This window comes from Drosophila ficusphila, unplaced genomic scaffold (assembly GCF_018152265.1).
Source record: "Drosophila ficusphila isolate 14025-0441.05 unplaced genomic scaffold, ASM1815226v1 contig_436, whole genome shotgun sequence".
Lineage (NCBI taxonomy): Eukaryota > Metazoa > Arthropoda > Insecta > Diptera > Drosophilidae > Drosophila > Drosophila ficusphila.
This window is the reverse complement of record NW_025064352.1, coordinates 1797201-1941379: the sequence shown is the minus strand read 5'-3', so window position 1 is coordinate 1941379 and position 144179 is coordinate 1797201. Positions and strand designations below refer to the sequence as shown.

The 144179-nt window shown below is 39.5% G+C and overlaps 6 protein-coding genes and 1 long non-coding RNA gene across 13 annotated transcripts; 1 reads left to right on the top strand and 6 right to left on the bottom strand.

Moving 5' to 3' along the window:
- Positions 1-8067: 8067 nt before the first annotated feature.
- LOC108100948 (protein rolling stone) lies at positions 8068-9285 on the bottom strand. Its single transcript, XM_017205097.2, has 4 exons — positions 9087-9285; positions 8819-9032; positions 8462-8765; positions 8068-8400 (listed from the first exon to the last, which is right to left on the bottom strand). The coding sequence occupies exons 1-4, from the start codon at positions 9222-9224 to the stop codon at positions 8235-8237; spliced, it is 822 nt and encodes a 273-aa protein (XP_017060586.1). The 5' UTR covers positions 9225-9285; the 3' UTR covers positions 8068-8234.
- On the bottom strand, positions 8293-14304 carry LOC108100957. 3 transcript variants are annotated; one of them, XM_017205116.1, is made up of 5 exons: positions 14166-14304; positions 14007-14103; positions 13762-13952; positions 13515-13706; positions 8293-8400 (listed from the first exon to the last, which is right to left on the bottom strand). In XM_017205116.1, the coding sequence occupies exons 1-5, from the start codon at positions 14232-14234 to the stop codon at positions 8362-8364; spliced, it is 588 nt and encodes a 195-aa protein (XP_017060605.1). In that variant the 5' UTR covers positions 14235-14304; the 3' UTR covers positions 8293-8361. The 3 variants fall into 3 exon arrangements, with proteins under 3 accessions (XP_017060605.1, XP_017060598.1, XP_017060613.1); XM_017205109.1 differs by lacking the exon at positions 8293-8400 and adding an exon at positions 12041-12137; XM_017205124.2 differs by lacking the exon at positions 8293-8400 and adding an exon at positions 13298-13442.
- Positions 14305-17228: 2924 nt separating this feature from the next.
- LOC108100938 (protamine-like protein 99C) lies at positions 17229-20615 on the bottom strand. The gene is made up of 3 exons (XM_017205087.2): positions 20489-20615; positions 17531-18290; positions 17229-17466 (listed from the first exon to the last, which is right to left on the bottom strand). The coding sequence occupies exons 2-3, from the start codon at positions 18230-18232 to the stop codon at positions 17407-17409; spliced, it is 762 nt and encodes a 253-aa protein (XP_017060576.1). The 5' UTR covers positions 18233-18290; positions 20489-20615; the 3' UTR covers positions 17229-17406.
- Positions 20616-26490: 5875 nt separating this feature from the next.
- On the bottom strand, positions 26491-26932 carry LOC122320268. The gene is made up of 2 exons (XR_006245611.1): positions 26820-26932; positions 26491-26641 (listed from the first exon to the last, which is right to left on the bottom strand). It is a non-coding gene; the product is annotated as an uncharacterized LOC122320268 (long non-coding RNA).
- Positions 26933-45887: 18955 nt separating this feature from the next.
- LOC108100907 (neural cell adhesion molecule 1) lies at positions 45888-113659 on the bottom strand. 3 transcript variants are annotated; one of them, XM_043208393.1, is made up of 21 exons: positions 112970-113659; positions 104792-104984; positions 104480-104731; positions 81520-81646; positions 78773-78890; positions 76673-76766; positions 76439-76552; positions 75832-76035; positions 74686-74831; positions 72291-72435; positions 62317-62447; positions 61132-61291; positions 58353-58455; positions 56457-56568; positions 56242-56323; positions 55142-55283; positions 53430-53611; positions 52004-52191; positions 51764-51872; positions 50753-51009; positions 45888-47690 (listed from the first exon to the last, which is right to left on the bottom strand). In XM_043208393.1, the coding sequence occupies exons 3-21, from the start codon at positions 104721-104723 to the stop codon at positions 47010-47012; spliced, it is 3339 nt and encodes a 1112-aa protein (XP_043064328.1). In that variant the 5' UTR covers positions 104724-104731; positions 104792-104984; positions 112970-113659; the 3' UTR covers positions 45888-47009. The 3 variants fall into 3 exon arrangements, with proteins under 3 accessions (XP_043064328.1, XP_043064329.1, XP_043064330.1); XM_043208394.1 differs by having other exon boundaries at positions 50753-51006; positions 104480-104984; XM_043208395.1 differs by lacking the exons at positions 72291-72435; positions 74686-74831; positions 75832-76035; ... (5 more) ...; positions 104792-104984; positions 112970-113659 and adding an exon at positions 62541-62627.
- On the top strand, positions 65535-70126 carry LOC108100989 (protein strawberry notch). Of its 2 annotated transcripts, none has more exons than XM_017205164.2 (3): positions 65535-67965; positions 68034-69213; positions 69272-70126. In XM_017205164.2, the coding sequence occupies exons 1-3, from the start codon at positions 65535-65537 to the stop codon at positions 69810-69812; spliced, it is 4152 nt and encodes a 1383-aa protein (XP_017060653.2). In that variant the 3' UTR covers positions 69813-70126. The 2 variants fall into 2 exon arrangements, with proteins under 2 accessions (XP_017060653.2, XP_017060645.2); XM_017205156.2 differs by having other exon boundaries at positions 68031-69213.
- A 15344-nt stretch (positions 113660-129003) lies between the features above and the next one.
- Positions 129004-143410, bottom strand: LOC108101750 (dual oxidase maturation factor 1). Of its 2 annotated transcripts, none has more exons than XM_017206213.2 (8): positions 143347-143410; positions 140064-140197; positions 138579-138777; positions 137835-137892; positions 137603-137737; positions 130653-131084; positions 129864-130449; positions 129004-129630 (listed from the first exon to the last, which is right to left on the bottom strand). In XM_017206213.2, exons 3-8 carry the CDS (start codon positions 138741-138743, stop codon positions 129588-129590), a joined length of 1419 nt encoding a protein of 472 aa, XP_017061702.1. In that variant the 5' UTR covers positions 138744-138777; positions 140064-140197; positions 143347-143410; the 3' UTR covers positions 129004-129587. The 2 variants fall into 2 exon arrangements, with proteins under 2 accessions (XP_017061702.1, XP_017061701.1); XM_017206212.2 differs by lacking the exon at positions 143347-143410 and adding an exon at positions 142958-143076.
- Between the last annotated feature and the right edge of the window lie 769 nt (positions 143411-144179).

Here is a 144179-nt window from a genome sequence, read left to right as displayed (position 1 = left end):
TTTTTTACAAATCGAATAACCTCAATCAAAACCTTAACATAAAACGGCAAAGGACGCTGTATATCTAAAGGCTTAAATTTATAACATAAATAATTTTTTGGGGGTATTTGATATTTGCAATGTTATTTTCCTTTCAGTGGGAAAAACCAACAATGGTCTGATTGTATTCTTTGTCATTGAGAGTTTGACTTTTTTATTTTAATGTCGGCAACGAAACCAAAATCAACTTGTTATCGATGTCTGCCATTGTGACATATTTCTTGGGGGGAAGGTCTTGATTGCAAAGAATTGGGAGGATGAGGACGTCATTGTTGGGGCTTTTGGAAGTTCTCGTCCTTGCCGCTTCTGCTGTCATTGACATTCGTCAACGTTTCGCGTGGTTGACTTTTCGGGTTAAATTAATTAGGCGTGTGCGTTTTTATTGTTGATTGAACCACCCAACGGGGGCGTGGCTAACCATCCCGCCTTACGCAATAAATTGTTTTGTTGCTTTATCAACGAAAATACGTAAGTTGTCAGCGATTAGATGAGACTCGAATAAACAATAAAGCCCGAAATCTAGTTTGGTTTGCTAAAAAACATTTTAAGCTACTTCAATGAATGCAGGCTCAATATTTTCATTTTTAAGATGCCATGCCAGTATTTCGCGTTCGAAACCAGATAGGTTTTAGCCAAAAAAGGCGAGCATAACAAAACCACTCCGAACTGAAAATTGGGAAATTAAAACTACCGCATCGCAGGCAGAAAGGACAGACAGAACTGAACTGCGTTGGCGTTTGTTTTTTCAGTACGTATATTTTGAATGCAGCAGAAGTTTTGCATGAAATTTACTAATTTTATAATGTGGCAGGCAGACATTTATTTCGACGCTAATTACAAACATTTAAACTTTTAATTAGTTTTCAAACAAGCAGCGGCAAAAATGCAAAACGAACGCAACGAAGCCATGGCTAAAGAAAATTCCCCATCACAACGGAAAGCGGTATGATACATATATGCAAGCGAAGTTCTGCGGATCTCTGAACTTATTATTGTTGTTTCTGATTGGCGAATGTAAGGGATGAGAGGGGGTATGCAAATTTCAATGTATTTCTATTCCAAATGGAGAGTAAGTTCACTGCTCATTTATAGTTGCAAGAGCAAAATAAACAAATAAAAGGGGAGATAATGGAAATAAAAATAAGCATGAAAATACCATAAACAAATCCAAGCTTTGATTGCCACTCAAACTAAAATGGAAATTGGCTACAAGCAAATGGATATAAGCAGCTACCAAAATTCTGAAGAGCTTGCAAGTGAATGGCGCAATGAAATATAGAGGGGGAGTGAATCAACTGAAATTTTTTGAAAATTTCAACGTCGAAGCGCAGATAAACATGTTTCCTATTTGCCAGCGGCTCGGCTCCCCCATTTTTCACTGCCCATAAAGCTAATTGAACATGTAAATAAATGAGGGTGCCAAATTAGCTTTGAAAGTTGGGGCTTTTTGGGGACTACACAAATTTACTACGAAAACAATGTCATTTTAAGAAACATTTTTATAAATAAGTAAAATAAATTGAGAAAAATGTCAAAACGACATCTATTTGTTTGCCCGACTCCAATAGTTTTGATTGTATTCTAAATTCAAATAATAAGGCTGGGTTTTACTTTCCCCACAAACTCATGTGCCTGTGTGTTCTATTGAAGAATAATTACATCCCTCAAACTGATTTAACCTCCGCAATTTTCTAATTTAATATACCATTAGTTCATTACATATGCTTGCCAATTACACGAATAAATTCAAGTGAACCTGCGCAAAATTCGAATGGAATGGATATGAATATTTAATGGGGATATTTGGTGGCACCACCTGACCGCAGATTCCCTCGGCCACAAGTCATAAAAGTATTAATGCCGTTTTAAGTACTTCCGCAACGAAAACTAAGCTCGCACACACATTCCGAATGTACATACATATGCATATGCATATGGATGTGAACAAGCAAGCGAGATAGCGAAAAATGCAAAGCACACTAATTCTAACTGCAGCATAAATTAAAGCTCTCATGAATAATAATTCAAGGCAGTCGGGCAAGGGAAATAACCTACAACAACAGCCCCCGCAAGCAACAAAAACAACTGGGAAAGCAGGAAAAGCAGACGCACTGTATCAAAGAGCCACTTGAGTAAATGCGTTTGTCGTGTGTTCTCGAAATTAGATTTCGCCACTAAATCTCGTAATAAAGTAAATATAATTATTTGATGATTAATTGTTCCATATTTATGAATTATTCTGAAAACCCTAATCTACTTTTATAACATAACATGCATTTTATATTTAGTACATTTATCATCGTTCCAATCCGCCAATTAAAAATGCAGTTGCATATTGTTATTAAAAATGAGAAAAACAAAATGTAGCTCTAGTTTATTATAAAAGTCTTAAAGGTTATTTTTCCTTGAAAATTATGTAGCTATATAAATAATGCCCATCGAACTTCAGTTGGCTTTAATATTACTGTTACAAATAAACTAAATATTTCATGTGCAATTTCAATTTTGCAGCTGACAGCGATTCCAGGAACATTGCTCACTTTTGCGTCTCTGCTTGTGTCGCAAAAAGCCAACAAAATTTTATAGCTGTTGTCATTATTTCATGTGCAGTGCCACATAGTCACGCCCCCGCCACACCCCTGACCACCCACCCGGTGCCCCGGTTCAGACACCCCTCCCCCTGCCACCTCACCCTCCCCAAACACGTTGATCATACGCAGTGTTGTGCTTAAAAATTTCAAATGCATGGCACTTTGGTTCAGAGACAGCCGCATCTCGTGCTCCCTCAGACAGCAAGTGGAAAAGCATTAACAACACCAACAAGGACAATTTTTCGTGTCTGCCGCTATTGTTGTTGGTGTTTGTGTTTCTGCTGCTGCTGCTGCTGCTGCTTCTGCTGGATGTTGTCTGCTGTTGGTTTTTCTATGCGATTTTCATTTTCATATTTATTTATATGTTTTTACGCTGGCTAAACTGTGAGTACAAGTGCACACTTGTCTGGCACCAAAAACGGGTGCCACCAACCCGGGACTTTGAGTGGGTTGAGCTCGGATTGGGCTTAACGCTCGGCTTGCAATTGCCCCAAGGCAGTGGGGCCATTACCCCCTTCACCCCACTCGAGGACCCTGACCCCCTTCCCGATTGTGTGTGCATTAATTTAAATGCAATGTTTGGCTAGCCAATTTAATGGCAAGTCATTAGTTCTCGCCTGATGCCAGTGGTGCCTTGGCAAACTTATTTATTTTAAAGTCTGCCGAACTTTTTTAAGAACTTAAGCTTTGGAACGGATTTAAAGCAAAAAAGATTTATTTGTTTTAAAACTAAAATAAAAAATTGTAATTTAAGTATCGTAAAATAAGACCTGCATCTTTGAGCTCAGCTCACTTTATCTCTTTTTCTATATCTGACTAAGTATGCCAGCTAATTTGCACAATTTTATGTTGTTAAGTCTCAAGTGGCCAGAACTTATACTGATTTGAAGACAAAAGGTTTAAGTCTTTTCGCTTCTATAGGTATCCATCTCAGCCATAAAGTTAATCATACGCCGCTTAAAATTACAAATCACCGCCATCAGTGGGACACCAAGGACGTTGTGGAGCTGCACGGCTGCAAGGATAATAACAGACAACCTGCTGCACGGGATTGAAATTTCCCCGCTGCCTTCGTAAGTGTTCTTAACTGTGACCATTTAACGGTAATTATTGCAACACTGTGGCACATTTTAAGTGCTCTCGCGGCGAACTTTTCATTCGGCTTGGCCAACTTGATGGTCAACACCTGGCCAACAGCCAATGCCCCATCTGGGCTGCATAAATTTCCTGCTCAGCATTTTACTTAATCCCGTCTATTTTGCAAAAGGATTATCAAGGCAACTTTTTAATTCGCCGCCCAAGTGGCCGGGCAACATCGGCGCCGTCAGTCGTGATGTCAGCAGTTTTGTGCGGTGGCCTTTTAATGGGCCTTTCAGTCCGCTCCACTCCCCGTTTTGTACTCCATCAGCAGCCCGATGTTTCAGGTAACATCGCCTCCTTTGGGCTCCTTTTAATGCCCATTGAGGGCCCATTTGATGCGTGGCCAACTGAGCGTGCACGGGAACTTGCCAACTTTGCCACCAGGCGAGAAGATAATAATTTGAAATGATGGATTAAAGTAGCCGTTAAATTGAAGGAGGTAAGCCGAACAGAGGGGGCTTTTCTTGATTCCAAGGGATTGGAGAAAAGTGTGAAAAGAAGTGAATTAGGCTTATCAAATAAACGAACTGTGGCAATATATATTTGTATATTAATTCAAAGTAAATACATATTTAGTTAATTACATTTCATAAATATGCAAGCTATTTTTTATGTATATGTATATTTCAGTTAACATAAAATACAATAATTGAACAATATATCAAACGTATCTCACATTCCCTTAAACCTGTTATGTGAAGAAATAAAAATATATCAAATATTTGCACACATTTTCGAAATCCTGCAGCACAATTGACTTTAGCTGGAATTCCATTCTGTATACAGCATTATTCAAAATGATGGACTTAAGTAGCCGTTAAATTGAAGTGGGTAAAGGAAAATAACAGAGCCAAAAGGGGAGAAGATAAATGTTTGCTTATGCCAGCGCGTGTGTTTGTGTGGCTTAAGTTTAATACGCCATTCAATCAATTTCTGCACCGCAACCCCGAACCACTGAGGTCTGTGTGCCGGGCAGCCTTATCCTGTCGATGTCCTTCTTTTTCAATATTGTCGTTTGCATTTGCAAGTGAAGAGAATCCAGCGGGAAACGAACGCGTCATTATCCTTTCACGCAAACAAAACGTTCCTGCGAGCGAGGACCTCGTTCTCGCCTTTCAGTTGCCATCGTGCTTCAGGTCCTGGATCTTGGCCTCCACATCCTGGCCAGTGACTCCTCATTTTAAGTCTTTTGTCTGGGCATTTATTTATTTATTTATTTATTGTCATGCTTGTTTATTGTTTCTCCTTTGATTGGCTTTCTTGTCCCATGCTATTTTCCTCTCCATGTTTCACAGGATATATGCATATGCTTTAACAGAATTAAGTTTATTAGCTTGATGCCAAAATGAGTGCGACTGCGAGATAAGTACGAAGTCGTTTCGGAGAATATCCCTTTGGCAGAACAAAAAATTTCGAAATTACGGAAATAATAACAGATAATTCCCAATGATTTCTGTTTGCGTGTCTCAATTTACTTCATGCAAATTTCCAGTTAAATGGAGTACCCTCTTATTTTTTGGAATTTGCAGATTGTTGTTTTCGGTCTTTTCTCAGAAATGTTTTTTTCTTCTGCTCTTTTTACGGAGGATTATTGGCTTTCTAAGATTTATGATCTTATGCTCAAATGATTGTTTATTGTTATCCCATACCCTAATGGCACTTACAAAGGACAATAACCCTCCCCAAAAAGCGAATACCAAAATGATAATCAGTAATAAATTTAAATTCAATCAAATAAATTCTTTAGGAGGAAAGCTCAAAATGTGTTTTTTCACGATCCTGCATGCTTTTTACTTTAGGTAATTATTTGTGGACTTCTCAGTCTGCTCAAATTACTCTTGAATGCGAAACAAATATTTATTTATTTCCGGAAATCACACATTTCCGGCGAGCTCTCGGCCATTGGGCGTGCTATTAATGAGCAGCACAATTAAATTTCACTCCAAAAATTACTCGAAAGGTTAAACAAGAATTTAGTAAACGCAAAGTAACCCTTTTGTTGCTCTTTATAACTGTTAAAGCTTTTGGGAATATCGAATAAATATTTGTTTTAAATTGAAACAATTTTAAGTAGTCAAAATCAAGATTCCGTGATTTATTTTCGAAGGTTATAATATTTTTATATAAATACTTTTCGAAGTTCAAAATATTTTCTCTTCAAGTTTCAGTTGCCCACTTATACCCTTCATACTCTATATATTAAATGGAATTTATGCAAAATTGGGATTGTACCTACGTGAGCGGATGTGTGTGTGTTGTCCTTTATTTTGCCATGGAATAATATAAAACATCCTGTTGTTGCCTCTCACATGCCTATTGTCATAAATAACCCGTCCTGAAGGTATGTTTGTGTTTGAGTTTGTCAGTGCGTTTGTGTGTGTGTGAGCTCGTCTGAGTGGGTTTTGTAAATTTTTGTGACTGGCTTAAATTTGTTGCGTTATTTGCGTCATTTCCGAAGCAAATCAAAAAGGGCAAAATACGAAGGCCAGACAATGTACAGAAAAAAATGAAATAAATAATAGGCTGGGGAAAAAGAGCGACTATTTGTGTGAGTGGGTGGGTTGGGCAAAGTGTGCGCTTAATCAGCCAATCAATTTCATATACATATTTTAACACTTGAATGCGTTGGTAAAGAATGAAATTCCAATGCCGCTTGAGTTGAGCCCTGGGGCCACAACAAAATGCCTATCGAAACATTCCACAAAACACAATGAGCATTGAACTCACAATGCGAAATAGTTGCGCATTATATGGTTATTTGGCAAGGAATTCAAATGAATATTTTAATATTTAATTTTAAATTATCAGCAAATAACCTTTAGCTAGCGTAGCTAGCATAACTTTAAGGATCTAGAAAAATATCAAATAATATAAATGCCTTAACAGCTTTATGTTTCATGCCAGCGACTAAACACTTAAGTGATTTCAATTGTGTAAATGTTGTGCTGCTCCTCAGCAAGCCAACATACCTATATAGATATTGGCCACACACATGTTAGGACTAAAAAAATTCAAACCCATAAAGTCGCCTTGCCTAGTGGCATGTCAGAGGGACCCTGTGGGTACTGTTAAAGTGCAGCCACTTAGCAGGGCTCCATAGTTGCAGCTGGCATCGCCTAAAACATCGAACGTTAACGTATTTATGGCTGCACTCAGCCTGACAGCCGCCAAACTGCATTGGCATACAAAGTGGGTGGCAAATGGCAGTTTAAGCCAAACATAACTTAAAAGGGCCGTCTTAAATTTCTGTCGCCATCGCAGGCGACGCAGGGAGGTAATTACACCATTTCCTGAATTTGCAGCCAACAAGGCGAAAATGCATTTGTATCCCCAGTGTTTTTCCTTCGTTTTTATTTTTAAAATTTTTCGTAACATTTCCGCCTTTTTGCATTCAATTTAATTTAACATAAACATTTATATGCTTATATTATTATCCAACGCACACGCAGGCAGCGCAGCTGCTGTTGTGCACTGTGCAGAAGAGTTTCATGCTTCAAGTGAGCATACGTAGCGTATACGTAATGTGCAATTTTGTAACGGACTGAAGGGGTTAATGCAGTTAAGGGGTGGCCACGGGCGGTCGCAACTGGGGGGAATGGAAAGGAGCAGGGTTACCCCGGTTTATGAGGGGAAAAGTATTCACTATAAATTTTGTGTGCGCCCCACTTGCAACAACAAGGGACGAACGAGGACGGGAACAACTGCAACAACAACTTAAATCTTAAGTAGCTCAACTTGTTTATTTATCGAAGCAGAAGTTAATGCCGTGGTGGTGCGAGCGGGTGTTCGGTTGGTTGGATGGAAAAATGCAGCAATGAGTCAACTTATTGTTGCTGTCGTGCCAACATTATTTACAACTGTAATTGCAGGTGCAGTTTCTGCTGGGCTTAAAACTGAACTGAAAATGTGTTTAAGCCACGCCAAAGGCTAATTAAAATATTTAAGTAACATTGGCCTGCCATTAGGCATATTAATACAAGTTTAAGGATGGACAAAACTTTATCAAAACAAAATATGACGGTCTGACGAATAAAACCCAATGAGATACAAAACAGATATAGATACACAGGACATGATGTGGCCAACCCATGGGAAACAAGGATGGGGCATCAGAACAAAACAAAAGCTGCAGACGCAAAGGCAACGCTTTTAATTTTCAAAACACGTGCGAGCTGCGTAAACAGCAAAACAAGTCCGACATATCAGAGGACAAATAAGCAGAATTTGTTTTCATATCTCTCCTTTTTCTGTGGTTTTTATTATACCCAGTGCTGCCCAGAATCTAGGGTTTATAGTCTTTAGACAAAATACATTTTTAATAGAAAAATTAGCCTCGCAGGACTTTAAACATTTAGTCATTTTAAAAAAAGGGTGCTTTTAGGTCGTTCCATTCTCTTTGAGCTTATCCTTTTAGTTAAAGTTTTGGCACGCATCATTTTAATGTTGTTAGAAGAACAGCAGCCATCATTGTAGTTCTCCCAGCTTGCGAGCTATGAATGTCCTTAGTCGGTAGACTCCATATTGCACGATTGAAAAAAACACTACGGCTACACTCACTCCAGCCACGGTACACACAGCTTCTTTTTGTTTTTTAAAGTCCAGGAAATGATATATGTAGTGCTTGCCATTTCTGAAAGATACAATTACACCAAAATTATTTAAAGTGGGATTACTAAAAATTCAGTTCCTACAAGTTGCGGCCGCCCAGCTTATAGAATATGAAGGTGAACAATCCGTAAATATTGGCGAAAATCAAAGGGTAGATAAAGTGCAACAGGCGGGTTGGTTGTGCCACGACTAATTGATCCCCAGTGAAGAAGATTACGGGCAGCAGATGTGTCCAGATATTGTAAAGATCGGAGACCCGAGTTGGGTTGTCTAGCCTCCGATCGGATGGATAAATTGCCATCCAATAAATAGTGGCGATCACATAGGCCACTGCAAAATTGATGGAGTATAAGGCCCAATAAATCTTGATCAAACAGCTGGGAGGAACTTTGGGGGAAGTTAGGTTTAAGTTCAAATCTTCCCAAATAAAAACAACCTACCCCACGATTCCGGTTTGATGTGGTAAACTGTTACAAGTATGGCACCACTAATGCTGACTATGCCGCACAAAAAAAAACCCCAGTTGGTTAGGAAAATGAAAACGTTGCCTCGACGGTAGTACAATATCGTGTAGCTGACCACGCCGACACCAAAAAAGGTGCCAAGTATCCAGCGGTAGCCAAGAAAAACAATAGATTTTGCCTTTGATTGCCACTAAAAATTAACTGGAATTAAAAGAGTGTGTTACAAAAGTTGACAAAAACAAACTTGCGATCGCAAAAAATCCTCAGGAGAATCATGATCTAGACCAAATCTGCTGTAGCGTAATTCTTCTCTTAAGCTTAATGGTTCCTGCCGATAATCTTTCGATGCCTCTTTCTCGACCCCGGCCAAAAAGCGGATCATTTTATTTGATTACAATAAATTTATTAGTTATACTTTATATCGCCTGAAACAGAGAAGTGACTTTAAGCTCAAGGCGGCAATTATTCCATGGCAAACTCCCCTGGACTTCTTATCTCGCCAAGCACGCGGCTTGCCCAGCATAATTAACAGATATATGCGATGTATATATTCAGCTGGGGATCCGGGTGCGTGCGATGGTCTGCGGGTCGGGGGTGTTTCCTCACCTCTTGTTTCACGCAAATTACGACATGTGGCTGACATCATTTTCCTTCCTCAGCCATTCAAAGATAACGCTGGCTGAAGGAACGGGGCAGGATGTCGTTTTGAGCCAAGCAGACACTTTTAATTGAGAGACACTTGGCTGAGCTGTAGCGTGCAATTAAAATGCCATTACATGTGAAAATAAAGCAGCAGCTGCACAGTGGGCTGAAACGCCTTGTTCTCTGTTATTTAAGTCATTCATTACGCATTTTTCTTTAAACATATTTATTTAATGTTTTTGAATATTTCTATACGAAACAACAACTTTATAGTATTTACAGAATATGAATATCAAATGAAAACAAAGCTCTTAACCAGAAAAAATTGTTTCAAATCCTTGGCGACTTTTAACGGATGCATGGAAACCTGAAGGATTATTCTGCAAGGGGAATGATAAGTACGTCTGTGGATCTAAGTAGTGTGCAACTCAAGGACTCTGGGGAGCAACCATTTTTTTGCACCTTTTACCAATTGTCTGTTTCCTGAACACTAGTCTGCATATCACAAACAAATCACTTCAAAAGAATCTTGAATCTATATTGAAATAAACATCTAGGGGCTTTGTCTACCTTGCGGCCATTTCATATGCAAATTTTGTTTCCAACGTTCACTCGGACGATTTTCCAAGAAAATTCACATCCGGCCGCTTAAGTTTTCGGTCATGATTTTATTGTGTCCTAGTGTTCTTTTTTTCCAATTGATTAGCTGATTGTAACATTGATAAAGGAAATCCCTTACGACATGCATGCAGGAAATTGTTTTGAAAGGGATGTGAAGTCAATACAAATCATTCTCAATAACCTCCTGTTGTTTTACTATAGATAGATCAATTTGTCTACTTTCTGGTTTTTAGGTTATAAGCAATGTATTATTTGTTCAATTACTTCGAAAACTATTATGTTGGCTTAAACTTTAAAAACACTTAAGAAGGTATTTTTTGTTAACAGAAATACTTTGATAAATTCCTTTAAAAATGTTTTCTTTGCTGTGGCTATTTTAACGACTCAATTAATAATTTAAGTAACTGTCATCGAACCTGAAACTTTTACAGGACATGAATAAGTAAAATACAATCAAAGTTTGTTTGTTTCAAGCACCAAGACTTTGATAAAAGCCATGAGTTATTTAAGTAGACAAGAGCCTTGGGTAAGAAAAAAAACCAAAGGGGCATGTGTGCGGTTTTCAATTGAGCTGTATGGGCTCGGATGTAAATTAAATTTCCTAGCGGCATGCCCTACTTTCTTCCGCCCAAGGAAGTCAACTCTTTGGCAGTTTGCCACCGGGTTGCGCTTTAAAAGTGCGTGCCACCGCGGGGGCGGTGCGAAATTATAGAGTGGGCAGGGTGTCTGTGTCAAGGGTTAAGTGTTTTAAAGTGAGCCGCCATTGAGGCCATTTCTATGTTATCGCAATTTACCAACCACTCCTGCCGCCCCAGGAGGCGATACCTCACGTGTCATTATCTTAATTTAAGGCAGTCCTTGCACCGAACTACCACCCACCCATCCATTCCACTCTCCACCACCCACTTTCCATTTGGCGCTCGTTGATGGAGCTTCTTTCAGCTCCCATATCTCTTACTTGAATACACAATTATGTGGCAGGGCGTGTGGCAGAGCTAGTGTGAGTGTGGGGGTGGCTGTAAGGGGGAAGGGGTGGTGGCCCATGGTGGCTTAAAATTAAATTTCTCATGCTCAGAGACGAAGGACCTGTGCCGTTGCTCATTATTATATAGTCACGTGGCAGGGGCTCGAAGGAAAAGGAAAAGGCGAATAGGGACACGGTCTGTGTGGCTCGTTACTGCGCGGCTATATCACGACTTGAGATTCGTCGAGAGCTCTCGCAGTTCTAGTACATCACTCAAGCAGGGTAAACCAACTATGTGATAAAAAGCACAGAAGTGCAAGGGGTGCAAACAAATCGGAAGGAATTGGAATTATAGCGATTCGGGAGGTGCCGACGGAATACAATATTTTTTGTAGATTTAATAAATTCTACAACAAATTTCTTGCAATTAAAAGAACTTTAATTTTACTAATAGGTTTGTGAAATACCTAGTTAATGGTGTATTTTTTCGAATCCAGAACAGTTCAATGTTAAAGAGTATCTCCACTTCTTTATATCTGTATACCTGAACACCTTTAGCTTTGTTTTGATGTTATTAGACTCTTGGGAATCCCACATGCAATTTGCAATCTTTACGTCTTGGCACCACAGCTCGCATATATTTAGTGTGTAAATCAAATAAGCATATAAGCACATTTATATATACTTGGCAGGGTATATAGATAACACGTTTATGTTGGTGTCATAATGAGGACGGTGGCTGAGGACGGCTGCTGGTCCATAAAATAATATCAACATGTTATTGCATTTGAATTTAAAATGTTGTGAGTCCTGCACGAGAAATCAACAAAAGTGTCACAACCTATATGTCACGTTCGTGTTAACCTAAATACGAATGCAGACAAAAAAAAGATATGCAATTTTGTATTGATAATCTGCGTGCCTTTGATGTGACCGTTTTATAATTTATAATTAAGCATTTTAAATTTTCACTTTATTTTTAATAGCTCAATTAAATTATACTTCACAGCTTTTTTCCTAGCCGTCAAATGGTGAAAAGTCACAACTACATTGCAGCAAAAAGTCCACCTAAAAGTAGAGTAAAAACAGCTATTTTTTTTGTATTTAAAGTAAGTGCAAATTTAATCAACTATAACCAATTTCAACAGCTTAAAAAATAGATAAACAAATTTTTATTTAAATTTAAAGGACTGCTCCTTAAATTAACTACTTAAAATTTAAGCTCAAAAGAGACTGGCCACGAAGAGAACTTGTTGATTTTCGGAGAAATTCATTTTAAAAGTTTCCCAATTTAATTATTGGCAAAGAAAGCGTGAACACAACAAGCCAACTTGGCAATGCTCTTTTCGGGCCCTCTGCGGAAATCAATGCATGCCCAATGCATCTGGATCTGAATGCATATTGAAAATGTGCATAAATGCCGCCCTGTCGATCCGAAGGGGGTGGTGACAATGCCGTCTGCTCTGTATTTATGCAACTCACACACACACACACTCACACCCGACCGCCCGCACACCCACAATCAATTATGCAATATGAAAAGCCAAGGCTTGTCCGACGAAAACGAAAAATCGAAAAGCATTTGCGGCAATTTCTCAATTCCAAGTGAAGGCAGAAGGCACGTGGAAGGGGGTTCGGTGGCCCAGAGGCGTCGATTGGGGAGGGGGTCGGGGAACTTTTCGCAGGGCGAGAAAGGAACGGTGGGCTGTCAGGGCAGACGGCATCGTAACCGGACCCCCGGGCAACGTCGACGTCTGCATTGCGCCATGCAAACTCGAGCTGCGGCAGCAACAACTCATTTTTTCCCATTTTGTATTATTGACAAAGAGGGGACTGTCGACTGTCGACTGCCGATTTTCATTGAATATTTTTCGGCCAGAATCGAGGGCCGGTCGAGGCCTCCATCGAACGAGAGGTCCTGAGCCAGAGCGTCATGGCTTCCAGACTGTTTCGGGTAGTTTGTGCCAAAGGCTAGCAAACAGTTTGCACCACTACCACCACTACTACCACTATTACCAACACAATGCCCAGAATCGACTCGACTCGACTCGGCTCGAGACTCTCTACTCGACATTCTGCTGACCTCAATATTTGTTCAACTTTTCAGCAACAATTTTGTTATGCGATTTTAGCCCTCTCCGTCGCCACCACCACCGCCATTGCCTGGCTGTCATAAATGCCTGCAGTTTGGCAGTTTTTGTGCAGTGAAAGTGATTTTCGGATGGGTTCAGTTGGTTTATTGCTTTGATACGCTGCTCCTAACTTCTGTGGTGCTGATTACGTTGAGGGCGGGGGGTGTGTGTGTGGCTTTTGGCCAGCAATCAGTGCCGGCAAATCAAATTTCATGCCTCAAACAACAATCCACTAGCTGAGCTATAGGAACATGGCCAAATTAAAGAAGGGGCCCCTCCATCTCCTCCATCTTTATTAGGGGGGGATACTTACCCACATTCGGGTTAAGAGACGGCACACCAGGAGGCCTTGGCACACGGGTCCCAAACACAGGATCGTCAGGAGGCGCACAAAGTGGGCGTGTCCGTTAGCCACTACCAACTGACAAATGGCCGAGGCGAAACAGACGAACATCACGAAGTTCGACACCAGGACCAAAGTGCTAATGAAGGCCAACTTGCAGCGCTGCAGCGAAATCGAAGGAGCGTTGGCACAAAGGCAAAGAATAATCACTTCTTACGGGCACAATGAGGGTCAAATTAAACGGCAACAGCAGGGCCAAATGATGTCTGAAAAGGACCTCAAAGAACTTCCAACTGGATGTCCTAAGGACCCCGTGCCAACTCTGATGGGATCTTAAGGCAGCGCTTTCCTCATAAACCAATGGCACATAATAGAAGGTGTTCACGGGTCCATCTGAGTCTATCGAATCTGTGGATACAAAGTATTAGAAGGTTATAAAGCTCGGTAATAATTTGATTCCACCCTGAGCCAAGTGCTTGAACTGATTAATCACGTGGTACAGCAGGATGTTGTGCATTATAAGCAGTAGTGCGTCCTTTTTAAAGGGATGAATAGATCGCTATACGATTGTAAAAACAATTTCACATTAATTTTTTAAACACTTAACATCTTATAGCTTACAAAAACCAAGAACATCCGGTAAAAAAATATTATGCACGTCACTATAAGCTCATGAATATCAGGCATCATATCTAAATCGCGAAAAAAATTAGTAAATTTTGAACAAGTTTTTCGAAACAAAATTTGGATTGATAGACAAGTAAATCGTTGAGTTGACTGAAATACTTTGAACGCCAAAAATGCATTTTATAACCAGCAAATATATATAAAACCAACTAAAAATATATGCTCTAAGTTACTTTCAGACCTTATCCCAATCTTAACATTTAAACAATTATTCCTTAAAACAATGCAATAACGAACCTTGAGTTATTTCTTCGCTCAACTGTATCCATTTACTTACATCAACTCTGGCAATCATATTCATTAGAAAGCAACAACATTTTATCCTAGAGGTTCCCTCAATTATTATGCTTACAATCAAGAGTATCAGGCCGCAGGTATTCTCAGGAAAACTCATTGCTTAATGGTTAACAATTACCAATTAACAGATTATTGCATTGACCGAGTGCTTGATGAAGATGCACGTCGGAGAGCAGAGACTGTGCAATAGTAGAAGCAAAACAAAATAATTTAATTTAAATTTTCAGCATGTGCAAATAATGTAAAACATTTCTGCACATTTTAAGTGCTGCTGCAAATTGACTGTCAGTCAGGCAAAGCGGCCACAAACATCAGAAACTGCAGCGACAACGGCAACAACTTCAGAGTAACTACAACTACAACAACAGCAATTGCAACAGCAATAGCAACAGCAATAAGAGTTACGAAAACAACGACCGCACATTGGCAACTGCAAGGAAATATTCGCATATTATACAAACAATAAACATTGTTAATTAATTTACTTCAACTCGAACGGAAACTGCACTTTGGGTCACTCCACCGTTAAGGGCGACTTTAAGCTTCTCTGAATACACGAGTTGCGTAATGAACTATTCCGGGCTAAATCAATTTCGGCATGGCAATGAAATATTTTAAAGAAATTTAACCAAAAATATTTGATAAATATTTTGATAAATATTTTTTGATACCAAAACATTAGAATATATAAATAAAAAATAAAAGATGATTACTTGCATGCCTTTCTTTTTACAACTTAAAAATTTACATTGCAATGTTCGCGAAAATATTTTACGGAACAACTAGCGAAACTCCCATGAAATTCACTTATTAACGCTTATATAAAATGGCGCTTACCTCGAGCTTTTGATAACTTGTGGCATATTTCAGAAGCACTGACTATAATGCCTCATGCTAGCGGTATCATTATAAATAATGACTCTGATTAAATATGATGTAATCCCTTGCAAGGGCTGCCGATTCGGCAGGCATTTTTTAAATGCAGCAAACTTAATTAAACATTAATCATAGCAGCAAAAGGGGAAAGGGAGAAGTACAGGAGGAGATAAGGCGATTGGAGGATGGAACGAACAGACAAGTGCATTAATTAACGGGCCGATGTCCCTGGTAACTGACCATAAAGGATTTGCGTTATTAATTGAACGATTTTCGGATCAATATTCTACAATTCGCGCTGGAAGCAGCGCACACCTTAAACATTTCAGGGGATTTTTGTTTTTTTGGTCGATTTAAGAATAACTGTCACGTACTCTGGTCATGGCCCGAACACATGCACACACTTACCATTTCATCAAAGGAAATCGAGCTTGAATTGATTTCGCACACATAAGCCGACTCAGCCTCCTTTCGAATATACCTTGGCCCTAATGTGTGTCATTTGGCCGGCAGTTATCTTAGGGCCAAATGCACAAAGGGGCGGTAATTTTCCGTACATATCGTTTCTACCTCACAAGAAAAAAAACAAAAAAACCATCTTGGGGCTGGCAATCTTTTTATGATTTTCCTTTCTTGTTAGCTAAGTGAATTTTTATTTGCCGTAGCTTTTAGTAAATGTCCATTAAATTTATTCAATTTGGAACTATATTTGGTGGCGTGTATTTAATTTTATTTGGTACTTCTTGCAATTTGTTTTTTTTTTAAGAAAATAATATGTAAGTGTATTTAGTCTACGTCAACAAAATGAACCTTAAAAAAACATCAAATGTTTTTGGTAATATATAGCAACATGTAATCATTTTTTTTTTTTCAAACATACAATTTCCGTTTTGGCCCTGTGATGAAAATCATATATCAGCCCCATCTTTAATCAGCGAGAGCAACAAGTTACAACCGAAAAACCAAAGATTCCAACTCGAACCCCGCATTCATTTCAATTTCGCTCGCAACAGAACTGAAAAAACTGCGAAAACTGAGACTCATTTACACATTTATGTGGGAAAATGTCAACTCCTGAGTAATTTATGCACACAACGGCATTTAAATGCCTTTTATTTCCATTTTTTCGAAACAAGGCCGCCACAGTTCGTCACTGTTTCGGGTTCACTTTCATTTTTCACTGCGCAATGTCCCTCTGAGTAAGAGAAATGAGCTGTAATGGGTGCCAAAAGCCAGCGACAGGGAAAAGGAAAACAGAAATGAGACAGGAGACAGGAGGCCACCAGACAATTTATGGGTGCTTGAGGAATTGTTTCGAAAATTGACAAATTATGGTCGTAAGTGCTGCGATTAGTTCGTTTCTTCTGCCCTTTCATTGTTATTTTTGCCAACTGTCCCAAGGTTGTCTACTCGCAACCACATTGTGCATTACAGAAACAGGGTTACGGTTATAGCATCCGTTACATTGCGAGCACTGCGTGTTATTAATAATTCAATTTGGCTGTCTTACAACAGGCGCCGGGTCAGAGAACTCCAGGAAAGCTCCAAACACGCAACCATCCGCTCCAATCATCCACGGTCGAAAACCCCATTTTGGTTCACATTCAGCGCTTACCTGCTCCATTTCCATGGCGGATGCCTCATTATCTATTCATGCAAGTTAAGTGCGAAAGCTCATATCGGGGAATATTAAATTGAACTTCGTCCACGAGCTGATACAACTGCATAAACAGTCACACGTGCTATACCAGCCAAGTCAAGAAGATAGAAATGTATCTTTGTATGTGGCTCCTATGTTATTTAAGAAATAAAACAAACGATAACTTTTTTTTTTTAATTTTGTAATTTTTAAACATTGTAATTTTCTATACTCCTAAAAAAAACCGTAGCCTTAGCCAACTTAGCTATAACATTTTTAAAGTGACCCACAATTGACAGACGTTAAAATCGCATGAAATCGAAAAGGATGCCGGAATTATGATGGATGATCACCAATAGCGAACTATGTGCCTTGACAGATACGACGACGCTTGTGGCGGTCGCTTTGTGTGACCTTGCAGGCCTGGAAAATATTTGAAAGTTTATTACAAAATTATTTCTTTAAAAAAAAAAAAAACACATATTACCATGCGGCGGTAGCGATCCTTTTTCTCCTCGGACATAGCACACCAGGCTTTGGCGGCCGCTTTGAAAATCTCCTGAGGCTTGAGACCGCAATTCTTTTTGCGGAATGAACGCAAGAAGTTAAGGTAGCCATTGTTGGTGACCGGACCCGGCTTGCTGCACTTGGGTTGCTCACACTCGTCTTCTTCAGATTTTTTTGGCCTGGCACAAGCCGATTTCATTGGCTTAGCACATGCCATTTTCTTTGGCTTAGCACATGCCGGTTTTCTTTTTGGTTTCCCACAAGCCGACTTTCTTCGCGGCTTGGCGCAGGACTTCTTCGGCTTGGCACACGATTTCATTGGCTTGGCACACGATTTCATTGGCTTGGCACACGATTTCATTGGCTTGGAAGCAGATTTCCTTGGCTTCATGTCACATTCCTTAGCCATTGGATGACCACGCATCTGACTGATTAGTTGATGAGCGTCATCCATTCCAATGCTCGCCTGGCTTGCATCAGATAAGTTTTCTTTAGAACTTTGGTTTTCCTCGCTCGTATTTAGGGATCCTGCAGCCTCTCTAGCAAAATGCATCAGGCACATATCGCCATATAATTGTCGAATATTTTCGGTATTCGGCATAAATGATTCACCAAGAAACGATCCATCACCCATCGGCGATCTACCACTCATGCTTTTAATTTCCTCTATTTTGTCGCCCATTTCATGTATCAAAAGTCAGTCGTATAAATCCTATAAAATTATCTAAATTTAAGGGAACCTGGAAGGACCATTTGTTTTAATTATTAAGTTGCTTAAAATGAAATAAAAAGTGCATTTCATCAGATACAACTACAGGTACAATGTTCATAATAAAGGTACTAAAAGGTGGACTCTTATTCTTCACTATGATCTACCCTATCAATTGTGCTGAAATTAGTTTGTCCTACATGAAAGGAAACTGATGCAGTGGATGCTGGCCCCAGAAGCCGCAGAATTGTGTCCTGTCGAAAAGTCACTTAATCAGTGAGGAGCCCGAAGCCGGAAGAGGAAGTGGAACCTCATCTCCACCCCAGAAGCCGGTAGGCCAGGAGAAGGGTTTGAACTGCATGCGACAGGCGGTTGCAACTGCAACAAAGCCCATAATTAATATCACTTTACAGTTGCAAACTGCCACACGACAGCCAACAGTTTAGTCACCATGTGTGTGGGCCAGAAGTGACGGTTGTTAGCCAAGACCAGGGGGTATTACGAACTGTTTATTTAATTGTCGGGGAAATTTCCATGTCACTTATGGTTTTGTAGTGCAAATTAGTCAGTGTCCCTAAAGTGCATCACTTAAATGTTAAAAAATTTTGCTTTGGTTGTACTTTTACTTAAAATTCGAATGCAAATTTAATATTTGTTGACCCATTTTTGAAGCTGATAAATAGGAGGTAGGATAGAATTTATCTACAGATTACCGGACTGTAGGAACTAATTTTTTATAATCAGTTGTTCTCGGCTTACCGAATAATAGTAGATTCGGTTATTCAAAAATATTAATGTGAAGCTGTTATGGTTATACATAAATTCAGATTAATAGCCAGCTGTGCTATCGGACCACATTTCCACTTAAAACACACTCCAAAGAGCCCCACTTGGACCCCAAAGTCCTTTAAAATTATAGAGCTCTATATAATGCCTCATTTGTGTCGAATTATGCTGCAGACTTCTAAATCATATTGTGGATAACATAAGAGGAAATGCCAATAATGAAGAATTTTAAGTAGCATAATACTCCGAAATTCTAACTTGAATTTAAGCCAATACAGATTCTTAAATTTCCTTTGCTAAAATCGCTGCGTTTAGCAACCTGCAACCCTTAATGATGAAGCCATTGACAAAAAGATAAAATGGCCATAAAAGCCGAAGCGAAGCAGGTTAAACTAAGTAAGAATCGACAGGAGCTGACGTCGTCGAGTGATTATCATTAGCCGCCAGAGTAGTTGCCATTTAGCACGCACAACGAGATGCAGCAGTTGCAACAATGTTTGAGTAATTGTTTGCCGTTGCTGCAGCGTCAACAGCAACAGCAGCAGCAGCAGTAGCAGCAACTGCAGATGCAACAAAATTTGCATGCAAACACAGAACCCTCCCCTCTACCTCCTCCACCTCCTCTACACCCTTAACCCCAACCCCACATATTGCCCCATTTTGGCTGCTGGCTGCTGACTGCACACGTAACTGAACGGTGGCAACAACTGCAGCAGTAATTGCAACAAACAATTAGCGTCACTTGGATTTATGTTTACGAGCGGCTGCCTCGACATTTTCGGCCGCAATGACAGTGCCCCTTTGCCCCATTGCCCCTTTATGGTTGTCATCGGGCAAAAAGTTGATCAATCAGAGCGTGTAATTTATTTACGTTTTCACTTGGCGAAAGAAAGAAAGTACCTAAAGTACCTCTCTCTGGATTAACTCGAATCTTTCGTCTAGCCGAAACCGCGTGCCGTATGATTTATGTAATTGCCCTGGCTGGTTGCAAGTGTTGTTGCAGCATGTAAATGACGTCATTACAAGGCGCGGGGGCGTGGCAAGGTGGTCCGTGGTCGGCTGTCGACGGGCTGCCCCCGGCATTAGTTTAAAGCCAGATAGGAGGGCCACATCCATCCGACATCAAGACAAACACGCCGACCGGCACGAGAGGCGTGACCGGCGAGTTTCCGTTCCGACTTGCAACACTTTTGTGCAACACGCCCCGCAACCTCGTATTCGACATTGACTTACTGCATTTGTTCGTTCTTTTCTTGTTAACTTACAACTACAAAAATTTAAATTCAAGCAATCCGAAAAATAAAGCAACAAAAAAGAACGAGAAATGCTTCTACATTTAAACGGAATGTTTTAATAGAACGTATCCACAATTACTCAAAATTCTCTAATTGAAGTGTTCATGTTTTGAGATGTAAGACTTCGTTGTATTTCGTATTCACTTACCTTCTTCGATTTACTATTTTTATAAACACACTTTTTTCACCAAAAAATTTTGAAATAAAACGGAGAAATATTTGAGCTCCTAATACGGAGAATTCTGAATGTAAACTGATTGTGTGATACACCTAGTTCTAACTGAAGCTTCAGCAAACTGACTGCCAAGTCGAGGCATGCTACCACAAAAACCCACACACAAACTGGACGGAGTTAAGTTAGATTTGATCGAAAAGACGCCGGCGGATACGCATCCTGGGAAACATCCTTCTGTTCCTCCTGTTCCGCCCCCGTGTTTTTCCTTTTTGTTGGTGGCGGTGTGTTAAGTTTTCCTCTTAGGCAGCATAAATTATGTGAAACAATTTTTATTCCCACTACTGCTCGTGCCAAACTCTTTGCGGTTTATTAAAATTTCTAGCCGGCGGGCTAACAAAAGTCGGTGTGGCGAAGAAATTTTGGGGTGGAACGACTTGGGGATTCCGATTGTTTGGACATGTGTGAGGTTTTCTATTATCTGTAAAATGTTATGATTTATTATGTGCGGGCTCAAGTTGATGGTGCGGCCATAAATTGGGACCCTTTTCGAGTCTCTGCCTTTGCCGTTGGCTTTGCACTTGCCTCATCTTTGGTCTCTGCCATTGCCAGCAGCAGTTAAGTCAATTAATTGGCCTTAGATTTATTAGTTTTTACCCCACCGACCCCTTGTGAGGCCCTCAGTTTAGGTGCCGTGATTTATTGTTCCAGGAATGCCAAAACAACAAAGGAAAATTCCTCGACTTTGACTTTAGCACGCACGCAGGCAGTTTGAGTTTTCCAGGTGACAGAGGGGTCTTCGCGTTTTCCGGGAGGTGTGGCATTTGCATATAAATAGATATGTCAGCTAAAATATGAACCACATGAGTCGGGTTCTATATTCCTCACTTATATATTTTGTTGGTGTCGGCTCGCAGCGAAAACGCGTCCGTTGCGTGACGCGATAAACACAATTTTCAAGTTCTTCGGACATTTTCCATTAAATTAGCCTTAGTGTCAAATAGTGACACCCTAAATGATGTGCCATGGGATGGGTGGAGCACTCATTGTCGACTAATGTATCGTACTGAATTATTAACTAGGTCAAAAAGAGGACGCACACATAGAAAGTATCAGTTTCCCAATCTTGTAAAATAAACTACCAAAAGATTGGCAGTTGTCTAGCAAGTTCAGCCAAATGGATGGAAGCAATTGAAGAGCTGACTAAATTCTCTAGAGAAAACATTCAATAAATTTAAAGTGTGTTTTGAGCTTTTTAAGAAATGAAAAGCTAAAACCATACAAGAACGTAATAAAATGATGCAAAAAAATGTTCGAGATAAATTTATGATTTCTTTTAGATATTACTATCTACATTTATAAGTTTATCTCACGAATGTTACTTTATACCACATCCTAAAGTATGAGGACCGACCCACATAGCAATGCAAATACTCCCGATTAAACGAAATGGAAGCCGCAAAAGGGAATGAAAGGAAGACGAATTGAATTTCTTAGAAATCATGTTGACAAATTCGGCTGTAGGCCAAGAGGCAGCCCGTCATCACGTCGACTAAGACCGGCATTCAAGTGCAAGGAGTCGCATATGTGAGTGCTCGCAATGGCACCCCGATTATCATCGCTGCCAGATCCTTCGGCATACTGCATCCTGCACCTCGAACTCTCCTCTTTTTGCCATCGGGGCGCCGGTGTAATAACTTAAAATCCCATAATAAAGCTACTTACTGCCTTCGTCGTTGGCGATGTCCTCGTTCGCCCTAACAATAACTATTTTTCTTCGGATTTGGCTCGGGCTGTGGCTCGAATTGAGTTCCAGAGGCTTTCTGCCACCGCAAATGTGCAAGTCAAGTGCATACGTCACTGGTTCCATTCAACAAAGGTCTAAGTGCACGGCATCCATTTTGGTTTTTCACTTTTTTTTCGTTGCTTTCCTCTTGTTAGTTACTTTTCTGTCTATAAAAAATATCCTGCCGAGCGACTGGATTAAGATTGAATTTTTCTTGGTTTTCGACGTTTTTTTCTCTATCTGTTTTTCAACTGAAGCAGAAATTTTTATCAGGTCTTCGTCAGGTGAAGAGTCGTTTAGATATCCCACACAAAAGGCTGCTAAAAATATTTTCATGTTGAAATAGAAATATTTCCCCATTGAAAATGGAAACGTTTTTGCCATTGTGTTTGGAGCATTGTATATGTGTGTGTGTATGTGTATATGCAACCGGATGTTGTACAGTTATTGGAATGTCTCTTCATTTCCACTACCCACTCTCAAGTATCCCTAGAAACGACATCGACAATGGACTATTAGTTGGCATTTTTCTAGTATTTTTGTCGTCGTCGTATACGTCCTCTTCGTCGTCGTCGTCGTCGTCGACAGGAAATGGTAAACTGATTTCTCTTATTAATTTCAGTTGGCAATTTGTGCAGATAAATCAGCGCAGTTGTTAGTGCTACGTTGCCATTTCCCCCTCTGCATCGCAGTTTCCTTTGTACCCTAAGCCAATTCAATTCTCCTGAAAAGTAAGCTAAGCAATTGCTCGCATATTTGTTAAGAATAAGCATTCCGGAATTTTTCAAGTAAATTAACCTTTGCCTGGCACTCGTCCAACTGCATGAATGGGGATTTGAGGGTTGAATGCAGCAGAAGGCCGCATATTTTTTCGATTGGAATTCAAGTTTAAAATGGAATTTTCAGGGAATTGCAGTAGTTTAGTAATCAACAAGAAAACGTATGCAAGTTAACATAGAATGTATGTAATAAGCAGATTTTTTTTAAACCAACTGCCGAAGAAGCTTAATACAGGGCACATATAAAACCTGAATGCATTTTTCTTAATGAGATTCGATTTTAATCACGTGGCGCGTCCAGAAGTATGCAACGTTCAGCCGATTGCAACGATATTTTTAATGGTTTCAATTAAGCTGAATGGTCGATTCGAGGCATTATAACAACATTAACAATAATAACACCAACGACGTGACTTTTGTGCAAATTGTTAACGTCGGCGCTTCTCGCGACAATGTTGTTGCTGTTGCACCCGCTGTTGCGCTAAATATTTTAATTAAAGAAATAATTACATTAAATGCATTTTCTACATAACACGTGGATCGCCCTGACCACGCCCACAAGCAGTTGGTATTTTTTAAAACTTCATTAAGCGAATTTATTGCAAGCAGGCATCGGCCATCCGACAGTTTCGAACAGAATGCAATTTAAATCCAACGCACACACCCACAAAAAAGAGAGAAATCGAATAAAAATGCAACAAATGAATGTGCAAGTGTCACTTTTGGGCCATCAATGAATTGCGCACCTTCGGTATTTTCCGCGTTTAATTATTTCAATAAAATCAGCATACGAAAATAATCATTGCTGAATTCGTCTACGAACAAATTATAAGATAGGTCTTGCAATGTGGTTAACACAATTATAATTTCAATTAACTGTGAAACTGGAAACTAAAACTGAAGACCAAAGCCATTATTTAAGCCAGTTTGAACTAAACTTAATTAAATTGTCATAACAATACCGCCTACTACACAGGAAAAATCATTTAATTAGAAGGCAAAAAAACTCTGATTATTAATGCTTTTTCCAAAGTGAAATGTATACCATGCTTCCAATCACACTTCCCAAGCTATCCTTAAAATCCTAAAATGAAAAGGATCGTAGATACTCGCTTTGATTCAAAATTGTACAAATTTTCCTACGCTTCCTTGTTGGTAACGTTGTGCTTTAGTCCTGTTTCCATTTGCTGTGGCATATTTAATAACAGCGCATTAAGATGCGACACATTTGCAGTCAAGTCAACAAATTGCCGGCAGCAATGCCAACCCAACCCCCACCACCCGCACCACTCATACCCACTTAACCACCGCCCGCGTTTTTCGCAACACCCATTTGACTCACACTCTAAAATCTTGACGACGTGCGCGCTTTAATCTTGTTTAAAAATGCGCAGCTGTAACAACAACGACAGCAACAGGAAATGCGTGCTTGTGTGCCAAGGTGGGGAAATCTTTCAAAAGTCGAAAATGTTGATACTCTTATTTTAAATATTTTAAACTCGTAGGCAAAGAAGAATATTATTAATACTCCTTCAAAATTTGTCTCAGTATTCATTACAAATTAATAACAAAACATTTTTTGCTAATTAACATACATTAATTACCATAAATGCGTGGTAAATACTTACTTTTCTTAAATATGCTAAATTTGAAAGAGCATGTTACACAGAGAAGTGGAAAGATGCGGTGTGGTTTTTCGGAAAGGAAAACGCTGGCTGTATTTAGGCGGACGTCTTGTCAAATCTGCGCCGTGAAGCATTCTAATGAGAAGTGCTCTGCTCCAAGTTTACCTGGCTCGCCTTCGTTACAAGGCCAAAAACGAAAAAACAAAATAAAGAAAACATGAAAACTGGGCTATCACAGGCACATAATCAAAGGGCGTTGGGCATGGCAGCCACTTTGGCTGCCTTTTTATGCTCACCTTGGAATTTCATGTTTTCTTTTCTTTTTTGCGAAACCGGTTTTCTTTCAGTCTTTTTACGTGCGATATATAATTTCATATTTTTTAAGATAATTACGTCGATAAGTTGGAAAAAGGTAATGCATGCCGGTAAATAAACCAAAATGGGGATGCCTGGCCCAAGGGGGAAAGTTAAAGCATAAAGAAAATGTAAGGAGAGTCGGCACAAGAGAAGCAAAAACGTAAGAAAAAAATATTGATAACCACAAGATTGAGGTTTTCAAAGGAAAGTGAGGAAAAGCATTGATCTAAAAATGACAAGCTGGGGAAAATATTAAATTACCTTTAATTAAATTAATAGTGGACTTTGTTTATTATACTACACTTTAAATTATAAGAACATAGTATTGATTATCATCACAACAAAACTACATTAATTTGTTGTAAACGATAGTGTAAATTCAGTGGAGAATGAATGAAAGGAAAGTGATATCTATTCAAGAAACTCGGCCACCACCATCTCTTAAAAAAGCTAAGCAATTTTACATCTTTGCCAGGTTTTTTTGGCTTAAAATATGAATTTATTTTCCTTGCCTAATTTAAAGATGATTTTGGATGTTAAACTTTATGCAAAAATGCTTATGCTTGTGATTTAATTTAATGTTGAACATTAAGATATTGACAAGTATAATTTCTTGAAAGTAGTGTAGATACCATTAAAAAGCAAAACAAACAACATAAAACAAATTATAATCACAAACTTCAAAAGACCTGGATATTTGAGAGTGGTAACTGACCTATCTATCATTTATGTCAGAATTTTGGTTGTGATTTTTATAACCACGATAACTTTCGGAAAAATCCTGTCACCATCCATCCAACTTAATTAGTCTGTTCCATGTCAATGGTGGCACGCACACCCTCTGGTCGATTTAATCAATAGCTCCAATTAAGCGTGCATCGAATATTGCAATTTAGAATGCGAAATAGTTGCCACTGGTCGCATGGTCACCGAGCAATGGGCCAGGATGAGCGGGGGAAACCTCAGCAGCATTTAGCAGCGATGCATAAATCATAGCATACTTAACAGCGCAAACACGCATGCACACACACACACACGGAGATACGCACAAACACATAGGTGAATATGGAGGCTGCCCCAGCGGGAAATAACCTGTGGAAAATATGCTATTTTCCAGTGGTTTCTTCATACAAGCGGAATGTGGAAAATCCCCTTTACCCCTTACAAATCTGCCGTCTCTCCTTTCAAAATACACGGGGGTGACACACAAAAGTAAGGGGTAAAGGGAAAAATCCAGTGGACCTAAAGCTGCTGAATGCAGGGCAAAATCCACTGGACCTACAGCTGCTGAATGCAGGGCAAAATCCACTGGACCTACAGCTGCTAAATGCAGGACAAAATCCAGTGGATCTGTAACTGCTGAATGCAGGGCAAAATCCACTGGTTTTTGGCCTTCCCGCTTTACAGAATTTCCACAATAAAAAATAATACTTTTTAATTTGGTATATGCATTTATTAATCTATTTACAGTCCAAGGGCCTTTATCATAAGTATTGTTGTATGTTATTATTTGCCTTAGTGAACGGTGAACGCAGATCATCTTGATATTGGGTAAGACTGTAATTGTCGTTTCTGAGTGACTCTGAAAATAAAAACCATAATACATTAATATATTACATATTAACACAAATAATAAATATATAAAAAGTAATGGGAAAATTAGAGAAATTTAGAAAAGTCAGTAATAAACATACTGTGTTAGTAAAAAGCATGGGAACACAGGGCTGTTGAAACTTATTAAAAATTTAGCGAGTACTTACAAATGCTTCTGGATTGGCTTCGGCATCGGAGTCCAAATGGCCGAGTTCTTCAAATGACGAAATCGGAATGTCCGCTTGCGCACGTTCAGTTTTGCCGTTAATATTAACACAAGGGACAGAATCTTTGAAGTCGAATCTATTACAAATTCTAGAAAAAACATTGTTTGTTCTTGAAAAACTGAAAAATAAATTTAAATAAAAAACTTACCTACTTGACAACCGCCTCTGGCGGCTTATATTTAGTTTTAGTAAAAATGCCTATGCTCACCATATCCGTAACGCTGAAATAAGGAAATACAAACAAAAATATTTATGTTATAACTTACCTTTATCTTGTTTTTTAAGATTAACACAACTTTTTTTCACTTTTTACACTTTTTGCACGAAATTTTATGCTGATGTGACCGTGCATCACAAAGACAAAGACAATAATTAGTCACAACTTCGTTGTAACTTATGGTCATATTCAGAAACCCACCCCATTTAGCGGTCCGAAATTTTCTATCCCTTACCTACGCCTGCTAAAAGAAGTAGGTTTTCAACTATCCCTACCCCTACGCCTGCTAAAAGAAGGAGGTTTTCCACTCAAATAAAAAACCTACTTCTCACTTTCCCGCTGGGTGTGCGTGCTCGCATCCCCTTACCAAAGCATCCAAAATGTCCAGCTGGCTCGCGGTTGTTTTGATTTTGTTTGCAACCTTCAATTAGAAATATTGCCACATTCTAAATGAGTCGAAAAGTGCGGCCGCGCAGAATTGGCAAGGGGTAATATATGGGCAGCGGGTAGAATAACAAATTAAATATTGAAAAACGGAATAATAATTATGTGGATGGCATTGAGCGCTGAAAGACTGAAGGTGAATTAATACCAGCAAATGCAGTTAACCGCATTCGTACATTTATTTCTATATTGGTGCACCAAATTATCTAATTTAAGTGACATGGAAAATATTGGTTGTCATTCGGTTTCCATTGACGAGTTGGCAAACAAAGCTTTATTATAGCATTGATGATGTTGGGCATGCATTGAATTAGCCACCAATCGACTTATAATTGAGTTAGACGCAAGTCTGAATTGCTTTGGCATAAAATTATGCTGTTTAACTGTTTGGCTAATACAAATGGTTCGAAAAATAATTAATCTAGCCAAATAAATTAAACCGATTTGCCCCAAATAAAAATTGGATAATTGATTTAAGCGAATAATCAGCTTCAAACTACTTTGCCGCTAAGAACTGTACCACCACTTAGATTATCCTCTTCCTCGCAGCTCTGCACTTTACGCAAATTGAGATGGAATTCCTTCATGAACGAAATCTTGCGCAGGGAGTCCTCGAACCCAACCTCCGCGGTCAAGGCAAATCTCTTGAGTCTGGCAGTAAATCAAATACAAAACACTGGCACGTGCCGAACGTCTTCGCGATAACTAGTCACCCAGAGGTGAAGTAGAAAAATTCCTGGCCTCCTGAGCCTGAGACTCAACAAAGGAGACGGGTAAAAGTTGCGAGTGGCAAAGGTTAGAGAACTTATGACAAAGCAGTTCGCAAATCCCATTGATACATTTTTAAACTTAAATATTGTGTCCGTGGCTGGGTGCGGTCACTAGATTCTTAACCTAGGATTTGCCACTCCCGCCCACTTTCAATGTCTTGTGGGTCAGCTTCGATTATGGGTACGTGTATTCCGGGCCATAAATCACAGGGCAAGGCCAAGATCTGCTGCTGTTGTCTGCCACTCTAATCGCATTAAAACCTAAACGGCAAAATCTTTACTACGTGTTCTTGTTAACTTTTGCAAGCACTGGCACTGGCATCAAGCCATAAGACCACTGCCTGGACTGAATTAGAGCTCGGTGAATTATTCTCAGGGTGCTGACATTTGGCTAAGCCATAAATACTTGAGAAACCGGTTAGCGATATTGTTATTTTACCTTCGGGAGCATCACAAATTAAAGAAAAATATGACTTTAAATACTTTAAATACATTTCAAGGACTCAAACTCTTTATTTTTCAAATAGGTCATTCTAATTGTAGTTTTATGTAGGTCTATTAACTTTCTTAACATATAAAAACATGCAAGGACGAACTAAAAGCCAACTGGTGAACCGTATAAAGTTTTTTGGCAGCCGAATAGGGCGAAAATTTAATTTAAATTTGTTTCGTTCTCATCGCATTTGTCACAGTTTTGTCAGACAGTTGATGCGGATGTTGAATGGATTTCTTTTTCATTGCTGGACATTTTTGCTCCTTGTTGCTGTTGTTGCCGTTTGGCCCGGGTTTTGTTACCAAACTCTCTTTTCATTTTTCCGTTTTTCGGGACAGAGCAGGGTGCCTTGTGGGTTAAGAACTTTGAACTTGTGCTGTAACTTTTTCGTCGCTGGGGCTGGATGTGACAACATTTGATTGCTCATGAAATCGATCGATTGTGGAAACGTGTTGATTGTATTGTTGTGAGCTCAAACCCAAAGGTCAAAAGTTTTCAATTCTCTCGTAAAAGTTGCTCTGTCTCCTTTACTGTGGCATATAAAATGAAGTGTCCTCGTTACTCTTGGCTTTTCACAAAATCATTTAAATACATCTCCGTCTCCGCAACACATTAAAATTGCATGCCAAGGTTCCAGAAGTCGAAAGATGAAACATCAGATAGGAATGGGAAACTCACTTCCATATTGATAGATACAGATATCAGCTCAAAAGTCGGACACTTTGTGATTTATGTGTCAATAGGGGTCCTATATTATGGGTGTAGTAAAAGGGAGTTGACTTTGCAGTCCACATCATATTGATAATCGAATTGGCACATGATGGATGTAAGTGACCAATCATTTGGCCCGCATCGCGTCCTTTTTTCCCCCTAATTAGTCCCCAACCCAAATAGACATTGGGGCAGATTTTGTCGCATGTTGAAAGGGACTGATTGATCGCTTGTTGACTATACAAGCAAAGGATTTCTGACGTATGATTTCGGCTTTAACGAGCAGCTCATCGCTCATTCGCTTTTTTATTATAATTTCAATCTCAAGGTATTATTGAAATTCCTTTCAAAATGCTTTATTTATCTTTGTAAAATTAAAAAGTTATTAATTTCAGTTGTTTGTTTGCTTTAAGCTTAAAGCGCATTAATAATAAAACATTTCTTGAATCCACATTGTTGTATAATGAATTCCAACTTAATAACCAGTTGTTGTTTGGTTCTTTGTGCTAATAAACTTTTATTGTAAATTGGCCGCTAAACCATAAATCGTAAATGCGGAAAACAATTTTTGCAACTGTCGTAATATGCAAAATTATTTGGTTAACATGTTATTCCATTTGATTGCACATATTTTAATTTGCATAAACATCGGCGAGGGCTGGACTTGTTCAGGTTCAGACGCTCATTCCGCTATCTTCTTGCTGCTCCAGTGCACGATGCTGCGTGACACGCAAATCCGACACGTAAAATAATAAGCGGAAATGTTGAAAAATTCAAAGCGTTTCCGCACTTCCCCCTGCTGCCGCCGTCGCAAAAATGAGCACCTGAACGTCTGAGTGCCATTATCGCATTGATGGTTGCCCGAAAAGTCAAGATTTGTGCGCATTAATGGCAACGATTGAATTTTCAATATCTTAGGCACGTGACTGACGTGGTCGCATCGATTTCATTGAAACCTGACGTGCTCAACATGTTTAATTGCACCTGGAGAACGCAAAGAGCTGCTGGCTAAATGGCAAATGGATTGGTTTGAGGCTGGCAAGCTAATGCCCATATTGAAAATCCGAAGAGAGCGCGAAATTTCGGGGCGTTAATAGAGGTTTTGTTGGAAGACTATCTCTGGGCCATAAATTCGCACAGCAATAACAGACAACGCCAAGATACCAAGGCGTCAAAAATAGGTATATAAAATGTGGTCCTTCATGTACACTCTCTGAAAAGAATTTTAAGTTTAACATATAGTTAGGAAAAATTTGTTAAATATGTTCGAAGCACCTATTCGGTAGCCTTACCTCTAAAAAAATATGCACAACATTTGTAAACCGATTTTGATTTCATTGATTTCTTAAAAATTTAAGGTGCAGGTAAACCTATTTCTCTTCCTATAAGAATTGTGATTTTTTTGATGAAGGACTTATCTTCCGCGACCACTTTACAGGGAATTATACAACCCCGTATCTCTTCCTACACAGTGGCACATCATACGTTAGGCGGAGATTAATAGCCGCACTGAGTGCTTGGCACCTATCAAATTCAATCAGAGGCATTCATCAATTTTCAATTTGGCATTTGCTGGACGAAGGACGTCGGACGGCGGAAGAGGGCCGAGGAAATACTAGGGAAACAGAAAGTTGGCTCTGGCGGCTTGGGTTCGATTCCTCTGCTGATGTTGGCGGTATCGAGGCCAGACATCAAAGGCAAGCCCGAAGGAGCGCAAAAAAGTGCTGGGAAATATGAAAAATCGTCGCTGACCGCAAAGCAAACACACTCAAAAACACAGACGCACACACACACAAGCACACACACACACATACACACTCAGTCGGGCAGCATCACTGGGAAATTGATTCAATGTCATAAATTAGATTTGAAATACTGAAAAGCTTCTCGACTCCGGGCAAAGGGGCCATAAAAATGTGTGCGAATTTCGCTTTTGTCGTTTGACATTTCTGCTCGTTCATTCGCACTGAAAATCGAGTGGTGGAACAAGAGGTGGGGTAAACGCAATGAAGCACCACAAAATAAAGTATATTATATTTACGTGTATTTTGCATAGCAATTGCGTTGTGATTTCATGTTCCCGACTCCGGCTCTTTTTTTTTTTGGTTCGTCTCGGTAGGTTTCTGGGCCACGCAGCGTATGCGCAATATTTCTGTTTACACAACATTGCGAAAACAGTTCGATGGGTGCGACGCGTGCCTAATAAATGATGTACAATCAATTAATTTGCGGCCTGTTTACAAAGCGACTTAGAACGCTGCACCATTGCCAGTGCCATTTTGAAGGGCGTTGGCGGAAGCAATAACAAACACAAAAGTAGCCTTCAAAAAATTATGCTCAATTTGGCAGCAAACGTTTGCGGCAGTTGCTCTCGGCATTTATCACACTTGATAGGCAAAGTGTTTTTGTTAATGATGCCCTGTCGCTTGTCATTACGAGAAGAGCAATTTATTTCGCTTTCGGATAGGAATCTTGGAATGAATTTTGTGGGAATTCAAAGTGAATACATAACTAAAGCATCAGCAAACATTATTTATCAGAAAATGAAATCTTTAAAGCGCAATAGTATTTCATATCGTTATGCAAACAACTTTACTTTATGGCCGCATTATTTAAAGAACCATAAAAATATACTCTGAACTAAGTAAATAACATATGATTTATTTTATTCCGACAATGGTAAAGACCAATCTAAATATTTGGCCAACAAACAAAGCAATGAAGATGTCAAACTGAAACGAGTTGAAGGATCTGCAACCCCGTTCTCCGTCAAATTTTACCTCTTACTCCATATTCCATGGTCTCTCGCATAACCCAACGTTTTTATGACTGCAGTAACTTTGCGCCATAAAATAGGATTTCCTACTGAGCCTATTCACAACTTTTCGCATTAGACTTAAGCGCAAAGCTCGCTGCCAGTTCGCTCCGCCCTTCGCCCCTTTCTCCAATTTCTCCCCTTTTTTTAGGAAGCGCGAAGCGTTTGCCTCTTGGCCAACACAGCACCCATGGCAATAAAAAACCTATACACATGTGAAATGTGAAACGCTGGCGGGATTTATGGATGCGACGCCTTTTCCTTGGTTGTTTGTTTTTTATTCTGCTGTTGCGCTTTTTCCCCATTTTTAATAACCAGTCAGACAAACCAACAAAGCCAAAAAACCAACACCCAGCTCACGGCGTTCATCAGCTTTGCGGTTTTTAAAATAATAAAAAGAAAACACACATTTAAGAAAAAATATTTGAAGTAGGTATGTTTAAAAATAGGTACACTGGACAAAAAGTAATATTGAATGTAAATATGTGAGAATTAAAAGAAAATATTTGTTTCAATTTTAACAAAAGGACGAACGTTTCCATTTAAAAACTTATATTCATTTTTTATTTATTTTCGGTTATTTTAAAAGAATAATTTATGGAAGAAAATTATTGTTTTGAAACATTTTTGTATTTAAATGGATTTAACTGTAACAAATATATCAACAGGTATAGATTCTCATTAAGTTAAGGCCTTTCCTGCGAAAATGTTTGTTTTGCATTTGCTTCTCATTTATAGCAAATGAAATAAAATATTTAGGTTTTTGTTAGTGTACATTTAGGATTACGGTCCCATCCTCACCTTTATGGGCGTCCAAAAACAACGCGGCATTTTAATTAAATAAAATTCGTGCGAAAACAATTTGAAGAAATAAATATTTTATGCTTCGAGGCGAGGAAAATAAAAACTCCAAACAGTTGAAACGTGTTGTGACCAGCAAATTGAGCAAAAGCCCGGTTAGGAAATCAAAGGCTTTAACCCAGATATCCTTTTAAACATTACCAATAGCAGAGATGGGCAAAAAAAAAAAAAAAACAGCAACAATAACGGGGAAGTGAAGAGGCAGGCAAGCAAATAAATCAATTCTGATAATATCGTGCGTGTGGCCCTTACCCGTTTTATAATAAAAATGCTTTATATGTTTTGATGGCAGGCCCTGCCGCTTGGCAACCTCCGCATTTCCCCCTCGCTGCTGATGGCCTTCAAGAAAATCCCAATAAATTGAAAAACAAAATCATTCAATTCAATGGCAGCAAATCAGGCGAGAAGGCTTGGCATCTACAAAAAAGGGTTCGGTGGGGTATTTGGGCGCGGAACAAATAAGACATCAGACTTTAGGGCTTCTGGTCTTAGTACTACAAAATGAAAGACGCGGCAATATTTACAAAACTTTTTCCAGTGCTTATATGCAAACAACATAAAAGTAGTAATTTTAGTAATTTAGTATGGTTATGGTATATGAAACTTAATTTCAAATAGGACTTAAATTTTTACTGAAATTTTGTGCTGCAGCTATTTGGTAAAACTTTACTGAACTTAAAAAAAAAAATTACGTTCTTTAATTTGTTGGAATAAAAATTATGTTTAAAGTTTAAAGACTACAACAGGTTGCTGAAAACTTTCACCTTTTTTTAAGGGGGCAGGGATCTCCATCATCAGTCCGTTGTGTAATGAGAGGTAAAGTCATAAATTAAAGGCAAGTTCGAGAGCCTGTCACAACTTTGACCTTCGCAGACTCCCCAGTTTTAATTTAGTTTTAAGCCCCAACCGGAGATGCCTCGGATGCAAAGGTCATTGTTGTTGTCGTTATTGCTGCTGTTATAGTGCTTGTTGTTGGCATTGTGGAAGTTTTCAACTTTGCCATAAAGTTAAGTGCCGAACATTTTAGGCGCTGTCGAAAACAACAAAGAAACTAATTGACTTGGATTAACGCTTTGTGTGTGTGTGTGTGAGTCTGAGTGTGAGTGTTGCTGCCACTTACCCCATAAATCTTTCAACGCAAACTTTGGACACGAGACAATTTCGTCTCAAGGTTGTCGCGTGGGCGGTATCCTCCGAATTCCCCGATTTGTTGGCCTTGCTAGCTTCCAATATTGCGCATACGCCATGTGTGCATAGCTTGAATCTGACAACGAGCTTTAACTCGATCCGAAGCGAAAATCAATAGGCAAAACCAGCACACTGACCACGCCCCAAAATGGCAACGCCTTCCGGACAGCGTCTTCCGACGATTCTCGCAAACGTTGGCAAAAATTTATTGTGTGTGAAAATGTGTTGACTTCACTCAAAAGTTGCTAGCCCAATGCCAAGTTGGATTTATGTATATGCAACACCCTCTTTGCCCATTTCCCGCCATGTGTGTCTGTTTTATTTGGTCAAGTTATCGTGTGTGGCTCCTTCGCTTTCTCAAATCCTCCAATCCGCCCCCATTATACATTGCACTCGCAGTTTCCCGGATTTATTGCCCCGTCCTTGATGTACTCACTCCTTTTTGGATGTCTCTATTCGCTGACTGGGCAGAGTTTTGCTGGAAAACTCTTAAAGCGGAAAATAGCCGTCCGTATGTATGCTTTTCGTCAGCGATTTCTATCAAACAAATGATGTAGATGTGAAACTTGAGCCGGAAAGCAGTCGCCCCGCCGGCTATTAAAAATCACTTTGAGCAGTCGGGCGCAAGGCAACAATTCACTCATGAAAAAATTATGATAAATTGTACTTTAATCTGCAGAAAATTATGCAAATGCTGAAAGTGAAACAAAAGGAAAAAAGTGATGAAAAAACTACATTTGCAACACTCTTCCGCAATGTAAATAATAATAAAAAAATACTATTAGAAAATAAATATGTTCAATAATTTTTTTTTTTATTTTCTTTTTTTTAACATAGAATATGAACACTTATTTTTAATTTAACAAAAGTACCCCACATTTTAAAGTAAATAGTTTTTAACAGCTTAATACCTTAACATGAAAGAGTATATACTCCGCAAAAAAGTGGAAGAGCCCCAAAAAAAGGAATTGTATAAAATGTCAGTGTCCTGCGAAAAAGGGTTACCCACAAAGAAGCCCGGATTTAGTCTCATTATTTGAATTTTTCATTTATCATTTCGGATTGATGTAAATGTAATGAAATTGGGATTATGCCGTAATCATTAGGCTAGACCCTTGCTTTCAACTAAAATTTATTTAATAACACAAAATACGGAAACGCAATTTAAGGTTCTCAGTTTAGCATAAAGTTTACTTAAAGAAAGGACGACATATTTCGTAAATTTCGCTGATTTATGGGCTGACCACAGGACACCCACAAGGCTCCAGGCTGCGACTGGCTGCGTCTGTCAATAAATCAAGACCCCAAATGAAGGCCGAAAACTGCCGACCAACTGTGAGACGGGGCGCAAATCTAATTGTAAAGTTTTCAAAAGCGGGACAAGAATTAGTAAACTCCAACAGGCCGCGTCGTCATTATCAACGCAACGGGGTTTCCAGAACAAACTCCCAAACAAAATCAACAGACGTTCTGTAAACCACAGAACATTCTGCACCCACTAATCCCGTCCACCACTCTCAAGCTCTTGCTCCAATTTCCTTTCCCCTTCGACCTCTTGTTTGTTTGCCTGCTTCCCTAGCTGTTTTTGGTCCAATTTTAAAGCCATAAACTTGATGGCCTTTTGAGCGCTTAAAGTGTTCTCGGCAATGTCGAATATTTGATATAACAATTATATAAATGCCGCCTGCTTATATGCATCAATGGACGAGCCGAAGTCAAAGCCAAGGACGATAAGTCGAGTGGAGAGCAGAGGAGAGGATAAGTCAAGGCTCAAGGGGCAGTCTCCTTAGTCGCAGACTCGGGAAGAGATAATAGCTGCGGGCAAAGAAAAACATGGCCAATTCCTTTCGAATTTTTTATTATGTTTTATAAGTCCATCAATTGGGGAAGAGTAAAGAGGAACGCAGTTTAGGGCTGAACACAAAAAATGCTTTGAAACGAAAAAAAAATTATAGCTACTTATTGAAAATTAATGAGATTTGCTAAATGAAAAAAGTTAGTAAGCAATAGAAGAAATCTATGCCTGCTTAATCCTATTATGAACTCGGTATATAGCATCGATATAATACAATTTATATAAGGAATACATTTTTTGAAACGATACGTTTCTGTTTTTTAAGCTTTTATCCAATAACTAACAATTTCGACATCATAAAAGTAAAAATTAAAGCTTTCAGTAGGCAACTTAATAAAAATGTTAAGATTGGTGTAAGAAGACATCCATTATGGGATACCAATTCGTCTTGGTAGCCCTGAAAATAGGAGCGGCAATGCGTTAGTCGTGTCCTTGGTAGCCGCCTGCTAAAAATGCGCAGCACAACAAATCCCCAAATCCCCGCCAGCAAATTTATTTTAATTCACTTTTGGACGCCGCCTGTCGCCCGTTTCTGTTCTGTTCTGTTCTGTTCCGTTTCGCTTCGTATTGCCCCCTGTTTTTGGGCTTTTTGTATGTTTTTGTTGTTTTTTTTTTTTTTTTGTTTGGCTTGGCGTTGCCAATTTCCTGAGCCCCAAACTGCCACGGCCTTTGGTCCGATGTAAATGCTGCCCACATCTTGTCCTGACACTGGGCGACATTGAAATGAGCACTTTAGGCAAATAAGCCAAGGGGCCAGGGGGAGTTTGTCTGGCATCGGGGGGATTGGGGAATTCGGCGGATTTGGGGGATCGGGGGATCGGGGCTCGGCACAACGAACTAAACACCAAAAACAGAAGTCGTCACTGTTATCAAATGTATTTTTATGCTCTTTTGATTTTTATGACCACAGCGCCGAGCAGAAGCTCTCCGGGCACTTGATAAGTGAGCTGGGGAATTGTTTGGGCCCCCATGGCGATTATATTTGCCGGCCGCTTATGACCCCGGCAAGTGGGAATAGTTTCTCGACCGGCCGGCTCGGGGCTACTTAAAATTAAACAAATTACTGCGTCTGACGGTATTGTTTATCCAAATGCTGTCGTCGATTTGTCCCCGCCATCGTCATCGTTGTCAACGTTGTTTTTACGGATATTTCCGCTGCCATTTCTCTCGTCGGCAGGCGCGTGCTGGAATTAAATGTGCCGTGAAATAAATCCAGCAACGACATAGCCAGAAACTCAGCCGAAACGCTGCCAAATGTCCTTCACAGCGACTGAATCCCTGCCCCTGTCTGCTATGTGTGTGTGTGTGTGTTTGCGGGTGTGTGTGTGTGTGTCATTAATAGAAACAAAAAGCGAATTGAATCCGAAACCAAACAAGGCGAAGTCGGAGAATTGCTAACAACCCGGGGCTCCCGGGGGTGAAGTGAGATAGAAAACAAAGGAGATGTTCGTACAAGGAGAATAACAATTATGGCCGGCCTGAACATAACCGTTCTTTAATGGGGATTAAATCCAAAGAAATTATTCAACAGATGCTCCAGGATGTGCTGAAATACAGAACATTTTAATGACAAATAACAACCAGACAATACAGCCATTATTTTCCCGCGAGGCATTCGGATTGCAAAATTGTTTTCAATTCGTGATTAAATATTTACAGTAAGAAATCCAAATTATACTTTTAATTAATCCCAATTTGGGGAAATTTTATGTTTCAAATCACATTTTAACAAATTTATAATGTGTAACATGGGAGTCAATTTTTCCGAATTAAAACTTAAAATGTCTCATTAAAGATGTGCTGGCAGAGAAGATTGTTTCTGGGGCAGAGAACCTTAATTGAATGGAGTGTTACAACAACGTCAGCGGTAAGTTGTCTAGCCAACCACCCTCAGATCCACCGACCCACCAACCCACCAACCCACCAACCCATCGAACCCTCGGCCACCCATCCACTTAACCCATGAGTCCTGGCCAACCGCATTGCGAGCAGCTGGAATCCTTGGCAACAAATGCCAAGGAATTCGGGCAGCCACAAGGACAACAACAACATTTATCCGGGGGTAAGTGTGTTTGTGTCTATGTATGTGTGTGTTTTCTGTGGGCTTCCTCCGCCTTATTTATCTCAACACAAAGATGACATTTGTGTTGAAACAGGCAAATTAGTATTTATTGCTTTTTGCTGCTGCTGACATATTATTTTATTTGTTTAATTAATTTACCAAAAAATGACCACAAAGCAAAACCATCAGCCTGCGTGTGTGTCTGTGACTCTGTGTGTGCTTATAATGCCGGGGTGTCTTTCTTCAGCGACGTTATGTCATATGGCATATGGCATTCGTAATAAATAAGCAACAGATAACCGAAAAGAACAATTAAAAGAGAGCCAAAAACTTCGGGGCTCGTAAATTTTGCTGCCGTAGTTTGAGTTGATTTAATGGCTTTTCCCATCCCAATCTTTTTCTCTCACTTCATCGCAGTCGCACATACACATTGTGTCCACATAATTAAATCAACTAAATATTTAACGGGACATTTGTTAGCCTCCCCTCGTTCATCGCCCTTTATCCATTGACTTGGATTTTTATTACATTTCTGCGGCATTAAGTGGGCTTGTGCGAATTCCTGCAGTTCCTCCCCCATAAATTAACATTCGCCGGGGCGAAATTATATTAAGTAAATCATGTGGCGACAAGGCTTCCTGGAGTTCATTGTTTTGTTTAAGAATTTGGCTTTGCCCACGTTAAATTGGTCTTCCCATTTATAGAAATCTTTACGTGGAAATGGAAAGCTTTAAGCTCGTCATTATCAGTAAATTTCCAAAAAAAGGCTTGGCTGAAAATTGAATAAAATTCCCTCAATTCTAAGCCCATAACTTTTCTAATTTTTGTCAGATTTTGACGTGGCAGACCTCTAAGCGTTTGTATTTTGATTCTTTAACAAGCTGCATCATAAGGTTTTTTTTTTTTTGCCGATTTTTTTAATTTGTGTTGACTACTAGCTAGCTTCCTTTCGTGTTTTAGATAAAAGCGTGTTTTTACTAGTATCAAAACTTTTTTAAGATTGCGTTAACTTGTTTCCCCTTAAAACTTAAAACTTAACTATTCCCAATCCAAGATTTATAGCATACTTTTTGGGGAATTAAAGGAAAACCACTCAAAGCAATCCATTTTTTAGAGACTTCCCCTGACCATTACTAATCTCATCTAAGTGAAAACGAGCGTTTTATACGAGGGCGTAACATGGCTGGATTTCAGGGCGTGGCAGCCACGTCAATTCTCTGGAGCCACTTGCAACTTTGTCACTTTATGGGTCACAACCATTTGACTGCATTCGCTGGTGGGTCGGTGCGATAGTATGTGGCTTGTTGCCTTCTGTTATTGTTATAGCTAGTGTTGCTTACAGCTTCGCGTTGTCCATAATAAAGCAAACATATGACAAGCAAGCAACGAGGGAATTCTTGGGAGAATCGCCAATGTTATGCCCGGCAGGCAAGAGCTGGACGAGCAGCCAATAAAGTCGAAGGAAGCCGAACAAAGTCATGAAAAATGTTGCCAAAAAAAATAAACAACGGAAGAGTGCCAGCCAGCAAAAGGCAAAAGGGGAGGGGAAAGGGGCAAGAATCTCGGTGGAAATGCCACAACGAGGCGGGAATGTATCTCGGTGTTATTATTATTTTTACTGCAAGGCATTCGCATAAAGGACATAATCATATTTTTCATCAAAGTCAGCAGCAGCGATAAAAACTACAAACACACGCACATATCTACGGAGGCATTTATATATATATATATATGCTCAACCTTCCATCTCCCCCTCTCTCACACTCACCCGGAGCATATCCATTCTGCAGTTGCTGTCAACATTTTTCATATCATAAACACTTTTAGTGTTGATATTACCAACAATAACTTTTCCCTCTCATGCACACACACACATACAAATGCAAGCTTAGTACAAGGATATTCGGCATGAGCGACACGCCCACCCGTGGTGCGGTAGTGAAGGTTCATCCTTTCCCGGCTTGAATTTGGGTTCTCGTGCCCCTGACGCGACTCTTGGCCCAGATATCGCAGCACGAAACGTTGGCCTCCATGGAAGTCAGCCAAGTTGTGGGGGAATTCACGCATGTGATTGGTCACTCTTTAAGAATTCAACAGATTTTTAGGTGAAGAACTTTGTTACATTTTCTATCAATTACAATTAAGAGTAAAATATATTAAAATTCCTTACAATAAGATATTTCTCAAAATATGTTTATGAGTTCTTAGCTATTTAAACTTATTTAGGCAGAATAAAATTTTGTTTAAAATATTCATTTAAACTTATTAACGGATGCTGGTTGTTCAACAAAAGAGCTTAGTAACAAGATCTTTTAATTTTATCAAAAAGTTATAAAGTAAAGCCTTACAAAATGAAGACAAACAACTTAAAAATTTCAGTAATTGAGTGAGCAAAGCAAAGAATTGGGCTTGTTACATTTACATTTCTTTATTTCTGCTCGTGTACCTTTTTTTCTTATCCTTGGCTTCACGTGCTTTGATGCGGTAACTTTATTTCGTCCTTGCCTGCCAAAGTGGAATACTCTTTGAGGACTAAGTAAATCCTTATCTCACTCAGCACTTAAAAAAAGAATATTAAAATAATTATTTTTGGGACTTAATAACATTTTTTTAACACTGAAATGTAATAAAGGGATTTATACATATATGAATAACCTTTTGATTTTTTTGAACACTGTCATAAAAACACCTAAAGTAATTATTAACGTGTGACTTATCACTTAAGCTTAAATTAAAAGAGCCTGCTAAAATAAAATTCAATAAAATTTCATATAATAAATAAATAGCAGATGTTTTTTTTTTTTGATAAAAAAGTTTTCCATTTTGAAAAGAGCATTTAAGTTTGCCCTTGCTTACAGAGAATTTCACTTTCACATCCTGTTTTTTTATTTAGTGTTGTTCGCTTACTTTTCATTGTGCTTTTTTCTGGTTTTAGAGAGATAATTACGAAAAATGTTTTGCGTGCCGCGTTCATTGCGCGATGGGCCGGGCATAATTATGACTCCTTCCGGAACATTTCCACATCCCCACATTCCCACAGAGCTCGAGGGGAGGTAATAAAGGGTTAGTGTGCGGCATGCCCCGCTCTTCACAGTTCAACACAATTTTTTCAGCTTTCGCTTATTTTGTTCTGTTTCGTTTCGCCGCTTGCTTTTTATGTGAGGCGCGTGTGTTTTGGGTTAAATTTGTAGCTTCATTTCGACAAGCAGTCCACGTAGATAAGACATTAAAAAGTGGCAGCCACCGCAGAGGGAACTTAACTGTGCAACAGCACAAGATAAGTAGGGAAAATGAGAAAAGGTAGGCAATCCAACGAGACTCAAACAGATAATGCAAAGGACAATTGTCGACCGTTCTTAAGCCGGAAATCAAGGTTTATGGAAATTTTCAATTTGCTAAGCAAATAGCTCGCTGAAATCGATTTGTGATGAATGGACAAACACATGTTGCTCCATTCCCCTGCCAAATGCAGTTCCCTTTGAAAGTAACCAGTAACCACTAGTCTTCCCTTTTCAGTTCCACTTTGCGTTGCAGTTTTAAGTTCGTACAGACTGTCTATGTCTGATCCATCACCCCCAAATGCAAAACCACCACGTTTGGTCCCCTGCCCTTGGGTCGACCATACCTTTGATGGCTTGCCAAACAGTTGGAATATGATTTTTGCAATTTTCGCATGAACTCAACCAAAAAATTAAACTTGACTACACTGCACAAATTGTAAAGTTTTTAATACGTTCTGGGGCGCTTCTCCCCGGCGAGGCAGTTGCTCCTGTCATGGTTGTCAATCTGTGCGGCAGTCAATAGAGAAAAGAAAAAATACAGAAATTTGTTGCTCCACGGTCGCTCCTCCTGCCACTCCGAATCGTTAATATTTGCATCGCCCCGCCCACATCGGTTTGTGTGCGTTAAAACTTTTTCAGCTCGCAAAATATTTTAAAATTATTTTAATTAAGGCATTTTAATTAACACATACACGAGCTCGCACACTCACACCACTTTCCCTTGCCAATGTTATTGCGTTGGTATATTTGTTTTTTTTTTTTTTTCCTTTTTTTTTGCATAAATTGTTGGGGGAGAACGACTTGGCAACATCTCACCATGCCGCATGTTGACACAGAATTTAAATTTATTTTTCTTGTTGCTTGCGTGATTATTTTCACAGCCCATTCAAACAAATTAAGGTATATGAGTTTTTTGATAATGTTTGCCAGCCTTTCTAAAGCTGTAACACAAACCCAACAATTAAAATATGTTTTAGGAAGAGTAAAATCAGGTTTGTATCATCTCCATGCAAGTTTACCTAAAAAATATTAATTGAATGACAGAAAAAAATGTGACAAGTATTATGAAAATAATTAAATGCAAATATGAAAAAGGATTCACTAAAAACTAGTTGTTTTTAGGTGAATCAATAGAAGCACCTGCTTCAAACCAGGGCATTTGGGGTCGAGATATTTTTTAAGGATTTCCCTTTCGCTATTATAAAACGATATTGCTCGACTGTCATTAGTTCAACTCGGCTAGGTCGGCGAGACCGAGGACTCTCGGGGCGACTGTAATTTATCGACGTGTTTCTATGTAACTGGTTTTCCTCTATACACATATATATACATATATATACTTTTAGGCCAAACACGAGCGCTTAGCCATAAATTGTTGCGTTGAGCGACGCACGGAAAAAGGAGAAACGGTATAAAAAATATAAGCAGTGCCGGGGAAAAAAGCCAAAAAACTCAAAACAAAAAGCATATGGAAGGAGGCCGTTGCGCTAAATTTCATTTCATGCAGCGCTGCGTTTTCAACGACAGCGAGTCGACTCCGTTGGGGTCAAGTTGAAAGTGTAGGCCGAGATTTATGGCCCTGCCTTTAGGACCACCCGTCGGCCGCCCACTTCGGTGACTTCGCTGCGATTGGGTTGACAAATTTGCAAAATTTGTGCGGTGAAGTCACGGGTTAATTGAGTTCAAATATGCATTTACATATGCATTTGTTTACGGCGATTATTGCGGCCTGTCAGATGGCACAATAAATCAAATAATAAAACCATGATGTTTTAATTAAAACGGCCAGCTGACAACAAAAAACAAAAAATTTAAGTTCGTATGCTAAAAGCGCCGGCAAATAAAGTGGCATACTTTTACCCGCCCCTACTCATTAATTTGGCTAACAAAAAGTGCGGTTGGTTTTTAATTAAAAACCACTAAAAAAGAAACTGCATTACAATTCAAATTATAATAAATGCCAAATGCTTCAATTATGGCTTTGACCTTCGCCCAAAGGGATCGCGAAATATGTTTCAATTCAACCACCTTGTGCGGGACGTGCGAAGTCATTTGAATGCTAAAAACAAAAACCAATATTAACTTTAAAACTTTCGTCTCGTTCTCGCTGCTAATTGCGTTGACAATGCCCGGAACAAAGCGTTTGGTCAGGGGGCAAAAAATATAAAGAGGGAGGGAGCTGCGAATGGGGAAGCCGTCGAACAAAGAAGGCGGTCGGGGCGTGGCTCGCCTTCTGCTAATGAACATCGATTTGGCCTCAGCTGTGTGCAGCTCGAAAAACGCTTTCCCCGTAATCGAAATCGGAATTTAAATTGACTCATTAAAACGGAGCAAAAAGCGGGTCGCACGACAATTAAACAAACGCCCCCCGCTTTCCCTCTTTCCCCTCCGATTCCTGGCAACAATCCGCCAGAAAAACCCTCTTCTCCTCTCCTATTCCACAACTCCGGCTCAGTTCTTAGTCCCCCTGCATCCCCGACATGGGGTCATTAGTTAATTTGCCAAAGCGGCTTCCCTGTGGTAATACTCCGTCGGTGGCTTTGGCCCTCCAAGTGTTATAACGTTATAACGTCGGAAAGTTCGATAATGAACAAAGAAAGCATCCGGCGGGGAGAATTGGGATTACGGCACTTTCCTCACGTCAATATGGAATTAATGATACCGGTAAACTTTCTTTTATTTTCCACTTCTAATGCGAAAAATTTGTGATTCCAATTTGCATTTAATTCTTTTCAAACTGGATTTGCGGAATTTTAAAACAATATTTTTGCCATTTTATTGATGTTTCTTGAATGGTTTGGATTTCAAATTGAAACAGTATTGAATATCAATAAAAAATAAATATGTCACATTCAAGTTTAGTCGGAAACACCCCGTCCGCTTTAATTTATGACAACCTTTTCAAGTCAATCAGCGTCGAAAATACTTAACGGGTTCAAGCTTTTGGATGACTGACGTCAGGCTGTCACTCTTGCCATTTATTATGATGCCTATCAAAACTTAGCCACTGTCAAGGACGAGCTTTGTCCCCGTCCTGTAATTTATGTTTACCATCCAGGACTCCCCCGTCCGTTTTCGTTGCCTTGATGCGGTGCGTGCCATGCCGCAATCTGCTGGGGCTATTAGATTTTATTGAGCCGCTGATTTACACAATGCGCTTCAATTCAATTCTCCGGTCGCCTTCAGCGGCGGGCAACTGAAATTCAAGAGGGGCTCGGTGCTAATCGCTAATGGAGGGAAAACTGTAAACGGGAATTTAATTTTCACACATAGTTGGGGCGGAAAAATCAATATGGAAAACACGACCGGTCTGGTCGAGTACAACAAAAGCATAAATCAAGCCAACAATTTTTTCTTTTTCTTTGCTTTTTCTATTAAAGGCCGTACTATTCTTTGTAGTAGAGGGTCAACTTGGAGGGAAATTCGTTTATTTACATTTTCTGACCTTAGGGAAACAAGAGTATTTTTTTCTGTCCTGGCTTTATTCTTTCATTTTTCCTGTAATTATCGTTGCCTGGGTAATTTCTGACACGTGTGAAGAGATATCTTGAGCCGATAAAATAGAGGGATCTACAAGAATTATATTGAAACTTGTTATAAATTCGTTTTAGGGAACAATTTCACAGAAACTAATTGCTTAATTGTGGAAAGGGTCATAGTTAATGTATTACCTTACCTTAAGTTTGATACCATATTCAGTAATTAACTAAGTCCCAAATCATAACGTTCGGCCGACTACCGAATAATTAAATCACTAGGTTAATTTCTTTGTTATTGCTGTCGGTAAAAGTTGACTTGCCGGAAATCAATATAGAATTCCCACTCCGTTCTTTGTTTCCTTATTCCAGCCTGTCGATTCAACTAACATCCAACGTTCCATGCGGTTGACCATTTTTTAGTTGGTGAATGGGTAAGTGGGTGTAGCAAGGCCTTCGAACCACCCACGTATGGTATAATTTGATTTACTAATGAGGCAAGCCCAGTAGAGGGGAAATCAAGGGAACGAGAGCATATGAAATTTTAAGTAGTTTTTTCGCTTGGCACTTGCGGTTTGTCTTGCGGGTGTTGGGAATTGTGGTTGCTATGCAACCGCAGGAACGGGCTGCACAACCCAGTTTGAGTGGCGATTTAAATTGGCCAAGTGGGGCTGAAAAGGATTTCGGACATGTGTCCAAAGTGAATTCCACAAAAAAGTGCAAATTAAAACGAAAACCAACAAAGTTTGGTCTCAACTTCCAAATTAGATTTGAAACAAATAAGTTTGCACCGCAATAGGTTTAGCAAATAATTAAATAACTCTTTTGGTTTTTCTGTAGTTGATCTATATTTACTTTTCGCCTTTCGCTTACATTCCGAGTACTCCATTTTCTTTTTTTGTCACATTATTCATCGACTTAGCTAAACATATTTATTGATATTCATGCTTAATTCTGTTAGCCTAGCACAGTTTAAACTCTTTCATTTACTAAGAACTATTGTAGCTTAGATCTAGCGTTTCTCTTTTAAACATTTAACTTCAGTATTTATTTTAGCTCTAAGCAGGACCATTGGCCGATATGACGGCATCTCAAACTTAAACTTCGATAAATTTACAGTAGTCAATATTTTATGTACAACAACAAAGGATCTTTGGGTCTGATTAATATTCTCTTTATACAATTTGCCTATATACTATGCCACAAACATATGTTATATACAATTATCATTACTCCTATGATATTTACTTCTCATTTTGGAAATATTTTAGCTACAAAATATTTAGCTACTAAGTTGTTTGAGTCTTTTTAAAGTTTCCGTAAAATAGAGTGTGTGTTTAACTGTGTTGTAAAATGTTATTGATTCAAATTTTCTTATTCATTGTTCTTTCGAAACAAGCCAAATTTCTTACATTGTCCGATTTTCTTGTTTTCAAAAACAAGTATTTTTTATCAGCCAGTTTCGAACTTAACAATGAATAGGAAAATTGTCCCCCAAAATCCTCATGATATTGTTCTGTTGTTTCTTCGCTTTAGTTGATATAACAAGGGATATGCTATTGAACCAGAAGATATGACGGTTTGCTATCAGTTTATGTACGGTTTTCCACACTCCACATTGCACTTAAATTTAGATTATTTATGCACAGCACCTTAACGAGAAGTTAACAGGATTGTTTTAGTTTTCATATTCCTAAAATAGGATTCAAATTAATCAGTTTTATGGTATATAAGAATATAAATTACAAGATATTTAAGTTTTTTACACAACTTAAACAGAGTAATGGTGATAAATCTAAAAGTAAATAAGGATGAATAATATATGTTTTGTAATCAAATAAATTCAACATATTCCCTTTTTGAATTAAAATGAATGTGAAAACTGCTACAGTCCCGTCCGACATAGATTTATATTCCTACACAATAAATACATATATCCGTTGCTTCCACCCCAGATTTAGACACAACTCTCGGGCACTCGCTGCGTCATCAGACAGTCCTTAATCGCATTTATGTTTATGTTATCGTCGAGGTCCTGCGAGGAGTTGCAGGACGTGGTGGCTGTCGTGGTGGAACCCACAACGCCCATGACACTGCCAGCACTTCCCATCAGAAGGCTCGACCCCGAGTGGTGCTGTTGCGGGTGGTGCGGATGGTGTAGGTGGTGGTGCTGCTGCTGCTGCTGTTGGTGGTGGTGCCTGTTCAGGGTGGCGGTGTGGGTGGCTCCGCTCGTTGGCCCCCCGCCAGGTGGGTGGTGCAGCCGTCCGCTGGCGTACGCGTTCATAATGTACCCACCGCCGCTGCCGAGTCCCGGTGGCAAAGTACCCACCCCGCTGCTGTGCACCGGCTGCAGGTGGGCGGCCAGCGTGGCCGTCGAGGAGAGGGAGGTTGGCGATCCAATGACCGTACCGCCCACTCCCACCCCCACCCCCATGCCCATTCCGCCCATGCCCATGCCCAGCGGCTTGCCAAGGCTGCCCAGGATGCTGCTGCTGGGCGAGATGACGGTGCTGCTGCATCCACCACCCACTGCTGCCACCGCCGCCAGCAGCTGCGCCCGCTGGGCGTTGATTTGATTATAGGTGATAGTCGCGTTCACCGCATCGCCGGTCAGCATCGTCGTCGTGAGCGGCACCACCTGCAAAGCAGAGCAGATGGAGACATAGATGCACTCATCAAAATATTTAATATTTGATAACAAAACATTAAAGTTTCTGAAATAAGATTTTAACTAAAAAATAAAAATTTTACCTTTTTTGGTTAATTTTAAAAATTTCCAACGAGATAAAAAATAATTTATTTTTAAGCAAAAAAAATCTATAATAAGAAAAGCATTTCTTTAGAAAAACTGGTATAATTTTTTTTTTTCTGAGTGCAAACAATTTTTACATTAAAAGGCATTCGGCCAGAAGCATTTTTGCTCTATCACTTCAACACATGAATAAAATCAAATTCTTAGGATGCAGGTTCCCTGAATAATTTTATCTTCTTAAAGAAATCGGTCAAATTTTCAACATAAATTCCTTATGACTTCAGGCGAAGATTGATTCGATTTAATTTGATAAATCGCAACTTGATAACTTGAACTAATAACGCTAATAACTGCATTCGTTCAGCCTTTCTTTTCCACTAACTTAATCGTTTAAAGAACTTCCATTGAAATCTAGTTGTTCACCTGTCAAAAAAATTAATTCGCAGATACGCCGGCAATGCACAACAATTTGTTGTACTGCCCGGCACTCCCGCCTCCGCAATCCAATTAGCTCAAATGATTATACCAAATGCTTGATTTTCGGCAAGAACGCCTAAAATGCTGCCGACCAATACTTTGTTATTTGCGATTTTTATTTTGCAGGCTGGCAAAGCGAAATGAAATTCTAATTGAAATCTCAAATGCAATTTCCAGGTGATGGGAGAGAGGAAGTGGGCTTTGGCTGCGAACTGGTATGTTCGGCTGTTATGGTTGGCAATATTTAAAATTATTTAATTAACGAATTGAGTTATGCTGCGATTGCCCAACGCCCGGCAATCGCCGCCCAACCAACCGCATTTTAAGCCAGCCTGGAATGGTAATTTAAATGTAATTGAAATCTGCGCAGCAAATCCCATTTACGGAATGAAACAAAAATTCCCTTTCAGCCCCGACTCCATGTCCGATTTGGGCTCTCGGATTCGGATTCGGAATCGGATACTTTGTTATCTGGGGGTTTTCAAATGCAATGCGGCATGGTGGCGGGTGGAAAAAAACCGCAGAGTTGGCTAATTTCCCAGCTACTTCTGTTTCGCTTTTTTTCTGCATTGCAAATTGGTTCGGAAACCCCCGGCGGTGGGTCGGTGTTGGGTCTAATGTTTTTGGCCAGATTAGTGATATATATACATATATTCGCGGACTGGCAGTCAATTGGTCATGGCCGATGCATATGGCCGTTTGCCGGCTCTAATCTCGTTCGCACAGCTTATGGTAATGGCTTTCGGGGATCTCGACCGTTGTCAGCGCATAAAGGAGATATGTACATATATATATATGTATATGTTATATATTTGAATATTCATGTGTGGGGGTGCAGCCCATAAATAAATTCTAATTGCGAACTTAATGAAATGAAAACAAATGTGTTTCGGTCGACACTCTAATCTCAAATGAATGGTCGGCAAAAAAGCATACGCAAAAAATATGGATAAAACAGAAAAATATAAAAATAAAGTCAGTGTGGTAATAAAATTTATTATACGGCAAGCAATCGCCATGTATGGGATTTAATTTTTGTGGGAATTATGTACTAAATGATTCAAGAGCTGTTAGGATCAAAGGAAATCCATTTACTGAATCAAATGAGCTTTGGGCATTCTAAATGAAATGCATTTAAACGGAATTGAGTTTATAATAACCTCGACACTGTATGACGGTTGCTTTCTTTGAATATAAATCCAGCTGCATTGGATCCCTTGCCACACCTGTTGCCACTCTAAAAGCCACCCCATCCATCAGCTGTGAAAACGAACTAAAAAATGTCTGAAGCTGAGGCACTTCTCCACGGATTTGGCCATCCGACACCGGAGTTTCGTGCTCGATACAAAAATGCGAAGCAAAAATTGATTGATTACGGCCCGCTCAACATGATATATTGTGTTTTAAAAATTTCACAATTACCTCATCGCCCACCAGCCAAGCTCCACGTTATCCCCCGATTTAGCCAATGGATTTTTATTTATAACCTGAGTGGCAGGGCAACGAGTGGGAATTTCGAAGAAGGCGTGACAGTTTAAAAGCTTTTTTTTTAATACAGTCGGGTGTTCGGGGAGCCAGAGAATGGAGAACCACCGGCTGGCTGTTGGCTGCCGGTTGCCAGTTACCAGGGATTCTGTTTAGCAATTTGACAATTTGAGTAGTTGATTGCTTTCAGTGCACCGACCAGATTGCCAAGACAAAGGGACAACGCTACCACGAAGTCTGGGCACTGGTTGCCCAGTTAATACAACCCGCAACTGACAGCTGACAGACATTAAACGCTCCAGCTTGGCTAGCTCGGATTGGATTCACCGACTATCTGGACTATCTGGACTATTTCCACTACCTGGATGCTTCTCTGAGAGACACTCACAGGCAGACGGTTTGCAACAAACCTTGCCAAATCAAATTGCATTACGGGGAATAAAGCAAAGCACAAACGGCAAAATACTTTGTCTAACTTTCATTTGCTGTTACCTATCCCACAAGAATGAATGCCCTGAGGTGACAAGTTTTAATTATTTCGCAATCTATCACAAGTGATGAGAGCCTTGTGTGCTTTTTCGTTTAGTAAACGCTTCCCTCTTTGAAATGCAAGTGTTGGCTGGTTTTCTTTGTGGCTACTTTGATGCTGGAAATGGAGTACAAACATTAATGGAAACTATATTTCCTGGTTATTTCATTGGGAAATAAGTGAATACAGCAGCACTAGAGGATTTTGTTTTAAATTGTACAAATTAAAAAAGCTTTACACCCTTATCTAAAGTAAATTTAACATGCTGACATATTGTTTACTTAACTAAAGATTCCTGTTTATCATCTATTTTTATTGCCAAATTTTAGGACAAGTTTAATTGTAAAGAACAAAATAGGAATTGCGCAATGCGACAGCTTGTAATTCCCCTTACAAAACTCTAATTCCAAAACATACGATTTAGGAGCTGACATCCCTTGTTCATTTCAGTACTTACATTGCCGTTTGGTGACCACTTGGACACGCCGCCTCCTGCCGCCGATGTGGCTGATGCAAACTGATGGGCATCTGTGGCAGATGCCGATGATGCCGCACCTGCTACGACCGCTGCTCCTGCGGATGCGGATGCGGATGTATTGGCCACCGAGGTCACCACCGCCGTGGAGGTGCTGCTACCGGTGGCAGTGCCGGCGGTGGTGCTACCCACATTTGAAGCGTTGCTGCCACTGCTGCCGGCACTGCTGCCGCCGACTGCTTGATTGAAATTTATTGATGAGCAGCCACGTTTGGGGGTCAGGTCCGTGTCCGTGTGTTAGATTGGCGGGTTCCGTCGTTAAAAATATTTACGATTAAAAGAAAATTGCATTGGTTGATTGGATTGGATTCGTTCGATTCGGTTTGGTTTCGTGGTTTGGATTCGTTTGGTTTGGTGTGGTTTCGTTCGGTTTGGCATCGGTCGTATTATTGTTGTTGTTGTTGTGTTGATGAGATTGATTACGATTGCGGGTCGCCAAAGAACAAAGGAGCCGGATGTGCAGATAGCGAATTGCGATTGCCATCGCGATTGCGGGTCACATGAAAGTAAACGTCGGAAAAGTGGCCATAAAATTTGATTAAAGTTTAATGCTCAAAGTGCACACTATAAAAAGCTTCTTTACTTCTTGGTAACTTCAGCGGACACTTGACTTGCGGGGTGACATTAAAAAGCAAACCCAAATTGAGCAATACGAGCAATACGACTGCTGCTTGCCCTGCACTGTACAAAATTGGGAGCTACCACTAAAAAAATTATCACAAAAAAAATTATTAAAAGTTGCAAAAAATATATTTAGTACCTATAATAATTATAAGTATTTAAAATAATATGGTATTTCTGTTTTACTTTATATGAATCTAAATAATAAATTGAATAAAATAAGGGAGCATCGGACTTTTTTATTAAGTTGTTCACATATTCCCCCCAAGTCAAGTGTCCCCCTAAAGTGTCAGGAACTGTTTATAATCTTACCATATTGCGATGGTATTACGTCCGGATCACGTTCGTCCTCAACCAAATCCTCAGACGATTTCGTTTTTATGTCCGTGTGCTGCCATCGCGGCTTCTCCAAGTTTCCACCCTGCGAAAAAACAACCAACGACAAAATAATACGTACATTAATTGCTCGGAAGTGTGGGTGGTTGATGGAGGGGGGGTTGGATTGTTGTTGGGGAGTGTATTGCAAAATCGCGAAATCCGCTGCCAACTCACCTTGAAGACATCGCTGGGCTGAGCGGTTACTCCGGCGGCGGTGGCCTTGTTGCCATGATGACGATTCCTTCGCAAATTGTGCACAAATGTCACCACGAATATTCGTATCGCGATGGCCACACCAATAATTATGATGGTCAGGACACTGCCGACAATCACCGGCGACAATGTCAATGTTACATCGTCGTCTGTTTGTTGTCAGTCGCGTAATTACAGGTTGACAATCGTCGTTCATAAATCATCATCGGGTTTTAGATAGATTGCCATCAAGCCAACGCCATCGGTGTGGCACATATTCCACACATCAAATTGATTGCCGATGGAAGTGGTAGTTAAGGCGTTCGGTTCCATCGGTGGGCAGAACGTTAAATTTGTCGACATTTGACGGTTTTATTTTTAGACAAGGAAGTCCACATGAAAATAAGAAGAGCGGGAAGCACATGTATGCCATGAGTTATATGTATGTTTATTGAAGCCGTAAGAAGAAGGCGATTTATATAATTGCTTAGAAGGACAGTGGGAAAACCCATTCAGTTTTTTATTAAGCCCAGATTTGCGGGGGAGTTTTTTTTTTTTGAACCTATGGGCGTTTATAGCATTTAGTTTTGGGTTCCCAAAAAAGTTATTATTCTTAATAAATTTATTTTGAAATAATAAAAACAACGATTTCACTTTTTCTAAAAAAAATAGTCATGAAAACACATAATATTCTTATTTTCTAATTGCAATTGATTGTTATTGCAATTTATTCTATAAAGGGTTTTTGCATGAAATTTTTGATTTTTTTTTCTGTTTTAAAAATGAAATGAATGCCTTCACAATTTTTAGAAGATTGATCTGATGAAAACTTCTATAAAAAAAGAAATTTTCAATTTAGAGCATTAATCTTGGCTTTTAAGGACTTGGTTCCTGCAAAGTTTCGCAATCTGGTCCACTGTTCAAGGTCTCTTTCCGGCCGTGTCATAAAGTAATTTTACACATATTTTACGCCAACGCAGGATGGCAGATTGGAGGCATGTTGATTGCGTAAGTACTGCAGATGACTGGCGGAGGAGCCCACCTGTCATGCGGCACTGGCAGCGACTGGTGGGGACCGAATGTGGGACAGAGAGTGGCAGGGAGGCCTATTGCCTGCATGGGATTAATGCAGGCAAGGAAATCTGTGGCTAGGCCAAAGAAGCCGATATAATGCTCGGCATACAGCGGCCATCAGATGCGAGCTGCGAGCTGTTCACTTGTCAAAAGCATAAGCCCACGCATTCAAGGAGCCCCAATCCCCAATCCCACCGCAGCACTCAGGCATCCCGAAGCCAGCATCCAGCATCCAGCATCCAGCATCCAACATCCGGCCATCATCCATCAATCAAGGCAAATTGTGCTGTACGTTTTTCGGCGCCGCCATCTGGCTGGTGGTAGTGCCACTCACCTGTCTTGTAAGCTGTTGAGCCAATTATGAAATCGGGGAGCAGATAAGCGGCACTGCGTCCCTTCTGGTTGTACGAGTAGATGCGCAGCCGCAGCGAATTGTTCTCCTGGACCATCATCGAGGTCAGGGTGTCCAGGTTCTCCAGCGAGAAGAGCGCCTCCTCGGCGTTGCTCAAATTGAATCTGCAAGAAAGGCGCAGGGACAAAAGGGTTATTCGCAGCAGCAGGAGGAGGAGGAGGAGGCAGGAGGATGAAGGGAATCAAGATGATTGCGAATTAAATCAAACGAAATGGCCAGGAAATCAACGGCATTAAGCCCTTAATCAAATGTGTGGGCTGAGCAAAAAGCCAATGCCACAAATACTTTTTGGCAGCCCTTTTCCTTTTGGCATTTTTACGGGTTTTCACTGGCATGTTTTCCTAACCCCACGAGCACTTTTCCTCGAATCCCCCCCGCTTTCCTCATGAGATATGCGCTCTTTCCAATCATGACCTCAATTTGAATTTGATGCCTCTGCCAACGAATGCGGCTTTGACTGGTCTGCCCTTCGATCCCCAGGAATCCTTTCCTTGCAAACTTCTGAAATATTAGGGTTCGATGTCTATATATATATATATTTTTTTTTTTGTTTCTAACATTTTAACATTGATAACGATGTTTGTTGCGTTTTGTGCCGACCAATATGGGTTTCAATTTCCCCCGTTTTCCTTTTGTTTTCATTTTGATGATGTCTTTGTTTTTAATAAGAAATGTTTATTTGGCTTGCCTTGGACCGAGAATTTGGCAGAAATTTATGCGAAAGAAGGAAGCAAAATACGAAGATAACCCTCGCATAATGTTATGTGCGCATATGAATTTGATTTCCCCATTTACCATAAACATATACACGCATTCAATATCCACTGCGAATGCAATGGCCTGAGGACCCATTCGAAGACAAACAGCCTGCCCAAGAGCGAGCTGTTTCACGCCTAATTACACACCTACATGGAGTGCTCTATACATATCTTATGAGGTGAAAGCACTCGAAATACGTTTGCCGGAGCAAAGGACCCTCGTTCCTCGTCCTCACTATCGCTTCTGGTGGGCCCGAACTATTATTGAATAAAATCATGCTGGTACATCTATCTTTGTGGGGGTGTCAAGCCCAGACATCTTCCAACTCCAAGTGCGATTGTCAGTTTCTGGGGCTGCAGAGGTGTTCAGCTAAACATGATCATGCATACATAATTATTAGTCCTCCAGCTTTAACAGGGAATTAAACTCATTGCTGTCGAACATGATTGGCTATTGATTGCCATTGCCGCTGTGATTGATACATCTAACTAGTCTTTTATACCAAATTTTAAGAAAAGAAGCTTTACAAAAATCATAAATTAAATCATTTCTAAGTAGGAACCTCTAAATTAGTTCCAAAGCCAACTTAATACAACTCATTTCCACTGCTCTATTTGATTAAAGCCAGCACTATTTCCATGGCTCAGCAGAGGGTTAAAGCCCGGGCACATATACGAATGCGAAATGTGTTTTCCCGAAACGATATGGAGCCATTTGTTTGACATATGTTCCATATCTAGGCTCCGGGTCAAGTTGGAACGGACATAAGCGGCTTAAAATCAGGCCCCCAGGCGAAACGGGGCCAACGGGGACAAACGGGGGCCAACTGAGCTGAACGGCTGGCAGCTGTAGTTATAGTTGATTAATATGCTTACCTGGTGATGCCGGTGCGTGTTGAAAACATTTCGAGCACAAATATTTGCGGCAGGCCGCCGTCATAGCCCGGTATGCACTGTATGTCAACACTCAACTCGGTGCGGTTGAAGACGGTACAATTGCTGACGGCATTCGGCAGGGCTGGATTCAGAGTTCAGCGTTCAGGATCGGAATCGGAGTCGCAGTCGAAATCGGAATCGGAATGGGTTTTGCAGTCCGCACACATACGCATCCGGGAATCAGATTTATGTTGGTCCACGTTACGCAGGAAATTAACAAGCAGCAGCAGCAGCAGCAGGAAAAGCATCGAGAAAAGTCAAAAAGGTTGGGGGCATGAGTACTGGTCCTTTTTTGAAAACGAAGTCCCCGAGTCCCCAAAATGCACAATGGTCCATCTCTGGTTTTGCTGGTTTTCGGTATGACTCTGTCAGTTTTGCGTAGTCGATTTTCCGGAGGTGTATGCCCCCCCAGTTCGGAGTACTCCGTTTCCCTGTGTTTGCATGTGGCATTAACATGTTAAGGTCAAATTGCACGTAATGAAGCAACGGCAAACACAACCGACTAAAAGGCAAAAGCCGGCAGCAGCCTGTCGGCATGCATGCGGGGACTTTAACGGACATAAGAAAGCTTTGCACGGCGAAGCCTCTTTTTCCCCAACTGGGAAATATAATACTTTCATGTGCGGAGCGGGATAAGGTGAAATCATTCGGGATTATCCAGACAGACAGTACTTAAGCTGGCTAAGAAAATCATGGGATTGCTTCATTTGGAAATGGAAATAGTTGAGGGTTTGTTTATCACTTTACAACTTCTTTAAACTTGTTATTCCTTTGAAGTGTTCATAACTTATTAAAAACTTGTATACCAGGTTTACATTAGGGTTATTAAATCTTATAATAATCAAAAATACTTTTGTAATTTAACGGGCAGTATAAATATTTGTTTAAGTGGAAAATAAAGTACGTTCCCCGTCTTTAAATGATAATTTCAAAGGCAATAAATTCCTGGAAACTTAAGTCGCATAACCCCACCTAACCACTGAGTGTGGACCATTGGCACAGTGCTTATATAAATTCCCACAATGTCCGTGAAAACTTACCGGCCAGCACCACTTGGAAGAGACAGGGATGCTGCTGGGTGCCCACCTCATTGCCGGCCCAGCACGACAGTGTGCCATAATCCTGCAAATACATATTTATTTATTATTTAAAATGCGGCTCTTGCTTAATTGCCCGGAGCTGACTTCGGTCTCTACTGTGGACACTCGCATACGAATATATATATAGTGAGAGGGGGAGAATCGGTGGTGTTTACCTGATCTGTGACCGGTGTGTACTTTAAAATGCTGCGGCTGCCGTTCACGCTGAATCGTTCACTGCCCACGTCCAGAGTTTCGCCCGAGTTGTTGAATTTCCAACGAAAAGTCCTGCAAAATGTTTGTGCACATGTGTGAGTAAGTTGCGTTGACATTTTGACAGAAGTGTGTATGTGTGTGTGTGTGAGTGTGAGTGTGTGCAGGAGGCAGGCGGAGCGACAGCAACGAAAAAGGACAGGTAAAATGGGGGAAAACGGTGGCCTGCGAGTGTAACATGTTTGCGAAGTTTTCCATTTTTAAAATAGCTTGTTAAAATATTAAAGGTTAAGCGGACACACACCCATCGAAGGATGGAGAGGCCAATCCTCGGACAGAGACAGAAACAGAGAAACAGAGACTGAGACCCACACATTTGGAAGCCTTTTAAAAGGTTAATTATCCCTGGCATATTCGGTCGGACGCTTTCCCATCTTGGCAGTGCAAAAATAAACGTAAATCAATAAAAACAGAAATCCATTTAAAAATCGTCATGGGGGAGAAAAGGTAAGCGAAATCAATAAAAAACAGAAAATATGCGGGCCGATGGGGGAGCTTTGAAAAAAATTTCCGATGTCAACAACAATGTCTGTTCCATTGATTTATTTCAGGTAATTAATCTTTGGATCCTTCAACTCAGGTTCGTTTACCTCTCCTCTTTTTAAACTTTTTTTAAATACTGCTGAAATTATGTGGCTATAATTGTTATAATCAGCATACTCTATTTAATTTAATTTAATGGCATTAATACCTATCAGTATCAATCAATATCATAATTACAGTAAAAACCAATACTTTAATTTTTTCCTAAAGTTTTTAAAGTAATTTTTCTCAACAGTTTTGATTAAATTTTAATGCATTAACATGCTGTGGTAATACATTTTTTTCCCTGCCGCTTGTCAGGCGTTTAAATGCTGATAAATTAACTTGTCGCCTCCAACGCCCGCGAGTCCTTAGTCCTTCCCTTGGGGGCCAGCGCCTAAAAGCTCGCAGCAGCTTTTTAATGTTCGCGCTATGCTCTTCAGCCGGTTTCCCTTCGATACTCGCCATGCAGAAGCAGCAGCCACAACAATTACACGGCGCCGCAGCTGCCTTGGCCTCGGCCTCGCATATTTTCCGCCGGCTAATGATTAATTATTTTAGCATAAAGCGTCAGCACAAGACGCACCACCAGCAGCAGCACAACAGCGGCGCAAAAAAAATTGAAATTAAATACAAGACAAGACAGGGACAGACGAGGCAAGGCGAGGCGACGCGAGACGTGGCAAGACGAGATGAGTCGAGTCGAAATGCGCGGGACAGACATCTCCAGCCCTCAGACATCTCGGACTGAACAAGAGTGGCAGTTGGCCGGGCCCCAGTGGTGTGGCCTCATTAAAAAACATTAAAGTGGGCCACATTCCCGTTGTCCGTTCCGACTAAATCCCAGCATCAGCGGATGCGATGGATACGGCAAAGCCAGTTGCACATTTAAAATGAATTAAAATCAACAATTTAAAGTCCGGGAAAGCGAATAACAAAACGTGCGGCAAACAAAAAACCGGATAAAAGAGAAAATCCCAAGGAACGGCTACGACAACAACAACAACAAAAAAATATATAGCGAACGAAACAAAAACAAAATATTGTTAAATTTTCTCACATTTCCTACAAAATAAACAGCATTTTCCGCTACGCACACACGCGCCCGCACACACAATCACAATCATTTGTCAATTTTACAAACTTCCTTTCAACAGGAAACCGGAAGCAATCGCCTACAACACAGCAGAAAACGTTTATGAGGGCCAAAGAGGGGATGTGGAACGCCGAGGGGGAAATCCAGGAAGTTTTTAAATTTTGTTCTTGTTTGAACTTACCGCGGTGGCGGATCGGCTTGAATCTCGCACACAACCTCCACTGTTTCGTCCTTGGAGGCGCCAATTAATATCACGCGGTCGGAGTGCTTGCAAATGGGCGTGTCTGTAATGAGAAGATTAAGCCAAGTAAGAAACAGGAGAAATTACAGACACCTATAAAATTTAAAGACATTCAAAATTATATGGAAATTTATCGAAAACTTAATTAGCACCGAAACTATTTATGAAGAGCAAAAGCAACTTATTTTGTATTTTTTACGTACTTTAAAATAATAGTATATTTAGAAGCAAACTCTCTATTCACCAATAACTTTGTGAGCCATACCTCTTACATCTTTAAAAAGTAAAGCAAATAAATGTCATTCAAATAGGGTCGTAAATTATTTATTCCCTATAAATTTTGTATAAATCCGAATCAGCAGATTCGATTCCCCCGAAGCCCTGTTATTGCGAAATCCCACTCTTCCATTTTATTTTTACTCTCTACGCACCTGTTGAATGACAAGTCAGATACCTTATCAACTGTAGGACAGTAAAATGTCCTGAAAATCGTTGGGAAATGAGCCAGAGCATTCGGTTTGTGTGGGCGTGGTTGGTGAAAAACGCACAAAAGTGATTTAGACAGCGGGGACCGACCGAAGGCGCGACGCCTCCGCATCAGGCTGTCAGTCAGTCGGCGGGAAAAAGGGTCGCGAGGTGGGAAAATGCCGTTGGAAAAGCCTGCCGGTGGAGGGCCGCCTTTCTCGTTTACGGGAAATTAATTAATGTGGCAACATGATTTAGTGCTTCCCAGGTAAATAGGCGTTCCATAAATGTTAAAGGATTATTAGCTAACGGCACACGTGGCGTATGTGTAATTTGCTGTCGTCGGCGGGCTGAATTTTTCCTCCTGCTCCCATTTCCTCTTCCACTCGCACACTTTTGAAAGCAACTTAAATTTCTGATGAATTGTTTGTCTTCAAAACTGTACACAAAAACCAAGGGGCGTAATTAATTAGCCGGAAAATTACGCCCAATTCTGGTATCCTGCTAATGCCGTTTTTGTTGGCATTATACATTTGAGAGGGCGGAAAGTATGTGGAGTGATTACTTAGACGCTTTACTAATTAAGCAGTACTTTTGGGGGAGTGGAGGCGTGTGGAGCACACAGAACTGACCCAAATTGTGAGGAGAAATTCAATAAGATCCTTTGGGTGAATTCCCCTGGCAACACGCAACAAGTAAAACTCTCTACAAATATGCTATTCAACATAAATGCCAAAAGTTATTTAACCCAAATTAGGCCGCATTAAGATTTTCGTTTTATCTATGGCTTCCTTTTATCCCTTTCAATTACTTGAATCAATTATTATGTACCACATGCAATGTTTAATTATAACCTTATGTCTGTAATAGTCTCAGCTTAGGCTTATCATCCAAGTTATGCATTCAACTGACATGGAACTGCGCTCATGTGGCTCAATCAGCAAGGAGCCTAATCCCAAATTTATGATGCACAGTGCAAAATTGTACTTGAGTTACATATTACTAATTGCTGTTATTGAATTATGGTGGCCTTTAAAAAAATATAACATTTAAATAAAAATAGTTAGGGAGCCCCTTTTAGCACTTCTAAAACAAACCAAAAACCAAACAACTAATTAAGTGCACCTAGAACCTAGTAGTACTGCTTTCCTTCTAGTATTATTTCTTAATTAATTTGAGGATATCAAATTGTATTTTCCAGTGCAGAACGTGTGCAAGAAGCCTTGTCGGAGACACTGGCAGTGGGAACATCCAACCACTGCGATGGCGGCGCACTCCATTTAATTTATGGCTCGCAGCAATGCGCCTGTCAAAATATGAGTGTCTGTGTGCGCAGTACTTGAGTTGGAGCGGCAATTTGTATGGCTCAGAACGGCAAAAGGAAAAACCAGTGCTGGCTACATGTGTATCGCTCAGAAGCAGAACACAGTTGCACTTCCAGCTAAACTAAGCCAGTACCCCCGGCTCATTACGCGATGATGATCATCATAATCACCATCATCATCATCGTCGTCGTCGTCGTCAGCGTTGTCGTCCTTCTCCTCATCAGAACAGGCGTCTCTGTCAAATTGCATAAATTTGGGCAGGATGAAGGGCAGGGCGGCAACATTTTTGGCTCCATAAGTTGGGCGTGGTAGCAACTTTTCGCGGGCTGTTAAATTGAAGCATAATTCCGCCTGCAGTTGCAGCTGCTATGAAATATGGCCAAAGCCAACGCATGTGGCAAGCATATGAAATTCGCAACGGCAACGCAGACAAACGAAGCCAAGGAAAATGTTGTATTTATGCAAAAAGCGAAATGAAAAATATTTTTTTTTTCGCAGCCTTGACGTGGAAACAGCGCCAAGACTCCCCAGCTGAGTTGTAAAATGAAAACGGACCCAAAACAGGGAAAAAATAAATAAGAGCTGCACCAGCAGCAGCAGCAAAAGCAACAGCAGTAACAGCAGTTTTTCCCGAAGAAGAAAAAGCCAAATTGCAATACATCAAATGAGTTGTGACTGTGGGCCAGGGGTTTTAGCCGGGGTATGACAACTGCGACGGCTGCAGCCCTGACTTTATGATAAGAAAGCAGAGAACAGACGAGCTCTACTCCGAGTTGCATGGAAAATGGGGGGGCATGCAGCACAGCATTCCCAGATAGATGATGCATTCAAACAAAGTGCCGCTTGGCAAATTTATGCTTAAAATCGCTGATGCATCACAGTTTCTGTTTAAAGGGTTTTCCGGTTGGGGATGAGGCAGCTCTACTCACATTTCACTCGCAGTGGCAGCTGATTGCTGACCGTCTCGCCTTCATCGTTGATGGCGCTGCACGCATAGTTCCCGGCGTAGTGCTTCGTAATCTTCTGCAGCACCAGGCTCTGATTCGAGCGGATGACCCGAGCCGTGGTGTTATGCTCCAGATGGATTCCCTAAAAAAAAAGACAAGGCGATTGTAAGTCATCATGATACACAGAAAAAAATAAAATTATAATTAACACTGCCTAACACTGCCAGCAAAATAAAATCATAATTAACACTGTCTAACACTGCCAGCAAAAACAAAGTATATTCAAGAGGAACCGAGCACTTATAACCATTCTTATTTGAACCTCAGAAAGCTTAAATCTTTTTACTGAAATTTAAGGTTTATAACAAATTATACTACATTTTTAAAAACTCTCAATTATTTTTAACCCACTAATCAAGTAACATTATCACTGATACTTTCACCGCAATTTCTCTAGTTAAATCAGTCTATTCAGTTTATTGTTTTGAGTTTCTAAATCTGTTAATCTATACGTGAAACTGAACTAATGCAGTAATGGATCATTCAGCCATACTGACTGCCCGCCTGTAATCCGTTTTAAAACCACTCGGGTTCGAATTTCAATTTGCCAAAATCCGCTAAGCGCATCCGAAAGGCAAAAATGCACCAACACATTCGCCAGTAGTGCCAACATGCATGCTCCTCCACTTCAGTCCCAGTGGAGAGGAAGTGGGTTTTCGGGTTGGTTTGCGGGATGGGAACTTGGCCTGAGTGATTGCCAAGCGACTGCGGATTGCAGTTGAGCGACGGCAAAATCAATGCCGCAAATCCCAAAACTATTTTACCCAAAATGGCACCATCCCTCCCCCAAACTACCACCACCACAATCACCACTACCACCACAGTCCTCCGGCGAAGAGACCACGAGAATTGAAATGAGCAAATGCAGATCCATGCATCCAGGACATCGATGGCGGCGACTAACTGAGGAGCAGGCACCTCAACGCATATGCAACCTGCCACGTTATTGACACTTAAAACTAGAACCCAATGCAAGGAGTCAGCCGAGCAGACAGCCCGGGATGCCTTTCAGTGGTTTTTGGGCCCGGTTCCGAGTGGATTGGTGGCACCCGGTCCTTGTCCGCCCGGCTCACTTCTCATTTCTTGTCGGCTCGAGATGCGACCTACATTATGCAACCACAACAGTTTCCGCCATTGAGGATTCGATTGTACGTGACACTCGAAGTAAACATCGTCGCCTTCCTTGATATCATCCGGTGTCAAAGTGGAGCCCAAGCGTAAAGTCACCAGGGGAGGATCTGCAAAGAAGAAGAAAAGGAGTCAGTTTGCTATTCAGTTGCTGGTGGGGGGATATCAAAAGTAATAATAAATCGTAATTTTGAATTAAATACCCATTTGTTTAGTAGTATCACGTAACTTATGGAGTTCTTTATTTTTAGAAAACTTTTAATTAAGTTAGTGAAAACAAAATTGCCATATGTTTTTAAAATATACATATATATTTTTTATTGACAGTGTGACCGTATATTAAAAAATCTCTTAAATAACAAGACAAACCCTCAAAAAAGGAATAACCAATAAGGGTATCCTTTTTTTAAGAGCATTTTTTATCAGTTAAGGCAAAATTCGGAAAAATGAAGCAACATTTTTGTGTAAAAACCATCATAAAAATTATTCCAATTTATCTGTTTTCAAAGGACGCAAAATAAGTAGAATTAAGATTTCTCAATGTATATAAATCCTTCTCATGTTTTTTAATTTAAATCTCTCCCTCCCTTTTTAAGGTCATATATCTTCCTGTTTAGCAACCGTCTTGTCATCGACCAAATCCCGCACACTGTCATGATCAAGCTTATTTAATAGTTTTTGCAAATATGAGCGATTTAGAGCAATAACTGGAACAAAGTGAAGCATCAGCAGAGAGTTATGAGGACACAGCTTCGACATTCCGCCCATCGACCGCTGTTTGCCAACATGTGTTGCCGCTTAAGTCGTTTGAATTTGCTTAACGAGCCACAAACTTTGCGACAAACAGAGAGGCCAAGAGCATCAAGGACAAGGAGCCCACCACCAGGACCAGGAAAAGGACCAGAACCAGAACCAGCACCAGGACCAGGATCGGGACAAGGACAAAAACAAGAAGGGGGGCGCACGTGCCAACCTTAATATTGTTGAGTTATTGGCGGCCAAAACCAAACGCCGACAGTCAAGAGTTGGGCAGAACGGAACCCAAAACCAAAACCAAACGCCAAGCCAAAGCCAAAAAGTTCCCTTCCGCCTGCTGGAAACTTTAGAATGGCCTGGAAAACTTTAGACCGGCTTGGGTGGCACTGGCGCTTTTCTCGTCGCCCACTTAGTTCGCCGGGTTTTTCTCAGCCCGCCGTCTGCCAATCAGGCAAAGTGCCCAAAGGGCTGTGAAAACTCTTTCGCTGGAAAAGTCGCGACGCGCATTTCCGCACACATGTTGCAGGCCATTTTGTGATTATCATTTACAGTTCCGCCAAGGATACCGTCGCCCTACGTCCTTTGGCCCCATCCTGCCATCCGTTTTCTTTGGCCCAAAACGGCCTTCGATCGATGGCGGAGCGGAAGTCAACGGTTGCCTGGAATTTATGTGCAAAGTAGGGGCTGTTGTATTATGGCAACTGCCTCGCGGGATTTGCCAGGACTACAAACATTAAAGATGTTTTGGCTAAGAATTTCAAGAACATTTTTACCTGTATTGAAAAAACAGAATATTTTTTTTTTTTTTTAACCATCCCCACTCTCCCCTACACATTTTTAAATTATTTTGCATACCCATTATTCATGACCTTACATAAAAAGTTAATTTAATTTCAACATAATTAATGGAGCCTTATTCCAATATTCTTTTTAGAGTTTTACAAACTTAGCTTTTAACACCCGTTCAGTGTTATAAAATGCACCAAGTAGGCGTTGATTTTTCAACACAAATTTGTCTTTTTTGGACTTTGTCATCTGTCAAATTAAATAGGCTGTGCAAAATATTTAAAGGCATCGTCAGACGAAAGTAAAACATTTTGGTCATTCACTAAGTGTGTTTCCTACATTACAAATCAGTGCAGAAACTATTACTATAACCATACCAATAATTGAAATCAATAAACCCAAACGTGAAATAATATCAGTGTACGTCAATTAAGTAAAATGCCACGTAAAAAAAAATCCGCTGATAAAAAAAAAATCGTCGAGGTTGAGATACAGCAGGAGCCGATGTCGTCCAACAGCAAACGGGGACCTAAGTTAAAGAATTCTAATCCACCTGGCAGTAAAGGCTGGGAAGGTTATTCAAAATATGTGAAGGCTCCACAGGCGAAGAAAAAGGCACAGGAAATGACAGAAGCCCCTAAGAAATATGATAAAAAATATAAGGAAGCGTTACTGCAAACAGCCACCTTTTCTAAGCAAACAAAGGATACCTCAAATATCTTTGATACGAGTAGCATTCTAGGGAAGAAGCATAAGGTGAGTCAAAAGGAGGTACAGGTACTTAAAATTTTTGAACCTACTTTGCCTTCACCGCCACCATTGACCACAAACTCTAAACGTAAATCGCATAAAAAGCGCAATGATGCGAACAAAGAAAACTTGACGGATGAATTGCTAAAAGTTCTTCAGCCTCAAGAATCTGCTCAACTGGCGGAAGGATTTGAAACACCAACCACTTCGACTCCCTGCCACACTGGGCTTCCTTACTATGACCGCCTCGATGAACCGGCTCAAAACTTTCAAGATATATGGTCTGATAATGTCGTTTCGAAAAAATCCCACAAGAGAGCATCAGCAACTGTAGAGTCGGACAATGAAGGCAAGCGAGAGAAGAGTACTACTTGGGGATCTGAATCACGTGCAGATGACAACTTAACCAAAAGCAAGAGGAGCCGAAAGTCTAATGAAAAGGTTGACCCTGGCAAAATACTCCATTTCACCATTCCCAAACCAAAAGCTGTTAAAAAAGTTAAAGCGGATACCGATGATTTTATTTTTAATAAAAACGAACACGAGAATTCGAAAGGAAAAGTAAAGGAAAACGGTATCTCTTCTTCTGATGGAAAGAAAACACCCCAAAAACAAAAGGTTGACCCAAGTAAAATTCTAGCTTTTACATTTCCGCAGGAAAAGCATGTTAAAAAAACTGCAGCGGATAAAAATAATTCATCTTACAATAAGAACGAAAGGAGAAGGTCTAGATGAAAAAGTCAAAAAAATCATCATAAAAGAACCTGTAGTAAAGAAAAAACTCATCCCTATTTATAAAATCGAAAAGCAGATTCCCGACATAAGGGAAACAACCCAAAAAAAAAATTGTTGCCAAAAAGATTCATTCTCCGATCAAAGACGATGTGCATGCAGAATTGGAAAACATGTTTCGCGATGATCCGAAGACTAAGCCGGTGGAAAATGAATTAAGTTTCTTAGAGCTCGATAAGGAGACTCTAGCTAAAACTCAAGGGACTGATATAAAAACTGAGTCAGATCCACCAGAATTTAGTTTCTTCGGTCCTAACGCAGGATTGGATGAAAGAGATGAAATTGATAAACCCCTGACTGATGATCTGGCATTTCTGTTGGCAAGTGATGAACCGATGGCAGAAGCTTCTCAGAAAAAGCCACCCAAACTTGTGGAGCCACCTAAACTTGTTCATCGCAAGGAAACCGATGCTGAAATAGAAGCACGTCTTCAAGCGGAACTGGACTCCTTACCAATGGTGGAGGCGGAAATCGATTCCACCGAATCGAACATTGAATCAGTATTTAATTCTGAACCACAAAAGAAAGATACTGCTTTTAAGGAACTGATAGAAAAACAGAATCCACCAATTCCAGTTGCAGCCACCAGCAACATTCCTTTAAATATCACGCATGTGGTAAATCCTAGTGTTTTTCAAGTACCCATCACAGTAGCTTCAAATCAGCACCGCCCTTTGCTCAATGTTCCGATAGTCACAAGTGTGAAGGGAGTCCAAGGAGAGGATATAGCCGTGAAATATAGCACTGGACCCGATGGCCTGATCACGAATGTACAAATGGTGGCACCGCCGATGCAGTTGTCTCAGCCAAAGGCGAAAGCCAAGGAACTGGAGAGTTTTACGGCCAGTCAGCTACATCAGATAATGCAAAGTGGTCAGCCCTATTTGAATTTGCCCATGACCAGCTCCGGGGGTCTGGCAGCTACGAAGGATCCTTTAATGGCCAGTGATGGTGCTATTCTACCCGAGCAAGCTGTCGAGGATGAGGAAGTGGACTATGAGGAAATCGGAGTGGCCGATACCTTTGCAGCCTATTGGCCAAGTAAGTTGAAGTATGGGAGGGCCCATCCGGATCCGGTGGTGGAAACAGCTACCTTGTCTTCCGTGGAACTGCCCGATATTACCTACGAACTGGCCTTACCCTCGAAAACCAAGGACTGTTTGAGTGCCCTGCAATTGGAGGCAGTTATTTATGCCTGTCAGGCTCATGAGCAAATCTTGCCCAGCGGTGAGCGAGCTGGGTTTCTACTGGGCGATGGAGCTGGAGTGGGAAAAGGACGAACCATTGCCGGGATAATATTTGACAATTATGTAAAAGGGAGAAAACGTGCCCTTTGGGTCTCCGTATCCAATGATCTGAAGTTCGATGCTGAACGGGATCTCGCTGATATTGGAGCCCATGAAAAGGTAAAAGTGTCTGCCATTAGCAGGTTCAAGTACAGTCGCATCGATTCCGAGGAGAATGAGAACTTCAAGCGGGGTGTGATATTCTGCACCTACACCGCTCTCATTGGGGAATCGGTGACTGCCAACTCCAAGTACAAAACTCGTTTGCGACAGTTGGTCAATTGGCTGGGCAAGAAGTTTGATGGAGTAATTGTATTCGATGAGTGCCACAAGGCGAAGAATCTGAGTTTGATGAATGTGGGTAAGTCCACGAAGACGGGAACTACTGTGCTGGAGCTGCAGAAACTGCTGCCAAATGCTAGAGTGATTTATGCCTCGGCCACGGGAGCCAGTGAGCCAAGAAATATGGCCTATATGGTGAGATTGGGTCTCTGGGGACCGGGAACCTCCTATCCGGAGTTCTATGAGTTCGTGAATGCTGTGGAGAAGCGGGGCATTGGCGCCATGGAAATAGTGGCCATGGACATGAAGCTACGAGGAACTTATATTGCTCGCCAGCTGAGTTTCAAGGACGTGAGTTTTCGCATCGAGGAGGTGCCCATGCCAAAGGATTTCCGTAAGGCCTACAACATGGCCGCTGAACTTTGGGCCGAAATCAATAAGAGATTCCAGAAGGCTTGTCGTCTGATGTGCGTGGAAAACCGAGTTCAGAAGATCATCACCTTGCAATTCTGGTGTGCCCATCAGCGTTTCTTTAAGAACCTTTGCATTGCATCGAAGGTCAGTCATGTGGTCAAGATGACTCGCCAGGCCACTCGAATGGGCAAAGCTGTGGTCATTGGCCTCCAGTCCACTGGGGAATCTCGCACTCTGGAACATCTAGAGCGTAATCATGGAAAGCTAAACACCTTTGTCTCCACTTCCAAAATGATTATCCAGTCGTTCGTTGAGAAGCACTTTCCAGCTCCCAAACGCGACTCCTTTCATCATCTGCTAAATACAGGGGAATTCGAGCCGGAAGCTCGCTCTCGACCACCAAGACCCAAGAAGGCCAAGATGAATTCCGACTGGTTCGATGACGATATGGATGCCGAGGCTGGAGAAAGCGATATCGAGATGTATGCGAACAGCTGGACAGGAGATGATCGCATTAAAATGGGACGAAAGCGGCGGGGACGACCACCCAAGGTGGACAAAGGTTTGTAGTTGAATAACTGATTATTTATAATTGTAAGAATTAACTTATGAATTTCTTTCTAATAGTAGAAAAGATCACCATGCAGGAACGCATTCTGCAGCACTTGTGCAACAATATGAGAGCCCAGGATAATGATGGCGAACCCACCTACACCTTCGACAACACAAAACCCCAAAAGGCAAACATCACCGAACTGGATGTGGAGCGTTGTATTAACTCACGTGAAATGCTGCTGGAGAAGATCGAGATATTGGGTAAAAAAATGCCGGCCAATACGTTGGACAAGCTGATTTCCGAGCTGGGCGGCACAAATTTGGTGGCCGAGATGACAGGACGTCGAGGAAGAGTTGTTCGCACGGAGTATGATGGCTACAAGTTTGAGCCACGTTGCGAGAACAACTCTTCGATGGATTTGGTCAACTATCGGGAGAAGCAGCGTTTCATGGATGGCAGCAAGCATGTGGCCATTATTTCAGATGCGGCCTCAATTGGAATTTCCTTGCAGAGCGACAAAAGAGTTTCCAATCAGAGGCGTCGTTTGCATATCACTCTTGAATTGCCTTGGAGTGCCGATAGAGCTATCCAACAATTTGGACGCACCCATCGCTCCAATCAGGTTAACTCCCCTGAATACGTATTCGTTATAACCAATTTGGCTGGCGAAAGGCGATTCGCTTCCACGGTGGCCAAAAGATTGGAGAGCTTGGGAGCTCTTACTCAAGGAGATCGTCGTGCCACCGATGCCCGTGACTTGTCCCAGTTTAATATCGACAACAGCATTGGTCGCAGTGCCCTGGAGAGTGTGATGCAACAGTTGACCGGGGAAAAGCCACTGGATAGTGCCAGCATACCGCCATCCTATAAAGGCGACTTCGCCTACGATTGCTGTGTGGCCATGACCGGCGTGGGAATGCTCAATGTTCGCGAGGAGAACAAGGTGAAGAAGTTTAGCGTCGAAAAGGATACAAATAACATCACCAAGTTCCTCAATCGCATCCTGGGTTGCCGTGTGGAGGTCCAAAATGCCCTGTTTAAATTATTTCTGGACAGGATGTACTCGCTGATTATGCAAATGAAGCGCACGGGACGCTTCGACATGGGTATTTTGGATTTGGATGCCCATGGAGCTAGTGTAAAGTCCATAAAGCTAATGAGATTTATAAGGAGCCATGCCACTGGAACAGCGGCCACCGAACTTCACACCGTGACTGTGGAAAGGGGAATGTCCTTTGAAACGGCTTTGGCCAAGTGAGTAGTGAGTTTAAATTAATTGTTAATCATATCCCACAAATATTTATCTGCATAGATATCGAAAGGAAGGTCAACATGACAACGATGGCTTCTACATTCTACAGCAGCTGCGCCAAAACAAGAACTCCTCTATTTTGTGTCTGCAGGCAAAGTCAAGTTCCGCAGATGGCGGACCAGGAAAAATAAATTTACAGATTTACCGACCAAACACAGGACCCCAAGTGCGATTGGAGACTTTGGCCTCGATCTCCACCAGATATGTGAAGGTAACGCCCGAGGAAGCGCAGGATTTCTGGCGTCAACAGTACGATTTCTGCCTGGATAGGTGCTCTCATATCTACTGGAATCGCAGTTGTCCATTTTCGGCGGGATGTGAAGTGGGTTTACGAGTGCGAACCTATCACGTTTTGTCTGGCTTGATGTTGCCGATTTGGGATCGGATCGAGCTGATTATCGAGAAGAACGAACACAAGATACAGATCCTACGCGTGAAGACCGATGTGAACAAGAAGATTGTGGGCACGGTGGTGCCACACGCTGTATACGATGCCCTGGTGGCCGATTTGTCCTCGGACTCCATCGTGGAGAGGCATTAAAATGACACTGCTCCCTAAAACGCAAAAAAATATGTATGGCAGCGCCAGCTTCTATTGCCACTTTAAAAATATCAACTCGAATTGTGGCATTCAGTGCAATACATGTGGCGTAAGCTTTCGCTTTTTCAAAATGCGGGGCACGCTCCACCAGCCACCGAGGAGCAGCCCGCCATAAACAATGGCCACAAAAGCACATACGGGAAGACACTTACAGCTCGTCTGCGTGCGTGTGTGATTCATATGTATTGTCTGCAGTGCTGCGGGGTATGCTACAGATGCACTGAAAAAAAATAAAGATACTCCAGACCAAAAAATTACTTTTTATTGGGTGAACATATATTGAAGTTTATATTCTGTCATGAAAAGTTTGGCCAATTAAGATTTTAAATAAAACAGTTGCAATATAAATTGTGAATTTTGCAATTTTAATGATATTGCATTTTTTGTTGCATTTTTGACAGTGCTTCTTCCTTTCGAATCCTGCACACTTGGGGGAATCTGTGGAGTGTCTGTGATTGCATTGCATGTTCTGTCTTGTTTCCATTGCTAGGAGACCAACTAAGGCTGCCCCTCTTCTCGGTTACATTATAAATTTTAAAACGAGCCAGTGGCACACATACAATACCCAACACATTGCGAGATATAAACAAAATTATACAATGCCAGTTGCTGGAAGGATTGTGGGGTGTGGAGCACGAGAAGAAGGGCAACGCGTGGCATAAAGCATGACCAAATGGCCTTGGCAAATGTCATGCCTAAGGAGCCAAAACGCAGTTGGCATAATAACTCACGCGTGATGCAGATATCGTATTCCAGCCGCAATGCCAACAAAAACAAAGACATAACATAAAGAAAGCCAAGGCATATAAATTCACTCGGTGCCCAAATTAAAACAAACTGGAATTTATCTGCCTTTATGAAATGGGAGATGAGGATAACTCAAAAGGAGTTATGGCAACCATTCTTGCGAATTTTACTTGTTAGAAGTTTGCTTATGCTAGTGGAAATTTAATTGACAATATTTAACTAAACAATCCCAATTAATTGTAAAGTTTTCAGCAAGCGAAAATATGTCTGATTCACAATTATACACTTGATTTTAGTTGATGTGGAAAATTAACACATTCGAGTTTCTAATATATCTTAAGTGTCTTAAAAGAAAGGCTTTTCAGGAAATTTATTTTCCCAGAATTGCGTAGCTTAAAAACTTTCTTTTATTCCTGGTTTATAGACATTTGTTTCAAGTGCTGTTGGAATACGGAAATTTGTGAGAAAATGCAAGAGACCATTCGTTTCTTAGAGATTTCACGGAAAACACAGTGCCTGCCCCAACTTAAGAATTTCACAAAAACACAAACATTTGCGCACACACTTATGTGTATATGACTACGTGCCGATCATAAAGTTTATTTGCGCCAACGACGCAACAAAAAACAACACCGTGAGGACGGTGCGAAGCAATGGCAATTGCTTTAACGTGGCCAAAAAACAAACAAATAAAAAATAATATTCTAAAACATAAAATACGAGCCGGGAAAGTATGTGTGGCGCATAAAAAATATAATCACATTACGCCATATACACATCTATATGCATATCCGCACAGACGAAATTCGTTAGGCGCAGCCCAAAAATGTTCTCAAGGGGCGTGGCATTATCACAGATTGAAGTAAAGAAAATATTCATATTTTAAGAAATGAAAAGCAAAGAAAAGCCGTAACACGATGGCCTTGGAAACCGAGAAAAGGAAGGGAAGCAGGGAAAAATTTTGGCCACGCCAAACATGGCGTATACGTAACGCAATTGAGTTCGACTCGCTTCTCCCATTCCGACACTTTTGTTTCACACTTTACGATGTCCGCAGTATTTGCCCCGATGGTTATTTCGGTGCTATGGAATACGAATTGAAGTGGCTTAAAGTGGGACTTACAATTACTGAGAGATTTCATTAAATTTGCAGGTAAAATCCGATGGCGGCAAAACAATTTCGGACGCAGTAAGCGAGCTCCACTTAAGGCCTACTTTTACAAAGTTATTTTTTATTTATTTTTATTGGAACAGGGCCGCAGCCAAAGTCCTTCATTTAATTTAAGCGACTGCCATACATTTTGTTAGCCCACATATTTCATTTGTGCTTCGCCCTCCTTTGATCCCCTTTTTACCGGCCGAAAGCTACAGTGTTTTGGCCCTTTGGCAAATTATTCACAATTTGTCATTTGTCTTTGATTTATTTGCATTTTAAAGGCTTTCAACGGCAGCGATGGCGATGGCGATGGCGACATCGCCGCCGTAATAAATTTCAGCCCGGTCTTGTTCGGTACCCAGGACTCTGTCTACCTTTTTGGTAGCCTGTCGGCAATGCCTGGCTCCGCGTTCTCCCACTTGGGCTTCCTTTTTGGCCTGGCGCTTCCTTCGGGAAGCCTTGCCCCACCACGTTTCACTCATACTTTAGACTTAAGCACAATTTGTAATACTTACAAACGACATTCAATTTCCACATGGTCTCCAAATACAGGCCATTCACATTTGGATTTTCCGCACGGCATGTTATCGATTTGCCATCGTCGTCTGTGGTCGGCACAAAGCTCAGTTCGGAGCGTGTCGAGTTCTTTGATATGTCGTCCTACAAAAAAAAAAAAAAAAACGCAAGAAAAAAAATTGGATAAGAAGAAGAAGAAAAGCAGAGAAAATATAAGAAAATGTTTCTGCATTAATTAAGTTTTCCCGCCAACCACGACTGAGACTGTGGCTCAGACCTTGCCTCGAGCTAAAGTTCCCTTTTTTGTTGGGTCTCTTTGTGCTTTTTTGTTTGCAAATTTGTCGAAATATTTTATGTTTGCAATTTAAAATTTATTGGTATGTTTGCTTGGGTTTTATATGCCACGTGTGGGCGTCTGCGTTACACTGTGTGTGTGTGTGTGTGTGAGTTAGTGTGTGTGTTCTTGGGGTATTATAAATTTAATGGCAGACAGGGACAACCAACAAAAGGCGTCACACAATTAGTCGAGCTTCGTCCGCCGCCGTATAGTTGGCATGGCCATAAAGTGTTTTACCCCAATACCTCGCTTTGTTAGCAGTTTACACACAGCTCAAATCGCTGCGAGGCAGGGCTTCTGCCAGATATGTGATTCGGTGTGCGGGTTATTGGCTTCGGAGGGTGTTAAAGTGCCGGCAGTTAGCGGGAATATAAATCCTTGTCTTCGGTAGCGTAATATGATCGATTGGATTTTATGCGAAGCTATTTTCGGTCGTTTTGGGAGACCCAAGAAAAAAGGACATAGCGTGACCACTTCAGAAAAATAATTGCAGAAATAAGTTACAATTCAGAAAGCACTTTAAATTTGTAAATTTATTTTTTTTTTTAATTGTAGGTAAAATAAGTTTTTTTTTTGCCAATAACCACGCTTTAGAAACTTCCCTTTAAAAAAGGATTCGAGCAATATTTTCAAAACACACATTATTCAACGTTCTTGATTCCGTTTGCAAGCACCATTTCAATTCGTTGGCTAAACTTCTCAATTAGACCGTCGGCGGGGCTTTGATTAATGCCGGGCTGCTCCGCAGCTAAAACACTCCGCCTGAGACCACCCAACCACCCACAATCAGGGGAAAAGGGGGCCAGACACAGACATATATTAGAAACCTCAAAGTAGGGTACGAAAAGGCATGTAAAACATGTGGGATGGCAAGACATCGAGGACATCAGACGGCGGGGATTGCGGGGGTGGGAAGGTAGTATGCCGCATTACGGCAACTTTATGCTACATGAAAACTACTGAAAAACATTTCCGGTCTTTAAAAACATTGGCCCAGGAGCTGGCAAAAACGGCAAAGCAATCAGCGTGTATGCATATAAGCGGATAGACATGGACATAAACTACGGGCCGGGTCAGAGAGGCCCGGGTTAGGATATAGCCAACCAGGACTCGACTCGAGGTCCCGACACACAAAAATGAATTGCAACAAAATTGCGCCAAAACTCCCATAAATTTGTCCAAAGTTGAAGAGAAAAAAGCGAAAAAAAATGGAAAACAACAAGCAGAAAAAACTAGTTTGCTGTACCAAGGCTTTGAATACTCTTTAAAAATAGCTTTAGTCCTAGAAAGAAAATAAAATAAACTTATACTCTTTGTATAAAAGCTTGCCCATCTATGTTTAAGTTCTTTATGTTGATTTATATAAATATACCACCTTTTATAGTCTAAAGTGTAAAATGGCATAACTTTTTGAAAACTTTACAATGTTAGCAGGTATCTAGAAATATTCAAAGTAACTACAAAAGAGAATGAACTCTGAAAAATCGAGGGATAACTAAATCCGACCAGGTTGCTGGACTGCAAATTGCCGTTGAAAGGGTACAAAAAAAAAAACAAAACAAAAAAAAAAGGTGGGTGGGCCAAAGGAAAATGCAAAGCGGACTAGAATCGTTTGTGTATTGTGGAGTTTATATCACATTATCTGTGTTTATTCTAACCGAGTTGTGGGATTGGCTGGGGGCACTGGACTAGGACTCAGCTGCGAGTGTGAACCACGCCCAGGGACAACAAGTGGGTGGTTGGGTTCCTCTTTCTGGTACTATTTCGTCTGTCTCTGCACTATATATCCTGTGTGAGTGGAGTGGAGTGAAGGAGGGAGAAAGGAGGGGAGTGGGTAAGCTGGGTGGGTCAGGAGTTACGAGCTCCGTTTGTTTGGCATGACTGTGCAAACACAATAAGTTATCGAGCTGAACGTGAGTCAGTCAACAGCAGCAGCAGCAGCAGCATGGAGCCAGCCAACTACCTGCGTCAATTGCGGTCACTCCATTTCATTCCATGGAATCGGCCGAGTATATAGGTATATATCCACCATCCACCATAACAACGCCCACACTCACCTTTGTGCGTCGTAATTGCCGTTTTCCCTTGTACCAGGTGATGATGGCATTCGGCCGAGAGCCAGAGGATTCGCAGGACACCTCATAGCGACGATCGGCAATCATAGAGCTGGGTGGTTCCAGGATTCTCACCACCAGAGGCTTCACTGTAATTGGACAGGTAGAACAGAACAGAACGGAGAACATTCAATTCAATGCAATTGTAATTAAAACTGTTTACCATAATATTTCATGGTCTCATAATTGCAGTTCGTTTTGTATGGCAATCATTTCAGGGACCCCCCATTACGTTTATTTACCAGGTTTGTGTGTACTTGTTGTGCCAGCCGTAGTATCAACAACAATTTGTGTCTATTACGACTCGACAGCTCTCAAGTGCTGCACTTCCGGGCAGGATTATGACTTTGTCCGGCCTTCCGATGCCGTGTCTGCTGCTCGTTGAAACTGGACTTCTTGGGGCTCCTGGTGCATTCATTATGTTTCACGTGGACGAGAAAGTGGACTTGGATGGAGGGAAACAAGGCACGGGCTTCTGGGAACACGACGGCCTGACATTCGAGAGTTGACGCCCCCCATCGACAATGTTGTTCCCTCCAGTTAGCATATAATTATTTAACGGCCCTCATAACGCTGAATTAAACCTTATGACAGGTGGGTCTTGGTCAAAAAGGTGAGCTGAAGAACTGCCTGTGTTGTGTTTTCTAAGCTTGAAATCTTACCTAGCACGAAGTATTAATTTAATGGAAAGCTACACAAAATGTGTCTCCAAATGAATAAAATATATTAAGAATAAAAAAATAAAATATATTCGAGTAATTATTTAGAAATTTAATTTAATAATTTTAAAGTAAGAAAAGGATTTCAAAATGTACTAAATCTTCTATTAAATCTACTTCTTAGCATTTTAACACTCTGCAAAAAAATGGCAAACCTTGAAAGTAAACTAAAACTTAAAGTTCTTTTAAATCGTTTGGCTTCAATCGTTTGTTCTAAATACTCCTCCTCAATCATTGTAAGTAAACCGGTCCTTTTAGCAGTAAAGTATCTTGTGGTTTTCAATCTAACCCAGGTTAACCCTTCGGTTTCACCCCAGACTTTCAACAAATGCATTAGGCCAAGGGAGCAGAGCCAATCAACGCTACTTACAGTGCATATCCAGTATGAAGCTCTTCTCCTTGGGCTTATCTAATTGCGTATTCAGTGCCTGACATGTGAATACGGAATTCAAATCGTTGCGCTGTACCGATGGCCACAACAGACGGTTCTCGATAACATCGCCGGAATTGTGCTCGTTTTGATTGTCGACGAGCAGTCCATTTACGAGCCAACGGACCTGCGGTTGCGGCCGACCTATTGGGATAACCCAAAAAAAAAAAAACAAAACCAAAAAAAAATAATGGGGAACAGGGAGTTAGTAAAATGGTAGTAAAAACGAAAAATGGTGCAAATTAAAAAGTCAAGCTTGAAAAAATACCACAAGCCAAGCCGAAGCTGAACTCGAAGCCAAAGCAGTGAAAGCCAAAGCAGACTTTGTGATATTTTCATTTGCAGCACTTTTCCTTCTGCGATGTATTTTTTTTTTTTGCTTTTGCTTTTTTGCCGGTCAAAGCTTTTAAGGAAATTAACAGGAAATTGTCTAGCCGAGCATACGGATATGGCTCGTATGTGTTTTTGTGGGTGAGATGGGAAGTTTATATATGTATCGGGGTATTGGGGTTAAGTTCGTCTTTTGTAGTCAACCAGCTCAACTTACCGCCCACCACACGACAAGTGATAACGATATCATCGCCCTCCTGCTTCGGCCCCAATTGAGTGCCATTCAGCACTCGGCCCCAACGGTCCAGGATGATTGGGTGCTCCGGAAGTACTAACGAGACAAACAGATGGATGCAGAAACACAGACACAGGATGGATACGTTTTACAATGACGCTCTCTCTCGCTCATGAATTCAATTCAAATGCTTCTTCATTGCGGGGCAATACTCACTTATTACTGACAAATTGAAACGGAAACTTTGCGTTTGACTGGTGCGAAAATCCACACGACAGCGGTAAATACCCTGATCATGTCGCTTGATATCCTGCAAAAATGGTAAGTTATTATTTGTGGTTTTGTGTTCTGATGCAAGCGGCTAAACGGTGAATTAGCATGCACACAATCACCCAGCAAAACCCAGTAAACCTGGTTGGCTGACTGCCCAGCCATATAATTTTCAATTATTGCATGACACTTGAGCTTTTGCGGTTTTCACTCAACTGGACGAAAATGCTCTGTCACTTTGCCTGAAGAGTTTTTGTGGGCTGGTCCGAAATCTAAGTAGTTTTCAATAAATACAATTTTGGGACCTATTGTTCTTTTGGTTGCTGCGCACAATCTTCTCTACAAACGAATTTATTCACTTGTTTAATTATTCAATTGAGCAAGTCCGTTTACCGTTTTTATGACATTTTCTGGTCAAACATATCACAGCAAATCAAATAAATCGTTTTGCTTAATGCAATCGTAGAGTGAGATAAGGAAATTTCATTTGATTTCGGTTTATCCTTCTCCGTAATAATTGTCGTTTATGAACAGAAGATGTCATAAAACCATTAATATTTCGAAGAAGAGAATTGTTGTGAAATGAAATTTTAAGTTTACTTATCACGGATTAAGACATGATTAAAAATTTGTAATGAAGCTCAGTCTGGCGCAAACTATTAATTAAGTAATTCGCGAAAGAGGGAAGCCCTTTTAAAATACTTTTTGATTAATTAATCGCGGCGAGACTTTTTGACCTGATTTTTCTTTGATTTGAATACGACTCCTCGAAACCTAACACTTTGATTGATAATATTGATAAAGGACGTAATAGCACCCATCGTTACATGGCAACCACTCATAGATCCTTGACTCCTGCATTCGTTTGCCACTCATAAATAGCGTCAAGTTAATTGGCTTGCAATTGAAACGCAATTAAAATTCATTTATAAGCTCAGCCCCCAAAGCCGCACCCTGCAATCCCAGACCAATTTTAGCACATAATTCATAAGTAAGAATTTTTGCAAGACTCCTCCTGTTTTGGCTCGTCCTGCCGGCATTGCAAGGACCCTTTTCGCCATGCGGATTTATGGTGGCCGCCTCTTCGTGTGCATTTCACATTCATTTCGAAAATGCAGCTCGTTAACGAGCCCCCGAAGCTCCTGGCCCCAAACTCGCTGTTTATTGCTTAACTCACTTAAGACCTTAACTAAGTTGGCCTTTAAAAAGTCAAATGCCGTGGCGGGGCAAGGAAATCCAAGGCGAGACGATGCGATACGACGAATTGAAGTAGCGAAAACACATTGCATAAGTACGGCGCTCGTATCTATGTATTGCATGACAGAAACGCTAAATCAAGTTATCTGTAAACATGCAAGACATTAATAAACATTTCGCGTGCGCCAGGCAATTTAACAACTTTTGATATCTAAATTTGTTTTCCACATTCCGTTCAGTTTCCTCAGCTCTTCTTAGCCGTGTTTTCACCATCGCCGCTTCCGCTAGTTGATTCCTTCTCTTTTTGGCCAATTCTATTTCTTTCTTTCCGTTTTTGATGTGTTTTTTTCTGGTACGCATTTCAGGTTTATATTTAATGTACAACACTCTCTCTGCGTCATTGGATTTATATCGCAAATTGCATTTGTCGAGCAAAAAATATTGTTGAAAATCTAATATGCATTCAAAATGAAAGATGCACTTCCGATTTATTTATATTTGTATTATTTCTGGCCAACCTGTTTAAATGAGAATACATTGTGCTATTTTTATTTTTTAATCAGTTTTTTGCTTCCACATTTAGTTAGCATTTTCTGGTTTTGCATTTATTTATTTAAAATGTGCATTCATGCTTAAACTTTTTCATTTTGACAAATGACCCTGGCCAGCGGCCCAAAAAAATCAGCAGAGAATGCATCTTTTCAGTTGCAGTTCGATTCAATGCATTATTTAATTCCTGGTAATTTGAAATGTTAAATCCCCGCATTTGTTTCATTATCACGCCCCATCCGCACCGGCACACGCAAGCTAATGGGTATATGGATTCACAATCCCACGGGTAAATCTCACCTTAATTTCCAAGGTTGCTGGCTGCGAGTCAAAATGGAATTTGGCACGTGAGCCAAAAACCTCCGGTGCTGACCAATGTCGGGGCTGGTTTCTGCTCTCCTTATCGCGCACATCGAAACTGTGAGGGGGGAAAAAAGGAAGAAAAACACACAAAAACATTAAATAACAGGAAGCCTTGAAAAATACCCGCCCATGCCCCATTAATATTTAATGTGGGCGGGCCTCGCGAATTAAATCAAGCCCCTAAAATTTTCGTCCAGCTCGGAAATTAATGAAATCCATAGCCAATATAATTCAACCTCCTCTCATCCCCGCTTTTCCCCTTCCCCTTTTCCGGACACCACTGAACTTTTTGCACGAAAATTAGCGTAATTTATTTTGGTTTGCTCATTAGGCGGGGTGAAAATTCAGGAGGGGTAACAGCGTTTGTGTGTGAAGCCTTGCCAAATGCAATTTATGCGCTGCAGATAAAAAATATTTTTTGTTTTGCTTTTTAGGCATTTTATGCCTCAGATTGCTCTGCGCATTCAAGCCTTCGCTGCATTTAATGGGCTAAGTTTATATTTCCTGAGAGTTTCGAACTTTCCAAGAGCTCCCATATTTAAAAGACAATATACTTGGGAATAAACTCCAACGGAGATAAAAAATTCACATAACAAAACGCAAACAAAAATGTTTTATTAAGCTGAAGTTCGGCTTAGCCATTATTTTGATTAAAGTGTTCTTTTCAACTTAGCGAAGCAAATAAATAAACAAGCAAAACACATAAATAACAAATACACAAGTGCCTAAAGCTTAAAAACTCCACTCATTTTTAACAAAATTTATTTATTTAAAGCGCCTCACTTTAAAGGCAAATAATTAAAACACCTGAAATGAAGCCATTTTTACGTTGGTTTACGCTGCATTTAATTTGTTTAAAGCGGACTCTACCAATTAACATTTTTTCATTTGGAGCGTTTCGGTGGGGAAAAAGTGCTTGGGTGCCTCAAATTTGAAACCAGACTGAGGTCTCTCAATCAGAAGAGGTCCTCACCCGCCACTCTGACCCTCTGTCTCTGTCTCTATTCAATGGCTCTTTCGCTTTCAGCCAAATTGTTGCTGCTGCTGCTGTTGCTGCTGCTGCTGCAGCAGTTGCTGTTGCTGTTGCTGCTGTTGTTGCTGTACCAACTGCGATTGCAGCCACTTTCGAATGTTTCTGTGGCGGGCTGAGCGTTAAGCGCCCTTTTGTATGCAGCACACAATAATTTATGCGGGAAGCCGTCGAACTTGCACTCGTTGCAAATGCAACAACTTAATTGCGGCACGGCCAGCAGCCGGCTCAAGTGGAGCAAAAGCACGAAGGCTCTCCCCAGCGTTAACCCAAATTTTATTCCGCCCGTTTCGCATTTTTTTTCGCCGTCCTTTGCGACGCCGTTTTAATTAAAAACTAAAAAACAGTTGCACTTCGCTTAAATGGCATCCACAGCGAGAGTGTGTGCGAAAGCGAAATTGCTGAGCGAATGCCCAACTTAATAATAGTTCTCCGGGAGCCTATGCAGCAAATGTTTATGGCTAAATAATACGCAGTGAACGCGGCTGCCAGTAACGCGACTGCATGCAAATTGAGTGTAATAAAAATGCACCGACGGCGAAAGGAGGAAGGACGAAGGACGACGAGGACGGGACAGGAAATAAAGTGCACTGACTGATTGAATTTGGTAATACCCTGAAGACAAATCGAGTTGGCCTAACTGACAGCGGCAAAAGTAGCAAGTTAAATTAGGGTGGCTTTAAAGTTAAAGGCACTTTACAGATTCTATAAACACTGGGTATATAGCTTTGGAAGTCGATTAAATATACAATTTGGAAACACTTCATGAATTTATAGTCATATTTAGAGATCTCCTTAAAAATTCCGGTTTTTATAGCAATCAATAGACGAAAATAAAACCTTTAAAATAAAATAGAAACTTTCTACAAAAGTTTAATGTTTTATAGGGCTGCTAGGGTAGTTCAAAATCTTTTTTAAACTAAATAAAATCCATTTTAATATGCTCAACTTTTCCGGAACACCCTGAGATACCCTTAAGCGAAAGCAAAAGCAATTATGTAGAGGAAAAAATCTTTGGTTGACAACTAAAAGGCGCAACGTGGCGTGAAAATGCCGTGAATGCAATTAGAAGCTAACAGAGTGCAGGTTTTCAACCAAGGGACGTCAATTATGGCCACTTTATTCTGGAGCCGACTTCGTGTGACCCGTGATCTGACCTGCGTTTACTTGGCCGTTTCCCGTAATTTAATCTTGGCTCAACTTGAACATTTTCGCCTGCACATAATTCCTGTGGTTTCTCATGCCCCGAGGTTAATCACTCTAAATTAGGTAAACATAATTAAGTTAATACCCAGGCGCAGACAGGGGGAAAACAAAAGTCAAACAAAAAAAAAAAACACGAGCTGAAACAAAAACAGGTGGGGACGCTAAGCTAAATCACACATCCTGCTTACGCACACTGGCGCAGACGCAGGCAAACACTGACACACACACACAGGCAAACACACACGCATACTTAAAGAGGGGGGAGAAATCATAGCATACTTATGTGAGTCGAGTCAGTGCCCCAAACGATTTAAAAAGGTAGCAACTCTCGAGACTCTCGTTTGCATTTAATTATATGTGTGCCTAAGCCGAGACAATGGACCAATTGAGCCCTCAGGTCGGACTCAGAACTCAGAACTCAGGACTCAGGACTCACTAAGGGACTCACCTATAGAGAGGTATGCCAGCATTATCGCGGAACCAGAGCACCATATACACATTATCCAGTGGCTCCGTGATGGGGCAGGGCAGTGACACTGATTTCCCCTCGACGGCATCGATGTCCTTCGTTTTCACTGCGGTCGGTAAACGTTTCGGTTTTTCGGTTTCGGTTCCAGGCAAATTATGTTGTCACGGTTTTTGTCCGGTTTATTTTTTTTTTTGTTCGGCATATGCGGTTGGCCAGCATCGCAGCAGAAACAACATCATCATCATCATCATGAAAATAGAAAATAAATGCGTAAAATTTGTTAATTAAATGTTCCATTTCTCTCCACCATCTCTTGCCATCGCATGCGTGGCTGGCTCGTTTCGAGTAAAGCTTTTAGCAATTAAATGTTGATGGCGGCTTAATTCCAACGTAATTACAAATGCGTAAATTTGAGCCGTCCTTTACGGCCCCCCAAACGTTCCGCACCCATTGGCTTAGCAACTGCCTGCGGGTGGCCATGTTTATTTATTATGCATGTGCAAATGCGTGCACCAACGTATTTTTTTTTTTTCATTTTACTCTTTGGGTTCGACAGGCTTTTAGGCCCTTTTATAGGATCAAAACTTGCAAAGCTCAACAAGCAAAGTTAAAGTTTGTGTTGGGCGAAACAAAAACCATCATCAGGCAAATTAAAAAATCAGCAAATACAGCTGCTTATAAACAGGCCACATTTATTATGATAATTAATTGAAATGTGTTACACTTAAAATATACGTTGTAGTTCTGCAACATAAATCAATTACTTAAACTCTTGGTTAATTATAATAGCTTCTAAATGTAGTATCTTTATTTTGTACATTTAACAATTGCAACCAAAACAAAAAGCTTATTTCAGGATTTATTTTTTTACAAATGCAGCATTTTAAGAACTAGTTGACGTATCACTGCATTTATTAATCTTACTAAGTCAGCAGAAATTAAATTGTTTCCCTCTTAAATTCTCCTATTTTATGGCTTTATGCGGCGTTTTAGCTGCAACAACATTTTGGCATTGAATCAAGCCACACAAAAGCAAAAACAATTGCTGTCACATGTGCTGCGGCTGCCACCGCTTTTCTTGTTGTTGTTGTTGTTGTTGTTGCTGCTGTCCCCGTCATCTCATATCAAATGTGTATAGATAAAAGTATGTATAAATATAAATAAAAATGTCTGCGCTGAAAATATTTCGCATCATATCAAAAGCAAAGGGGGCCATAAAAAATCGTTGTAACATCCTTCATATCGCCTCCCCCTAAGCCTATCCCCTTTCATTTCTCTTTTTTTTTTCTTCTGTTGCTGCTGCTTTTTCCGTTGACTTTATGTGTAAATATGAAAAAATGTCATTTTATTGCCACAATGCGTCGAAATTTTGTGAAAATTTATTGCGCATACGCAACGTTGTACAATAAATATGCGCTTAAATGCCCCCCAAATGTATGAGTATGGGTAGGGGTGTGAGTATGAGATGGTGTGGGTGTGTGAGTATGTTTTATGCTTTCACTGTTTGCTTAGCACTGCCGCCTTTGTGGACAGAGGCTGGGTCACAGCAACACAACCAGCAGCGATTCAAACAAAAAATACTCGAAAATCAAAAAACGTGTAGAAGGTCCAAAGCATTTCAATGCCTTTGGCAAGTTGCTGCAGTTTTATTTTTCTTATATTGCTGACAGTTTTCTTTTCGAAAAAACGTAGCCTAATGGACATTTTAATATTTAAAAGAGGCTGGAAATTGCGTTGACCATTTATGAGTGCTCTAAATAAGATTGAAATATTTGAAAGTTAACTTACAACAAATTTGGACCAAAAGCCATTTTACATTTCATAGATTTTAAAAATCAAGTTACAAAAATTCTTTATAAACTTTTCATTAAGCTTCATCAAGACTAAAATGTTGTGCAGACTAGGCCAAAAAATATAAATGTTCCAAAAGTTGAAATTTATACTCTAGTCGAAATGAGTTTTAGGAGATAAATTTTAACACATAAAAGAGAATTACTAATAAAACCCAAATTTATTATTTATCTCAAAAAAAGAGTAGTGAAATCTTTTCATGTAACAATGTATGTATAAAATCTTCATTTTTTTTCAGGGATAGGTTAAACACCTTTCTGTGTGTCCATTAGTCTGACAATCTGAACTCCTTGCCATTTTGTGCGCCAAAGTACACCAATGCGTTTTCTAGGTGGTGGTAAATCAAAGAAATGGTAGGACGAAATGCATAACGTTGGCTGCATTGCTAAACGACTGGAAACCCAGCTCAACCCTTTCCTGGCAATTTTCAAAATTGTCTGCTATGCTCTCGCCTTTTTTGGCTGCATTTTTGTGTCGCCTTTGGTTTTGGCCTTCACTTAACTACAGCAGCCAGCTCGACAGCTCGTGCATGTTAAAAGCTATTTAAATATGCTCTCTTTGAATGTGTTGATTGGCTTACTTGGGCTCTCTCGCATCTCGGGATGCCATTCCTGACCTCCGACCTCCAACCTCCAACCCCCGATCCCCCTCAAACTCTCCACATCTTTTGACTTGACTGGCGTTCGGTTTGCGTTTGCTTTTGGCTCGCCTTGACTTGGCTGCTGACAAAAATGGAAAGAAAAGCCAAATGAAATAACAACGAACATAGATGGTGAAGTGAAGTGCTGGGAGCTGAATAACCTTTTTGCATGAATTAACCCAATAAGCATCGACGGCTTAAGTGATTTGGCCTATCGAGATCAAAGAAAGCGATTATCAAAGTGAGTGTATTCGGTGGAAACCATATGATGATGAACAAAAAAACTTAGACATGTTGAAATTTAAAAAAAAAAAATTATTTTCTCTTTTTTAAGTCTTTAGAATTATATTTTTTAAATTTTTGTAGAAAAAAGAAAAAAAAATTTACCCATTTGCCAAAGGAAAAGTTTATCATAACCTTAAAGGCTAATAATGCAAAGATAAAGCCGTTTGTTACTACACTTCAACGGAAGGCTGTCAAATTGCAGTATTTCGCAGCAATTTGTAACCTCATCTACCAGGAAAATCCGGCTAGTCTAGGGTTAAACTAACCTCAATCAGTATCAGCCACCGCACACACACACACACACACACACACACACACAGAGATGCAATCACTAGACGCAACAGCCACCACAATGCTACGCCCCATCACATACCAGGCCAAACCCGTCACCGCCCCCAAAAGCCCCTCGGCCACGCCCACTGGTAACACCCGCACTCAGAAGCTTTCTGCTGATGCAATTTCAAATGCAAAACTTTAATGGAATTTTGTGTTGCCAGTGTGTGTTTGGGTGTTTGTGTGTGTGTGTGTGCATGTGTGACAATAGTTTTGCACAACTTGACGCACTTGCAACTTTTATGTCAAATGCATTTTGCAAATATTTTGTTGCATATTTCGAAGTACATGGGCGGCGACTCGGCACGAGGATTAACTCCTTGTCAGCCAGTCTAATTGATATTTAACAAGGCGTCTCTAGCCGCCCAGTTATTTCTATTCCCAGACATAATTGCCGAAGGGCCTCGAGCCCTGCAATTAACTTTAATGGTAAACTTAAACATGACGCAACTACTGCCACGACTTTCTCCAACTCTTCAATTTTTGTTATTTTCGTTTTTCTTTTTTTTTTTTGCCATGCCTGGTGACATTAACACGTCACCAGACTGAAGCACTGCGGGATGGCAGGTAATTGTTTACACTGGCATTTTTCGATTAATCGTCGGCCTCATTAGTGGTGAAAATTTTTATGGTGACCCAGGAGGATTTAAGGCAATTGCAGTAAGCGAGGGAGTTGGCATGAAACTCATATCCCAGCGAAATAGTCGTTACTTTGGGATACACTAACAAAGCAGAAAATGATAGGCGAATAATAATTGACTTATAACAAAAAAATTATCTAAAAACTTGTAACAGTTAATTTATGTTTAATAAAAGCAATTCGTTCAACTTGATTTTTCTATTTTTCCTATTAATAAAAAGTTGTGATTACAATATATATCTGTAGGACTTAAACTCTGACAAAATATTAATCAGATATTTTTAAATTTTTAAGTGAAACTCTATAATCTTTATAGAAGCTCTCTGAATTTGTTTCAATACGTTTTTTTACAGAGCCTAATGAGAATTTTCCAGACCACTTCTCTGTTTGTTGGTTGACTTTTTGAGCCGCTTTTCTGTATGTTGCTCGTGGTCGGCATTATAAAAATTACGAGTATTATGGTCGAGCATTAAGTCCGCTGCTGGAAATTAACGTATATCGTGTGTGTCCTGTGGTCAGACAGTCAGTGGCAATTCTTTACCCAGAACCCCCTCCTTCTGCACCGCCACCCCTCTTTCGCCGCTGCAGTGGTTATTTATTCAGAGTTTTTTCCACCGAGTTGGATTATCTGAAGGGATTGATAGTACATATATATTCGTCCATGGGCCTTATTGTCGGTGACCCAGTGACTAGCTCATGATTGTCAACCATATCAAACGTTATTTGGGAAAACTAAAAATGGGAGACAATAAAAAAGGATGAGTAACAGACAGCCAGACAGCAGCAGAAGAAGAATGAAAACGGTTTGCTTTTATTATATTATATTTCAAATTTAATCAAATTGAAATTTAGCCAGGACAAAGGATAACGACAAATTGGCAGACAGCCAACATGAAATAAAATTTAAATAAAATTGGCAAAGAAACGTGGGGCAAAAAAACAGACTTGCCCAGCAGCTAAAAATATTCAAATCTAATGATATTTTGACATCAAATTCAATTAAAGTCACCAAAAAGTTGTCATTCGATTTCGGAAAAGAATGCAAATTAAAGTTTGTCTAAAGGTATTTCATTTTTATGGAAAAACAGGAAGGACATTTTAATATTATTTTTGTGGATAACGTTTATTTTGCTTAGATATACAGTAGAAAAGTTTTATATTTTTAATTTTTATTTTTGCATCAGAGTTTAATAAGCCAATCATTTTGAAGCTTTCATTGTTATCTTCAAAGCCACAAATATCGAAAGAAAACCAAATGAAATAACACTGATAAATGCGCCTGCAACGCTTTAAGGTGAAAAAGAAAAAACAGAAATCCAGTTTTGAAAGATCCAGATGCCTACTGAAACCAATTTCTGTAGCCACATTACTTCTGGCCAAATTCAAAATGGAATCAATGCCAATCCGTAGAGCAGCAGCAGTATTATCTGAGGTCTGAAAAAATCAATATACAGAACAGGGGCATCATCTGCATAAAAAGCAACAACGGCAAAGTCTCCTCTGCCAGGAGGAGCAACAGCAACAGCAGTAGCAGCAGCAGCAATCGGGGCAAACAACTAAGCCCAGTTTTATAATAAAGTAACAGAAATCTGTTGGATGGCCTCCACTATCCCCCCTGGCTTTTTGACCTGACCTGGACCTGGAACTTCGAAACAAGGCTTTGGGGTTTCCTGTTGTTGGATAGTTGTGGGGCAAATCAAGTCACTTGTCTGCAGGGGCGACAGGGGCGCATTCAATTTTATGCTAAACGCTGGCAATGGGGCATTTCTGGCCGGAGGAGGAGTGCGGGCTGAAAAGTTCAAAGGTGTTGACCATGTTGAGGGCAAAAAAGCATAGCGAATATTGAATTTGTTTTAAATGGCAGGCATAATGAGACGACAGGAGTTGGCAAAAAGTTTCCGTTGTCTATTTCCCCACGAACTGCCGAGCAGCAAAGTCCTGGGGTTCAACAGGGTCCTGGTTGCGGCCAAGCCAGGCCAAAACAAACCAAGCCAGGACGAACAATTTATGACTCCTAGGGGTGCTTTAAATGATGCCAAAATTTAAATATAATTTGTTTAGTTGACTTTTGTCATGTGAATCGGAAATGGGAAAGATAAAAAGTAAAGAAAGTTTGATCGCAAATTTATTAGAGCTTGGAGCAGAAATATATTGAAAAAAGCAATAGGCTTCAAAGATTTCATATTTTGCAGTGTCAATAAAAACTAAAAATTATTAGTTCCTTTCTAAGTAAAGACAATAAAAGAGGCTTACAAATTTAGAAATCCCATATTAACTTGGTCTTACTTTTCTTAAAGTGCAATAAAAATTAAGAAGGTTTTTTACGATTTATTTAGGAAAGAAACCACATCCTTTGTTTATTGCTAAGCTGCAAAATTTTCGTCAGCCTTTTTGGGTAACAATTTTCAAAATATCTTGAACAAGTTAAGCTTCGACTTTTTTCTTCATTTCTTTTTGTCTCAGCCTGGTTCAGTTCGAATGGAGCCAATTCAAATTTTATGTTTACTACCAGCCGTATGAGAGCAATAAAGTTTTACGTAACATTCTTAAGTCATCATCTGCCGGAGCTTGTATTCCATCTTATTTGGGCTTTCGGGCCAAGTCTTAAAGCTGGTCGACCTGGCTAAAGGAAAATCGACTTAATAACCCAAGCCACCTGCGACCTGTGAACCGAAGAAAGCCATGGAATGGGCCAGAGATTTACATACTAACATACTACAGTGGTGAGCCACAAAATTCGCCCAGCTCATAATCTTAAATCTAGGCAATATGATGAGTGAAAGAGAAAGGCGCTGGCGAAGAAAGAGAGAGGGAGTGGCGTGGAAACTATGCGAATTCGGGATCCTAGATGGAGAAAAACGAGGCTTTCGGCCCGGTTTCGGTTTCTTTTGCCAAACACACACATAATGATATGCAAATGTGCATGAATAAGTGTGCTGAAGTGTGCCAAGTGAGCAGACTAACACTTATTCCAAGCATACACAAAAAGAAAAACACGGCAGCAACTACTTTATTCAATTTTACTAAAAAGTTGTTTATTTTTATAATCATACAATGTCAAAAGTTTTAAAAAACCTCTTTAAACAATACTTTATGGTTGCTTTAAGAAAATAATTTCCTAAACCAAAACATTCATCATGCTCTTTGGGTTTCTTAATTAAACTTCACCCAGCTCGTGTTTATTATATTTCTATATTTTTTCATTAGTTTCTTGTTACCTATTAACAAACATCATTACATAAATTAATATATTTTTTTGAGGTTGTTTATATTTAGTAGCAAGTTCATTTTTTCCTGTGCTCGCACAACATCAAAGTGGAGTCGACGGCCAAGTCAGCTAGTTAGCAGCTAGTGGAATAGGAAAAGGAACTCCTCCATTGGGCTTCGACGTTAATGAAATGTGCAAATGTACCAATTGACCAAGCCACCAACCCCAAAACCACCAAGCCCCGGCCACCAGCAAATGCCAATAGCCTCAAGACGCTCATTTAGTCATTTGCATATTAAAAGCTTTTGTCGCACAAAAGGTTAAATCAAAAGATAAAGCGTAATAATTTTTTGCGCCTTTCGGCTTCCTTTGGTTTTTGGTCTTATGGCCTGGCCTATGGCCCTTACCCCCCGTTTTCCCGACCGCCCTGTAGTTGTTAACATGCGAATCAAGTTCCGTTGGTAGATTGGCTGCTGGGGGTGAGATGCGGTTGATGAGGTTGAGGGTGTGGGGGTGTTAGGGGTATAAGGGTGTGGGGTGTGGGGTGTGTAAGGGTGTGGGGGTGTCGGCATGTGCGTGTCGATAAAATATTTCGCTTTGACGCTATGTAAACACTTTTGTGGCATTTCTGTGGAGTTTTTTTCTGCGGGCCAGCGCCAGTTATGATTGAAGTATAAATGGGGCTGAGTTGAGGAAATGCGGGCGAGACAGAAAGCAAAAAAGTGGCAGAAATGCGAATCAGAGCACATTTGATGTTGTTGATTGAGTATATGAGGGTTGAGTTGATTTTCATGAACCCAAAGAAATAATTCAGTTAAATCTTAAGCTTTAACTAAAATTTAAAGGTTGCAATAAGCTTTTCAAAGTTTAACAAAAAGAGAGCTCGATGGTTGGTACTGCATAACCAGTGCATACAAGTAAATATTCTTTTTTATCGATTGATGCCACATTTGACTGATGAATTACCTCTAAAGATTTTTATATCAAAATATCATGCGGGCTGAAGGACAGCGTAATCTCTCAAAGTGTGCAGTTTTTTTTATGTACAGCTTGTATCGATTTGCTTGGTATTTTTATGGGCCAATATGAAGGCATCCGAAGGTCTACAGAATATTACGAATACTGTCCACACTGGCCGCAATTGTTGTGTGTGGTAAATCTGGCGATGATCTGAGCAGACTTCAAATGCCACAACAATTGCAGGCAGCTGATGCCTCGAAATGCTTAGCTCGGCATAACACAGCGATTGTCAGGCCAGCAAACATACAAATACGAGTATATATAAATACACAGTTGCTTCTATACATACGTATACATATAGTCCCATATCCATTCCATATACTCCCGCTTTTATGGCCATAAAGTTCAATAGCGAACCCTCGCCATAACCCCACCCACATGGATTTTAGCCGGCAGCTGTGCGAGCTGACATGATGAGCGATTTTAACACTTGTGCGGCGATAGGTTTAAAGGGGGTCGGGGCAGAAATATTGCAAATATTCAACCTACTTTCCCGTGACCTTACCACACCAACGGCGAGAACGCTAACAGCAACCAGCAGTGCTGGCTGGGGCATCAAAAGAAAAACCGACAGCAAACACCGATGTGTAGTTATTATGATGGCTTTTGTCCCGAACGGCTTATGGCAGGAGGCCATGCAGGAAGTGCTGGAAAAAAAAACAGGGTATACACATCCGAGGAGTACGATTATGGATTTGGTCAGCTGTGCTTTTTCAATTGGAAGTCATGTGGTTGCTAAAAGGAACATATATGCATTGATAACCTTTCACAATTTGTTCATATCCGCATATTCACTTTTTAAAAGCAAATATACTTTTATTTAATATAGTAAATATTTTATGGTATTAAGAAAATAAAAATAAAATTGTAGTGTAAAGTTGAAAGTTTATATATTTGTTTTAAAGTATGCGATTCCAAATGTTTTCTGTCTTTATTAAACAAAATTATGTTGCATCTATAAAATAAGAGGAACGTTTTGTATTTTACTTTATCTAACAGAAATAGTTTGATATGGAATTTTTGTTTTTATTGTATATATGTCCTGTCGATTTGGGTCAATTTTCAACATAATTCTGTGGCTTATTCAACTTATTTCACTTCGAATCCATATTCCCTTCTACCCGATTTCAGGGCAGGGTGTTTATCAAATAATAACAAAAATATAAACGCTTCTATTTTATTGTTATGTGTCAGCAATGTTGTTGCTGGCTGTCGCCGATGCCACCGCTGCCTTTTGCGGAGTCGAAAGCCACATAACCAACTGGCAATGACATTTGACAGCCCACACACATACGCACACAGGCACGCAGGATTCCCACACACACACACAACCACACACATATATATAGGAGTAAGCACATGTTTACACTTCCAACGGGAAAGCACCGGCAGGAGCGTATACATATAGCACATACATGATAAACAACAATAGCGAAAATAACGAAAAAATGAAACCGAACCAAACCGTCGTAAAAAAAGATAACAAGTTATGTTTTTGTTGTTCGAGTCCTCAGGGGGGATCCTTCTCAGTGGGCCAATGCCGTTGCTGCGAGCGTTGATTTGTTTAGCTCTGCTGGAGCTGTGTATTTGCTCAGAGGACTCCCCGAACACAATTACTTTTAATTTATTTGCGAGCCTTAAACGCGTGCAGGAAATCCTTTTAAAAACTCGCACTTTCACTCTGTCCCTCACTCCAAAGGGAAATATAAACGAAGTGTAATTTAAAATTAATTAACTGCGGCAGGACGGGACAGGGGAAATAATTATAATATACTTAAACTTTAAGTTCAGCGTTAAGTGCAGCATCGTAAAATAAAAAGGAGAGGGAATAAAAGAGTAAAATTATATCGTAAAGAACGGGGTCATCTGCATCTGCTCCATCTTCATCCGAGATCGTAATTGAATCAGCATTAGCTTCTCTCCTTCTACAGCTGGCTCGTTTATCCTGTACATGTGCTGCTCAGCAACCAGGATATAATATAGTTGAGAGGTCACGACACTAAAGCCAAACTAGCCAGCAAGAGTGCCCGGCACTCTTACACACATGAGACAGCGACTAACGAGGTCAATTGTAAGTTATTTCCTTTCCACCATCAGCACAGGATATCATATAAAGGAGCTACCGAATAAAAGAGGCGACACCAGAAACAAAAAGCAAAACAAGGATGCGAAGCGTAAGCTGAGGTCCAGACCAGGAAATAGCCCGGCATGAATATCATTAATGGCTAAAGAGCGTTAAAGGTCATTGTTCCTGTTAGCCTTCCGCTTTGTGAAGAGCCAACAGAAGTCGAGGAGAAGAGTCAGCTTAGCCCAGAGAGGAAAGAACTAACTCATTATTATGATTCCCTTTCCCGGCTCATATCCTTAGCAAGGATATATGTACACTAAGGTGGATAGGTCTGTATGACAACTATGAGGAGTTATGTAGAAGGAAAACTGCACTTAAGAAACTAAAAGATGCTTTTCTGTACTAACAAGGCTAGTCTTTATACTATTTGAAATTGTTGCACAATGGAACTTACCTAGACCTTGCTTAAGAACTAAATCCTTTATATATTTCTTTCCTAATTCAATTTATTTGAAAACATAATAATCCTAGTGCCTTAGTGTTCAACTTTTAAGACCCATTTTCACAAAATAATTTGTCGTCTAATGGAACAATTCTCATTTAAAATACAATCAGGAGAGTGCATTTTAAATTTGTGTAAAAAAAAAAAAACAAGAAAGGAAGCTAGCTTCGGCAAGCCGAAGCTTATATACCCTTGCAGTTACTAAATATGCCGAACAAAATACATAAAAGCTAAAGAGCATCGAAGCTATGAGGATTTTTCTATTAATTTTCCATATTGTTCATATGACAGCTATATAATATAGTCGTCCGATTTTAATGAAATTTAATTTGTAACTCAAGACTCATTAGAAAACTCTATATTCCAAAAATCATTATTGTCTGATGAAAAACAACGAGGTTATAATTATATTTCCGTTATTTCTATATAGATTTTTCGATCTTTCCTATGGCAGCTCTATGATATAGTACTCCGATTTTTATGAAATTTTTTCTCAACTTAAGAGTATTTAAAAAACTTTATGTTCCAAAAATCATGCTCGTGGCATTAAAAACAACGACATTATAATTTTTTTCCATTATTTATATATATATTTTTTGATCTCTCCTATGGCAGCTATATGATAGAGTTATCCGATTTTGATAAAATTTAATCCGAAATTCAATAGCAGTTAGAAAACGCCATCTGGAAGGAGTCAAGTCGATCTGATCAAAAACAACGGTGTAAACATTTTTTATTTCATTCTCTTGTATGGGAGCTATCCGATATAGTCGCCCGATCCGGCTCGTTCCGACATATATACTGCGTGCAACAACTACACAACTTTTGGGAAAGTTTCAGCGAGATAGCTTTAAAACTGAGAGACTAGTTTACATAGAAACCGACAGGAGGACAGACAGACAGACGGACAGACGGACAGACGGACAGACGGACAGACGGACAGACGGACAGACGTACATACATATTTCGATTCAGATGGTGATGCTGATCAAGAATATATATACTGTATGGGGTCTGAGGTGTCTCCTTCACTGCGTTGCAAACTTCTGACTGAAATTATAATACCCTTTGCTCTGCAAGGGTATAAAAATAAATGAAGCCTCATGCAAAACTATGAGTCTAGAGAAATTGTGTCACCTAATTTCACAACAGCTCTTGGCTACGCATCATTGCACAGGACAAATATCACACATACGCCTCGTATGACAAATTGTTAGAAGTTGTTAGAAAGGAAAAGAGAAAGGCGTAGTCGGAATGCGATAGTACTATCCACCTGAGCTGCAAAACAACAAGAGCGACATTTGCATGGAATATGAGTTGCAGTTGCAGTTATTTCACTTCACACGAAAAATGAAATTTGCCTTTCTCTGTCGCTCAGACGAGACGACGATATAATTGTATGCGGATTTAATAATTCATAACTTTTTCTAGATCACCAGAAATATGAATATTCAGAAAGAACGGGAGTTGACGAAAAGTGGGGTGAAACTAAGTACAGTAGACCACAAGTGAAAAAAAGTTAAGTAAATGTTATTTTAGTTCAATAAATTGTTAAAAATTAGTTTTAATAATAACGGGAAATGCAATATATTTTTAAAGAAATCGTAACATTTTTGTGATTTAATTTCTTTGACATGCCTGGAACTTCGTTGCAGCCTAATTTTCGTCACCCCATTTTCCGCTTTTCTTGTTGGCATCCTTTTCAAAAAAGTTTTGTCTGTCGTCGAAATTGTCGCCGCTCTTTTAGCCATATCTGCAGCCACTATAAAACTATACTATTATTTTATTCTTTTTGAGCTTCAATTGTTTAAATTTAGGTCAATGTGTGCTCTGAGGGAGAAATGGAGAACGGCTAACTGACAGAGATTCCTCCTAGCTTTTGTCTCCGGGCGACAAACAAACGAGCAACAAAAGGACATACGGAAGGACAATGGCAACCGAAACATTCCACATACGTGCTTTGTGTATATCAGTGCCAGGTTGAGTCCTTCTGCTAGGCGAAAACAAAAAAATAAAACCCACAACGACAAATTTTATTTTATGCAAAATAGTTATGTGTGTGCGACGTTGTACAATATAAAATTTTGTTGTGAATGTTGCACGTTTTTGAGTGGCGTTTTTTTTTTTTTTTTTTTTTGTTAGTTCTTTTTTTTTCCTGCTGATGTATTGATTTTTGCATTTTTAGGTCGCACGATGTCGGCTGCTGTATGTGTGTGTAGGTGGAGCGGTAAAGTTAGGCGAAGGTGCTATGTGCGCCACATACATTTAATGAACACAGATTTATGATACGAGTCACCAAACTTGGCTTCAACACGAATATCCTGGCGTAGAAATTTGGGTGAAGGTAAACTTCGCAAGGCTCAATTTTACTACTTGGAAAATGTTCATAACGGATCGCTTCTTTAAGAAAATCTAACGATTTGAATTTAAATTTTCTCTACCTCGTTTACTTGTGGATATCTGCGCTGGCCAATTCGGTTGCTTTGATCTTTGTAGCACCCAAAAATTTAGTCTGGAAATGCCCTTGGCTTTTTTGACCCCATCTATAAACTGAATAACCCTAGGCATTGCCTACTTGTCAGCATCACAACTCAACTTCGAGCGAAAGCCGAACTTTAAAGCGCAAAAAGGCAGAAGCAGCAACTCTGGTAAACATTAAATAAATTTTTAATAAAGTTTTGCCCTAGAAATTGTTATTTTTAGCTGCAGACTCGGGCAGTGTCAGCGGGTGTAGTTGTGGGAGCAGATAAAATATGACATTTATAGCTGCCTGAATACGTAAAAGTTGAACGCACCCCGAGAGCTTCGAGAGCCGGGGAAATCAACAGCGAGCCGAGTTTTATGTGGCTTATGTAACCCAGCGGGCGGGCGGATGAATTTGATTGTGGTTGAATATATATATATATTCCAGGGCGGTGTCGGGATGGATTGAAGCAAGTTTGTTTTACGACAAGGTGGTGGAATATGATGATGTATCTTGTGCCAATAGGGAGACGTAACCAGAGGGCAAGCCAAATCATCGCCTTCAATGCATATTCAGGTGAAGCTACTTATTTGCATAGCCATGCTCAATTTACGCATATATAAACATACCCCGTTGGGCGAGAGCTCTGTGAAGTTTTATTAAATTTTTTCCGCCTTGGAAACGCCACTTGGAAATGTAAATGAACAGACAGTAGGAATATTATTCGAAGACAACAATCACACAGAGAAAGGAATTCTACATTACTTGTCTACAAAACACAAACATTGTATTACTTTTTATATTTAAATAATAAATATATATTTAAAAGGTTATTAAAATATACAACATATTTGAAAAAGAATATAACAAAGTTGTTTATTCAAAATATAACAATGTTTTCTAGGATTGAATATTTAATAATTGTCACTTATTTGCCATCCCCCTTTTTGCTCAGTGTAGACAAAGCTAGCGACAAAGGACATTTATGCCAACACCTTCTAATCAAGCAAAGAGCTTAAAATAAAGTAAAGCCAAAAAGAATGAAATGAAAGATATTATGAAATTTCAAACACACCCTTAAACGCACACGTTCTACGAAAATAGCAAAAGGCACAAAGGATTCCTGTGTGTGGGTGTGTGTGAGTGTGTGTTTGTAAATGAACGAACATGTATGTGGAGCTTGGCAAAATGGCAGCCCTTTTTGGCTAAGGCTAAGCACCAAGATAGAGACAGAGACAGGAAGATGGTATAAATATATACAAAGCACACATAACTGTCAACCTATCCTCTATACACCCCCAGCAGATCCCATCCTTTGGTGCGTGTTTGTTAATGAAATGTTTGCCTTTCGCATTTAGTTACGCTACGTTAGACACTTTTGCTTATTAGTGCAAAGCGCAATTTAAACGTTGGCCAAGAAGACAAGAAGTAAAATGCTGCCCCTGGTCAAATACGACTTGGGATGTCCTAAAAAATAAATGCTATTATATTACATACCTATAAAGTCTAGATCTGAATTAGTAAAAATTTATCAAATATAACAATTCCAATTTTTATAATTTTTTTGTTCTGTAATTATAAACAATTTTAGAGCTATCTAGAAAAGGACTTGAGTTACCAATAAATTGTGGATTCAGGAAGCCTGGTTGCCAAGCAGAGAACTCTATTTTTATAGAAGAGTATATTTATACATTGCCAACGTTTAGGCGCCGACAGGCGACATCAGCAGCGACAAAAAGAGACGGAGACAATGTCCTTGTATTATGTTACGACAAAAGCCAAAGGCTCTTGTTCATTTCCCTGCTCCTTCTTCTGCAACTTTCTTGACTTTTTCCCTTTTGTTATTCCCAGTAAGGTTCAAGGTTATGGACGTGTGGGGCCTTGAGTTCTTATTTTTTGTCTGTAGATTTGGCGCAGTGCGATAATTTCGCAGTATTAGCAAAGTGTTGTGTGTTTGTGCACGTTTTTTGGGCAATTAAAAATTAAATTGCGCATACATCACGTACGAAAAAGGAAACAATGGGAGAGAGACATAGGTCCTGGCAATGACTTTTAAAGTTTAATTGGATTTTGAAGGCAGCTTTGGGTTTCCCAACAATAAAACTGAAGCGTGGTTTGGAAAGTAATATTTCATAAATTGAATGAACACAAAAAGCAGATAAGAAAATAGTTTGTATTCAGGCAAGCAGAAAAAATATTGAATTCATAATCCGATAACTATTAAGAATGTATTTTATATTTATTTTTGCAATAATCAAAGCGTTTTTTCCAAATGGCAAAATAAAATCTTTTGAAAGCAAATGGCTTACGTCGAAATCCGTATTTTTATTTTTTGTTATATTTTCTTTTAGCCAAACTTTAAAATTAAAAACCATTTAAAAACTAAACTTAATATTCTCTTAATCAACAACCATTTATTTCACTATTCAAATTTAATCCCACGTCTTCCGGTGAATTTCCCATCGATTGCCACCACTATAATCCCTTTGGCCACCTTGGCAATTTCGAGTCGCCTTGGAGGTGGCACTAAAAACGTCTAAACGTCGTCGGTTGCACGGCTAAGCCGCAGCAGGTCGGAAACACCTGGACTGGCCCATAACCACAACAACCTCATAGAGCGCAGCCCACTCTGCAGTTTATTTAAATTAAACCTTTTCTCACACAGGCATCCGCTTGGCTAGCTTTCCTTCGGTGTATTTTCTCACTTTTTTTTCAATTAACTTTCTAGGCCAGCCGCAAAATAGCAACAAAATACAAGCAACTAGACAAGCAGCTGTTGATGATAATGATGATGACGACGGAGACGACGACGACGGCGATGGCGATGTTGGCGACGACCGAGAAGAAGTCCAACAAATTGCAAAATCCCCTTCAAGCCACGCCAAGCGTAACACCCCGGGCCAGGGCAAACATCTTTGAGTCCCGGAGAAGGTGAGCGCTCAGCTTGACTATGCACTCAGTGCGTATACTTAACGTAAAACCCTAAAACCACTAAAACCACCAAAGGAAAACACGAGGCAACATCGCTGCCACCACCACCATCATCATCATCATCATCATCACCATCAAGAGCCATTGCAGCAACAAGACAGTTCGGTTTGCGTAGTTTACTGGCCAACGTAGCATTTTATTTAAACTGCAGTTAATTTTCACTAAAACATTTTAATTGTATTTTTGCAATCTGTCTCTTACAAGTTTTCCACAGGGTCAGCCAGTGTGGAAAGTAAAGCAAGTGGTAGCGAAAAGCTGAAGGGGCGACAGCAGACAAGGCAGAAACAGACGGACACTTTGGTTAATGGTTTATGGTTTTCATGAAAAACGAGGCACTCAAGTGAAAAAATATAAATTTAAAAATCTAATTAAAGTGATTTATATCACATATATATATTGTAATAAAACAAAAATAATTATATTAAAGGTTAATGAAACCTATTCTCTCCAAATAAACCAAATTTTCAACTATTCTAAACCACTGTCAATGGCTTTTTCGGCTGAGACCATCACCCTGAGGTCTGAGGCCGCAATGGCCAAAGCCACTACCATTTTTAATGCAATAAAAGTCAACTTAAAATATGCAAATTACGGTAGTTTCGAAAAATTTGTGCAGGCTTCGCTGGAACCGCGATGGAAGGAACGGAAGGAGCGCTGAAATGGAAGGGTCTGAGTTCGAGTCGCAGACAGAGGCTTATACTAAACTTCTGCTAGTCCACTCTCTGTGGCAGTCTGTTGTCATTAACATTTCTCTGGGCCATGGACTTTTAATTGTGTCTACGACTGTGTCTGCGAATGGCTCTCCGAGTCCTCTACTTGGTTTTTCGGGCTGGGTCGTCGAGGATCCGTGACCTCAGGCCGTGTCGCTCGGGGTGTCCTTTAGCAGTTGGCCCAAGACATTAATGTATATTAGTGTCGCAATAAATTAAAAGCATTTTGCTGTTCATATTTACCAGCGTCCCCCCAGCCGCACTTAAATCTAATTGCAACCGAGCAGGGAGCCCAAACAAAATGGCATTTAAATGGCCACAACAAGGAGGAGCCTAATCAAATGCCGAAACTCGTTTTGCTAAATCTTTAAATGAGCCAGATAGCGTTACCTTATGCCAAGGCAATGTTGTTGTTTGAAAATTACGCCCATCAATAAGGTCGGCGCAAAAAAGGGTGGCCAATCAGCCGAGGGTCGACAACTTTTGACTTGTCTAAGCTGCTTAGCCGGTTCGAAGGTGTCAAGTTTAGGAATCAATTACTTCAGAGTATGCAAATGCAAAGTGTTGGCCACCACCTCTTTTTTGTTGGCTTTCTTGGCCTTCTAAACAAACTTTTACTGGGGCTTACTGAACAGAAAATCAACTCGGTCGGAACGGTTTTGTAAACCTTTGACGGTTAAATCGATTCGGTGGAGGCAAGTACTCACAGATAGCCCAAATTGATAATGGTTAAAATCACTTTCCAGAGTATTGAAATTGGAATGAAGTAACAGTCCCATTGCTATACTTTATTTTAAATTCTAATGAACTATTTTCGTATGCTATCTTTGATCTTACAACCCTCCCACTTCGAATTTAGGGAATTTAGCCAAATAAACATTGCTCGAGCAAAAGCTTTGCTATCGCTTCCTGTTTCTCCCCCAAAATAAAATCGAATGCCCCATTAAAAACATGCCGCAAATGAATGTTTGTGGGGCACATTCAAAGCATATTTTTGAGGCTCCGCTCTTGCCGCGTGTTTTGCCCGAGTTCACAACTTAAATTACGCAGCGAACACACGCACAGTCTCCCGTTCTCGCCCCAACCGCCGAAGTTCATAGCCTTTGATTGATGAAGAGGCAATTCGTTGGGAGAGAAACTCGTCGGCCACGCCAGTGTTAAACACTAATGGCAGCTTAAATTAGATTACAGAAGACTCGTTTTCTAGAGCGTGACCAACGCATTTGCAACTTCCCCTTCCTTTTGCCCGGGCATTTGTATTTTATAGCGCACATTTTTGCGACTGCCATTTATTTAAACTATTCTTGCTCAATTCCAGTAATTCGACAAAAGTGAACACCCCGAAAAATTCAGCTGTGGCTGGTATCAAAAATCAGCTCATAAAAATCGCACAAAAAGACATAAATAAGATTTATTGTTATAGTTTTCCACCACCTCGCACAAACGCACCTCGCACAGACGGGTTTCGATTGCCATTACGTATACGCAGCGTGAGCGACCAAATGTCCAAAACGAGTTGGCTGCTGCCCCAGCTGCCGAGCTCTTATACTGGTGTTAAATTTCACGTAAAAATTGCACTAAAAATTAAATATAAATATTTGTTAAAGCCCATTAAAATACCCTTAAACCAAGTTGTATAAGTTTTTAATGCAAGTTGAGGGCAACTTTTAAGGAGAACTTTTATAGTTGAGCTAGTTACCAACTTGCTGTCAATCTTGTGAAACAGTTTAACAAGTTGGAAGTAAAGTAACTTTGCTTAAGCCAACCAACGAAAATAATTTATGAATTCGAATAAGAACTATGGGAGTAGCGTATAAGTAATTCGCATTAAATAGCATGAATGTTTTCTGATTTTGTTTTGATATCGTGCTGAAGTCACGAACCGAAATCCTTTATTATGCAGATAGCTTGCCGAGGTTTGTGGCTGTTAGCCTTATGGAATTTCATGGTTACAAATAGTTAATGTTGAGTTAATTATTACATAATCACTGACCAACACGAACTGAGGCGGAGTCCCCAATCTGGATTACCGGTAGCTTTGGTCAAGTCAAGTACATTGACTCGCCGTATAAATTTATTTGTGTTTCTCACATTTATTTTGTTTTATTTCCCGCTCAATCTCCCTAGTTCCCCCATCTCGTCGTATGTTTGCCGGCCATAAATATTAATTATAAAACACGATATCCATTATACAATTCTTCAGGCACGAATCAGGCACAATCATCATCATCAACTGTGGCAACAAACTGAAGGGGTTGTTCCTCTGGGCCGACAACATTTTCCTTTTCCAGGTACTCACTTTGTGTATAAAAGTTTTATGTAACCTGAAGTCGAGGGAAATTACCAATCGCAGAGCCCTTATAGAAGCAAAGCTAAGTATTGTATGGGTAGAAGTGTTTGGCCTATTTTTAAATTGCCTTACCCGTTAGACAGTTCAACGTATTTTTATTTATTCATCAATGAAATCAAGTTCTAAACGTAAATGTTCCTGGCTCAAGTAAACACTGAATGGATTTCACAGGAAGGAATAATTGATTTAGGCGTCTAATAAATTGCTGTTGACGTTAAACGACGGACAATTCTATTTTCTGGATTAACTGGTTCTTAGTGTATTTACTATTGAATGATATGTCTTTATTGATTAGATGGGTTGGTAAACAGTAAAACAATTTACACTCATTATAAAAAGCAATCATGTAGTCTTTTACAACAGTAACAATTTTCAAATATTGTTCTTAAAGATACTTAAGAAATGTAAGCCATATGTTATGGTTACCAAAAGTTAATTAAATTGCACCCTATTTGCTCATACACTTTTTTCCAACACCTTTCCAAGCGCAAGTAATATTTTCATTTGGCTCGTTGCTCTACCACAGCTACCCTCCTTTTTAGCCAAGAGACCTTCCCCCTTTTCCCTCTTTCTATGTATTGTATAGTAATAACATAAAATAATTTATGGCAAATGAAAGTCACAAAAATGCGAGACCAGGCGGCAAGGCAACGGAACCAAAAGTTGGTTTCATGCGCCATTCAGCAGCCAGCTTTCCATTGGCCTCTTCTTCTCTGACTTTAGTAAACCCTTTTCCAAGGCGACTCTTTTCAAATTGTCGTAGTATATTTTTAGGCAAGCCAATGCACAGAACACATACACACACACACGCACACACAGATATAAAGAAAAGCGCCTGGCCAGAACATGTTAACTTTCATTTTCTCCGCGTGTTTTGGCCAAAATTTTCCTCTACAATTTTTGGTGAGAAGGTGAAAGAAGGATGTACGGTGTATGCTTTGCTTGTATCAAGGCTTTTGTGATCTTCCGTCTAGCCTCTCTGCCACGCCCCCCCCTTTTCGACGCCTTTGTCGTTCACAATGCCTTCTCGTTTTTTTTTTTTGGGAATTTTAGTCAAGCCTTTGTTTTAAAAGCTTTTGTAGCGCATGCTTTGAATTTTGTTGCTTCCCTGCTCTGCTGCTGCTCCTGCTGCATTTTGATGTTTGGCTAAAATTGCGCGACGAAATTCACAAAGGGGCCAAAAATGCAGCAAGCCCCTTTCCAAAAATTCAACCCCCATTAGAAGCCACAGTGCCATGGAAAATATTCGCAGATAAGCGTTCTAAAATTTCGCTTTGTCTTGAAATCTTTTGAAAATCTTTAGCATTAACCGGACACAAGGACAAATGAAATTCCCTTCTTAAATATTTACATCGCATGGGGGACAAAAATAGAAAGTTCCCCCTTTCGTTCTTAATTAATTAAAGCCGCAGATTTGTGGACGTGACTCAATCCCTTTCCAACCTGTCAACCTGCTGTCATTTCATCCCTTCAAGTAATTAGAAATTCTATGGCAAGTTTTCCACTTTTGCGAAAAACCCTACAATTTCCGCTCAACGGGTTTGTCACTCACTCAAACTCAAACAATTTGATTGCGAAAAGTATTTTCGTAGAGCCTAATTTGTGGTTAGTGAGGTGAATACCTGAAGAATAGTGGATACAAAAATAATTTCCAAGAAACTAAATATAAAAGGTTTACCCTTATAAAAATGGATTACCTGTTCATCGAATTAAAATAAAATTTCAACTAAAGCAAATACTTTTTAAAGCTCTTTACAAGATTGTTGCAACTAAAATCCTAAAATTTTTAAGGTAGCAAAGAAACACAACAACTGCATTTGGGAAATATCACCAGTACATGGTGAAAAGTCAACTATAAAACACAAATTCAATTTCCAGCCACACAAAGCAATTTTAGCGGTTGACTGGCTTGGTCGCCGTATGAAGGGTTAATCCTTCAACCTTCACAGGGACACGTTTTTCCAGCGAAACAAAAAGCGTCAATCGCCAGCTCCTTCGCTTCTAGCGCATTTCCGCGTGTTTGTTTTTACAGAAGATTTTCTTTTTTTTTTTTTGGTAGGGCCAAAACGTGTTGCAAGCCACAAAAGTTTGCCAACCTGAAAACGCGGCGAAGGTGAAGCGACGACTGGCCCCGTCGACCAAATTCTTTTCCCGGTCCCTCGAGCATTTGGTAACTGCTGCACTCAACACGTTGACAAGTTTTTGGAAATCGTTTGGGGAGGGGAGTTGGATGCGAAGATAGCCATTCGTCAGTTAGTCACTATGTCACTTGAGTTTCCCAGTTGGTTGCATACTTATGGAAGCCTGTTTAGCGGGAATGCATTAGCCGCGGAGGGAAGGAAAAACGGCAGACGAAGGATTTCCCACCCAGCTCCTTAAAGATTTATTATGGCATCTGTTGTTTTTGTTGTTGTTGCTGGCTACTTTCGGGTAGGTTCCGTGTGATAAAATGCTTGACACTTTTCTAAACGGCCAAACTTTTTGACTGCCAAGAGATTGTCCCTTCGCTCCGTTCGCTCGCCATCTCTCTCACTTTGCTCCACTTGGGTCCTGTACTTTTTAATGCTCCATAATGCTTGTAGCACCCGCAACCCCCCACCCCCCCCCCTATCCACCTCTCAGAAGCCTGAAGAACCCCCAGGTATCTTATCCCTTTCCCAGGACCAGAGCCTTTGCAGTTTGTTGACACTGTCTGGCTTAGAGAGCGCATAAAGTGGAAATGATTTACGCAGTTCACCTTGTTTCTGGGATGCGTGTGTGCTCCTACATCCTGTGGGCATAATAAATAGCCCCAGCTTTTGCTCTGGCAGTTTTGTCAAATAGCTCTTCGGAGCTCAAAACACCTGAAAGCAGAGTTTTCTTTTTTTCGTCTTGTTTTGCTGGGCCAAGAATTGCCGGAGACCCATTCAAAGAGCTTAGTTGCGAATTCTCGGTGGAGAAGAAAAGAGCGCGTGTGACAAGTGCAAAAATCTTGGGAATACACTTTTCAATCAACTGCGCAAGTTGCCAAGGCTTTGATTTGTGGCGGTCTTTGGTTTGTGTAACTCAACACCCAAGTATACTGATTTAATAATTTTATTTGTTTAAGGTAACTAATAAACTGAACTATAAAGGCTTAAAACCCCATAATAACTAAATGATTCAGATTAAATAGGAACTTCCATAATTTAAATTCCTTTAAATGTGCTGCCTTCTTCACTGATTTAATCTACTTAAAAGTACAAATTGGTTGCCTCTCCATTTCAAAAACTTAATAATAGCTTTATATCCCTGGAATCCCACAGCTTTACAAAATATGAATCAAATATGTCCAAACTTTCAGCATCGCTTTACATTAGCTTAGATCGCAATGCTTTTAAAGTACGTGTTTTTTCACTGCGACTGCCACTGCCATTGCCACCTTCAACTGCAACTCCTGCTACTTCACTGCCCTGCTGTCCTGTTCAAAATTCCATAAGCATTTGCTTGGGTGCTAATGGACAGTTTAGAGAGGCAACCGAACGAGAAGCTACTCGTACCACCGCACTGTGGAACTCGCTGCACTCTCGTTGCACGGAAAAACTTACAACGGAGCGAAATGAAATCATAAATGCCGGGACACGTGCCGGGACAACGTGCCCCCAGTTGCAACGAGGTGTTAAAGTTTTTCCCCAACCTCCCCACCAACTATTTCCTCCTTTTTAGACTTTTTGGCAACTCCCGACGAGTCGCGCGAGTGGTTCGCATTCCGAATGCAAGTTAGTTAAATATTTAAATTTATTTATTGGACTTGGCTTGGACCCGCCACTGCAGCCGAAGCCATTTAAAATAATAATAAAGAAAGAAAGTAAAGGGGAAAACAAGTGAAAATAACTAAGAGGGATTGAGGTGGACTTACCGTGTGAATCTTTCGAGGATGTGCCACCACCGCCGCCACCACTGCCACCTCCTCCTCCGCCAGGACTCATGCTGCTGCCTCCGCCGGACATTCCTACGCCGGAAGTGGAATGCAGGCGCGCTAATGTGAGCGGCATTAGCAGTGCCATCGCCAGAAGCGGGGCCATAAAAATTTTCCACATTGTTAACGTGGCCATTTGACTTTTATTGCACTTCATTTTCCCCGTTCTCCCCGTTCGGTCCATATCTATATCTATATATATATATATATTTCTTATAATTTTTCCTTTTTTTTGGCTTCTTCTGCGTTCACCCTTCGCCGGTTGTTGATTTTAATTTGATGTGACTTAAGTTGGATTTGGTTTGCAGATTTGGCGCTGCAGTTTTTCTTTCTTCTCGCCGACTTCTTCGCTTTCTTCTTCTCCAGTTTCAGTTTCTCGTCCTCCTCCTAATGGAAGCACATTTCGATTTTCTCCGGTCTCCGGTTTTCCTCCCGATGGCAGCAGCTGCAATTGAGAAAAGAAGTCGGGGGTAAATCCATCGGTTCCATTGGTTTGGGTATTGAAAAGTTTTTAGTTTGGAGGCTAGTTAAAAAGTTGAACAAGTTTTCTTTGCTCTTTTATTCCACTCTCATTTTAGATATAATTTTTTTTTTTTTTTTTTTTTCTTTTTGTGTGTAAAGTCAAGTTGAAGCCGCAATTATCGAGTTGTAAGGCGACGCGCCCCGCTAAGACCTCACACAGATGTTCGTGTTCCCAGGGTTTGGGGGAAAAACTCAATTTTGGGACAGAAAGTTTCTCAAAGAGAGATGAGCAAGTTCGTCACCTTGCCGGAAAGTTTGCGCGTTTTGAGGGGTGAATCAAAAGGTGGTTTGAAAACATTAGTCATGGAATTTAAGAAGAGTAATTATCGAGGCGAGAGGTTAGAGTGGAATATTAAAACATTTGGAGCCCTAAACTTTTAATTTGCTCGAAGGAAATGGTGGTTTGCATAACAAGGTAATTTTCGGCTGCTTTTTTGATTTAAGTACATAACACGTTGTAAGCTACTAGTTAATTTCATCTATATAATTAAAGATTGAATAATTTATTCCCTTTCAAAGTCTTATGGAATTATTTTCTATTTCAAAACTATTAATTGAAGTAAAGTGTTTGTACGTTTCTGTTTGCCTTCCACAAACCAATTTAAGAGCACAGTTTGCTGGAGTTAAAGATAAGGCACTGAAGCAAACAGAAAGTTGCCGTTTCCGTTCATCAACCCAACCTTCGCCAAAACCCTTCCTTCCTTCACCAAAACCATCCTTAGATTGGCAGCAAACGATAAAATTCGCCATAAGCAATATTCAACAAAGGACGAGAAATATTGTATTTTACCTTTAAAAAACAGAATAACTGACATAAAATAAAAGGTAAAGAAATTGGCACACGACTGGAGAACAAAAAAGGCATCTCATGTATCTCTCTTTCGGGAAAAAATGTCCCCAGCAAATAATAATGATTTGCAAATATATGTAAGGCATGAATGGTTATGGACAAAACTTAGAGGTGAGTTGAGTTGAGGGAACAAAATGCTGACAAAGGAGGAAAAGGTACCGCCAATAAACTGACACAAAAGGTAGCCGGCAAAGATACCCGAATGGCAGAGATGGAAAAGATGTTAGCCTTGGGATGGCATAAACAAAAAAAGGCAAATCAATAGGCTACAAAGCGCAGGAAAAAAAGAAAAAAAAAACGAAATCAACCCAAAGTTGGGTCGAAATTTTTCAAGTTTTCTGGGCTAAGGAATCCCACACTCGGTTTCCTGCTCCTTCTCTATCTGCCATTGTCATTTTGTCAACGTGTCCGTCGAGTGTCGTCAACTTCTTGCGGGAAAGGGCGAGGGGCGGTGCAACCTGCCCTTAATAATGATAAGAATGTAAGACAGCGCAATAAGCGACCAAAAATATGGCCAAGAGATAAGCAACAAGGGGCCAAACGCCGGAAAGGTGCCACAGTGTGAAGCAATATAATAATGATAATAACAAAAGACCTCCAAAAACGCCATCCCCTCCGCAGGAAAATAATAATGATAAAACTAATGGTCCGGCTGGCAATTATAAAAAAAAAATTGCTTATTTTTTATGTGTTTTCTCAGGAAAAAAAATGGTTGAAAATATATAAACTGTAAGTGGAGTGCGGGGGGTGGCTCAACTTGAACTACACTTGAGCAATTTGCGCACAGTCGAGTGCGCACATTAACCCACACAAAGAACGCGCACATACACTTCAAAAAGAAGCAACAAAAACAACAATGGAGAGACGGCAAAATCAACATGGCGTACAGTAAGCGGAAACGGAAACGTCGGCCGGCCGAGCTAGCGACCAGCAACAAAACCATCCAACCAATAGACAAACATAGAGGGGCTACTTTCCGGCGCAGGGAAAAGCAAGAAAAAAACCAGAAAAATATAAAAAATATTTGCAGAAAGCGTCGTATATAAAAATTGTGGCCGAATAATAGACCCTCTAAACAAAGAGCTTGGCTTTTTTTATACCAAAAATTAAGAAATATTTATAGTTGAAAATTAGTCTTTGAATACTCCACATTATCTCTAATGGCTTCCTTCAAATTCTTTTACTAGATTCGTAAAGTTCAAGAGTTAAGCAAAAGCTTTTGCTGTTTATTCAATAAATTTATATTTTCCTGTTCTTAACTTTATCTTTATTAAGAAGCGGCAAAATCAAGGCCCAAGCCAAGTCAGCCGTTTGCCAAGAAAGCAGCATTAAGCATACGTAACGTTGGAATAAGAATGAAAAGATACGTTTGATAGACACATTTTATTGCATGCAGTCATCGTCAGTGGGCTGTCGGTGCTGCTATTCAGTGGCTGACTGACGGCCGGGCAAACTGGGGGAACCCAAAGTGCCCGGGGCAAGGATCCTGTGCAGCCAAACCAGAGAACTCATACACACAGAGGCCAACTAGACAATAGTTGTGGCACTTTCCACCGCCTTCCGCCTCTCTCCTCTGTCAATGGGCTGCCTGGCACTTCCTGACCCTCGATTGGCCTCTCACTTTGTGTCTGGCTCGACTGCCTGTTGTAGTTTATTATTCCCGCCAGCCTCATTCTTTCCTATTTGGTCTAAATAAATTTTTATCATGTGCAAAGGGCCGTGGAGGACAAACAATCTCTATCTCGACTGGACTTTGGCCAGTCCGTCACTTCAATCTGCCATGCACTTGGTACCTCATTCCGACCGCCAGTCACTCATTCAGTTATTCATTCATTCACTTCCTTCCCCATCTCCATCTCCATTCCCATCCCCATCCAATCTCTATCCGTATCCACATGCACAGGATCCAGCCTTTTCTCCTGTTCCTTATGGTCTTTGTGGTTATTGAAGCGATCATTTGGAACATGCACAGAATTTTCTCTTTTTTTTCTGTTCTTGCTGCTCTATCCTCCTCACTTCCCACCGAAAAGTTATTAATGGCAAAATCGTTTAATATGCGAAAAATTTAAGAAATTGCTTTCATATAATGACATTAATGGCGGCGCGAACGCAACGATTGCTCAATATCTGATTTTTAGTGCCGTTGAGATTAATGCTTTCGGATACAAGTACATTTATACGAATAAATCTATAACCATATATGTAAAGACAAGCCAAGGCTTTTGTTGACACATGGCCAACACTTAAGCCAGTGGCTTTATGCCTCAGCAGCCGTTGAAATTTATGTCCTCGCAGAGGAAATATCTTTTCATGTCCTTTTGGCACACAATCGCACACACATGTATAAATATTTATGGATCATATGTACTTGCGGTCAGAAAAACGTCATCAAATTGTTTTCGAGGCTTCGGTTTACTTTGATTAACTTTGATCGAGTCCAGCTTGTGATAAATATTACTAGCACAAGTATGAAAAACGTAATATGATTAATGTTAATCTTAGTTGTAGTTGTGAAGCTCTTTTAATATTTTCACCATTCACTCCTAATTTTGGCAGATATTTTTCTATAAATACCTAAATATTTCTATTCATTTTTTTTCTCTTTTTAATGGGCTATAAAATAAGCCATGGAAAATTTGGATTGTCAAAAAACCAAGAAACCGTTTTAACTAAGGAAAAGCCCTTAACATACAAATCAAACAGATGCCGCAAAGGGGGACCAAAAGCCAGAATGAAGGCAAGGGAAAACTCCTTCTATGTTTTCCTTTTCCTTTGTCAAACATCACCCTCCCGTTGGCTGTTTCAATAAACTTATGCAAATATTCAATTTGAAGAAGTTTTTTTTTTGACAAATGATAAGGCCAAACAAAAGGCAGCCAGACAAATAAAGTTTTCACACCCGAAAAAGGCGAATGAATAAGGGATAAGGAAACGAGATATCCGGCGGTTTGCTTAGCAAAATTAAAATGGGAAACGCACATATAAAGGACTAGCGCTTCGAAAGCCCAGAAAAGAGCGGAAATGCGGAGTTCAAAACAACTTTTCACACAGGGTTTTCCGTCATGTGAGGTATACCAATCAAGCTAAACAACTTATTCCTGGCTCACAGAGCGCCATTTGCCCACTCCTCTTGTAAAAGTAAACCGAAGTAAATTTCAATTTAACCTTCATCGAGCCAAAACTCATTTATATTTATAAATTCGCCGAGAACGACGAAAAAAAAATGTATAAAAAACAGTAAGCACCAAAAAAGAGACAGACAGAGACTGAAAAAGAGACGGAATATGTAACGAGTATAAATAAATGGCAAGCGGAGGGTAAAGGAAAAACACAATAAATAAAAATGCGTGCGTCTGTGGTGGCATAATAAAATTGCACCAAAAGCAGCAACAAACCGAGAAAAACCTACCAGCAAACCGAACAGGAAACAAGTTCAGTAAAACCCAAAAAAAAAAAAGATAGAGGGAAAGGTTAAGGACGAGGTAGCGAATAATAAAAGTAAGACAGGCCCACACACACGGAGAAGCGGCCAAAAGGGATAAAAATCCATCAAACTTGCAAATAAGCCACAAGACGAGAAAGATGAGTTCCAGGCCAGCCAAAGAAAGAGACTCACTCGTTGGAGGATAACCGAAAATGGAGCTCGGCTGCCTCCCTATAGAATTCCCTTGGCTTGCTGGGCGGACATTGGCATCGTAAAAGGCAAAAATATTGCGCAAAATAATGTTTCATTTCGGTAAAATAACATACTCATCATTGAATATACAATATAAATGCAATGAGCAGGCCGAAGCTACTACGTTCGGATCTCAGGGTTGTTCGACGCCCACATTTAATGGCAGGCCTGGGTGAATACACTAAAAATGCCATCCATTTCCTTTAACTGCTTGAATTATACTTTGGCCACCGCACAACATTTTAATAATGATTTTGAAATACTCATAAAAATACTTCAGAAAATTTCAATAATTGTTTATTTATTCATAGCAGAATCATGAAATACAATGTGGAATGTGCGAATTTAATAACGTTTATCAAATATTAAAGGAGCTAGTCTATAAATACCAAGAGTATTTCATTAGATAAACGGGATTAAGGTAATACAGTTTATTTATACAGAAGAAGAAAGACAAGTTACATTTTTAAACACTTTATTGAATTCCCAAAAGTTATAAATTGATAGATACATTTTTAATGTACTTTCCTACTTTAAAACAGCTTTTATGTTTATTATGTTTTGCAAAAATCAATCAATTTAGTAATGCCAGACGCTGAGAAAATCAGCTACCTATCCAATTGCTCAGAATTTACCAGAACTAAGTGAAACTCCCAGGAGACTACGCTACCCACTCAAACATCTCGAACAAAAGGTGAAAATTGTTTCGGAATCATCGCAGCCACAGCCCTTTTACCCCGCCTCCAAATCAAAATAACCTCAGAGCAGACATCTGTTTGCTTCTTTTGGCGCGTTTTCGTGCCATGTCAGAATTGTTTGCTGTTTGTTAATATACAATTTTTTATGCCATTTCATTCTGTTATTGTTCAGATCGATTACGGTTTCAAGTGCCAGATACTTGAGCGTGAAATTCAGAGAAAAGCGCACGTGTCTACCAGCGGCCTTTTATTCATGTTGCCTTCCCTGTTTTCGTTTGGATAGTCTGTCATTAGGAAGATTGATTTCAAAAGCGTGGAAAATTTTCCCTAAACGCCATTGTTATGTGGAAAGCAACCACACGCAAAGCAGCTTGGTTGTTGGTTCAACAGGAGGTTAAAATTGTGGGTTTGGAATTACTATTACTATTACTATTACTATCTTAAATTATAAAATAGATGATTTTACTATTTGATTTTAATTATCTGCGCTCAACTGATTTTCAATTATTTATTTATTTATCAAAAAAAAAGAAGTTTAAAGTTTTCATATTTTTATAAACCATTTGCGAGGTTAAAAAAAAAAAAAATGTAAGTTACTTTCCAACAAAAAATGTGTAAGTCATTTGTTGAATATTAAGTTACAGAATAAACTGTTCAAATAAAAATAAGGATTAACTTATCAATTTGCATTACTGGAAAAACTTGCGCAAAGCAAACAAAAACTTTCTTAATGCACACATTAAAAAAGTATGATGAAATTGCATAAAACTTTAACTCAGTCGGAATACTCAGAGAATCGCACCACTGCTGGGGATTATGGAGAAAAGAGTTGGGATGGGTAGGGTAAAAAGTACATTAAAATCACATTAACCCGTCAACGGTTAAGGTTGGGTATGCGTAACTTTTGTTTATACACTCCGGCTTAATGCCTTTTTGAAGTAAGTACACACTCGCGGAATATACTTCTGATAAGCCCCATATATGTACGTAGGTAGCCCTGTAAACTAACCCCGTAAATGCGAATCCCTTTGGGGAATTGTGTCTCTTCTTTTTTGTCGGAACCATTGCACGTAATTGACTTTACGCCATAAATTTGTTCTCTCCAACAAATGCAGCAGGCGACATTCACTCGGGGCTTTTTCCATCGCCCCACTTTGGCAGCTCAATTAGCCATTAAGCTTTTGGAAATTGTCAAAAATGTTTTTGGGCAGTTGGGCTGGCGAGCCAATCAAAAATTCTGCCTACGCATTTGTATCTAGGCATTTGTATCTCTGCATTTGTATATCCACCAGAACGACCCACACCCCTTCACTCTTATCTACGAATTTTCGGGGTAGTCGTGCGTGTCCATTTGGATGCTTTGGAACGGCTTTTCTGGTGGCTCATTTGCATATTTTAATTGTCCAAAAATGAGAGGGAAATTTCGTACAATCACTGCAAGACTTAAATATTAACTTTGCCAGCAGTTTGTAATTTCTCACTCTTTCACTTCCATTTACTGAACTAATTTATTTATTTTCTCCGAAACTAAGCAGCAAACGTTCTTGCCCTTCGAGTTTGTTGAAAGGAAGGCCTGAAGTTGTCACTTTTCTCTAATGAAAGACGGCATGCAAATTTAATAAACAGGCGAAAGGCATGAAATTTGGGTCCTTCAGGTGAACTGTTCACAAGTTGGGTCGGCATGAGCTCGAGAAACTTTAGTACAAGGACAGTGATTGCTCCATTAGTCAGTAACCCATTATAAGTATTTAACTCAGAAATACTTAAATTATTGGTGATATTAGGTAAACAAATATTTATTTTACTATGCACGCTATTTTTCAGTTTAGTAAAGAATACTAAAACAAAAAGACTTTCCATTACTTATCTTACACTGAGTCTTTTCTGGAAATATTTAAATTTTTTTCTTACTTTATTTTTTAATGCTAGACAAAGGAATGAAATGGAAAAAAGACGAGCATGGAAAGACGGATAAAAACAAGTAAATAAACTTTAGGCAAAAGTTTTTGGCAACTTTCTGGCAGTCAGTTGGCGCATTTTAAGTTACGGCAATCGGCGGCCCAGTGGCGTAGTGCCGTCGCGAAAAGGGGAGGAGATCACGGGGGAATACAAGTTGCGAGTGACGGGGGCAAAGTGAAGGGGCGGCAAAAGTGAAAAACTGGCGCATCGAGACAAGAGCTTAAAACCACGAGTTCCACAACTTGCACACTGATAAAAAATCATGCCATGACTTTAAATTGTGTGCTATGAGAAACAATTTAAAAAACGTACTTTTTTAAACACTTTTTTTTTAACGTTTATTTCTCATCCTTTTATTCAATAATAAATAAGCTTAAAAAATGTATTCTTTATTAATGTTCATTGAATTTTATTCAGTCAATTTTCCTTTTTCTTTCTCATTCTTTAATTTTAACAAATACAAAACTTTAAGGAAAATAACAACTCATTATTAAATTGTTCCCTTACATTACACTTCTGCTACTGAGAATAATTTTGTAAAATGAATAAAAAAAGCTACTTTAATTAATTAGTTTCTAGAAAGTTAAACAAAGTAAACTGAGCTCAGGGTTTTTTTCTCTATCTGGAAGAACAGCGAAGGCCGGGTGGCAATTTCAACTTTAGCGTCAAAACTTTCAGGCAAAAAGTCAGTCTTAAAGAGCAAAAAGTGAGGTCGTCCAACTTACCTGGCCGAACAATTTAAATTTGTCCCACGCAGGATAATCCTTTATTGCCGTTGTTGTTGTTACTATTTGTGTTGCTGCTGCTGTGGCTGTGGCTATTATTGTTGCTACTCTTGCTGGACTTTTGTCACGCACAAGAAGGCAGTGGGCCAAGCCAACTTTGAGCTGACCACGTGACCATCAAAACACAAACAAACACACGGGAATGAGAAACACACACCGGGGCACACGAATATACACACTCACACACATATACTATATGTATGTACAAGACACTCGGGGCACTTGCAAATACTTAGTTGCTTGGTTTTAATGTATGCCCCAAACGAGAGCAGGGCAATTAAATCGCCTAAAAGGAGCCGGAGTTGAGCGTTTTGTGTGTGCAACAATATCAGCTGCTCGTTGAGTGAGTCGCATGATTTTTCCCTTTCGAAAAATAAACACGCAATACCCAAATGCAGTTCCGTTCTATTTTTTTGTTTTTTTTTTTTGCCCCCCCAAACCGGGGCTGAAAATATTCTAATTAGCGCTTATTGATTTCGATAATTAGTCCTTTTTGGCGGTACGAGATTCAGTTATTCGCGACAACGAACCCGATTGTGTGTGTGCAGGACGAGACCCGATAACTTCGCTAATTCGATGGCTGCCGCGGCGAGCGTCAGCATCCCTGCAAACACGTTCGAAACAGTCCGACGGCTGAGCTTCAACTGACTCGGCCTGGCCAGCTCAGAGCCCCACAAGCCGCACGGTCCCCCGCCGGAAGTCGGCGGCCCGACGTTCCATTTCTCGGCTGCCGACGCTCGGGCGACCGCCTTCCGAGCGCAAAGGATAAGAGCCGAGCGGTCCAAAGGATAACACGAGCGACAAAACTCACGACCACACGCACAAAGCAGCTGAATAAAGAGAATACCACTCGCAGTTTTAGCAAAATTTGTACAAATACAAAAGTTAACCAGGACTTAGTTAGAGTGTAAACCGAATATGATTATTACAAATTATTATAATTTTCCAGAATTTAAGTACTTCAGAAAAAAATTCAATAAGATCATATAGATAAAAAATAGCTTTGATTTCTCAACAGATGAAGATAAAAAAATTTAAAAAAAATCTAATATTATGTTATTATTAGTATAAGATAACTTTAAAATAAGTTATAAAATTATATTATCGTTGCCTATGGCTATAAGCATTAGATTCTCTCTTTGTTATGCAGATCGGCAACATTATCAACTAATGAATACCGACATGCATTAAGAAACCATCAACGAGCCGGCTGAATTAAAATTTTAAAGATTTATGTTAGTTATTCTCTTAAAAGTAAAAATCATGTGTTTTGTTCTCTTAACCGAGTGTCTTATACTTAACTCGAAATTGGTCTAAACATGGTTAAGGTCTTGACTAAGTAGAGTGTTGAACCAACATGTAAGTATGTCATGTAAAAAGTGTTGTTTGCCTTACCATGGTCGACTTACTTTTCTTTAATCAAAGAGGTTATAATTGTGCCAATGAGATTTTTTTTAAGATCACTTAATATTTAATAGTTTTGCCTTCAAAGATTTATACAAAAATATCTCACCCAAAAAGCACAAAATCATCTACTCGGAGTAATTCTAAGCCAAAACCAAGCAACAACATCCAAAATTCCGCTCCTTTCATTTAAGGGGTTATATCCAGTTGCGATTTTGAAAAAATCGAAAATTTTTTTTTTGCCTATTTTGAATGTATATATATCTAAGAAGATTATCTGAAAATTTCAAAGTATTCCGGTAAATAGTATTGGAGTAATTAGTGTATTTGTAAAGGCGTCTCCCATGTAGTTCAACTAGTAGCCAAAACTTTAAATGCGTTTTTCTCGAAACTATGTCTTCAAAGTCGGTGAGCAAAATTTCTCAGAGACGGCTTGTCCGATTGACTTGAAACTTTCACATTCTCTTCTTAGATATTTTTTCAGGTAATGAAACTTGGAATTTTGGCTCCGACAAAAACTTCGATTTTTTTAGCCACTTCAAAGTTGAAATTTTTGTGCCAAAAACAAAGTTTTATGTTTGGGAAGCCGCCATTTTGTCAAAAATCAAAATTTTGAAAATCCCAAGTCTCATTACCAGCATTTGTCTATTCTTTACGTAATCCTTCTGGTTTTTTGTATTTCTGATCATTTGGACCGGAGATATTTTGCTCACCGCAAAACCTTTTTTGAAGTGGACCCTCGGGAGATCCTCTACAGGACCGACGGAGTCCAAAATTTTTTTTTTTTTAAATATATTCTAAAACTAGAAATAATGACCTATCTTTTCATATATATTACGTATTCATACAATAAATAGCCTCTCCAAAAATAATTTTTAAAAAAGCTCATTTTTTTGGCCTCGCAACTGGATATAACCCCTTAATAAACAAGTCCAATCAAAGAAACAACCTGTCAGCTAATTAAATCCAGACTTAACTCACACCCAAGGCGATCTTTGCCCAACCGTTCTGTCCAATTTTATAAACCTCATCACTACTTCCCTTGAACTGCAATCACTCAAAGTAAAAATTGTCATCAAGCTCCGCACAAGCTCATACGAGACGCGTTAAAAAATGGCAAGCGAAGAAGGCAGACAGAGAATGAAACCCGAAAATGAATTGCAGCAAAATGCTCAAACACACTCTACAAAATTGACTTAAATAAATAAATGGCATAAAAACAAAGACAAAACACATGCGCAGCAAGAAAGTGAATCGAGAAGCAGAGGACTGCAGCGTGTCATAGAAACAAAGTGCATTCCCCGGTGGAAAATTGGGGGGTGGTGTAAGAACGACGGGGTTTTGTTAGCTTGTTGCAACATTTTCATTTCATTTTATTCAGTTCAGTTGAGTCAATGCGATGCAACATTCGAATGCAACAACAGCGAAGACAACGCTTAGTAGCTCATCCATTTTCATTTGTATTAAGCAAAAGGCAAAGGATATGGCCAAGTTGCATGGGAATCTCGAACTCCTCCTGCCTTTTTTGCAGCCCGCGCAAAATAAAAGCGTTGGCATTACGCAGCAAATACTTGTTTGCTTGCTGCATTGACAAAAAGTCTATAACCTCCCACTTCATTCCACCACGCTTTCCCCGGGGCTGCTCGTTAGCACAGCTGCCAAGAGAATTTATCTTACTCCCACGAATGCAACTCGATTTTATTTTATTTGTGCCCTCATTGTTTCTGTTTGGCATATTGGACGTATTGTTAGCCCCACAATGATCGATGCAAATTGATGCGTATTGTTAATGGAATTTCTTCCATGTGGAGAACCGTATGGAAAAGTATGCAACACAAATTGGGCGGAAAATAAAAGGAGGCTAAATGTCACACGAGTCCCCAGAGATTTTTATTGAAAATGGGAACAAAAACTATCAACATCTTATATCTTTCTATCTATCTATCTATCTATCTATCTATCTATCTATCTATCTATCTATCTATCTATCTATCTATCTATCTATCTATCTATCTATCTATCTATCTATCTATCTATCTATCTATCTATCTATCTATCTATCTATCTATCTATCTATCTATCTATCTATCTATCTATCTATCTATCTATCTATCTATCTATCTATCTATCTATCTATCTATCTATCTATCTATCTATCTATCTATCTATCTATCTATCTATCTATCTATCTATCTATCTATCTATCTATCTATCTATCTATCTATCTATCTATCTATCTATCTATCTATCTATCTATCTATCTATCTATCTATCTATCTATCTATCTATCTATCTATCTATCTATCTATCTATCTATCTATCTATCTATCTATCTATCTATCTATCTATCTATCTATCTATCTATCTATCTATCTATCTATCTATCTATCTATCTATCTATCTATCTATCTATCTATCTATCTATCTATCTATCTATCTATCTATCTATCTATCTATCTATCTATCTATCTATCTATCTATCTATCTATCTATCTATCTATCTATCTATCTATCTATCTATCTATCTATCTATCTATCTATCTATCTATCTATCTATCTATCTATCTATCTATCTATCTATCTATCTATCTATCTATCTATCTATCTATCTATCTATCTATCTATCTATCTATCTATCTATCTATCTATCTATCTATCTATCTATCTATCTATCTATCTATCTATCTATCTATCTATCTATCTATCTATCTATCTATCTATCTATCTATCTATCTATCTATCTATCTATCTATCTATCTATCTATCTATCTATCTATCTATCTATCTATCTATCTATCTATCTATCTATCTATCTATCTATCTATCTATCTATCTATCTATCTATCTATCTATCTATCTATCTATCTATCTATCTATCTATCTATCTATCTATCTATCTATCTATCTATCTATCTATCTATCTATCTATCTATCTATCTATCTATCTATCTATCTATCTATCTATCTATCTATCTATCTATCTATCTATCTATCTATCTATCTATCTATCTATCTATCTATCTATCTATCTATCTATCTATCTATCTATCTATCTATCTATCTATCTATCTATCTATCTATCTATCTATCTATCTATCTATCTATCTATCTATCTATCTATCTATCTATCTATCTATCTATCTATCTATCTATCTATCTATCTATCTATCTATCTATCTATCTATCTATCTATCTATCTATCTATCTATCTATCTATCTATCTATCTATCTATCTATCTATCTATCTATCTATCTATCTATCTATCTATCTATCTATCTATCTATCTATCTATCTATCTATCTATCTATCTATCTATCTATCTATCTATCTATCTATCTATCTATCTATCTATCTATCTATCTATCTATCTATCTATCTATCTATCTATCTATCTATCTATCTATCTATCTATCTATCTATCTATCTATCTATCTATCTATCTATCTATCTATCTATCTATCTATCTATCTATCTATCTATCTATCTATCTATCTATCTATCTATCTATCTATCTATCTATCTATCTATCTATCTATCTATCTATCTATCTATCTATCTATCTATCTATCTATCTATCTATCTATCTATCTATCTATCTATCTATCTATCTATCTATCTATCTATCTATCTATCTATCTATCTATCTATCTATCTATCTATCTATCTATCTATCTATCTATCTATCTATCTATCTATCTATCTATCTATCTATCTATCTATCTATCTATCTATCTATCTATCTATCTATCTATCTATCTATCTATCTATCTATCTATCTATCTATCTATCTATCTATCTATCTATCTATCTATCTATCTATCTATCTATCTATCTATCTATCTATCTATCTATCTATCTATCTATCTATCTATCTATCTATCTATCTATCTATCTATCTATCTATCTATCTATCTATCTATCTATCTATCTATCTATCTATCTATCTATCTATCTATCTATCTATCTATCTATCTATCTATCTATCTATCTATCTATCTATCTATCTATCTATCTATCTATCTATCTATCTATCTATCTATCTATCTATCTATCTATCTATCTATCTATCTATCTATCTATCTATCTATCTATCTATCTATCTATCTATCTATCTATCTATCTATCTATCTATCTATCTATCTATCTATCTATCTATCTATCTATCTATCTATCTATCTATCTATCTATCTATCTATCTATCTATCTATCTATCTATCTATCTATCTATCTATCTATCTATCTATCTATCTATCTATCTATCTATCTATCTATCTATCTATCTATCTATCTATCTATCTATCTATCTATCTATCTATCTATCTATCTATCTATCTATCTATCTATCTATCTATCTATCTATCTATCTATCTATCTATCTATCTATCTATCTATCTATCTATCTATCTATCTATCTATCTATCTATCTATCTATCTATCTATCTATCTATCTATCTATCTATCTATCTATCTATCTATCTATCTATCTATCTATCTATCTATCTATCTATCTATCTATCTATCTATCTATCTATCTATCTATCTATCTATCTATCTATCTATCTATCTATCTATCTATCTATCTATCTATCTATCTATCTATCTATCTATCTATCTATCTATCTATCTATCTATCTATCTATCTATCTATCTATCTATCTATCTATCTATCTATCTATCTATCTATCTATCTATCTATCTATCTATCTATCTATCTATCTATCTATCTATCTATCTATCTATCTATCTATCTATCTATCTATCTATCTATCTATCTATCTATCTATCTATCTATCTATCTATCTATCTATCTATCTATCTATCTATCTATCTATCTATCTATCTATCTATCTATCTATCTATCTATCTATCTATCTATCTATCTATCTATCTATCTATCTATCTATCTATCTATCTATCTATCTATCTATCTATCTATCTATCTATCTATCTATCTATCTATCTATCTATCTATCTATCTATCTATCTATCTATCTATCTATCTATCTATCTATCTATCTATCTATCTATCTATCTATCTATCTATCTATCTATCTATCTATCTATCTATCTATCTATCTATCTATCTATCTATCTATCTATCTATCTATCTATCTATCTATCTATCTATCTATCTATCTATCTATCTATCTATCTATCTATCTATCTATCTATCTATCTATCTATCTATCTATCTATCTATCTATCTATCTATCTATCTATCTATCTATCTATCTATCTATCTATCTATCTATCTATCTATCTATCTATCTATCTATCTATCTATCTATCTATCTATCTATCTATCTATCTATCTATCTATCTATCTATCTATCTATCTATCTATCTATCTATCTATCTATCTATCTATCTATCTATCTATCTATCTATCTATCTATCTATCTATCTATCTATCTATCTATCTATCTATCTATCTATCTATCTATCTATCTATCTATCTATCTATCTATCTATCTATCTATCTATCTATCTATCTATCTATCTATCTATCTATCTATCTATCTATCTATCTATCTATCTATCTATCTATCTATCTTATCTATCTATCTATCTATCTATCTATCTATCTATCTATCTATCTATCTATCTATCTATCTATCTCTATCTATCTATCTATCTATCTATCTATCTATCTATCTATCTATCTATCTATCTATCTATCTATCTATCTATCTATCTATCTATCTATCTATCTATCTATCTATCTATCTATCTATCTATCTATCTATCTATCTATCTATCTATCTATCTATCTATCTATCTATCTATCTATCTATCTATCTATCTATCTATCTATCTATCTATCTATCTCTATCTATCTATCTATCTATCTATCTATCTATCTATCTATCTATCTATCTATCTATCTATCTATCTATCTATCTATCTATCTATCTATCTATCTATCTATCTCTATCTATCTATCTATCTATCTATCTATCTATCTATCTATCTATCTATCTATCTATCTATCTATCTATCTATCTATCTATCTATCTATCTATCTATCTATCTATCTATCTATCTATCTATCTATCTATCTATCTATCTATCTATCTATCTATCTATCTATCTATCTATCTATCTATCTATCTATCTATCTATCTATCTATCTATCTATCTATCTATCTATCTATCTATCTATCTATCTATCTATCTATCTATCTATCTATCTATCTATCTATCTATCTATCTATCTATCTATCTATCTATCTATCTATCTATCTATCTATCTATCTATCTATCTATCTATCTATCTATCTATCTATCTATCTATCTATCTATCTATCTATCTATCTATCTATCTATCTATCTATCTATCTATCTATCTATCTATCTATCTATCTATCTATCTATCTATCTATCTATCTATCTATCTATCTATCTATCTATCTATCTATCTATCTATCTATCTATCTATCTATCTATCTATCTATCTATCTATCTATCTATCTATCTATCTATCTATCTATCTATCTATCTATCTATCTATCTATCTATCTATCTATCTATCTATCTATCTATCTATCTATCTATCTATCTATCTATCTATCTATCTATCTATCTATCTATCTATCTATCTATCTATCTATCTATCTATCTATCTATCTATCTATCTATCTATCTATCTATCTATCTATCTATCTATCTATCTATCTATCTATCTATCTATCTATCTATCTATCTATCTATCTATCTATCTATCTATCTATCTATCTATCTATCTATCTATCTATCTATCTATCTATCTATCTATCTATCTATCTATCTATCTATCTATCTATCTATCTATCTATTTTTTTTTTTTTTTTTTTTTTGGAGGAGGTTAAAATCCAATGCCTGAAGACACCGTCAAAAGTGCCGTCGCACTAATGGTGTGTGGGGCTTGCACCCACTAACCTATAACAATCCTCCTCCCTGGCTGAATTCCACCCCGGAACCGAGTAAACATTACTACGGGGTGGAGCCGTTTTGTGCTGTTAGCACGCCTGGTACCCGCGTCCGGGTCCCCTGTCCTTGGCGTATGGAGACGATACGCATCGATAGTTCCACATGAGTGGAACGTCGGAAGCGATTTTGCCTGGGATCAAGCGCAATCGATTTGTCTTCTGTCTGGTTCTGTTATGAGCTATGAACTCAGGCGTCTGTTAACGTCGTCAGTTCTGGTGTCCTCCTTTGTTCTCGCTCCAGTTCTTGGAGCCTTGTCATCACAGAGTATGCGAACGCTGTCATTGCCTTCCATTTATCTCTGGAAGAGCACATATCGTGCGTGATAATTTCAGCAGATGGAGAGTGCCCAAGTACTGCCTCCAGTGTTCGTCGTTCTTCTTCGAAGCGATCGCAGTGGAAAGCAACATGTTCTGCGCTTTCGATTTCGTTGGGGCAGTTGGGACAAAATGGACTGTCTGCTAGCCGAAAACGATGAAGGTATCCGCGGAAACAGCCGTGACCGCTGATGATCTGCGTTGTGTAGTAGTCGACATCGCCGTGTCCACCTTTTATCCACTCACTTATTTGTGGTATAAGTTTATAGGTCCAGCGTCCATCATCCGATTGGTCCCACCGTTGCTGCCATTTTCGTATGGACCGCGCTCTTTCGGCCTCTTTTTGTTCGCGTGTTGGCCTCACTCCTTGCTTGCTGTACAGACGAGACAGCTCCTCTGCCAGCAGGTCGACTGGTGGCTTTCCCGCGATGACACAGATTGCATCGTTTGATACCGTTCTGTATGCGCAGCCTATTCGTAGAGCACTTTGTCTGTATATCTGTGTTATCCCTCGCAGATGGGACTTTTTGGCTCCTGCCCAGATCGGTGCTGCGTACATAGTGATGGAGTCTGCAACCGTTGACAATAATGCCCTTCGTTGCCCTTGGGGTCCTCCTACGTTGGGAAGTATTCTTGTCAAGGCTCTCGTGACCGCTGATGCCTTACCGCTTACTCCCACTAGGTGCTGCTTGAAGCTTAATCTCGTGTCGATCAGAACTCCAAGATATTTAATGGCTTCTTGGGAAACTATTTCATGACCATCAATAGCAATTATCATTTTCTCCTTTTTTCTGCGTGCACTTATCAGTACTGCTTCCGTCTTCTGTGCTGCTAGCTCTAACCCAGCGTTCCTGAGCCATCTTTGTATCCGTGATGCGGCGTCCGTGCATTTCGCCTCTAACAGGTCCAGCCTTTTGTCCACTACTACAAGCGCAATGTCGTCTGCATATCCCACGATGTTCGCCTTGTCCGGGAGTTTCAGCCTCAGTACCCCGTCGTACATAGCATTCCACAACGTTGGTCCGAGGACAGATCCTTGTGGTACACCACCTGTTACTCTATAAGTTTTTGAGCCGGTGTCCGTTTCATATTGTAGTATGCGGTCACGGAAATAGCTTCGTATAATGCGGAGTAGATAGCTCGGTACTCTCAGGTTTCTAAGCGATAGCAGAATCCTGGACCAGTTAGCCGAATTGAACGCATTCTTTACGTCGAGTGTGATAACTGCACAGTAACTCATATGCCGGTGTCCTCCACTTATGGCATTCTGTGCGATGTCTGTCACTGTCCTGATAGCATCCACCGTTGACCTTGCTCGTCGAAAGCCAAACTGAGTATTTGAGAGCCCAGTAGGGCATTCTAAATACTCCTGCAGGCGATCGCAGATCACGCGTTCAAAAACTTTACCAACTGTATCCAGCATACACAACGGTCTGTAGGAAGATGGTTGGTCGGGTTGCTTGCCGGGTTTCAGCAACAGCACCAGTCGCTGAAGTTTCCACCGAGATGGGAAAGTTCCTTCTGTAAGGCATGTGCTGTAGATATGCGCGAAGATGTGTGGCGTTTCCATTACCGCTGCTTTGAATACCATGTTTGGGACTCCGTCTGGTCCAGGGGCTTTGTTGTCTTTGATGCGGCGCAGAGTGCTTAGCACCTCTTCCATTGTAACCGGCGGCACATCGCCTGGCTCGATCGTTGGCAAAGCTTCGACACTTGTTTCCTCCTGTGGTGGGAAGAGTGTAAGTACCGCTTTTTCTAGCAGTATTGGACACTTCGGCTGTGGTGCTGAGGGTCCTTTCACCTTTCGCATGACAGTTTGGTATGCCATACCCCAGGGTTCGACGTCAGCTCTGTCCCGCATTTCTCTAAAGCAGCGATTTTTGCTCCGCACAATTGCTTTTTTTAGCTCCCATTTCCGCTCACGGTATACGCCATGTAGTTCTGCAAAGGTCGGTCGAAGTGTTGCGCGTTTTGCTCTCCGTCGCGCCTTGATGCAAGCTTTGCGTAAATCGGCTATCTCGCTTGTCCACCAGTATGCCGGTTTCCGTTTTCCACCGTACCTCCCTCGCGTCATTGATGCGTTGCAGGCTGCTTCCATTTTGTGAGCAATTTCTTCTGCAATAGCTTCCGCTGTGGTACCTTGTAGGTGTGTACCCTGCCACGCTAGCTTGAATGCCTCCAAATTAAAGGAAGATTTTTTCCATTTCGGTCGTGTCGCTCTGCACTCTGCTTGCGGTGCTCCCCTACTTAGCTCCATAATTATAGCTTTGTGATCGCTATGAGTATGGATTGAGTCTTCCACCTTCCAGGTTGCTCGATTTGCGGTCGCTCGATCTGCGAAGGCTAGGTCGATTATCGATCTTCCTCTGGCGCATTCGAAAGTGTGGACTCCTGGCGCATTCAGTAAAACAAGGTCCAACGCTGCAGCAGTTTCCTCTACTAGACGACCTCTTGCATTTGTAAAGTCGCTGCCCCAGGTTCTTGACCAGGCGTTGAAGTCTCCTGTAAGCAAAATCGGCCTCTTTCCTCTTAGCTCCAGCTCCAAAGAAGTCATCATGCTTGTGAATTCTTCTACAGACCACCTTGGGGGCGCGTAACAGCTTACATAGTAGAGGCCGTCTAGTTTGGCCCATACAAATCCGCCGCCGGTTGTCATCTTCTGCTGGAACGTTTTGTTTCCCGTAATCCAGATTGCCGCCTGCTTCACAGTATCTGTAATCCAGCGGTGTGATTCGATATCTTTGTACGGCTCCGTTAGTAAGGCTATGTCGATTTTATGCTCCGCTGTTGTTTGCCATAGTAGATCCTGTGCAGTTCTGCAGTGGTTGGTGTTCAGTTGTAGCACCCTCATATTCTTATTTTACGGACTGCCTCCTGGTATTTTGGACATTTCGCGCTGCCTGCTGCATGTGTCCCTTTACATAACGCGCATTTTTCCTCGTTTGTGCATCTCGCTGCTTGGTGTCCTTCGGTGCCGCAGCGTCTGCAAAGCTTTGTGCGGTCCGGTTCTTTACACGCGTTTGCCACATGGTCGTATGCCCAGCATTTGTAACACCTTTTTGGTGTTTTGACCTCGGTTATCCGGCATCGGATCCATCCAACCATTATGTGGCCGAGGTCTAGGATCTTCTTCGCGACCTCCGCCTGCAGCGATACGTAAACGGATTGCGTGCCGCCGTATGTGTCGCGCCTGCTTTTGATGGACGATATGTCCGGTCGTTTCACTTGAGCCAGTTTCGCAATCGCCTCAAGAAGTTCCTCGTCTGTGCTGAGCTCGGGAATGAGTCCCCTACACTGGACAGTGACAGTGTGAGTCCTGACATTTACCGTTGCCATTTTCTCCAACGCTTTTTCTATTGCCGAGTGGTAAGAGCTCGCTTCGTTGCCCTTGCCCCTCTTTAGCTCGATCAGAAGTCCACCCTTCTGAGTTGGTCGCAATGTCCTGACCTTTTCGCAGAGCTCCTTCAGTTCGGTGTTAGATCTCACCGCACGTAGAATGTCCGCGTAGGTTGTATGCTGCTCCTTCTTTTCAATAAGTATCGCATCAGACCGCGGCCTGACGGATTTGCTCATTTTTTTGATCTTTTCGTTTCCTTTTTTTCGACTTTTGTCCATTCCCCTTGAGTCCTGGATGCTTTCACTTTTGGTGGGTGCGGGGAGTCGTCGTCCCCCTTCTTTTTCTTTGCCTGCGGCGATTTCGCCATTGCAGGGGCAGCATCCTTGGGGCTTTTGGCTCTTGTTCTTTTCGCCGACTGTGGGGCATTTGCGCTTATACGTGTACTTAGGCTGTTCAGTTTAGGGGTGGGCAACAATTTTGCCTTGCGTTCCTCTGCTTCCAATTGCATAAGAACTTCTGTGTGGGCACTTTTTATGGTGCTGCACAGTTTCCTAATATCGCCATGTACGTTGCGACGAGGTTCAATATATTGCACTAGCGTGTCAATTTCTCTTCCGAGCTTTTCCACTACCTTAGCGAGTGTAAGCGTGGGTGTCGGTGCTGCCTTCTCTGTCGGGCATACAACGAGTGCTTGTGAGCCTTGATTCAATGGTGCTGGTTGGTGCACATTGACATTGTTCACCAACTCCTTGGTGTTTAGGTGAGTCGTCGGTGTAGCGGTCGTTTCAGTACCACTGCTTGTTTGTGGCGCTAGTCTGTTTACACGTCTTTGGCTTGAGACGCCTTCCTTTGTATTGTTTATTGGTGCTGCTGGTAATGGTGGAGATCTTGCGATCACAGAACTCCTCCTAAATACCTCTGCCAGTCCTCCTGTTGCAATGTTTTCATTGCTGTGTGCGACGTTGTTGTTGCTGTTTGGGTTTAGTTCTTTTAAATCCATGCAGTAAGGGCCCCAACTTACAGCCGCTATCTCCACGCGTGCACGAAGTTTCCGTAAGTCCCATGGTTGTCTTTGAATCAGTGAGGTCATGCGAGGGTTGACACTGGCCTTTATGGGGTCCAGTGTTCAGAGCCAGACTTCAAACCGGAATAAATAGGGAGTCATCTCAACCTAACCTTCGTGGTCACTAAAGACTACGCGCTTCGAGCGCTCTGCAAGACCTGCCAGGTTTTATTGGGGCGGAGGAGGCTACGAATCCTTCTGAGAGCCATTTCAGCAAGATGTCACTCCGCGTACTCAGGTAACAGAGACCCGTAACCACAGCCCGATGCTTCGTTTCGACCGAGTCCAGTGTATCATAATCAGGATTTTACTGGTATCCATCCTGATGGTCCGCCGACCGGTTTACGCGTGTTGTTACGGCCGCTCCTAGCATGGAGAACAGACGCCGACCAGGAAGCCGCCCGCTGTGGGATGCCCCTGGGTTTTTGTACCTCCTCATGCTTAAGCGTGATGAGTGGGACACATATTTTCGAAGAGGCGGTGTCTATTCGCCACTGTCACAGGGACATCATCGGATTTGCTAGCTTTTAAACCGCATCCTCCGCTCCTGCCGCTCATTGTCGGGGGTTGCTTATTCGTTTAAACTTATTTCGCAACTAACCTGCTACTACAGGCCGTCCGGCTATCCGCAACCTGCCGTCCCCCCCGGTAGCTTAGAGCCTAGCTTTCCATCCGAACCCGGATGGACCGTCGCATGCAGACGTGTATTTATTGTGCTCCGGGATCTATCTATCTATCTATCTATCTATCTATCTATCTATCTATCTATCTATCTATCTATCTATCTATCTATCTATCTATCTATCTATCTATCTATCTATCTATCTATCTATCTATCTATCTATCTATCTATCTATCTATCTATCTATCTATCTATCTATCTATCTATCTATCTATCTATCTATCTATCTATCTATCTATCTATCTATCTATCTATCTATCTATCTATCTATCTATCTATCTATCTATCTATCTATCTATCTATCTATCTATCTATCTATCTATCTATCTATCTATCTATCTATCTATCTATCTATCTATCTATCTATCTATCTATCTATCTATCTATCTATCTATCTATCTATCTATCTATCTATCTATCTATCTATCTATCTATCTATCTATCTATCTATCTATCTATCTATCTATCTATCTATCTATCTATCTATCTATCTATCTATCTATCTATCTATCTATCTATCTATCTATCTATCTATCTATCTATCTATCTATCTATCTATCTATCTATCTATCTATCTATCTATCTATCTATCTATCTATCTATCTATCTATCTATCTATCTATCTATCTATCTATCTATCTATCTATCTATCTATCTATCTATCTATCTATCTATCTATCTATCTATCTATCTATCTATCTATCTATCTATCTATCTATCTATCTATCTATCTATCTATCTATCTATCTATCTATCTATCTATCTATCTATCTATCTATCTATCTATCTATCTATCTATCTATCTATCTATCTATCTATCTATCTATCTATCTATCTATCTATCTATCTATCTATCTATCGATCTATCTATCTATCTATTTATCTATCTATCTATCTATCTATCTATCTATCTATCTATCTAAAAATGAACCTTAAGAATTATTACTTTCTTGTCCGTTACTATATTTTCGTAGCTAGACTATTATTACTTCTGCTTTAAAATAAACAAGCAACATAAACAAAATTTAAAATTTAAACATAAATTTAGGAAACCCTACCTTCTTTTGACCTTTCTCACATCGTGTTCTTGAAAAAAAATGAGAAAAAGGGCCCGGAAAATGCCGAAGAGGTGGAGGAAAAAATGTCATAAATAAGAACGTTTGCAATTTGTTTATATTAAAATTGAGAGTCAAAAGGCATCCAAAGGTGGTGTTCTTGTATCCTGCGCCCAGATTCCCATTGCATTTGGCTCTGCCAACTGCTCCTACGGTGGTGCAGTATCGCCTGCTGTTTTGTGAATTATTCGCCTTCCGTTGCATGCGGCGGCATTTCCCAGTCCGAACCCAAGCGCAGACTACTGCACTGAAAAAAAAAACTATTCATACTTAAATTATTGTTTTCTATAAAAAATTAAATATATACATAAGGTCTCTTAGGAACCAACCAAGAGTTCAACCAAGATCTTCATCATAAAAGAATATAACATAAAATAATAATAAAATGTTTTATAGTTTAAAACCACTTCGCTACGTAAAGCGAATATTCCAGGAAGCAATTTGTCTTATTTTTATTACCAATTACTTTTTTTAACCTCTTTTATATATTTCTATAATCTTAATTTTCTCTGTGTAGCTGTTGCCGTTTCCAAGGCCCAAGTCCAAATAATAGCTTGACGCGCCTGGCTGCATATTTTTGAAGTCAGCGTAGATGCAGAATGCAGAGGGCCAAAAAAGAAAGGGAAAGAAAGCCAGTCCGCCCACAACTAACTGCGCTCGTTTTTGTAATAAAAATGTCATAAATCTTGATTCTTGAACTCTAAACCGAAAAGCGTGCGATAGCGACACAGGACATCGCTATACCCGTCTCGCTTGCTCTCTTACATCCTGTGGGTGGGCAATATAACTGTCTATTTATGCTCGCCTTGCATATGAAGTACATTTTATTTGTTTTTATTTATTTGCACTCGTTGGCAATGTTTTGTCCTGCCTTTTCTTAGCGACTCTGCAAAACAGAAGTCTCTGCTGAGATAATTGATTTATTTGACTAGTATAAGTGGAAATAAAATCTTGTTAGACGGGCTAAGAAGTGTACACTATGACCCAAAAAAAGGAGGGAAATTTGAAAAATAGACTAAAACTTGGTCTAAAAAAGGAAATTTACATATCTTAGAAAATCAGCCCACCGAATAATTAAACTTTGCAAGATTTAAGGTCGTCGTATTTTTTCCAATCTTATCGCTTTTAAACATTGTCAAGCTTAAAAATTAAACTTAATCAAATTTTACACATTTTGTTTGTCGACTTATTAGTTAAAGACACTGGCATTGAATTCATATTACAAATAATAAATTACTCATTAAACATAAACATCGGCTCCTTTGTCATAACTCACACTTCTGTGTTCTTCGTACTTATTTATCTGTGTCTGTTTTATGTGTGCATGTGTGGCAGGATTGTCTTATCACAATTTAACATCACTAAAACACATGTAAGCTTAAATTTGATTCATAGTTCGTGATTATACTGTTAGCTTAACATTTAAAATAATTTAATTAAAGTTATAGTTAAATTTAACATCGTTTTCATTATTGGTATTAGGTTAAAATTATTTGTTATGTCAATTATTAAATTTGTTCATCCTACGTCGTCTTGAATTTGTTTTGTTTAAATTAAGAAATTATCACAAATGGTTTTTGCTATTAAGTTGTGTTTTTAAATTATTTCCAATTAGTCAAGATGTAATTAAGCCCAATAAAAATGGTTGATTTTTATGGTTTGTCCAATGGCAATCACCAGTGATCCATGTCACGAATACGCTCCACCGGGGGATTTCTGTAAGATAAATCGTATTTAAATGTTAATAAAACTGCTGTAATTTAATACTGACTTATTAAAAATAGGTGATTTTGTGATATTTAATATGTATAATAAAAATATACGAGTGCAGAAAAAATACAAATTTTAACGATAAATTTTGTGTATGTTTTAAAGTATTAAAACAACAATATTACTATGTTTTCCCACTAATAATGAGAACGTGATTTTATGTAAAATTACGAACTTACGGCAACATTCGTGCCAAAGCATGCTTGTGCAGCGGGGAGATTTGCACGGCAGCCGAGGCGATGCTGGATCCCGAGTCCTGCGACATGGTGCGCTGCATATGATGCATGGGATGCTGCACCACCGGGCCACCCACGAACTGCAGCTGCTGCTGGTGGTGGTGCTGGTGCTGGTGGTGCTGCTGCAACGGATGCTGGTGCAGCGGATGCGTGTGCTGCTGCGCCAGTTGTTGTGACCTTCGGAAGGGATATCTCCAGGGACTCTTCGGTGCATCCGACTGGAATCCTTTGTTCTCCACTCCTCCACTGGTGGACACTCCGGCAGGACTATCGCGACGCGCTGCAGTGCCCGGTTGCATGTCACGAGCCTTTGAGCTGAGGCGGCGGAGGATTCGAGAACCCAGTCCTGGCGGGTCCTCCAAGCCACGACTGTTGCGCGGCTTGCGATACCGCACATCGCTGGACTCCTCCAGGATCACATGGCGATCATAGGGAGTGCCGTAGTAGACCTCCAGAACCGTGGAGAAGGTATGTGGCCAAACCAAGTCGATTATGGAGATCAGAACTCCCGCAATGAAGCAGAGAATACCTGAAAGACAAAATAGTTGATAGAAGAAAACGGTTAACATAAAACTATTTTACGTTTTTAAAATTAAATATCCAATTTCAGGTCAGTTGCTTTTCGTACTTTTACACTTTATTATTTTTTAAAACCTTCAATTATTGTTATTTATTTAAGCCTTTCCAATATAAATTTTGTTACTCAGAATAACTCGACACTTTTACACTCACCTGCCACCAAAACCAGCCAGTAGCACCAGCCAAAGTGGAACTCCAGTCGGCCGCCCTCGAGGTAAATGCACAACGGTCGCTTGGGCAGCAGGCAATGATAGCCCACCGTGGTGCAGACCAGCAGTGCACCGGTCAGGGCCTTCATATAGGCCCCGTACCGGGGAACGGCTATCAGCAGCAGGTTCATCAGCAGCCACGAGGCCAGCGATGCCCAGAGCATAATGCTCGCAAAGTATCCTGCCGCCCGGTACTGTCCGCCCCACGAAAAGCCTTCGCGGCCCAGACTGAAGTACTCGGCCACGGTCAGAATGGGAAAGGGCAGTCCGCGCTGGAGGGCGTGGCGATAGTTGGCGCTCATGTCGTTGGCACCTTCCCAGGTGAAGCGCTCGTTGTAGTCAATGTCGGGTGGGGTCCAGTTCCCAATGGGAATCGCTGAAAGCAGACAAAAAAAGGAGGGTAAATGAAATTAGATGCAGTTTGTAAGAGAACTAAAATTAAAAACTTTTAAAGGTATACCGCAAAAAATAAAAAATTAACTAATGATGCAGTTTGTTAGAGAATACAAATACAAACGTTTTGAGGTATGCCACTTCAAAATCGGATCAAAATTAGAAAAGTGATGGGCTTAGAAGTAGTGATTTTTGGTAAATATTCACCAAACCCATTTTTTTTTAATTTGGAAAGGGGTTGCATCATACAGACGGACAGACTTATAAATATAGTTTGATTCAGATTCTTTATGAGGTCTGAGGTGTCTCCTTCAATATAGCATATAAAAAACAACAACAATGAGTTTTTCAAAAAAACACAGGCACTTAGACGTGCCCAACTTCACCACCACATTGTAAAAGTGTCAGTCCTCTAACCATTTGACAGCCAGAACCTTTCATTGCAATCTAACAAATGCCAACTGGCAACACCTTCAAATTGCACTCGATCAAACAACCTTCACAGCAATTACAGGCAGAAAACTCACAAAAAAAATCGCAACGATCATTTCCTGTTGCAGCCGGAAATGTTTGTTGCAGTTGCGACTAAGCTCGCGCCACACTGCGTATGCGTAATATGTTGAATTCCACGTCGCTCCTCTCACCTGGCCAGCAATTCATTGTCAATGGCTTAAACGCGCTAACCTTACACAAGCGGACTCGAGTGAGCGGCTTAAAAGTGCAACACCAACAACGAATTCGCATAATCAATGTGCAACAAGTACTATTTTTTGTTTTTTTTTTTACTATTTGCATACTTTATTAAGATTCGTCAAAAATTTTTCCGGTTTACGGCGCACGCGCTTTTGGTCCGTTTTGCATTTTGTTTATTTATTTTGCCCACTCCTCGGCAAGTTTGAAAAAAAAAAGTGTGAGCGAGTGAGAAAAATGCTCAACAAATAGGCAAAATCATTTGCATAATTTATAGACAACTTTGCACACCTCTCGAGCGGCCAAACAACTTAACCATGTGATTCCGCGTTGGTTAATTCCATTATAAAACACAACAAGCTGATTTTACCAATGTTTGTATGTAGAACTATATGACGCATGGGAATATAGAAACTAAATTTGACTAATGGATATTTGTTTGGAATTTATTGTGAATGGAAGAGAAACTCAAATGTGGTTTCCTTTCAAAAATCCATAAAACAATAAAAGAGCATAATGCAAATTAAAGTCTCTGCCCACTATAATCCGCAGAATTGGCGACTTTTAATTCTAAAAGCTTTTCAAACATTTATGCAAAAGCCATTAATCTCTTTTTTCGCTTTGCTTTGAACAGCTAAAAGGGGTCTTCATCGACAAGAAATTTAAAATGATATATGATTGGTTTGGGTTGGAAACTGATCACGTTGCCATAGTGTCTGGCACAGAGTGACAATATATGCAAATCAACTTTAAGCCAAAAAGTAAACACAAGCTTAAGACCAAATTAAAAGTGGCCAAAGAATTTTAATTAAAAGCTTAAGAATTAATCATTGGAAATAAATAAAAGCTGCTAACTCAGCCAATACGGATTTTAATATAAACAACATTGAAACTCAGTCAACGGATTATATAAAACGAGTATAAACTAAAATTAAAAAATTCCAATAAGACTTACAAAACCGGAAGGTTAACTAGCTTGACATAGCTTTTTTATTTAAAAGTAAAGATTCTTAAAATATAATGTTTTCAAATACTTCCTTAAATTGGCGTTTAATTTGAGTTTATTTTCGTTTGGGCTTTACACGCTAAAAACTGAAAACCAATAATTTATACAAATATTCCCACGCTCCATACTATTATAAGACTTTACCTAACTAAATGACTCATGCGAGAAACGTAAGCCGGCAAGCGGTCTAAATTTGTGCCCAAAATTGACTGCCTCCATTCGAAGTGAGCTTACAAATTACAGACTCGGCGCCACGAGAAAAAAAAATGTAAATATATAACATAAATCGTCAAAAGTTGTCATATAATATATGCTTTGGGGCTTGGCCTTCGACTCGGTACAAGGTTTTGGCCTGGCCTCCGGTTTCCACCTCTCCACACTCGCCATCGCGATTAAAACTGCACCGAAAATGGCAACCCCGACCTAAGCCAAGTCTACGCACTGTCTACGCACATTGTGGATCGATGTTGGAGTCATTAAACTGACAATCGTTATGATTTCCCAGTTGCTGGTGACCGGACTGACTTGTTTCTCCGCGGGTCTCGCGAACGTGGAAATGCTGCAAGTTGAACCGGTTCAATTCACTTTGACCATTTGAAATGGTAATTGCTAAGCTCTTTTGATTTAAACGTGGTTTATGGCTGCCGTGATACTGATCTAACAAAGGTGGAAGTAAGAGTTGGTTGGTTCAAAAACACAAGCAATAAAGTCAAAGATTAGGTAAAGGGGTAATAAAATATTGACTCTGCACCCTGGATACAAAATAAGGGGCAAATCGATAAATAATCACGGAACTAAATCATTATTATCCATTACGAAACTTATATCTTAAAGACCATTGTTAAATTGGATTTTAAAGTTATTGCAATATAAAGATAAACTTTAAAAACTTTAGTTTATTTTAGTGCAATCATAAAATGTACACTCGAAATTATTAATGATTCCAAAAATCGGTTGAAAATATGTTTCCCATTATTTAATGGTTTTTTTTCCCCCCTTTCGATAAGCAAGTATCATTAAACCACTTGGTTCATTAACAACTTACAATGCCCCATTGTTGTTAGCACCCAGAACAAAAATAAACTTCCGCAAACTCCGAAACTTCTTCCACAGCATTTGAAACAACAATAGCAACATTAAAAAAATTACCATATCTACGTATACGAAATTGATGTTTCCCTACGTGATACTTGAGTTGGATGACGATGATGTTGGGTAGCTCGCGCTTAAGTATGGCCATCCGCAGCAGCCAGAAAAAAACATAAATAAATTTAAGCATTTTTATGCCTTTTCATAATTTTAAGTGATGATTATGCTGATTTTCGTGTTGACTTTGCACAGAGCGACGAGAGAAGTGCGGCGTTGATGGAGCCAAAAACAATTTGGAAGCAGTAGCGTCGCCAGCAGCAGCAGCAGCAAGAAAAAACCTAAATTAATCATGACTTTACAATAGACAAAGGCACACGACACACGAAAACACCGCATAGAGACAATGAATGAGCTGAACCGCTTTTTTTTCTAAATTGTTGGCTCCTCAACCCCATCAACCACAGCCATGTGTCTGCAGAAATAAATGAATGTTCCAATTCTGTCAGTTGTTCAAAGCACAACGCTAGAGCGAGCAGCTCATGTCCATCTCCATTAAGAAATAATATGTAATATTTGAAACCAATATGGAGAAGCAGTTCACAAAAGCATTAATTCTATTAAAAATAGAATTGTGTCGCAGATATCTAAATTAGAGGAATTAGAGCTTGTCTTGGGAGTGACATTAAAGGGTCAGTCACATATGTATAATAATTGTAGAGAGCGGTTGCGTGGGATTTTTGTTGTGTTCGAAATACACAATAGTTTATATATCATATAATGTTTAATACTCAAAATCTATTATTATGTACTCACCCACAGCGTACAAAAGACTGAGAACGGTTTCAAATGAAGCCACAGCTAACAATGCCAATCATAATTACCTATAACACCTGGTACCCTTAATTCCCTCCACTTCAATTGATATCTAAGCCCGCAAACGAGTTGGCTAAACGCCGCAGTTAATTGAGCTTACAGCACACACCCACAATTGACACAAATGATGGCAGTACACACATTTATCTCTAAATATACTTCAAACCATTCAACAGTCGAATAAATGCCAGACCGCAACGAAAAAAAAAAAAATGCAACACAAATGGAAGTGCATAAAAGTCATAATGATATGTAATTAAGTGCACAAAAGTCACCGCAGATTGGCCCAAAAAGTACAAAGTAAAGAGCGCATGGCATAACAAAAAGAAGGCTTAATAAAAATAAGTAATCATCATTATAAAATGATCATCATCATTGTGTTATTTCCAATCGTTAAATAACACAATTTCCAATCGTTAAATAACACAACGATATGGGCATCTGAATAAACCACTGGCACTCAAATTTTCAACACCCGAATTTGACATTTGCCTGACTTTGATTTGGCAATGGAAAATGCTTGAATTCCAATTGAAAAACCGCATCAAAAAGTAACTTTAAACCATACTCATAACGAGTGCAACAATTAAGTTGTCAGGCCAGACTAAGCCGTGTATCCAACTACCACTCACCAATTGACATGCGCAATTATCATATTCAAAATCGAAACTTATACCAGGAAAAAAAGCGTATGCCAAGCAAGAAATACTCGTAGAGCAGCAGCTGTCAACTTGAGGCAACATTTGCCCTTTTACCATGAAACTCGAACGAACGCCCACCAAATCCAACCAGCAACAATTGGGAATGAAAAACACGTGAAACACTTTTGGCAAACGTCATTCAATGGAAAATCGAGGGGTTAGGTTAGAAGGAGCTGGGAAAATGCTACCGAAATACCACTCTCACGGAGAAGGGGAAAAGGGGTAGGCACTCCACAAAATCTGTATTAGTCAAAACCAATATGGCAACCGACATAATGCCCTCAGCCAACAGTTGAAGAGGCAGCAGGGCAAATATATATTAATGCAAACCTATATGTGTACTTCCAAGAGTATCTGTACACAACTCTTAGTGTGTTTTACACTTGGAAAAACTCCTGTCTCTTAAACTCCTTAAATTAATTCTAAGTTTAGGTACATTTAAAACAAGTTTAAGACCAATAATATAGACATAATATAAAAATAAATATAATATTTATAAATATGACACCTCGAATAGTAGGAAATTATTGCTTTGAGCTAGATCTTTATAAGAATATTTTTCCAAAGGGATTTGTGTTCACAAAATACTAAGAGCCAACATTTGAATGAGACAACAATTTTTATCAATATTGAAGTTTGACTCGTGCAATCAAATAGGGCAACTTTAAGTTCAGTTTCAGTTTTCATTAAAAATGTTATTAAAAATCAGCAAATATATTTAAACCATACACGTAAGAGCCTCAATATCGAAGGCATTATAAGAACTAGTAAATATTTTATAAAACCAATTACTTTGCAGTCGAAGCCTCAGCCCATTTGCACTCAAAATATTTAGATTTCGATGCAGAAATTGGTTGGACTCGAAGGGCATCGTAAAGTTGAATCTCCCAATATTGCAAACAAAAAATTATTGCTACTGGGCCAAACAATAGCAACGGCTTCACCGCTTTTGCGCACACATGATTGTGACCGGATTGGCGGTAAGTGGAGGCAGAGGGTTAGGATTTGATAGGATTGGATGGCTCGGATTATTCGTGCTCGAGTTGACTTCAAACTGGCATTCCAATTGATTCAGCTGGGGTCTAAGGTAGCCTAGGCTCAAACACAAAAGCATTTCACCTTTTCGATGAGCCAAGTGAGCGAGTGAGTGAAACGGGCAAACAATCAAACGAGCCGGCGAATATATGTTTGGATAGATATATCGTATGTGTGTACAGAGGCCTCCTCCTCGTCGTCGTCGTAGTCGTCGAGCGTTTGCTATTGGAATCGAATATTTCCGCAGGTGTCGAGCTGAGCGCGAGTCGAGTGGCATTTCAATTTGTTGTTGCTGCTGTTGCCCGCTATTGTTGCCAAGAATCGTGACATGCAACTTGACTTGGCACTTGGCAGGAGCCAACAAACAAAGCGGCAGCAACAACCGCAGCTGACGTCACCGCCCACACTGCGTTTTTGTAGTCAAACAAAAAGTCGAACGGCACCGAAAATTATCGTAAAAAGATCTTCCTCGAGTTTTGAAATCAATTAGCCACTCAGGTTGTCCCTAAACTGCAACTGCTTCTAAAACAAGAAGCAATTTTTATTTGAATTAGTACATGCAGCAATTTTTTTTAATGAAAATTGCTCTATTGTTATTGTTAACGTTCGTGGTTTATCTCTTGTCGGGAATCGCCTTAAAAAACGGGGGCGTGCTCGACACTGACTCAAAAAACTCAAAAATCAACACACAAAACTGTGTACAAGTGGGTATTATTTTGCTTAACGAATATAAACTCAGTTGGACACCCATAAACGTAGAAAAAACATTTCAAAACTTATACAATCAACGATTTGGAGAAAGGGTGGACACAATTTGTTGGATGTATAATATAAATATTATAAATGCAACTTTTTATATATATAATAATAAATCCATTCATATATTTTTTTCACAAAATATCTTAGGTTCTGTATGTAACCGCTTGAAAATTCTTATAAATAATTCGAAACTAGCTTCATTTCAAACGAAAAATCCTCATCTAACTCACGAGCACCGCATCGGTGCCGCCGATATAATCAAATATGACAACCCATTCACCCATGGCAGAAGTACCTACTTGTTGGCGGATTGGATCGGGTTGGATTGGATTGGATTGGCAAACTTACCCGTCAGCGTAACATTGACATGCATGAGGCCAATGTGGGTGCCGATGCGCGCTGGGAGCTTCTCGCGTGAGAAGGCTTTGTACGGCGCGATGATGGTTGCATGTGCCACATGCCACGCGGATCCCAAGCGGGTGACTGTTGGATAAAGACGTGAAACGATTCCCAGGTTGAGCATTGTTGGTAGATGCAAATCAAATATAATATTGTGCTAATTGAAGGTCACTTTACTCACTTAGTATGACTAGACCCACAAAAAGGCTCAGTGTGACTGTCGAAAACGTTGTGAATTTCTGTGAATGAGAAGATATTTAAAATAAATTAAAATCAAATAAATGGCAAGACAATTACATTTAATGTCTGCCATGCTCTAATAAAGCCAACCAACCAACCAGTCGATGGAGACCAGATAGTCAGAAAAAGGGCGCGCCTATTGAAAACGGGTTTGCTTATGGGACTCTCATTAGAGGTTTATATGTACATTGCTTAGATTTATCTGACTTCTGTTGGAAACGTGCCGACGATTACGACGATGCCAAGCGGTTGGCACAATTCAATTAAACAGACCAGCCGGCAACAGCGTGAGAAAACTGAATTCAGTCGGACTAGTCGTCTATTATATAACATGGTAATAAATGCCCAATACCTTTTGCATATAGTTAAATATTTATTTACTTAATTGAACTAACGGGCTGTCTTGACATTTATGGCTAATATCTTAAATCAAACCAAGCTAGAACTGGCTTAGAAATATAGAACCGATGAAAGTTGAGTAATAACATTTTAATAACTTTATGAATTTTAAAAAGATGTTTCTAAAACAATGGTCGGGGAATGTAAGTGAAAGGTTAAATATTTTAACTTTTATAATAATTTTAATAAATAAAATATATTGTTAAAAATAAAATCAAACGAAATAACTTAAAATTTACCTTAATCATAAATTTTAATTTTAAAACATGAATAGTAATTTACATACTTGTTTTCTTACACCCGGAAATATGACTAAAAATGCAACATAGAATGTGGCAAATAGTACAGAGACGGCCACTATGGACACATCTCCGGTGACGGGTGTTCGATTTGAGAAGGAATACAGCGTTGGTCCCCCATCGTCTCGAAACGCGTCGAACCAGCCTTTCATGCTGGTCGCTGTTGCTGATGTCGGGGTTTGGGATCTACAAAAAAATTTAAATAAAAAAATAAGACAACACATGTAAATAATATGGCTGCAAAAAAACGGCGAAATTAATTTGATTGATATATCTGCGTGGATATTTTGCAAGAGCACTCAATTAAAAAGATTTGCATTGCAAAATTCATGCGAAACTCGGCACAACTGATCTCATCGCATCTTGCAGATAACGTGTATCTGCAATTCGTGACTAAGCTTTTAGGTAGCGGATACTTTAGCTTCAAGTGACAGGCAGCTCAATGAAAAATTAGTTTGGTAAACAGAAACAATATGCAAATTTATTTTAAAGTGCATTAAATATCGATCATACATACGTACATAACTACCCGGAAATGTAAAAGTCAAAATTGCTCAGTAATCTACACAACGTATGGAATTATGTTCTTCTAGAGTCTGAAACAAAGGAATTTAATTTGGCCGCTCTACAAAACTTTGTTTGAAGCTTGAAAAAATTCAACAAACCAGAAACGAGACCTAGAACCGGATCCAAAGACAAACAAATTAACAATAAAACGCTACGTCGAAATCTTAAGATGCCATGTGGGGGGCTTGAGCAATTAAGAAACCGAAACAGCAACTGAAACCGGGGAGAAACCATCATCAGCTCCGACTGCCGACTTCTGCTTCTGAGGCAATGACGTAGGCAAAAGTTATAATTAAGTGTCGATAAAATTGAATGACTTTAACACAATGGCAACGTGATCATAACTATTTTGTGAATACCCTATGAAACAGATATGCTAATGACCTAATGGCTGAAGCACATCCGTAAATATTTATTAAGAAGCTTTCATTTAAAATTTTGCGTTTTGTTTGTTTAAAAAAGTAAATTTAAAAAAAAATTGAAGTTACTTGCTTAAATAAAAGTTAAAATAAATTAATGTGCTTAGGAATTTATTTGTATGCTCTTTATACCTCTTTGTTTAAGGAGCATGAAAATTGCGCATACGCAACGTGAACGGCCACACGGATGTATGATTCCACTACCCTCAGATTACTTCAGCGGGGTTTTCCCACTCAGCACGAGTTCTGACTTGTGAAAGTTAAGAAGCCGGAGGCTTTGTGGGAACAAGGAATAAAAAAAAGAATTATACTCGATCGCTTAAGGCTATGGAGTTGGCAAGTTCCGCAATGATTTTATTGTTCCTATTTTTAAATTCGTTTGTTAAACCATTATTTCTTCATTAGCTGGCGTTTATTGCGGCAACAAATCATCTAACATTCATTTTAACATTCATTCTCATTCATCAAGTTTTAAAGTTCACTTACCAAACTTGTCAAGAAGAAACCGGCATACAAAATAATTGTTATTAACTTTTTGTGTTCACTTTTGTTGTTTTTTTTTTTTTATAATCCAATTTTGATGTCCAATTTATAGCTTTGAGTTAGCTGTTAAGCCAAATCTAAACAATCAAACAAATTTGCATTTATGATTAATGAATTAAATAATGAACCCAGACACAAATTTTGCAAAAACATCGATTAGGCTTGCTGAATAATTTAGTAGAAAAATATTCTTGTTTTCACAGCTGTGAACACTTATTTTATAATTTGTTTTTAAACGGTTTGATTTGATTGATTTATATATTTTTGATTTTTGATGTTTTCAAACGAGTTTTGTTATTTTGCATTTTAATTTTTATCATTCGTTTTGAATATAAATTTTTTTTTGTAAATTAATTTTTTTTTTGTCAGTCAATTTAGCTATGTTTTTTTTTTAAGCACTTCACCTTTTGTTTTTTAATTTTCGCGATTTTGTATTGTTTTTATTTTCTTAAACTCCTAAAAATGTTTGAACCAATTTTCAAACGAAAAAAAATGTTTTTCTTAGCAAATGCATTTTACTGTTGCTGACTGGCCGTTAGCACCCCCATTGATTCTACGGTTTTTGTTTTTGCTTGCGCTGCTGCTGTTGGCAGTCAACCGGTTTAACTAGTCAAGTCCGCCGCCGCCAGACTTTGCACATAAATTGCATTTTATTTTTTAAAACCCGGTAATAAATTGTTTCATTTATAATTAGAATTTTTCGCCAAGCTGACAGCCCATAAAAACTAAGCCAGCGTATGGAAAAGGTGCGAATACTATATATGAATATCGATTTGAGGGAGTTCTCGGTCTCTTTATTATATGTTGCTGTTTCTGCTGCTGGTTGACCTTCGCATATTTTTCGGACAGGAATTTGTAAGGCGCTATGATTCGCGTCGGTTTATTAGCTCAATTGGCCGCAAAAACAATTAATGTCGACGTCGACGCTGGACTTGGCACCAAAACGTAAAGCGCGACGCATTGCATGTGGAAATCTTCGGACACATTACGTTATTACGTTATAAGCGCAAAACAAAAGCGGCAAAAAACAATGGCAGAGCGACACCGAACAACAATCGGACAATGGGAAAAACAGACATTACAGTTACAAAACAAAACGGAAAATATGCGACCAAGCTGCACCCAAACGACGCCGCCGCACGGTGAAACAATATTTTGGTAGAGGTGTTTTTAGGAGATTCCCAATAAAATCTTTTTTGGGCATCTAATTTAAATAAAAAAAATAATACCTAGATAGGTTAACATGTCGTATAAGTAATTTGAAGATTATTCATCCGACACGTTAGCCATTTTAAATTCATTCTTAACAAATTACCGCTACTTTTAGCTTTGAAAAAATAGAACCTTTTTTGTTCAATAAGATCATAACTAAAACAAATTTTTCAATCTAGATTTGGTAGTAATAAAAGACATTTCAATGTTCCCACTGTCCAGCAATGCCCACAAAGCAAGTGACGCAGCATCAGCATCCAAGCACCGTAATGCAGCCCAGTTGCTGTGCGTGCTCTCACTCTCTCTTACTCTCTTTCCAGCTTCTCGTTTTCCCACATTCCCTCCCCCACTCTCTTCGGATAACTGCAGCTTTTATTTTCAAGTCCAACGAAAGTGAAATTGCTGCCGCTCCCCTTTCCGCTCAATATCTCTCTCGCTCTTGTCCGGCCCGGTGTGTTGAGGAAATGAAGCAAACATGAAATTGACATAATCAACACGCAGGCGAAGTCTCTGCAAATGTCTTTTGACGAGAAAGAGACAGCAAGAGCCCCACCAAGAGCTACAACAACAGGTTTCTGTGTCGCCTTGTTGCTTTTGCTTTCATTGGTGTGGTTGTAATGCACAAAAAGAAATAAGTTTAGGATATTATAATTATTGTTTTAGGTCAACATTTATATTAATAGGAAACATTCTAAAAAAAAATAAAAGCCCATATTCACTAATAAGTCAAAACAATATAATTTCAATTTTAATATCTTCCTATTTATATTTTTTTATGTGTGCGCTCTTGCTTTTGTTGCTGCTGGCGGCGTGTGTTCAATGAGCGCTGGTGCGTGTAAATATGTAAGAGTTGCCTTCAACCGGCTTTTTCGTGCAATTTTTTTTTTTTTTCGTTTTTCAGCTGTAGTTTGTGTTTTTATTTTTGCGCTGGTCAGTTTGATGTTGAATCATCTGGCCATATAGGAAATGAAACGGCAGATGAAGTAATCTCAGCTGCCCGTCATGAAAATTACAGAGTCAAAACGCATCACAAAAATCAACCTGATGCACACACGTCATACAAATCCGAAAACAACCGAAAGGGCAAAAGGTAAAACATAAAGCGGGAGAAATTACCAGCACGATTTTCCCGCTCCCTATCCACACTTGCTCCCTCACTCTTTCACCCTCCTGCAATAGCGGTTTTTTTAAGAAGATTCAAAGTTCTTTTTGTGCTTCATAAATTTTTATTTTTAGATTTCGGGTATAAGTTATGGCAACCATTTTGTTTGATTTCTGACACTTTTGGTTGGCTAAGAAAATTAATTAATTATATTCTTATTATTCACTCTATTTTTGTTTTGTTAGATTTTAGAAAATAATAATTGATTATTGGTCATTTTACACGAAAAAAAAATCAAGTTTATACTTTTATTTTTAGGTTTTGAAACCCCAAAAAGCATTCCTTTCTTGTCTAAAATATAGGTCTTGCTATTGGTTTTGATTCGGCAATATTTTTTTTAAACGTTGTACATATATAAACTTCTTTATTTTATTTGTTTGAAAGGTTTAATGCACTGAATATTTCGCACTTTTGATGTACAAAAATAAAATTGCAACATTTTATAACAACCAAGTTGATTTACTTTTTACGTTTATGGCAAAATTAGCTGGCTTTAATTGGCGGGGTTTTCAACACTTTTTAGTTGGTTTTATACTTTATTATTATTTATGCGAAAAACCATGAGAAGCAAAGCATAAATACAAATAACTAGATGAGCTTCAAACTTGATACCGTTATTTTTGTTATTATAACGCGGCTTTTGCGGTTTCTTTTTGTTTTGGCAAACTTATTTCGGTTTGAATTTTCGGTTTTTGATTTTTCTCCACTTTTACGAGCATGGGGTTTTGGTTTTGTGCTTGGCATAACACACAAAACAAAAGCAAACAAATAAAAACACAATTCGATTTCGTCTTCGCTGCCGTCCGTTGTTGTTGCCACTGATTAAAAAGCGCATGCGCGGCGGCGACTTACAAATAGGCGTCCGTTTCGAGAGTTGGCTGACGATCAACTGAGCGTTGGAGAGCAGTGAGCGCACGACAAAACCCCAGGCAAGAGCGCCACGAAGAGCGAAAGCTCCAAAATAAGTGGAGCTTTTTCAACGATCGATAATTACAGACTAAGTGAGTGTGAATTTATGAAGCAGTCAAGTCGAAAAGTCAGAAAATAAGAAAATCAGCAAACAAAAACCAGACAGGGAACTTGGGCTATATGCCCAGGGCTATTCCTGATCAGGGACCTTGTCCGACTCTAGGCTGCCACACTTTCGAACGGCAAACTGGTTCATCTTGGGCTTGGCCTCACACTATATTAACAATCGCGCAAAACAAATTATAAACTTTAATCAGCCGGTTGAGAACAGCTTAGCACCTGTCACGTGAAAATGTTAAAATACACACAGGTGTACTTAAAATAATATTAGTATTTGGGAGAGGTCCTGAAGAGATTATCCACATAATTTAATTGTTTTTGATTTTTCAACATGTGCATATAAAACATTTGATCACTATGGAAAATGTATAAAAATATGAAAAAAAAAAAGTTAATTATTATTGATTTAAACAATTTTTAAATTCCCAATAATAATTGTATAAACAATAATTAATGTAAACAACTAATACAACCAGTAAAACTAAATTAAGAACTCAAGTTCTAAAGCCTGCAGCATTCCACTTAACGAACCCCCACAGCACTTTTAATTTTTATTTTATTTGTTGCACCTGACAATCTGTTGATACTACTAATTGAATTAGCATCGAGACCCGTCTGGTAATTAAAATTTAATTTGCTAATTGAAGTTTTACTAG

What these genes read in the sequence shown, in the direction of transcription:
- LOC108100907 (XM_043208393.1), bottom strand. Translation starts at nt 104,723, where the DNA reads ATGGACCGAACGGGGAGAACGGGGAAAATGAAGTGCAATAAAAGTCAA. An exon ending in CACTTGTCGTGTGGTGGGCG is followed by an intron (nt 76,036 to 76,438) that starts GTAAGTTGAGCT and finishes TTATCCCAATAG; the next exon opens with GTCGGCCGCAACCGCAGGTC. An exon ending in CTTCATACTGGATATGCACT is followed by an intron (nt 74,832 to 75,831) that starts GTAAGTAGCGTT and finishes GTCCAATTACAG; the next exon opens with TGAAGCCTCTGGTGGTGAGA.
- LOC108100938 (XM_017205087.2), bottom strand. Translation starts at nt 18,232, where the DNA reads ATGGGCGACAAAATAGAGGAAATTAAAAGCATGAGTGGTAGATCGCCG. An exon ending in AGGATCGCTACCGCCGCATG is followed by an intron (nt 17,467 to 17,530) that starts GTAATATGTGTT and finishes AATATTTTCCAG; the next exon opens with GCCTGCAAGGTCACACAAAG.
- LOC108100957 (XM_017205109.1), bottom strand. Translation starts at nt 14,234, where the DNA reads ATGATGCCTGATATTCATGAGCTTATAGTGACGTGCATAATATTTTTT. An exon ending in ACCGGATGTTCTTGGTTTTT is followed by an intron (nt 14,104 to 14,165) that starts GTAAGCTATAAG and finishes ACAATCGTATAG; the next exon opens with CGATCTATTCATCCCTTTAA. An exon ending in GTTCAAGCACTTGGCTCAGG is followed by an intron (nt 13,953 to 14,006) that starts GTGGAATCAAAT and finishes TTGTATCCACAG; the next exon opens with ATTCGATAGACTCAGATGGA.
- LOC108101750 (XM_017206213.2), bottom strand. Translation starts at nt 138,743, where the DNA reads ATGAAAGGCTGGTTCGACGCGTTTCGAGACGATGGGGGACCAACGCTG. An exon ending in TGTGGGTCTAGTCATACTAA is followed by an intron (nt 137,738 to 137,834) that starts GTGAGTAAAGTG and finishes TTTATCCAACAG; the next exon opens with TCACCCGCTTGGGATCCGCG. An exon ending in CTGGCTGGTTTTGGTGGCAG is followed by an intron (nt 130,450 to 130,652) that starts GTGAGTGTAAAA and finishes TTTGTCTTTCAG; the next exon opens with GTATTCTCTGCTTCATTGCG.
- LOC108100989 (XM_017205156.2), top strand. Translation starts at nt 65,535, where the DNA reads ATGTTTCGCGATGATCCGAAGACTAAGCCGGTGGAAAATGAATTAAGT. An exon ending in ACCACCCAAGGTGGACAAAG is followed by an intron (nt 67,966 to 68,030) that starts GTTTGTAGTTGA and finishes TCTTTCTAATAG; the next exon opens with TAGAAAAGATCACCATGCAG. An exon ending in TTTGAAACGGCTTTGGCCAA is followed by an intron (nt 69,214 to 69,271) that starts GTGAGTAGTGAG and finishes TTATCTGCATAG; the next exon opens with ATATCGAAAGGAAGGTCAAC.
- LOC108100948 (XM_017205097.2), bottom strand. Translation starts at nt 9,224, where the DNA reads ATGATCCGCTTTTTGGCCGGGGTCGAGAAAGAGGCATCGAAAGATTAT. An exon ending in AGGATTTTTTGCGATCGCAA is followed by an intron (nt 9,033 to 9,086) that starts GTTTGTTTTTGT and finishes GTTAATTTTTAG; the next exon opens with TGGCAATCAAAGGCAAAATC. An exon ending in AAGCTGGGCGGCCGCAACTT is followed by an intron (nt 8,401 to 8,461) that starts GTAGGAACTGAA and finishes TGTATCTTTCAG; the next exon opens with AAATGGCAAGCACTACATAT.